We start from the raw sequence: 144,179 nt of genomic DNA, 5'->3' as shown, positions 1-144,179 counted from the left end.
CTCCTTACGGCTCTAATTTCCTGTTAGTTTTTGGAGATTTCTAGAGAAACAGAGTAGGTAGTAGGTATTGCATAAACTCAGTAATTTCTGTTTGAAATAGAATTATTTGGTTTAGATAGCAAGTATTTAATAATAATTCAAGCTTTAAGTTGTTTCAATTCTTAATTTATCTCATTTGTAATTCCTATATTGAGACAGCTTCCCTCCATAACTATGAGTTTATTTCCTTGCTTTTTAGAACACCTGAAGCATCTGTTATATTTAATTAAAATAAAAAGAATATGTTAACAACTCCTGTGTGTAACATACTTCTCTAACATCCAGCTTTAAAACTGAAGAGTAATGGCACATACTAAATAAAAGACCTTTTATTACTTAGTTTTGCATTGTAAATTCTCTAAAACATTTTTAAATTAAAGTAGGAGAAAGTGAAATCTCCAGGATGTTAAAGGTTTCAGGTTTTCTAGAAAACAAGTTATTTCCTGAAACTGCAGGCTTAAAAAAAAGGCCCTTTTGACCAAAAAATGTGGATGTCAGTACAGCCAACCCTGCATCTCATTTCCCGTACTGCAGAGGTTATGATACAGCAGCTAGAATCAACATAGAGTCAAACTGCAAATTAGATTACAGAGCTGAAAATAATTAAGCAATAACGATAGAGGAATAGGGTATTTCCTGGGGCTTAATGACCTGTTGGGAGGAGTTGAGGTCTTTAATGTTACTTTCAGCTAAACATCAGGAAGAAAAGTGCTGCAGTATATTTTTTCCTGGCCTTTGCATGCACAAAGGGCAATGCCACTCTGTTGCTACTCCCAGAGAATTAATGTGCACAGTGCTAGTCAATCAGATTTATTTATTTGCCACCAGACATAGTCTGGGGCACTGCAGGTCCCTGTCTATGGCAAAGTAATTGGAGACGAGACAACAGAAAGACGACTGTCTTGGCCAGTTTCTCTTGTACGGGGGCAGAGGGATTAAATCAGTTGTCCACTGAAAGCTTTCCTGCTACATGGCATGGGTGACTCCAGTCATCTCATCTGCTCTCTGTACCAAAAATGTCCCACTGTCTCTTCTCCAGGCACATTGTCTGACCTTTCTCTCAACCCATACTCTCCAGCAAGCTTCTAGTTTCTCATATTTATCTTCCCAGCTAACTCTATTCCTCTCCCCTGTGACTTTCTCATAGCCTTCCACAATCAAGGTGGGCAGTTCCCGCCTCAGTGTCCCACTTGTGCAAGGCAGATAGAGCTGTCCAATCCCCTTTGGCTCTTCCCATCTGTCCCAGCAGGCTCCCAGTGCTAGTACCCACACTTGGCTCTCTAATCCACATCCAATGCTCCCAGCTCACAGAGGAAGCAGTAAGCCAAATAAACGCTTTTCTTTCCCCCTGTATTTGAAGCAGAACTGTGTCAGTATTTGCACTAGAGAATGCTATTACAGAAGAATCATAGAATCTTAAGAAGATATAACTAAGATAGGATATTTATTTTGTCTTATGAATTTGCTGTCATTTACAGTCTTATCACAGAATCACAGATTTGTAGAGGTTGGAAGAGACCACCCAGTTCACTTTTCCTGTTAAACTCTAGATGTAGATCAGGTCACACAGAAACATGTCCAAGTGCATTTTGGAATCCTCCAGAGAAAGAGACTCCACACCCTCTCTGGGCAACCTGTTCCAGGGCTCCCTCACCTTCACCCTCATGAAGTTTCCCCTCATGTTCAAGAGGGACTTTCTGTGTTCCAGCCTGTGCCCATTACCCCTTGTGCTGTCACTGGGCACTACAGAGAAACAGACTCATCCCATCCTCTCAACACCTGACCTTTAATGGTTATTTCTGTACAATGGATAGAAAGGAGATAAAAGGCACACTTTGTCTTTTTTTTAAGCAAATAATGTCTGTTCCAGCTCCAGTTAATATCAATTAAAAAAACCCATCTAGCATGCCAGCAAGAATAAACTCCACCCAAATACTAAACTTTTTTTATCCCTAATCAAACGGTTATTCTGCAGACTTAATGAGGTACAGTCATCTCTTGTGCAACCATGCTGGAGCCAAAGGTGTCACACTGAGAATGGATTTGGCCCATTCTGTGGAAACAGAACTCAAAGGGCAGGGTAACCTGATTTGCAGAAAAAATGTAAATACAAGTGATGGAGTTTTGTTTTGTTTTTTTTTTAATTTTAATCGCTGAGCTGAAGTATAGTAATCTAATTTCCAGACCTGGGGTTTTGCTCAGTGAGGCTCAGTATCACAAGCCCAAGATTTTCTGCATAATGTATAACAAATCAGTGGTAAATTGCAAACCAAAACATGGATCATAATCTCTTTTGACATTATTATTATTGTTGTTGTAAAATCAATATTATTAAGTACTTTTTACACACCTGGATCTACAAAGTGCTTCACAAACTAGTTGAACAAAGTGTACAGCAGAAATCTCATTACCTATTCCTAAAATGCATCTACTTCTATAACAAAAACCAGCATCTGTTAACACTACACAGCTGTATCAGACAAAAGCTTGAGGCATAAAATGAAAATGATGACTCTACTTATCCAAAATTGCAAGTGAAGTGTAAGTAGGTAGAAAGCATGGTAATAATCCAAATACAGAGAGTAACATACTGCTGCTCTCTTGCCAGTAGCAGGAGATTGTACTTACAAGGACATCAGTCTTTTCCAAAACCTCTGCAGATCTTCATCCACTAATGTCAAAGGCAGCCTGCAGCTTTGTGCTGCTGTTAAGAGAAGGTCACAGTATCTAACCTGCCAACCGCATCTTCTTTTTAGACCACCTCAAACTTTTCCCAAGAGGATCTCCTAAAACTAGTCCACTTAATCCGTGAGTTCTCAGAATTCAGTGCTGCAGAAGATCACAAAAAATTCAGCTTCTCATGAAAAAAAAAATGTTTCCCATCTCCCTCTTAAAACCAGCCTCTTCCCTTGGTGGTTAATTTGTGTGTTTAATAGAGATGGGGCTGGTGGAGACTCCTTTTCATGTTTCCCAAGCCCTCTTCCTCCAAGAGAAAACGAATTGCTCAGCAACAGTGATGGCATAAGGACCAAATCTGCCATGTTTCTTCCTTGTGAGCTTAGTTATTGAAAAGTAATGTAGCTAGAGACTGCATTAAATATCGGCATGCATATTAGCATGTATTGATTCTAAATGCCCAATAAATACACAGTGCTTCCAGCCAGGACTGCAGGCCCTACTTCTGACATTGGTAGCATTACATCAGAGGAGAATTCTCCAGTAATTTCAACATTTTTTTTTATTGGAAAAGTATTTTTCAGCCTCAGTTGTAATAGCAGCCTGCTCTGTGATTGACTAAAGTTTGCATTAGCATATATCATCTCCAGATGCAAATTACATAACACAGTATTTTTCCTGTCTGTTTTCAGATCACGGTTGTCATTAAAAACTTTCAATAGGCTCACAAGAGGAGAAAATACAAAAGCCCAGTAATGTTTTCATCATCAGAGGCATAAGTTCCTTAGATATTCCTGCAACATACAATATTCTTTTAAGTTCCCTCTTCTCCCCTCCCCAGCATCCCCAAAGCCCCCAGAGAGACCCCATCTTCTCTCCATCTCACTAACTGACATCCACTCGGTGGATGGCACCTAGCGATTAAGCAGCCTGTTAAAAAAATCTGCCTGCCACAATAACAAGAAGAAAGGTAAAATTTGCCTAAGATCCACACAATGGATTAAAATGTCCTTGGGTCTGTCAGGTTGCAGTGAAGAAAATACCTTACAGCCAAAAAGAGAAAAGGGAAAAGCAAGGATGCCACACCAGCAGGAGTAAAGGCTTTTTACTTCATGCCTCCCAGAGACAGGATAAAAAGATATATGTTTCTCTACATGTTTTGATCCCCCCTTCCTTGTTGATGCACCTCCAGCTGACCTGATTATGTCAATGCCTCCTGAAACTTGTTATAACAACTTCTCCCCATCGCAGTGACACTTCTGATGAAAGCAACATTGAGCTGACCTGGGGAGTGGTGGCAGATTCCTGGAACTGGCTGCAGCTTCCGTGCCATCATGAACTTTTCGGATTGGGAATTGCTACCCTAAAAGGCGAAAGTGGCCATACGCTTGAGGAGAGCACTGTGCTGTGCACGTTGCCACTCGGGAGAAATCGCAGTCTCGTCTTAGTCCTAACAAAGTTTTCATACAGTACTTTCTGCATTCTTACTTTTCCCTTTCTTTCCTTGGAGAAGGTTGTTTACATTAGGTATGTCAGTGGTTAGAAACAAAATGTGAAGTTTCTTATGACATTGAAATTACTCTTCTCCAGATAACAGGGTACTTGTAGACAAGAACATCTTATGGCACAACACAAATAAATACATTTTGTTAAATGTAGTGTGTATCAGCTAATGAAGCAAACGTCAAATTTACATCTGTGACTAGCAAAGACAAGGAGATCTTTTGCTTAGGTGGTAATGTGTTTTAAAAGGACAATATATCTGTATTTCTTGGGAAGAAAGCCTGGGTAGAGTCCAAAATCTAAATAATGATAAAATAACATGTAAGGCATCACATACATCAGAGAAAAAATACTCTGTCATCTCAGTGGACTGAATGAAATGTGTCAGAGGAAAAGCATTTTATGAGATGAGTTACTCTATGCACTTATGCCTTAAATATCAGATTATTTTCTGATATCAGTAAGACTGTAAAATAAACAAAAATTTTATAAAACCAAAAATCTGATCAGTTGTAATTCATTTTCTATTTAATATGTCTTAATTTGAAGCCAGAACATTTCTTTTGCTATTTGTTTTCCTATTCAATAGCACCTCTGATTTTAACTAGTATGCTCCTCTAAAATAAAGTGATAGGAGTTTTTTGCCTCACAGCTCTTCACCAAGGAACATCAGGAATAATCTATTTTATTATCTGCGTTTGGTTAGGCACACTTTGATCTTTATTCTGTGTAAGTCACACTGCTGAGAGTAAAAATATAAGCAACTAACAAATTTGAATATGGAGAAAGACTAGTAATGTATCCCTCCTTTTGTACACTTCTGTAATTTATCCAATAGAGAGTAATATGGTCTCCCTTCCTGGCAAAATTACCATCCAGGTGTGGAAGATTTCTCTAGCAGTAGCCAGCTTAACCAACAAGGTCTGAAATGTAATTGTCAACCTGATTGCAATGCTCTTCTGTCAAACTTTTAGAGATGCAGCCACGGCAAAAAAGAGGCAAATGAGAGAAATTGTCTACCATGGTGCTGGCTTATGAGAAGTTCAGCTTTATAGGATGATCTTTAATCTTAAACCTAAACTTTCCTTTGATTTATACAGCAGTATCTGCTTGGCCACTTCATGAACTTCAGACATATCATTCTTAAAACCTGTAGCAATGGATCAGCTCTATAAACTTATATTTAAAAAACCCAACAAATTAAACCAAAATCTTTCCCCAAGAAAGAAGGTTTTGATGAGCAAGCAGTATGTTTTGCTAATAAAATTGCTCAGCCAACATTTACTCACCATTTTATCTTACCATCCTTCACTATCAAGTCTCAAATTTTATTGCAAGCGGTTTTCAGAGGAGATGTCTTCTTCATCCCTGTGGACACTCAGACATCTCTACAGAGTTGTAAAGTAATAACAAAAAATACGTACACACATCCATTAGCTAACCTGGCATAAGCAGGAGTCATCACTACAGACAAATCTTTGCATGTGATTTGTCTTATATATAATGTAAGAGAGCAACAGCTGAGGAACAAAAATATGTCCAAGGTGACATTTTTTAAGCTTGCCTTGGAGAAACACAATGAGGGCAATGAAGGCGTATGTTTACGCCTTCAAAGAAACCTGATTTCAGATTGTCAAGGAATCACTTTCTGGATCCCTACTATGGCTCCTTTTTGATGGTAGAGTTTTGTCCTTGTACTTCTCCTTACAACCACTCCTCCTGTCTGCCACTTTAATTTGGGGTCTTCCCAAGGCCATACAGTTTCTTTGGTGTGAGGGGTGAAGCAAGTGAAATGGCATATCAGCAAAAATATGCAGCAGGAGAAAGTTTTAATATGATCTAATTTGATGGACAGACATGGTATTTGACTCTCAACTTGTCAGTCAGAGACTCACAGATATGTTCAGACCATCCAAGGGCAGAGGCAAGCAGGGCAGGACCATTCAGTTAAAGGATGGATGCATTTACCATCAGGTTTTTCCACTGATACTGTTACTCTGACTAACTGCATATGTTTAGAGATAGGTTTGTTGTTTCCATTTAGTTCTAGTAAGCAGAGTGCTATCTCTTCTAAATGCCCAAGCAGGGTTTGTAATTTGGCTATATCTATATTTTATCCATCACTTTGACCAGGATTTAAGCTGTAAGTATCCCTTTGCAAGGTGGTGCAAGTTTTTAATTCCTCTTACTTCCTTCCATACAATACATTTTAGCCTTGATCATTTGGCTTTGAAGGACTCAAGGGCAGAGTGCATGGGATGTGACATTTACCAGTATTCCTCTTGTTTCAATAAGCAGGAACAGGTGAGAATTTTGCTTTTCAATTTTTATTAACTCTGTCCATCACATGCCTATGCAGAAAGCAGGATAAATAAAAGCTATCTACATTCATCATGAGGGAACATGAGGTAACAATATATGGACTGGGTGCAGGTCTAAGACAAGACTTTGACTTTCTAAACTTTACACTGACACGGTTTTATTTAGGTAAACCACTTAAATTGTCCTCTTGTCTCTATACAGATGATAATAACTGTTAGGTCTGTATTTTAGCTGTTTCCATAATACCTGTATGCTCTCTCCAGGAAAAAATACAGTGCAGTTTTGTCCAAACAATATTTTTTTTCCTATATCATATAGTTACTTCCTGAAAAAGCCTACCTGAGTGCTAAGTATTTCTACTGCATGTTTTTTTTCCCGCTTGCATCTTCATCGGCACTTAAAGATGAACATATCCTTCATGCTCAGGAGGCAAGTCTGCAAAAACTGATGAGATATCTCTTTGCTCTAGGGGACAGCAAATGTAGATCAGCAGAGCTGGGGGTCTTGCCACAGAGAACAGCTGGTGCCAGTTCACCAGTGCTGAAATCTAAGGGAAAGCTAAAGTTCAGTGCTTCCACAGACACAGTGGTGCACAAAGACAGATGAATTTTCAAAGCTCTGATAGAGGAAGGCACCCCCAGTGTCTAAGCACATGTCTAATTGCCTTCCTTAATCCCTGCCTAGGGACAGGCTCTGGTACTTACTTTCCCACGAGTAGCTCTGCAATATACAAACTCACACACACATTGACACTTCCCATTCATCTACACACTCACATGCAAACACATTCATGCTGATTTTACATATTCTGTCTCTAGGTATGAACTGTGAGATTGCAGTGAGGCTGGTAGCAAGGTTTCGCCATGCTTGTTATGATGAACACCCTGCTATCAATAGCCTGTAACTTTGCCAGACTTCTCCTGTCTAGTTCCAGCTGAAATTTTCTGTGCCAACATTTATACCACAAGCTGAATGCTTTTTGGAAAACTTCTGCACTAAAACGGTTCAGACAGCTCAGTGATATGGATCAGAGAAAAATGTACTGTTGTTTCTACACTGAAAAAAAAAAGAAAATAAAAGAAAATCTGAATAACCTGGGTAGCCTTTATTCCTAGGGTGCATTTTTGCCCACTTTGGCCTAGTGACCAGGCTTTGAAGTCTCCTACTTTGCAGCTGAAAATCCAGAAAATCTTCAGAGCTAGAAGTTGCAAAGGGAGCAGGGAAAATCATGCCCAGCCTCCAGATTTCTTGATGCTACTGGTGTAGCAGAGCATGAACCAGATCAGTTCAAGCATAAGAGTTTGCCATGACTATTTTTTTGCCAAAATTTTCAAGACTTGCAGGTTTCAGAGTGCTTTTTACCAGGACATAGAGGATAATCACCTAAATAACTCTTTGACTTGTATATTTGTTTTTTAAGTGTTCCGCTGGTTTTAACCAAGAAGTTCAAAAATCTTCCAAATTCTAAACTTTCAAGATACATGCATCCATACTTACCATAACATCTAGCCAGCCTCAAGATTTTTCTGCCAATCTTCTAACAATCCAGCAATTTCATGATTTAGCATATCTGCCTACAAAAGACATTTGGCAGATTTTTCTGATTGTGTTTCTTCATCTAAAGCAAACTGAAATGTATGTTGCAATTTACACTGAACGCTGTTGAAGACAGCATGGAGAAGACACATGACTGTTATGATTAGGAACACTATGATATGCAATAAACATTTAGAGAACCATAAGGCATAAACTCACTTGTGCTCTTCCTTTTCTAACAGTGAAAAAAATTGAGAGGACACGATTTATTGACATTTTGCCCCACAAGCTTACAGCTATTACAAGTAATATTTTCATTCAACATTCTTTGTATTTTTTTTCAGCCAAGTTCTTTTATCTCTGATTACATGAGTTCACGATAATTCTATTTTATGCCCCAATAACACTAATGTTATGAGGCTTAAATGAAAATTTTACTGCTTCCCCACATTGTTCCCCAGACTACTTCATAGTAAATAGTATCCCTGGCAAACAATTGACCACAGATAATGTTCACCTTGCTGAGACAAGAAGCGAAGATTTTTTTCTTTCATTTATGTTTTAGCCATAAGAAAGTACAATTTGCATGATCAAATACAGAATTCACAATGCTACTTTTTTTATTATTTCCTAGTCAACAAATCCATAATTTCCTTGTCTGCTGAGGATCACTGTGTTTAATGTTTTGAGGAAGTAAAGCACAGCTGAAAAAAAGAGATTAAATATCTCTACTCTGTAAGGAAAATTTTGCTAAGGGGCAACACTAAAATATTGGTGTGTCCTAAAGGTAAAAACCAGCATAGTCTGAATTACAAACCCTGCTGCAGTGTCTGATAGACTCATAGCTGCTTCTCCCTTTTTCTTACCTACTGTGCTTGCCACTTCCTGGAAAATAGTTGTCTCTGTCACTTTTTGTATCCAAATAATATCCCTCTTGAGTTTCAACTGCTACACAAATAGAAATATGACATAGCTGGCAAAGTATAATTTTGGCCTGCTGACATTTTTTGCATCCATGGGTTAAAGAAAGTTAATAAGAGAGTTTACTGTGTGTACCATTTGCACACTAAAAACATTCCTCAGAAGGTTAAAAGTTCAAAGTTGAGTCAAAGTCTGCACTGCCTCCACTCTTCCCTTTTAATTATCTGAGGTCAGGAAGTTAATAATACCAGAAATCCCCAGTAGAGACCTCTTGCTCAGTGTATGAACTTTAAACTTGTTCATCTTTTTTCAAAGGGTAAAAAGTTCAGTGAAAACACAGTGGATTTTCCTTCTGGTCTCCACCAATTCAACCTCAAGGGTTAAAAGTTTAACTGTAAAAGAGAAACCTTTGTTCTCTGAGCTACATTTATGGAGTTAACTTATTAAAAGGTAAAGATTTCAAACAGAAGCTAAAGTCTAAAGTGATTCTTTTCCATAATGATGAAAATATCTCAATAAAAGAAAGACCTTTGATCTGTTATCACTTCCCTCAGAAGTGACTGTCAAAACTTATTTTTCTCTTTATTTTGAACTTTGGACAAGTAATGGAGCCACATGGGTCCCTAAGGCCTCATATAACTGTTAAACAGCAACATGCTGCATTTGTGAAATCATCCTCCATTTTTTAACCAGATAATATCTTTTCCCTACTGAAACATTTACAGCAGATGTTTCTGACCCAGGACATTTTGTACAGGTTATTTCACACAAGCTCAGGTTCACCAATTCCGTCAATGCTGGGTGTATCAAGTACAGGTGTTTACATTACCTTCATTCACAAAAGAGTAAGATCCCCATACTGTCCTTTTAGCAACTATACTGCTAGAAAATATACAAAGTGATTAATCTAAAATATAATGGATTTTATATAACACATTTCAGATGTGTGCTATGAGAGTTCCCTGAGGAATACTCAATAGGTGCAAAAAGGCTGACACTCATCAGTGTGGACCAAAAAGTTTCCAAAAAGAGGAAAAGTCAACAAAAACGTCACTTTTGTTTTCAGTATTTGTCCCATGTCTAGTGGCCAGGAGATGCACTTATGAAACTGAAATAGGAAATACCCTTGGCTTGGAAGATTATAGATTGCTACGCATGAATTTGGGATAACTGCAGTCTTGAAAAACAAGAAATTCTAATCTGGGTGTTCCTTTGTCATAATTCAAGTTTTGGATATGAGTGGGGGGTTTTTTTGTTAAATATCAGCTTTATTTATAAAGAAGTTGAAGCTCACCATTTCAGTATCATTGCTGTATCTACAAGCATCTCTCTGTGTATCAGTAAGTGCGGTGACCAACAACTGTGACTCTGTTCTTTGATACAAACCTCAGCAAAATCAATATAAACTCTCGCTTCAGTGTGCTTTAGATCTGACCATCTCACTCTTGGAAAATAAAAGAAGATTTTTTTTCATCAGCATGCTCTACCTGACCCACATTTCACTGGGATGCAACTCACACTTTGCATTGCCAGGCCTTCCTCATAGAAAGATGTTCGCTACTCTGTGTATAAAAGAATATGCACTTGGCGACGGATCTGCAAAACTTCACTCTTGAGAAGTTTGTCCTAAATTACCCTTTTCATTTCTAGTTCTCCTACAGACTTTGCATGATCTGTTATTCCATCTAACTTATCATTCATCTAGCATTTCTACAAGCATCTTTCCTTTATCATTTTGGCCACTTTTCCTTGAATATTCTGGGAAACATTTTCTCTCCCTTTTATGTGATCAGCAATTAACTTCAACACATGAGCTGTTCAAGTTCAGTTCAGTAGGAAAGGTGTGACGGTGACCTTACAAAAGGATCTAGTTGGCACTAGCTACATGACCTTCTCAGGAAACTCTTCAAACTCCAAACTCATAAATTGGCAAAAATTATGTACGTTATGGGCCATCCATTTAGAGGAAAGGATGACTGAATCTGATTTTAAAACTCTGTGAGACTTGCAATAGATAGCATAGCATATTTTTTTCTTGGAAGAGGTCCCTTTTGGACATAATTGTCATTTTACTCAACTAATTATAATTATGCGTAATAACAAAAAAAAAATGCAGACTGCTCAATACAGCTGACACTGACAATATTTGTGCAAAGCATGACTGTTTCACAAATACAATCTGAGTTCAAGAGATTCCAGGACCAAATTGAACACCTGGCAATCGGATCTCCATAAATTATCATTTTAAATGGAGTATAGTTTTGAGTGTCAATGAGACATGAACTATTCTAGTTCACTTTTGCTTCTCTATCAGTCTCCACATATGCCCTTTTGTCTTTAACTATAGCTGTTCCATGTCTCGGCTCTGTCTTTCTACAGGCTAAATCAAATAGGATTTTGCCATGTCTTAACCTTCAGGCGAAAAAATAATGGTTTTCTTTACAGTAAAACAAACTTCATGGGCAAAACTGCTAACACATACTGTACTCTCTTGAAGCTGAGTTGTTGTGGGTTTTTTCATAGTGCGGTTGTACTCACAGAGCTCAAAAACAGTACTTCAAAGTTTCTTTACTCATCTCTGCCATCATCTCACCCCCTTCAAACACACATCTATACAAAGGCACTTCAAAATGCAAAATTCAGGCTCTCACAAATGGGGTAGAAGTGCTTTTTAGAACTAAAGCTCTGACCTATGAGCACCATCAAGTTTTACTGGGAAGAGAAGAGGATTCTGTTTCCCACCTGCCGTCCCGGTTGGTTAAACAGTCAAGTGTTTCTCTTCTGTTGTTGTCTTATTCTACTTCTCTGTATATTAATATATTATGCAGCAGTTTAAATTAAAACAAATCAGCCACAAGCTGTGGTAGCTTGTATGCAATCACACATTCAGATCTGTTGCCTCTGCACCAAGTGCAATGACCTGAGGAGTGGGGCAGGTGATAACCTTTGAAATTTTACCCAAATGAGTCACTGGCACTTGTGAGAAGAGCCCTGAATGACACATCATGCTGGGAAGGGTGTTGAGGGGGGTGTTAGGGGCAGTTATTGGATGTTTTCATCATCTCTGCAGTTTGGAAGGACTCTACCATTTATTTCATTTGCAATTCCTCCTTTTAATTCTTTGTTAATTCATTCTGCACCACTTGTGCCCTTTTACTGTAAACCTAACTGACAAAGCTCTGTCCCTTGCCCTGTGGGAACATACTGTCATGATAGCTACTAGGAAAAATCAAAGAAATGTGAATGTCTTTCCTACAGAAAAAGCTCTTCTGGAGGAGCTGCTCCTCACGACATATGTATGAGAAGGAGAGAACATAGATTCAATCACCATATGCTACAAAAAGCCACCCACAGATAGCACATAATCTGATGCTATAGCCCCTAAGTTTAGACCTAATGGGTCCATTTGAACAAATGGATCTTTCCTCATAATGTTACCCCTGCTCATCTAAAATGGCTGTATGCCAGTTGCCCACAGTATATTTCACATAAAATTTATAAAAAATCCATCACAAGGCAGTGAATAGCTGACTGCTATCTACAGCCAGCTCTAACAAGGACTTTTGGTTCTTAGTATTCTTTTATTGCAGCATTTCCATGGCTATTATTTTACTGGACTGGACTCATTTAATAATAGGATAATGTAACTTGTGAGTAAATGATCAGATTATCTATATGAGAGCTGCAGATAAAGGTGATGGTGAAAAAGGAGAGTCCCCCTCTGGACCCAAATCCTTCTACAGGTGACTCATTTGCAGTCTTTGCAGCCACAAATAACAGGTTTTATGGGAAGAGGAGAATTAATGTCAATTTAATTATTTACTAATTCAGAGGAGAGAAAAATCTCTTCTTCCCTTATGAACATAAACTCTCTTCTGAGCTGAGATTCTGGTGTGCTGACCACCATCAGGCCCACAGTTACACTTGCCAAAATCATGTCCTATGAAACTAAGAGAAACGAAATGTTATAAAATCAGAGTTTTCAAATAATCCCTAAAGACCAAGAGCTCTGAAGTACTGAGCCTTTTGTCCTTTCAAGAACAGCAGTCATTGGAAATTCTTCAGGGTGTGAAAAAAGTCTGAAGAAAGCTTTGCAAATGAAAACACATGGCACGTCCCTTTTCCCACATGCAGGGAGCACACATGTAGCAAACAACTTGGTCCAGTTTGGAACGTACTGGCCGTTGAAACACAGTTTCTTCTGAAGACATAACTGAGTTAAAAGGGTAGACCTCAATTAAAACAGAAAGATGGGCATAGAACAATATTAAAATGACTACATACTCTTGTTAGAACCAGCTGCAAGATGAATAGTCCTAAAACAATGGAGTCTTTCAAAAAAAACCCACATAAATTAATTTAAAGACACAGCTTTTGCAACCAACTTCTGTGTTAGCCTTCTTAGTCCTTTTACAGACAAAGAATATTGAAGGTTGTTACAGCAAAGAGCTCCAGGCAAATATCCCAAAGAAGTTCACAACCCCTCATGAAGACAATTCAATTCCATAAATTATTGGGTGATAACTAGTATAAACACTGAAAAGATTTGGGCAGTCCCTATTGAAGGGAAAAAACCCCAAAACTGCTTTGAACTATCCAAAAATATGAGCAAGCCATATAGAAATAATTAATCACATACAAACCATTACAATTAAAAGTGTATTCTTAAATAGCTTCTCGATTGAGAACAAATGCCTCATTAATCTGGAACATATCGACTCAGGAACACAAGAAATGTCAAGCAGAGAATGATGACCGACATGACATGGGACTCTGCATGCTGCATGTGCTCCTTCTCAAAGGCTCACAGAGAACAGTCAGCACAAAGGTCAGTGAATGTGGTGAGTTGGAAAAAAATCCACTGACATTTTATTTGATTTTTTTAAGTCAAATCATTTCATTGTGGACCACCAAACACTATAGGACTTCTAAAGTGCCCACATTATCATTCCATCTGCTATTGTTTTCAGATATGCCTTCCACCCCAGAGTTTCTCTGAGAACATTTCTACTGATATTAGGGGTTTTTAAAAAAACACATTGTTGCAGCTGCATGTTACTAAATGTTCTCATATCAATCACTGGGCAAATGTGAGTCTGCTCTGTCCATGATACAAGCAAATTAGGAGTGGGGCAACCACATTGTAGCAACCCCAAACCTGAATCAATGCATTCTACCTCTCAGCACAGTTTACTGTCCTGGGCTCAGTACCACGTTTTTCAGATGGCAAGTATATTGATCAACACAAGGCAAGGTCTTGGAAAGCTCTTTTCTGGATTGAAATATACACTTTAGAAAGGCTTCATCATTCAATTTTATATAACTTCATTGCTGATTTTCAAACACCATAATCTAACAGAAAAAAAAAATCTTTTCCTGATTGTAGTTTAGAGAGGAAATTTTGATTTGATTAACATTTCACACTAGAGTCTCTGTTGCAAATAACAGAAGAGTATTTTTTCCTTAAAGATTTTTTTTTTTTGTAGATTTCACCCAGGCAGTCAGAACCAGCTATCATGGCAAAACCAATCTTTTCAAGTCTTAATGACACCACCACCAGCAGGACTTGGTAACACAGCTGCATCAGTAGACCTCTTTCAGCTATCAATTTGGTCTTAGACAATTAGGTCATTTGGTCTCAACACTAGTTTGAAATGAAGAGGGTTTAGGTAGCTGCTATGCAGGTTTGAAAAGTCTGCTAGCACTTCTTCTTTCCTGTAGTCTACATAAGAAAGACCTGAAAGCATCCATTTGTGGCTTGCCCTGCTATCATGAATATCACGTCACTTTGCCTTGGCAAGATGTCACTTTTGAAAAAAAAGTACAGATTTATGTCATGTGACAGGTTTCCCAAAAGAAAGGGAACTTTCTGTAAAAGCCAAAAGCATACATAAGGAAAATTCGGATTTTCCTGAAGAGATGTTTCCCGGCTCAGAAATAACTCCACTGTACCAATGTTGTCCCTCTGGTAGAATTGCAGCAATAGAACACAGGAGTTATCTGGTGAGCTGCTTATGGGTGCTGATTATGATCTGTCTCATGTCTTTCTTGTCCTCTGCATCTCAGATTGTTTTTCCTATTATACAGACTGAAGTTCAGGAGATTTATTGGACAGAGGTTAAACCTGCTATTTCAAAATGGTTTTAAATTTATTCCAATTCCAATTCTGTCATGTAAACTATCCAGATATTATGCAGTAATTTTTAAATTGCCAAATAAAGAGGTTTATGGAATAAAAGAAAAAATTAGAAGCATGGTGAAGTGTCTTGCCTGCACCAGCTGTCCAATCAGAGGATAACTCAATACAGCATTATTTACCTTTCACGTGTAACCAACAGGACTTCAGAAACATGAACTAAAACCAAAATTTCATGGCAAAGCTGATTTAAATGAGAAATATTGAAATATCACTTTGTTAAATTATTCTGAACAACAAATGCATTAAAGGACATCACAGACTTCACAGAATTATTCCATGAACAGAGAACAGTTACATTAATCAAATAAAGCACTAATTGCAAGGAAGTCATTCTAACCTCTCTGGATGTTGCAGCAGGAAGAGCTTTTTTAATACCTTCATTTATCAGTAACATATTTTTAAATGTTTACAAATATATTCTAAAAATAGGACTATAATTGAATCATGCTATTTATTTTACTTTCCCAACTTGTCAGCTCTTTTGGGGGATAGGCTTATCTCCCAGCACTCACTCATCATCATAGAGGTTGCTGTGTTTTCACTAGTCATCAGAGAAATGGGAAAAAAAACCCACCAAAAACACTAAGTATTCTGGGAATGCTGGATGTAGGCAAAAAGATTCTCAGAAAGAGTTGTGCAATTTGATACTGCCTGGTGAAATGTGGGACCACAACAGGCACTAGACAGCTGTTAGTTTATTGATCATATACTTGCACCCCAGTCTGCGTCAGGAGACCCATTAACCATGTAGAGGTTTGCAGAGGAGAAGTGGACTATTACGTCAAGTGCCCAGTCAGAGCTCAACTCAGGGACGTCCTTGTCTCAATGTATATATTTTTTTAATTTTAAAGGCACATTACATATATCATGCTCACATAGTTACACAACAAAAGATACTTCGAATCAATAAATAGAGGCCAGGGTCACAGTGACCTGATGATCAGCTAGCAGTGGCAGGATGTTCACTTCTTGACCTGGGATGAGATAGCACATACTGGGCCATGTCCTTGACTCCTTGCCAACTTTCCAAGCCCTCCTCTTGCACTGGATACCACTGTAGAGGATATCTTTTCAGATGCTGGGTAGGAAAAGTGAGTGAAATTCCATGACCTGTTCTATGTATCTTTGTGACAATCCCTTCAGTGTGTTGGAGCAAACTCTCTTGTACCCCTGCACTTCTTGCAAACAACCTCCAAACATTGTCTTTGCACTTATAGCACTGTATGATGCCCAGTGGACATGTCTGATTTGGCTTCATTGGTTTTATCAGCATGAATAGATCAATTATCCGCTGCATAATTCCACTGAAACCTAGCAACATTTGTCAGTAATTTAAGTACTGAGCATACATTAAAAACATACTTCATTTTCACATGTACAAACTTTACTTGGTTGTAGTAAGTTATATCTTAAAATAAATCTTCAGATAATCTACTACTTCAAGTAAATTTAATTCTTTAAATAAACTGCAGAAAATCAGAGGCAAAGGTGGGAAGGCTACTGAGGTGGAGTAAAGTCTACAGAGAGATGATATGCAAAGAAACTACAAGAAAAACTTTCTCAAGTGCTACCCACATGTGCCATCTGCATAACTGTGGATTTTTTTTCTCTGTTATTTTGGTTTTAAGGAAAGCATATTTGGCAGGCTCTAGAAATACTTTCTCCTCTGTGCACAATGATGCTGCTGGTGGTCCTCAGGTTGAGCCAAATCTGGTTGTGCTGAACGCAGTGCACAGCACACACCTCTGTCAAAACCACACAGAGCACCTCTCAAGCAACAGAAGCATATATGTCTGCCTCATCAGAAAGGATCAGGCTGAAGAGAGGACTGTCTTAAGAGAATAGTCTGGGCTTTTCATTTTTAGTCAGATCCTTATTATTTTGCTAAGGTAAATTTTAAGGGGCGGCAGTGATTTCTTTTTCATATTAAACACCATCTTTTTGCAATGAACTATCTTCTTTTGGTTGACACCATCTAATAATTAGCCTAATATTTCTTCACATCTCTAGTGTTCATCATGGTAACATTAATCATGAAGGTCTCATTTGGTATTAATCTAGATGTCATATACACATTTGTAAGAATTCCATTGTAATCCAGCATTAGTCTACTGACAATTCCTATTGAAAATTTAAGCACTACAGAACAAAAATAATTCTGAGAACTGCTGAAGTCTTTGGTACACTCTACATATTGGTAAGACATTTAATGACTATTGTTATTGCTTATATTAAATTATTTGCTTAAAATATATTTCAGCTGTCTCATAAACAAATATTAAAATGTTTTCCATTACTCGCTTCACAATAATACAAGCACAATAGCTGTCAATTATCTAATGCTTAAACTGCTTTGAACAGCAGTTGAAAGTAATCCAACTAACTTCATACTGATGTAATTTAGGAGAATTCATACCCCTCTTCCAAGGTACTCTCCTGACTCAAGCTGAGGGTGGCTGTGTGGTACCAGTAACATCTTAAGCATGCACAGTTATGTTTGTAGTCATTGACTGACCGTGGCCTTAGGCTCCTACGTGCTCAATAGAATTTTAAAACTTGAGATTTCAAGTAACATTCCAGATGCCTTTTAGTAAATCAAGATCTTCAATATTGCATGGCTAAAAATGGTATTTCAATTTTCTTAACTTTTCTTGAGTTTTCTCATTGCTTGCCCCTCCAAACATTAAACCTTAACCATAATTAAAACTCTGCTTTATCTGTCTTTGATCTATTGTTTGCTGTCAGCTCCTCAATCCTTGCGTTATGCAGTTGCTCATTTGATGCTTCAGATCTACTAATAAAGTTTCTCAATAAATACAGGCAAAAAAAAAACTTAAAAATCAAAACTGGTGTTATGGTGTCTCTCACTACCTTTCATGGGATTCTCTAACGGAGAGGTATTCAATTTTCAAAATAGATTTCTTTCATAACACCATTGTTTCAGTAAAAGATCATTATGACAGCATAACTGTGGAGTAAGGGAAGACATATACATGGAATAGGAGTCAGGAAAAATAGATCTCAGTTACTTACTTCTTGCATGCTATGATTCATTCAACCACACAGCCCTTTCCTTTGTCACAGATTTTGCCATCTAAAATTCAGCACTGCATAGAGACCACAGACCAGCTTCCACCTTATATACCTTTACAGCTTAACTGTGGTGTCCTGAATTGTGCCTTGTTCTAGTCTAGACAGTGACAAAGAACACAGACCTCCCTTTTTGACCTTTTGCTACTTGATGCCCTTACAAATTACACATCTAACCCACTACAGGCTCAAACATCAGAGAAACTCAGGTAAAAGCTTTACTCCTCAGAAAATACATCTAAACTAAGCTGTGACTAGTAATCTCTCCAGTTCTGTGAATAAATGTCCCTGAATTTTCAGTTGTTTATAGCTATGTAATAGAGCAGGAATAATTATCTCTTGGTTAGACCTATTCTTGATAACAACAAACTGAAATTATAAGAAGAATGTTATACTCTTGACTTCCCTTACATTACTACTTGTGATAAATTATTTCTACTACTTCCCAATACACTTACACTTTTTAAGTACAGAAACTCAAACACCCAGGCTAAAAAAAAAAAAAAAAAAAAAAAAAGCACAATTCTGCAATAGAAAGAAAACTCATTTCTTTTCATATGTGAAATTATGCATTACATTGGACCAACAAAATTGTTTCTACAGCAGACTCAAAAAGAATAAACAGACTACAAGTGAGACTGACAGTTGACTTAGGTACTCACTAGAAAATATTTAGCTGCACAATTAACCTCAACTGAATGGCAAACTTTTAGATAGCCAAACAAAAAGAAAATTAATTCCACCCCAAAACTCTTCCATATAATCCCAGATTGTATCCGCTTCATGTGTCTGCCAAGAAAAGCGTGCTGAAGGAGAAACTTCTTTTCTCTCTTTCAGTTCAGCATTGGTTGAAAGTCCCCAGCCAGAAAGACAGTTGCATCAGAAAAATCACAGTCCCAAACAAAAAAAAAAAAAAAAGAAAAAAATTCGTAGTTTAACAGGGAAAAGGCTAATGAATGCTTCAATGGCATATTAATAAGATTTTTAGGAACTATTGCATGAAACTATACATTTAAGAGAAGAGTGTTATCATAATAATAATGTATAATTATCCCTTCACACTTTTGTCAAATAGGCTTACTAAAGAAGGCAAGAACCCATACCCTCATTTTACACTTTGCATACCACACAGCAAAATGCCACTCTCAAAGCTGTGTAGTAGTGCACATAATGAGCTTGGTCATTTTGCACAACTTGGGCTTTATTGCATCGCTCTGTTTCAGTTAAAACAAACAAACAAACAAACAAACAAAACATAGGTGCAGAAGAAAACAATGTTTTATGGGTCACTGGCTGCATGGTGCATCATAGCCTACTATGGATTCTGTAATCTAGTGTACCTGTTTGCCAGTCTAACATTTTATTAACCAGCACCTATATACCCCAGTACTTGCACACGGACATAGACTTGATGCAACAGCTCTTCAGGGACTCCATTCTTAGTGTGTATTAGGACATTCAGATATATCGACCTGCTTGCTCTATTTCCAAAAATGCTAAAAAAGTAAAAAAGTAAAAAAAAAGTAAAAAATGTTTATACTTGTCATATTCATTGAAAATATAGTGAAAATCCCAGCTAGATAAATGCAAACACATAAGTACATACCTACAGCATTACAGAAGCAAACAAGAAGGATCATAATCAGCTACATTCTAAGACAGTAGTATTGCAAAATGCAACCTGATTTATATAGGACTTTGCAATTTTGAGGGTCTAAGTATGGCACCAGGGCATAGCATTATCGTGGCAATGCCTGAGCTGAGGGACAGTGTAAAGTGCCATCCCTGGGAGCTAACGGCACATCAGAAGGTGTGTGCCTCACCAGCAACTGGGAGAGTCATTAGAAGGCCAAATATGAAGTCAGGTCAGACTAGATAATAAACCACAGGACTGTAGGCCTGGGGAAAGATTTGGATGTAATAAACTGCAAGGAGGGGCTTGAACTACAACAAGCAAGAAAACTCTAGGACCAAAATACATTTTAAGCATGTAATCTCCATCATGTGGCATTATTCAGGAAGCTGCCTGAGCTTGGGGGGTGACAGGGCTTATTCTCTTAGTCAGAGCTGGTGCGTTAGCAGGAGATTATTGCTGTGCATGTAACAGAAAAGGAAAAGGATTGCAGTGCTTGTGACGTAGGAGAGAAAGGAGGTTACGCAGCATGAGCCAGAGATGGGAAGAGATCTACAGGCACAATGGAAGGAGCACATGACCATCCTCATGACTAATAATGAAAGAGCTGGCAGCTTCTCTGACAATAAAGATCAGTTATTTAAAGTTGGTATAGCAGTAACTGAATCTTAAAGCAAGTCATTTTGAGATTAAAAAAAAACCCTCTTAATTGTGAAATGTGTATTAGATTGTTGGCTTTGAGATTAAGCTAAGCATTCCCGTACAGTTTGATGTACAGGAATTATTCATTAGGGTATGCAAAAACTGCTATGTTCACTTGATAGATGGCTGAAGTCCTCAAAAGCAGGGTGGATAAGCTGACTCCATTGCTTTCACTAGGGTTGAACCTGTGCCATCATTTTCAGAATCAATACCTATAGATGCTTCCAAGGCATCACAATAGAATTTTGGCATTGTTACAAATGAGAAAGCACTCTCCTTAGATCTGCATGTGTGTTGCCTTTTTGCTAGATTTGAGCTTCTAAATTTTTCATCGCTCTTACAGCAACAAGAAAGAACTACTGTGCACTTAAGGCACAGGGATAGGGAAGATATTTAATAAGGTTCACTGCAGTCTCAACACTCAGTTTATACTTTTCCAAATGAGATAAAAAGTAATAAGGCTGCAAATCCCTCTAGTTAAGACTATCACATCACCGTATGCATATAAAAGTAAGCAGCTGGTAATTCAAGCAACTGATTTACATTTACCAGAGATATGGAAGGCTAGATATTTTCTCTTAAAAAAATCAATATATGAATTAGTAAGGGTCTAAAGTACATAGGCTCTTGTCATTGTCATTCCAAGTGCATTTTTTGTCAACCTTTTTCTTAGCTGGAAATCAACTAAAAATGGTTCTTTTCTATTGGAAAAGGGAGCAACAGCAGCAGCATGCCTCTGTCCTCTCTGGGGACTTTTCCCCATATATTTTCTATCTTTGATTTTCAGTCTTTGGCTTTTGCACCAATCTTTACTTGTAATTCTGCTGTATTCTCTGCTTTATGCTTCTCTGGGCTCAGTAAGTGTTATGACACTCAGCCTATCTTTTTTTAAGGACCTGCAGAGTTTTTAATACTCTAGGTGGGTTCCAAAACTTTATTATTGCCTTTTGTTTGCACTACACTTAAAAACACAGATCATAAGCTAGACATAAACCTGTTACCAAAACCTGTTTGGCCTTTTGCCTTATGTATTTCTATGCTCTGCTGCTTCTCTCTTGTAGAGATGCATTAACCCTACTGTGCTCTGAGATTGCTCTTGGTAGTTTCTCTTTACACTTCAGTGTTTATTGTTTTAGTGTTGAAATATTACCATATCTAAATGATGAGTGTCTGGAGGTTGGGACATCCCTTTTTTCTATTGTAGCTAGCAACAGGACAAGGGGTAATGGGATGAAGCTGGAACACAAAAAGTTCCATTTAAATATAAGAACAAACTGTTTTACTGTGAGGGTGATGGAGCAGTGGGACAGGCTGCCCAGAGGGGTTGTGGAATCTCCTTCCTTGGATGTCTTCAAGACCCACCTGGACATGTTCCTATGTGACCTCATCTAGGTGAACCTGCTTCTGCAGGGGAAGTTGGACTAGGTGATCTCTAAAGGTTGCTTCCAACCCCTACCATTCTATGATAATGCCACTTTAACTGCCTGATTTCTGACCAGTTGTTTTTTCTTGGAGGTCATGTTTAACCAGTAGACCCTGGTATTGTTTTGGAGGCTAGGAAAAAAAAAGGTAGAGGGCTGAGACAACAGGACAACATAAGCATAAGTAGCAGAAAGTATGAAAGAAACTTCAGCTGCTGTAATGACTAGATCCTCAAATAAAATGTGCTACACTGATTTTTGCAAAACGAGCTTCTTATCTATTAAAGATGAAGCTGAGAGCTTCAGTTTATTGGCCTAGTTCCTTGCTAAGGCTATCTCTAGAGATGCAGCCTTCCTGGTGACTTTAACAGCACCATTCCATCAGAGTTTCTTTAAACCTTGGATATTTCACTTCATATTACCTCCATTATCAAGTTGCTTTGTTCAGCAGCTTTGAAATATTATATAACACCAATCTCTCTTGTCCCCTTGAATACAAAATATTATTATTAATCCTTTTTGTAACTGTGAATCTAGGTTATATCATTTCTTCTGGAGACTTTTTCTAAAGTTGATGGAAAATGCAGCAAAAGCCTTTTCCTGATTTAAATTTTAGAACTTGTTCCAAATGTAAAATTACTCTACTGGCCTTTAGGCAGTGTACCAGCTGAGGTAGATATGTTTAAGCAAAATATTGGATGCATTGAAATTGATAAGGTGCTGATACAGTCTTCTACGCATTTTCAGATCTGTAGACTGAAATCACTATAGAATTTAGACATGCATCAAAAACATAAGAGTGAACTTCTTTGTGATGGGAAGCTTGGGGGGGTTTTATGTCATGGTATTTTACAAATTCCAGCTTCACTTTTTTATGTCTTGTCACTAATTACTCAAAAGTTACTTGAGTAGGAAAAATATACATTCAGCCTAGTTGTCTCTAGTACATGAAATACATGCTAAGTTTTTGTGAGAAATTTTGAAACTATACTTTCTCTAATCACATTCAGAATTATCATCATCTAAGCAATTAAATCAGTGATGATAAAATAAATTATACTCTTATTAAGGCTATGCATCTAGGAGCTGCTACATGAAGTGTTTTGACTCAGTAGGCAAACCTGTTAGAGGAATTGCAAGTTCTGAATGAAAAAATAAAAAGAAAAGAAATCTTACCTTTGTCGTTGCATTAATTTTAATTCACATCCCTGTTCAGATGTGAATAAACTCAGTGGGTACTCTCCATTTATTCTCAGTGAGGTACAGATCAAGCCCTGGAATCATGTTACAGCCACAGAAGAGATACTAATGTATTGCCATTGTCTCTGTTGATGTAATAGTGCCACAACTAATAAGCTTCGTTTCTGAAATTTCATAGTCTGAGATCAACAACAAAACTTCTAATTTAATACCTGAGAAAAATTAAAATGAGAAAAGTTCATTCTAGAAACAGAAAACAAAAAGCTACTGCCTTTTTTATTATTATTATCTTAAGGGACCTGTAATGTGAAAACAAACCTAAATTTTGAATGTTTAACAATACAAGCAGACCGTAAAGATCTAGAGCTTACTGCCCAGCATCATGTTCAGAAGACCTTTTAATATCTCCAAGGATAGAGATTCTACAACTTCTAAGGGCAAACTGTGCCACTGCTATGTGGTCACTCTCACAGTAAAAAAGGTTCTCCCGAGTTCCAGGTGGAACCTCCTGTGCTTCAGTTTGTGCCTGTTGTCTTGTGTCCTGCTATTGGTCACGACTGAAAAAGTTCTGCCTCTGTCTTCTTTATACCTCTCTTTGAACATTTAAATAGATTTGTAAAGTTTTGCTGAGCCTTCTCTAAGTTAAACAGTCCCATATCTCTCAGCCTTTCCTCATAGAAGAGATGCTCCAGTCCTTAAACCCTCTTAGTGGTTCTTCACTGGACTCTTCAGTCTATATATATATATCTCTCTTGTCCTGGGGAGCCCAGAACTTTTACCTAGCAAACCCAGATCCTGCGTGGAGGGGGAATATCATCAACCTTGACCTGCTGGCAACACACCTCCTAATGTAGCCTAGGATGCCATTATTCTCATCTCCCATCTCTGAATGCAGTGGGCAGCTGCAGGACTTATTGGCAGTCCCAGAGGTAGCGAGGGGCTGTACTGGGGCCAGAGTCCAGCAGCTACAAATGGAGAAAACTGGGGACAGGATTGTGAAGAAGTACAACTGCTTAGAGGTGGAATGGGGCTCCCAGGCTCACGTGGAAAGGGTCCCATATGTATTCCTAAGGCATCCTGATGCCCCACATGCTTCTTCAAGGAAGGCTGCAATAGTGTGACTACAGCTTTGGATTCCAGTACATATGAGGTACAACATGCAATGTACATTATACATTTTTCTATTCCCCACCATAGATAGCAGTGAGATCCCTCAAAAAGGATGCTCAGCCATGAAGAGGCTGCCAGAATAAGTCCACCTGGTCTACTGGAGGCTAATGCAGTCCATCTGTCAGAGAAGTGGAAGATCATCTTTGGTCATAGACTTGCCAAACTAGTGAAGAAGGCTTTAAATTAAAGGTAATGCTAGAGGAGAGCCTCAATCCATCCTGCTCCTATGAGTTCAATGCCAGTGCCAGTAACAGATGCCCAGAGCCTGGAGAGGGATCACAGGTCAGCAGAAGAATACCCACAGAGCACCACAAAGGATATCCAGCCACTCCAGACAATAATTTGGCTTCACGGAGGGCACAACTTAAATGCCTTCATGCAAACTCAGCTAGTATGGTTAACAAATAACATGAGTTAGAGAAGTGTGCATGCCTGCAGGGCTGTGATTTGACTGGCACCATGGAGACACAGTGGGATGATTCTGTGGCTGGAGTGTTGGAATGGAAAGATACAGACTGCTGAGGAAGAACAGACAAGGCAGATGTGGGTGGTGTGGGGTGCCTTCTATGTCAATGACCAGATGGAGTGCATGGAGTGCTACCTGGTGATGGATGAGGAAAAAACTGAGATCTTGTGGGTCAGGATTTAAGGGACAGCAGGGACAGGTGATATTGCAGTGGGAGTCTGCTACAGCATCCAGTGAGGAAGACCAAATGGTTGAGGCTCTCTGTAGACAGATAGGATTAGCCTCATGTTCATGACACTTGGGCCTTGCAGGAGGCTTCAACCCCCCATTATCTGTTGGAAGGATAACACAGCAGGGCATAAGCATTCCAGCATATTCCTGGAATGTATTGATAACAATTTCCCTCTCCAAGTGACAGAGGAGACAACAAGGAGAGGTGCTATGATGGATCTGGTTCTCACCAAGAAGGAAGGGCTGGTGGGAACAAGAAGCTTGAGGGCAGCCTTAGCTGCAGTGAGCATGAAATGAAGGAATTCAAGATCCTTAGGGCAGCAAGGAGGATACAAAACAAGCACATTACCCTGGACTTGGCCTCATCAGAGATCCTCTTCACATAATCACAGAACCACAAGGGTTGGAAGGGACCTCGAAATATCATCTAGTCCAGTCCTGATGCCAGAGCAGGATCACCTACAGTAAGTCACACAGGAACTCCTCCAGGTGGGTTTTGAATGTCTCCAGAGGAGACTCCACAATCTTTCTGGGCATCCTGTTCCAGTGCTCCATCACCCTCACAGTGAAGTTTTTCCTTATGTTTCTTTGGAATCTCTTATGTTCCAGCTTGTACCTGTTGCCCCTTGTCCTATCATTGGACATCATTGAGAACAGCCTGGCTCCATCCTCCTGGCACGGACTCTTTATGTACTTGTAAATATTAATGAGGTCACCCCTCAGTCTCCTCTTCTCCAAGCTAAAGAGCCCCAGCTCCCTCAGCCCTTCATCATAAGGGAGATGCTCCCCTCCCTTCATCATCTTGGTGGCCCTGCGCTGAACTCTCTCCAGCAGCTCCCTGTCCTTCTTGAACTGAGGGGCCCAGAACTGGACACAATATTCCAGATGTGGTCTCAAGAGGGCAGAGGAGAAGGGGAGGAGAACCTATCTCAATCTACTGTCCACATCCCTTCTAATACAATGCAGTATGCCATTGGCCTTCTTGGCCATGATGGCCTCGCCCTTGTGGAATTTCATTACATTTCTTCCCACCCAACCCTCCAGCCTCTCCAGGTCTTGTTGAATGGCAGCACAGCCTTCTGGCATATCAGCCATGCCCCTCAGTTTATTATCATCAGCAAACTTGCTGACAGTGCCCTCTATTCCCTCATCAAGGTCATTAATGAATATATTGAACAATACTGGTCCCAGCACCAAGCCCCTGAGGGACTCCACTAGATACAGGCCTCCAACTAGACCCTGCCCCATTGATCACCACTCTCTACCTTCTTCCCTTCAACCAGTTAACAATCCACCTCCCTACCTCATCATCCACTCCACACTTTCCCAGTTACTACAAGGATGCTGTGGAAGACAGTGTCAAATGCTTTACTGAAATCCAGATAAACCACATCCACTGCACTACCACCAACTATCCACCTGGTTACATCTTCTTAAAAGGCTATCAGGTTGGTCAAACATGACTTCCCTTTGCTAAAACCTTGTTAACTGCTCCTAATGATGCTCTTGTCCTTTAAATGCCTGGAGACAGCACCCAGGATAACTAATTCCATCCCCTTTCCAGGGATGGAGGTGAGGGTGATCAGTCTGTAGTTACTGGGCTCCTCCTTCTTACCCTTTTTGAAGACTGGTTTGACATTTGCTCTTCTCCAGTCCTCAGGAACCTCTCCTGTTCTCCGTGACTTACTGAAGATGATAGAGTGGCTTAGCAACAACTTCTGTCAGCTCCCTCAGCACCCGCGAGTGCATCCCATCAGGGCTCATGGATTTATGCACATCCAGATTCCTCAACTGATCCTTAACCCAGTCCTCATCAACCAAACAAAACTCCTTTAACCTGACTTCCTCTGGAGTCTAGGTCTCCTGAGGACAGTCTCCAGAAGTATAGACAGAGGCGAAGAAGGCATTCAGTAACTCTGCCTTTTCTGTATCCTCTGTCACCATGGCATCTGCCTCATTCAACAGTGGGCCTACATTGCCTCTAGTTTTATCTGCAATGTATTTGAAGAAGCCCTTCTTGTTGTCCTTGACCTCCCTTGCAAGGCACAACTCCAACGAGGCTTTAGCTTTCCTAGTTGCCTCCCTACATTCTCTGACAACAGTCTTATATTCATCCCAAGTGGCCATCCCTTCCTTCCATGACTCTCTTCTTCCACTTGAGTTTGCCCAACAGTTCCCTGTTTAACCATGCGGGTCTCCTGGCTCCCTTGCTTGATTTCTTACCCCCTGGGATGCTCTGATCTTCAGCATGAAAAAAGTGATCCTTGAATACAGACCAACTATCTTGGACTTCTTTACCTTCTAGTACCCTATACCAGCAAAATGAAAGGATGTCCCCAGCAAAAAGAAAGGGCCAAATTTGGCCCTGCTAAAGTCTAGGGTTGTGATCCTGCTCGGAATTCCGTTCCTACCACACAAGATCCTGAACTACACCATCTCGTGGTCGCTGCAGCCAAGGCTGCCCTCAGCCATCACTGCTTCAACCTACTTGTTTGTGGGTACAAGATCCAGTAGAGCTCCTCTCCTAGTTGGCACATCCACCATTTGCATCAAGAAGCTATCATCAATGCACTGAAGGAACCTCCTGGACTGTAAGTGGCCTCATCAACTTCACCATCCTGATCAGGTGGCCTGTAATAGACACCCACAACAGTGTCACAGATGCTAACCTGCCCCTTAATTCTAACCCACAAACTCTCAACTTGCCCCTCATCCTCACCTGGACAGAATTCAGTACATTCCAGTTGCTCTGTCACATAAAGAGCAACTCCACTACCTCATCTGTTGGCCTGTCTTTCCTAAAAACAATATAGTTATCCATGATCACATTCCAGTCATGGGAGCTGTTCCACCATGTCTCTGCAATAGCCACCAGATCATAATCCCTTGCTCACACAGACTTCCAGCTCCTGTTTATTCCCCATGCTGCATGCATGCGTGTACAGGAATTAGAAGAAGGAAGTCAATCGTTTAGGTTTCACCCCCAGCACTGGCTTGTCACTCTTGGGTTCAACTCTAGTGGATCTGGTTCTATCCCCTTCCACCTTCAAAACTAGTTTAAAGCCCTCTCTATGAGTTCCACTAACTCATTTGCAAGGATTCTGCTCCCCTTTAAGACAGATGAACTCCATCTGTCACCAGATCTGGCATCATGAAAATTTCACCATGACCAAAAATCCCAAAGCTGAGCCACCTGTTAACCTGGTGAGTTTTCCTTATTTGTTCAGTATTCCTCCCTGCCATGAGAGGGATGGAGGAGAACTCTACTTTTTCTCCTGAGCCATGTAGCATTCTTCCCCAGTGCCTTGAAGTCCTTTTTAATAGCTTTCGAACTTCTCTCTGTAACCTCGTTAGTGTCAATCTGCATTACCAACAGCAGGTAGTAGTCAGTTGGCCGCATCAGACCAGGAAGGATCCTGGCAATATCTGTAACCCAGGCCCCAGGGAGGCAGCAGATCTTTCTGTGTGATGGATCTGGTCGATATATGGGGCCTTCAGTTCCCTTCAGAAGGGAATCAACTATTAATATAACCCTTTTTTGTTGTTTTCTTCTAATTCAGGCAGTCCTAAGGCATGACAGTGACTGACTCATCCTGGGTTACTCCATAAGTGGATCTATATCTTCATATTCCATTGCCTGGTCCTCAACTTCCAAAGCCTCATACCTGTTGCGCAATGGCAACTGAGGAGGCATAGGAGGCTAGGAAGGAATTTGCCTGCTTCCCTGAGAAGGGATCTGTATCCATTCTCCTTTACCTCTTAAACTCTTCATAGACTATGGTGGAATAAAGCCCTAGAGGGAAGAAGGACCCAGGAAACCTTGACTAAAAGAAATACTCTTACAGGAAAAGTTTTGGAATTTGCCTTCCCTCTTAGGCTGAGTAGTCTACCATGCATGCAAAAAACACAAGGCAGCATGAGAAAATACTAGTCACAGCTATACTATACACTCTGCTGAACAGGAAACCTCAACCTGTACATTTAGCAGCATGTACTGGTGTGTTTACACTACACAGAAAATGGGAAATAAGAATTTGCCCCTACCACCTATACAGCATGGCTCATCACCCCACTGCCTGGGAATCATAAAGGTATTTCTGGCCTTTTGCTGCTGACCTTATTATAATCCTCCATTTTCTAAGCTTTCACATGTAGTCCTGACAAACGAGATCTCACTGTGTGCCTTCAATGAGTTTAGTAAGATCTATGGTTAATCAGGACAAAAGGAACCTATAAACACCAAAATTCTCTCTTTTTATTTATTTTTTTAATATTGTTTTATTTAAAAGAAAAAAAGATACTTTAGTATACAGGATACTTGCTGATACTGTTTCCATCATGCTCACTTGAGGTATTTTGTTATGACCTTGCTTCTGATCGAATATTTTAAATAGTGGCAAATCCTTATTCTTTTTTTTTTTTCCTAAAGATTGCAATTGCCACATTCATAATGTGAACAAATATCGGGCAGTTAAAAGAACAACAGCAAATGCCAATGCTTGTGGAGATCTAGGCAAAGTTTGTTTGTAATTAAAGTATGAACCAGGACTTTCTATACCGGGAAGGTATGACTGTGAGTGTCTAGATTAAGGTAGATAGTCCTCTCCTGAGATTTCAGTGTGAAATCTATGGAAAGTGATATACCAGTTTGAACTTTTAAATAATTATACTGAAGACATCTACAGAATAATTTGGAAGCCAAATTTATATTTATTTGGGAGCTGCTTTTTCATTTCTATTGTGCGGCAGATAACCAGTAAAACCAGTGAATAAAGCTCACAACAGCCAAGTATTACAAGAAAGAAACTTTTCTACACTCCTCTTTGCTTAACTGGAGATTTCACTACTGGTTATATCAAACATATAGATTTGAACCAGTTCTAGAAATGATGGTCTAACACAATATGAACTGAAATAAACAGCATCCTGGCTCAATAGCAGTTATAGTAACTTGCCTACAATTATAATGGGTTTTGGAAGACCATCTGAATATATAAAAGAAAATTTATAACTTTATAACTTTATCAGTTACGTGAAGATTTAACAATTTTGAGATAAAAGTGTGAACGTAATGTTGGAATTCCTCACTTAGTTGAATCAATGGGCTGCAATTAAAAGCATGGATCTTGGAAAAAAGGTGCAAAACATAGCATGAAATATTTTTTACATCTATTTGTTGAGAAACTAGTGTTTTTAAGAATCCTCATGGAAAATAATTTTCTGGCATCCACCGCCATCAGACATCACATATCTTTGCTTATGAGGCTATTTTCAACCAAGCTTTCACATTTGCTGTGTTTGATTGCATCCAGCAACTCCCATTGACTTCTAAGGGATCTGGAGAAAGCAATCAGTAATCTAATATTTTCTACCTCTTCTGTTTAAGTTTCTTTGAAATCAGAACAAAAGAACACCTTTCTTCTTCACACTGTCACTATATTAAAGCAAATCATCCTTTACATTGAAAAAATATACAGCTGTGATACTTTGAGAAGCTGTGGCATTCTGTTAAGACAAATCTCCAATTTCATTAAAGACCTTTTAAAAACTTACATTGGTTTCTTAATGCTGGATGCTAAGCTATGGTTACAAGGCAGAGTTCTCAGTTTTATTCTGGAAGATGTGCTTCTGTAAATAGAAGATGACTGATTATTTTCAAATTATTCTGAAACTTAAACCAGAGCATTAATAATTTCTGCAGACCTTCAGCAAACTCAACAAAATAGAGTACTTTTTGTTTCTATCACTAAGGAGCCTGTTTTCAACAGCAGGATAACACTACTAAAAAAGGTCCAATGATCTATGTTTTAAGTATCTACTGATGGACAACAAAGATCATGGTTTTACACTTACAAACTACTGACAATCTGAACTAAAGCAGACCAGCATTAGATGGCATTTGACCAGTTAATTCATATGACACATGCCATAATTCTCTCTACATAAACTGAACTGATATGCTCTGAGGATACAATTACACTTATGATCCTAAAATATATAACCTTGGAGAGAGTTCCCATGAAGGAAATAAAGAAAAATTGGTAATCAACAATTCCACTGGGAAAACAAACCTCACTTTAGTTTGCAGTCCCCACCAAATAGTCCCACAACCACCTTTAGCATGCTTTGGAGATTCATATACAAGTCTGAAAAGCATGTTTTTTTCTAAAAACTCCCTTTTTTAAAAACAGATCATGTATATCTATTTCACTAGGTAATTACAAGTACTAGTATTATGTCGCTTTGCAAAAATCAGCATGTATTTACAGAACTGTGAAGCACAAGTCTCTTTCTTTGGTCCCAGGATTTGGAGTTTGTTTTTAACTGTGTATGGCTCAGTCTCAGTTTCATTTCAGACAAGTGAAAATTGAGAACCTTTGGGGTTTTTTGGTCTCTAGTGTGTGAAAGCATGCTTTGAAGCAGCCACAAGAAAAAAAGAACACAGGGTGACTAAAAGAAGAGGTATTGAGTTTGAGAGTTTCTCTCGCTGGAAATAGGGAAGAAGGGATCATGCTGTTATATTCCATTTTTGCAGCAAGTGACAAGCAATTATTTAAAAGAGGTCTGGTAGAAACTCCTATCCTCTGTCGAAAGCACATGAACATTAATTTTGGACGAAAACTGTATCAGGACTAAGTAACAGAGGACTTATCCAGATTCGCAGCCATAACTGAAAAGCCTTATTCAGCGACTCTTTGTCAGCCATAGTTGAAGCCCATGACCTGAAGAGCCCTTTCTCCCCTGCTGCCCACCCCAGCAAGCAGCTGCTTCTAACTGGGTACTGACATGAGATACATGATACAGCTCACACGTATCTCAACAGTGGTAATTCTGGGAAAGAAGTTAGTATCTCCATATCCAATAGAAGCTGCAAATCTGCTGAAGTCAACCCAGGCATGCCTGCCTAATAGCAGCAAGAGCATGTGGCATTTCCGCTGGGAGCTCTCAAATCACTCTATACTCATGAACAAACGCTTCCCCAGTGTACCAGCTATATATATGCTGAGCTCTTAGTATATTATCCAGAATTTACTGATCCACACAGAATTGTGATACAGATTAGAGTTAACAGAAGATACCATTAAAATTCAGTATATGCTAGAGAACATATCAGAGCTTGGAAAGCCTCCATCCCTGTATCCAGCAAATTTGTCTCTTAACATTTGCACAGTAATATTTTTTCTCATCTACGAACTGTCTCTCAGAATTTTTCTGCTTGCTCATTCTTTTCTACTGAAAAGTACATCTAAAATACTTAATTCAGATTTGACCCTTGTCAAACTTAAATCTCAGTTTCCAAACTTTAAAATGCTGATTTTTCTTCCCCTCACATTAAGATGAAATGAATTTTGCTCCTTCAGTATGGCTGTCCAGACCCAAAGTCTTTTTCAAAAACCTGAGGCAGTCTTTAGCAGGATTAAGAAACTATAATAGGATAAGTCCTCAGAAATCAATAAACAAACATCTAATAATGTAATGCACACCACTTAACTTTTCTATATCAGGTGCAACATTTCTCAGTAATTGAATTCACCTCAGATCCTTTAGGAATGTTGATGATCCACACAGCTGCCTAGAATTAAAAATTGGGACATGATTCTAAGTAATTTTATTTAATACACAATAGAAATTTATCATCGAAAGACTTGTGTCAAGGGTTCTTCAGCATCTTATCTAAAAGGATTGTGATGAATTTTCACTTGATTCAGCAGCTGCCTGTGTTTCTCTTACTAAAGCCTCCAAAATATCTGGTGAAAGCATCAATGACATGATGAAGCATCACACAGCAAAAGTGGTGCTGCATACTAAAAGAAATCCAGACTGGGATAAGCCCTCAGCAGAAAAATCTCAGGCCAATTATCTACCAACCTACCACTGCTTTCACTGCACTTTAACATGGGACTGGAAAGGAAAACTTAATGCTCTTTAACTCCTGGTGTAACAGCTGGATTGGAAGTTAAAAGAAAGTAAAATGCTGCATTTTGGAGTTTGATACTTGAAGGAATACTTTTTTTTTTTCCTATGGAGTAACCACTTAGGGATAGGAAGCCAAGGTTTATACAATGAAATGCTATCCGTGTAAATAAATATATGCTTGTTTCACAGAAAATGTAATTTTACAAAAGCTCTTTTCACACAGCATCTGCTTTTGGCTGGCTGCTTTATACAGTACATTTTCTGAAAACTCCATTTTAGCAAAAAGGCATATTATTGTAATTACCCTACTAACTGAAAAGAGAGGCACCAGAGGTATCAACCAGCTATGTAAATCGGCAGAGCTGCACCAAAGGAAAGATGGTGCTGTCAGTCTGCTAGCTAAGACTTTGATCCCAATATGTTTAGTGACTGTGTATACCTTTGGCATACACAGAGCAAGCTCTTTTAAGAGAGCCGTTCTATGAAATTTGAAAGTATTTTTTGCTTGAGGTAGGAGGGATAATAAACAGCCACCCTTTCAGCAGCCAAAAAAGAAAGGGGTGGGCACGGTACAGTTGGGAACACCAGCAAACCTCTGCAGTATTTTCCTACTAGACATATAGTCTCCAATTCAGGTCCTTAGATGGGATACATGTGACCATTGTATTTGTTCAACATGAGAGTTGAACAAAAGCAACAAGGAACAAAAATGAATCTGATGTTTTTAGAAATGAAGTCATGGCCTACTTTTACTTCCTGACCCCAGGCAAATGATTGACATTAGAGCAGACTGTGACCTGTTTAGACTGGTTTAGTGTGTCAACTGCCACCTGGTTTTATGTCACTGAACATGTAACGAGGTTCACTAAATAAGGCAGACCTAACCTAGAAAATTGCATCAGTCTTCACTTATATTTTTAGGTTGGTTTCTTCTCAAATAAATTTAAATTCCAACCTGAGTCATTCACTGTGAAAATCTGTAGGAGCTTTCCTGTGCTATCAAGAGAGATTAAGGATTCTAGCCAGCTACATGGTGTCATTTCATTCTGGGTTGGGTTGGGTTTTTTTTCTTTTTTTAAAATTTTTTTTAAACCAACTCTTGTTTTGGACTGCAAATCTGCAAAGAAATAGTGTGCCAGAACCAGAAGTTTCTGTTTTCAACAGAGAAGAAATCCCAACAAAAAAACCAGAGTAGTCACCTGCCAGCCCCAGTAGCTGGACAGCACTGCTGCTCTTCCCCAGTAACAAGTTAACATTATTATGAGTATTGGACCTACAGGAGAAAACAGTGATCCTGCTGCATGCTTTCCTAATGATGACCTGTCAGTTGTTTCTCACAGGACTGCCCCAGACTGTTGCATCACTGGGTGCCCTGCTGGGATCTCAGGGACGCATTACCCCCATAGTACTAACCTGCATTGCCCAGGGGAAGCTAAATACTTGCTATCTTTTCTTCTCCACACTCTAACACTGCAACAACCTTATCATGAGCAGGGAAGTTGTTGGTAGCCCTGGCTGTAGGTAAGCTTTGGCCTTGAAAGAAGCAGCCGCTGGTAGGCAGGACCGAGCCAGAGGGAAGTATTGTGGCACCATAACCACGCCAAGGTGCGGTACAATCGTATAACTCAGAGGCCAAAAGCAAACTTCATGCTTGGCTTGCTCTTACAGAGCTATATTCCTACTGCTGCTCCTAATAAGCTCCTATGAGAAGTAGGGCGCGTGTCAGTTGAAGCTTAACCCTTTAAAATTTTTTCCCTGACTGAACACTTCTTTAAAAAGGATGATGATTTAGTCTCATTTTCTACATTACTGCAGAATTGGAAGGTCTTGGATCAGACTTTTGGATGTTCAGTCGACTTCAGGATTTGCTGCAAAGCAATGGCTTTAGGCAGTGCCTATGTTTTGAAAAATATGCAGATACTTTCTGTGAGTTGTTCAAACTGCAGTGCTGGGTCTAAACTCACTGACCTACTTTAACTTGCTTTTTGAGTGGCTGAGTTTCAGACTTACCGTCATTTTATCTCAATGCTCAGTATTGCTTGGTTTTCAGAATTACTGTGCATGGCTCCGTCTGCAGTCAGTATTTTCTCTGAACAGGTGGTTTCCTGTCCTAAATTTCCATTACTAATTGTAGACACTCCTAATGAACAGAAAAAGCATTGTCACAGGCTACAATATCACCAATGCACGCTCTCATTCCTGAGATGTCTTCAGACTTCTGAGGCATGATGCAGTTAAGTAGTTCCACATCCAAACATATTAAAACAAGTACAGGCAAAAATGAGTAACTGTGAAATGCTTGCCCGTTGCCTTAAAAGGCCAACAGTGGGAAGGCTATCGATAGAGCACCCAGTCAGTTTGCAGCAGTGGACATCAGGTGTATGGCAAAAGCCAACAAGAGTATTACACATGGTGGGGCTGTGAAATTGCAGAATAGAGATGCAAATTTTTGAACACTCAGAATACAAAGGTAGCTGCCCAAACTCCATCAGTTTGTTTAAATTGTTGGAAAATGTGGCCCCAAAGCTTCGTTTCTGAGGGGGCAGATGTTAATAGTCTTGTGCAGTGCTCCCATTCACTTCCTGAGAGTCATCTATCAGTGTCTCTGGTCTGCAAAGCACTCCAACTGTTATCAAAAGCTTTTCTTGTGAGGAATTTTCATGCTTCTCTGCAGATGTAGTTGTGCAGACTTGACCAACGTGAAAAAAGAATAACAGTTTCAGATACAGAAACTTCCTCTTCCTTTGTTGGGTGCACCTCAATGTCTCTCATTCTCTTGGTTTGTGGAGTAGCTGAGATTTCCCCCTAGCTGGTGATACCAATAATGGTCTATGGCCATTTCTCTCCACCCAAGAAATCTCACTCTCGGAGAAAAAAGGACTGTGAAACTCTTGGTCAGGAATCTAGTATCAGCTTGTCTAATGCCTCCTGTATTTCACTGGTGTCTTACTCCAAATTCCTCTGTGAAATTTCTAGTAGTCATCACATTTCCTTAGACTACCCTGACTCTGCTAAGTAGCTCATAGAGCTGGGCATGGTAGCTGCAATATTCAACTTTGTCCTAGCAAGACTTAAAAGATGCAGTGTCAATGGTGATTCATCTGGCTCTGAGATTTTATTGAGTCATTGGTGGAGGAAAGTTGCCATCAGCAGAGGCATTCTCCTCAAGCCCCATCTCTTCCCTTCTGAGCAATTCCCAAGTGCCCTAGTGAGCTCTGATTCCCAGAAGCTCTCTCTGTGAGGTAGCACAGTGAGCCTTTGCCTTGCTCCCAGGACAGTAGGACTTGGGAGGAAACAGCTGCATTATGTTCCCATACCAGGAACCGGTTTGTTTTTTTATATCTGCATCCTACCTGACCTGGTCAGAGCAGCATGACCTGGTCTGAGCAGTACATCGGTACATTTGGTGCCAGGATAAGAGGGTGTGAATGGGTTTGACATGATCCAGCCAAGCCCAAAATAATCTCAGCTCTTGGCAGAATTAACAGAATTTATATCAGGAGACTTCAGGCTGGTCAGTACTCATGAGAAATAATAGACCTGCATTATTTCTCAAAAAATGCATTTGAAAGAAAGGTTTGAGAAGTTCCTCTTCTTCATTTTGGGGTTGGTAGTTTTTGTGGAGTGCACTCTCCTTCCCCTTTTGGGATTTACAAAAATACATCAGTGGATGGTGCACATCTTGCAAACAAAGTCCACATATCTTCCAGCACTCTCAGATACCACTACCAAATACACTGCCTGGGCATTTGCCCTCTGGCCCTCCTGAATAAAGAAAAGGCCTTAACCGAGAGCTCAGCAGATGTTAGTTTTCCCCATTGCAGCCATGACACTGGGGATCCTGGAGACGTGTCCTGTGCCACCCAGTCTGGTGGAGCACAACAGGATCTCAGTATCCAGGCCTCATCCAGGGCTGATAGGGCCCTGCCATGAGGGAGGCAGTGATGGGTACAGGCCCACCATGATGCCAGCACCTGCCACCCAACCCAGCGGGCACTGTGCAGTGGGTTCATCAGGGCCCTGCCCTCACGGGTGCCGCACCTGCCTCCTGGGAAATGGTCATCTACACCGACAGCCTCAATCGTATGGGTTTAAACAACTTCGCAGAAGTAAACGCTGGAAATTTAGGATCAGCAAAGACTCATACAGGTGCATAACCTGACAGTAGAGACAAACACAGCACAGCGAGAGACAGCTCCTGTGCTTCATGATACACCCAAATGCTTGCAGAAGTAGGAGTTAATAAGTTTTCTTTACTTAAAATCTTCCTCCTGGTACAACCCTTGGCATCTCCAGCATGTCAGCCCCTAAAAGCTCCTTATAGAGCAGCTGTTGCATCACACCAGATGCAAACCCTTCCTCCACAGCAGCCCTTATTTTTATTTTTAATAGGAGGATAAACAGAAGCTGCTTCAGCAAACCGCAAAGTTTTAAAAATGTGCATGTTATGAACGCTTGCCCAGCACTCCCTCAGACACCTGGTTTCCCAATAGGGCTGCATGGTACAGGGGCTGGATGGCTGCAGGCTCTCTCCCACAAAGAGACAGATCTTGGTGCTATGCCTTCCTTCTGCCCTTTGCCTTCTGCAGTGTAACCAGTTGCAAAAACAAGTGATGGTTTGATTAAAACACAGGTGGTGTTCAAATCTGAGGGAGAAACTATTGTATGTCCAGCACAAGTACCCCTAAAGTGTTTCTCTCCTGTAGCAGATACCCAAAGGACAGGATAAGAATATTTGTACCGATATTAATGTATGTCACTAGGTGAAAAAAGACAACTCTTTAAAACCTGTGGTAGAATCTCTAAATCACAGTGACAAGGAACATAAAAATATAAAATTAAATATTACTCCTACTTCGTACTGCTTGCACACTCTCTACCTTCCCCAGTGCCGACACTCTAAATATTGCTTTAAAAGAATCTTCTCCCAAATGGTACTTGCTGCAGATCCATTGGAAACATACTGAATTTAGATATGCAGATTCAAAAGCTCACAGTTTCCTTTTCAAGAGACCTCTGTGTCTCCCTGGAATGGATATGTGGGCTCAAGCAGCTGCCCAGACAAAGCCAAACACAATTATCAAGAGTTACTCAGAAGCATGCCTGAGATCTAAATTTCATAGACGTCATACTGGCATCATGGCTGAACACCTGGCCTCTTTTAAGTCAATAAGAATCAATCACAATAGAGTTTTTAAAATTATTTATTGTTTACAGAAACAAAATAATGTAAATGTATAATGTATAAAAATGTAAAACCCAGGAGTGTTTGCAAATTTAATGTTAAGCATGCTTTCTTCTGTTTAAGATGGGGCAGTAACAACTTGCATTAAAATCTTAGCAGTAATTCAGAGTGACTCTGTATGTTTAACAAACCCCAACAAAACAAAACATGGGAATTACAAAAGATGGAGTTGGCACTGGGAGCTGAGATAGAAATTCACAAGCACAGTTGGGTTTGGAGTTGTCATGGTACCAGTGCTACTATGTGTGAATCACAGTACCATCAGATCACGCTCTGAGAAACAGCAGCTTTGCCTGCATACAAAGCGAGCAAAACCTTGGAACAAACTGTTCTGTACCTTCAAGGAACTCAGTGCTCTCTCTGATCTAGTCTGGATCTCAAGTTTTAAAAGCAGTGTGATTTCAGAAAAATTGGTAATTTTCTGTAAGTGATGTCTAACTGCACACTGTGGTGATATTACAAAGTTGCAGCTCTGCAACCTGTGGATTAAGTCAGAAGCACTATGAGTGTCCCGGCTCTTCTCACAGTGTTGGTCCTCATGCAATGGTTGAGGAACATGTGGCTTACTTAGGCAGCTGCAGCTTATCTACAGAAATAATAAAAACCAGCAGACTCCCTATCTGTAATCAGTGCTTTCATTACTATTAGCCCTGTTGTGCTCTGCAGAGAACCGTGCACACTGCAGCCCTATCCATCACTATCTTGTTAAACCTATTTTGCAAAATTTTACTTGAATATGTAGGCTAAGGTTTGCTTCCTTTATTGCTATGCTCCTAATAATAGTGTGCAGCCAAGTGTAAAAGATCTTCTGTCTTCTCAATTAACAGACTATTAAGCTTTCCCCTAAGAGTAATAAACTCCTGTAATCTGGCAGGGGCAGCAGTCCACAGATGCTCTTTTTCCCCCCACCCCTAAAGTGCAAGTCTCTGTTTCCAGATCTATGTAGGCTGTTCTAAATAGATGTTGCTGAGGAGAGACACAGAAGATGTATTCACATCAACTAACCTGCTAAATACATGAAATACCACCTGGTATACATTTAAATCTAAAATTGTTTCAAAATACTTCTTTCATTTCATCAGGTATTCCTGCATCTTTTACTCATGCTACATAAATAATCTTTAGAGACTATCTCTCAATAGCAGACATTTTTATACTAGGGCCACAGGGACTCTAGGCATCCTTGAAAAGACATCTGGAAAAAGCAATTTTTTAATTATTTTTTTTTCAGTCAGGGTGATTTAATTCACTGATTTAAGAGGGCCTGCATTATTATGAAATAAATATGGGAGACCATAAAGTCCAGAATCCCTGCTCCAAATCAAGGAGTGGAGGAATGCAGGAACTGAAGATAATGGCAAATGCTGCCAAAAGCATAGTCAAGATACCTGGGGAACAGCATGCAGTTTGCTTAAATGTAGATCTAAATGCATTATTGTTTAGACTAAGTCTCAATATTCTCCATAAAAAGGTAAGGAAGGCCAGTCTGCTAAGGCGAGGTGTTACATCAAAGGAGAGCCAAAGCTCACACCTAAAAGCAGCAAGCCTGCTTTGTATTCACAGTGGAAAAGTAAAGGTTAGGCATTCGTAGCTTAACAGATCCAAAGACAGAAGATGTTCTTGGGTCACTTTGAAAAAGGACAAAGAATTCCTTCCTGAAATCTATGATCCAAAGTCTTGCAAGAACAACCACCCACCTCTTCTCACCACAGTTTGCTGTAGAGAACCAGGATCATCTACTACCTGTGGCTGGAGCAGCCACAGCGAACACACAGTAAAATTGTGGAACAAGAGTAGGTGTGGGGAGGTTCTTTTACAACCTATAGCGCAGGTCAGGTCATGAAGCTCTCTATAAAACATGGCTGGTTTGAAACTATAGCTATGCTACACCAGATGTAATTCAATATTTTCTTGTCCCTTGCAAGCAGAAAGCGGAAAAATTCCCCAAAATTCACTACTAGGAAGTCCTATTATACTTTTTTCAGCTTGCAGTGATAAGATGGTATTGTCAGCACTAACCTTTAACTAAGCAAAGACTAGCCTTGGGTTTCAGCGCAGAGACCACCCACACACCAGACTATACTTCTGTGCTAGTTAAAAGCAGCTAAGTATAAACAAAGGGAGCACCCAAGGACTTGGAGTCAGCTCTCTACACATTGCCTTTCCAGTTTTTACTTCACTACTGCTCATTTTTCAGATCCAGATGACACTTCACTTCTTTGCTAAAATCTCCAGGCCAGTCTCATGCAAAGCCCTGAGAGCATGTCTGTGTAGGCCAGCACTGCTCTGCCACTGAGGCTGTCCAGACATACCCGTGCTAGCTGTAAATGTGTTGGCGTGGGCACCAGCAGCATTTCCAGGAACATCAGAGCAGATTTTAGATTTCTTAATATATTAAACAAGTTGTTTTCTTTTGTTTTGTTTTTTCTCACTGGATGATTTAACAAGGAAATTTCTCAACCCAATTTTGATCTTTTAAAATTTTTTTATCATACTTCCTCCTGAGTTCAGGGAAGAAAGGATGAGCAGGGAACCCTACAGGTACAGGCTGCTTTTCTGGTCATCTCCATGACACACACCACAGATAATCATTCTTATTTCAGGTTAAGAAACAATACCCTCTCTTCCAAAATAAGGATTACCAAGGCCTAGATAGTGAATTTATCGGTTACATAAACCTTTCTCCTCCTCTACTCATGTCTTATTTACCATTTTCTCACATTTCATAAGATATTGAATGCTCTGGCTCGACTCAACTCCTGAAGATCAGCTCAGCACCACCTGTAAACAGTGTTCCCTGACTAGCTCCGAATCAAACTCAGTTATTACTTTGTAGTTCCCCACATCAAATTTTTCCCTCTTCCTTTTCCTGCTCTCATTCCCCTCATTGCCTTCAAAAGTTGCCATCAAGTCTCACTGCAAAACCTTTCCCACCAGTTCAACCTGCTTTTGTTTTCTCCTCCTCTCCTCGTCATCTTTTCCTAGTGTCAAGGATAAAATCCACCCCACACAGAGATCCAGTGCCAGGTCCACTTAAGTTTTCCAAAGAATTTCACCTCAGATGACTTTCCTCTCTCCTCCTCCAGACTTTTTCCTTTCACAATACTTTTCAACAATGACCTCAGCCAGATTCCTTCACTACTGCTAACTTGTACCAGCACTTAATGTACTTTGTGTGCCTGTAGTGTTTTTCCTGAGTTTGTAATAGGCTGCAAATTCCTTGAAGCATGTCTCATATTTTTTGTATAGCTCCACTCACTCTGTCTCTACTTAATAAATAAAGGCTACTCTACAAGAATGCTCACTATATGCCCCTACTGTTTTAAATAGCAGCCATTGCATTGTCAGCTTTCTTAATTTTTCTTTTGTCTGCATGAGTCATTGTACCCATCTTCTGCATATGTTTCTCTATGCATGCTCACTCATATTTCTCTCCATAGAAAGAAATGCTAAAATAATCCCCTGCACCAAAATTCCTTATTTTGTACACAAACCTGAAGATTTGGATTAGCCGGAGGAACAGCTTTAAGGATTTTCTACTACTTTACTCTTCGTAGGACAGTTCCCCTTCCCTCGGAAAGATGTAATAAGAGAATATAAAAGCACTGTTTATGTTCCTCAAGCAAAGCTATTTTAGATGTGTGACCCCATGTTTAACTTGTTGCACTGTTAATATAAGAAATATATGGCAGATGATAAACTAACACCATACTAAAAATACACTGAAATCTTGAACACTGGAACTAAGTCTAAGTAAAATAGCTTTATGTTGAGGAAAACACATTGAGGTGTAGCTTGGCTGAGAAAAACACTGTCATCAGGCTCCCACAAGCACAGATGCAGTGAGGCACTTTCACTGCTGCAAGGTCTTATTTACTTGTCCAAGTCTATTCAGGCTTAGACCTGCTATACAATTGCAAGCCTGGGGTCAGCTTTCAGAGATTTCAAGTACAAATCATAGGCAGTGTCGTGCTTCAGTTATTCCCTGGCTTCAGAAACCTTTCTTTCATTTTCTTCATCCTCAAATTTGCTCATTCAATGCATTACAAGTGATTTTTTTTTTTCCAAAATATTTCTCTTTCATTTTAACCTACTTTGACTCAAAGGTTCCAGTGAGATGACCAAAGAAGGGCAAGATTACAGAGTGTGATTCAAACACAGTCAGGAAGCAAAGAGAGGGCAGTTGTGGAGTTTACCTTTTACTTTGTGATACAACTCTTGCAGATATTTCTAGCAGACAGGTTACCCAATCAAAGCAGTACCATCACCTTCAGGGATCTTCCCATGTGTTGGGAATCTTCACACTTAGGTGTTTATCTATCTCCATTATATGAGCAGTTGACATTCTAGCAACACTGAAGTCTACCTAAAACAAGAAGTCATTTTTGTCTAATTTGACATGGAAATCAGTATGGCAATATGCCCCACCTGAAATCTCATGAATCCCCACTGTCAATCACAATGCAAACATGAGGTTCCTCAATAGTAATTGGGCGACCATCTGTCTTCTCTTGGTGAGGATGGTAGTAGGAAATAAAACCAGTCATGACAGGCTGCAGGAGCCACTTGGTAGTAACACAGGTCTTATCTACACTGTATGATTCCAAATACTGAGGCAAGAGTAACCCTTGCTCATGGCAAGAAGACTGCATTGATGGCTGCTGAACTAAAGTAAACAGTGCTGATATAGTGGCTGTAATTTTTGCTACGGAAAACATAGCAAATGACGACTAATGCTTTTATAGAACCTTGACTTTGTAACCTGACCTTGTTTGCTCAGATGCTAAAGTGAGGCATTCTGGTACCACAATACTCTCTTGAGGCCGTTTTCTGCATCTCCTGCTTATAATGGACTTTTCCCAGCCATCATTCCCTCCAAGATCATGATCCTACCACCCCCGCAGTTGGCCATGGTGTATTTTCAACCCCACTAAGCAGCAGTAGCAGCTGCAATAAGCAGGCCTCCAATTCAGTGCCCCTTTTTGGTACCTCTTTTAATCCCTGCCAGGTCATAGGGAACACCAGGAATTTCCATACTAGACAGAAAAGACATAGAGCACCTTTCCAAGCACTCCTTCATTGACCACAGTCAGAGGTCTCTGTGCTGATCTGGTTCTTTACTCCAAGAACTGGATTTAGCCCTGGCATAGGTGTTCTCATTTACTTGATCCATCTCTTCCTGGTTTCCAGTTCAGAAAAACACATGCAAAACAGTTCATCAAGCAGAGGAGAACAAACTCTGAGCATTCAGCATATCTCCTTAAAAAACAAGTACTTCTCTGCCCTGCTCACGTTCCACGTCAAAACACACAGCACCATCTCAGCTTCAGTATAATCACGTTTGCTTTGGGCCAGCTGGGCACACTCTCACAGGCTGACACTGGCACAGCTGCATCTTGATACAGGGTAACACAAATATAGTACAGGTCTGGAAACTGGCTGCTACTTCTGCAGCTCATGCGCTACCCACTGCCAAAAAAAAAAAAAAATCTGCATCCCTTTGATCCAAACTGGGAGACACAAAAGCTGAACTAGGCAGAAATTTATATGGGCCTCAGTATCTCATATCATTTATGTTATCACTTACTGCTCCAGGCATCCTAGTTAGGAGTGAGGAACAACAGTTAGCCTGGGTCAGAGGAGACTTCTGTTCTACGCAGGAGGTTCCTGGTACTGTCTGGAAATGTTTTGCAGGCAGAATTGTACTGTATTACAGACATATATTGTTTTAGTGTAAGCATAACATAAATATTTACATAAAAAGAGAGACCAAGATACTAGGAAAAAAAGGAATAACACCTTTCCCGCTAAAGTGAACCACATTTTCGAGTGCTAAGCAGAAGTGGGAAAGAGAATGAAAAAAAATCAGTTGAAGCCACCGGAAGTAATTTGTTTAGCTTTATCCTTAGGCCTTCTATGAAAGTTTTAAAGAGTGGAATGTATTCAATGCAATAACTGCTATTTGTTTCTAGACAACATTCCTTCTGTTTCTAAATTACTAACTGCAAATCTATACCACGCAAAAATACACGATGATTCTTTGGGCTGTTAACATTTTCCAGCGGGGGATTCCAGCGCCTTCTCTTTCTCTATTCAGCAGCTGCCACTGTTTTGTTAGTGGTGGGCAGCTGCCACCAGCTCTCACCAGCTCTCTGCGTCACATCTCATGTAAATGGCAGCATTTCACCCCCCTGGGAAGCAACCACTGCCCACGCCACCATGATGCCTTCCCTCTGGGAAACAGGTGGTGGAACAGAATGGGAGTAAGTGACAGGCTGCCAGCTGGACTACAATGCTTTAAAAACCCCAAAACAATAAAAAACCTCCTCTCCTTTTCCTTCTCTCACTCTATGTCACTTTTAAAAGATCTTAAATCGAATTTTTTGGGGGGAGTGAAAGTCTTTGCAATGTACACTTTGCTTTTTTTCTACCATAGTAAGCAGCATTCTTGAAATAAAAAGCTAGTGGGGGTAGAGGTCATCACCTCTCTTTTCAGTACGCAGGCCCTAGGCAGTACCTTGGCTGGATACTTTCTGGAGAAGAGACTGAGATACAGCATCCAATACAGTCAATACATAACACAGTACCTTAGAAAAATGTCTCTTTCAAAGCAGGTTGTCTAAAAGTATACACATTTTTTCACCTCTTCTGCTGCCTTTCATGGGTTATGGCTGGGCTCCCATATAATTTAAAAACGAGATGAAAGGAAATAAGGAAGTGGAAAAGTGGCAGGAGAGTTAACAGTTGCACACAGAAGAGACAGACACATCGCTTCACGCAATAATTTATTAAACTAATATCTTTCAGGTTTTCAAGCATACTTAGAGAAACCAACCAACAAGCTTCCCTAGTGTAACCCTAAAACAAGTCTTGCATTTCATTAAGCAGAAGTACCAATAGCTAGTTGGTTCGTTGGTTGGGTCTATTGGTACTTCTACGTAACAAAATGTATGGCTTACTTTTAGACTAGGAAGTAAGAAAATTTGCATTAGTAATGCTCTGAGACTTAAGCAGTGATACTGAACTATAGAGCATATTATCTGTGACATGAAGAGATGCATGAGGTTTTTGTTTCCTGAATGTATCTAATTCTTGCTGCAGATGTTAATGGAGAGTTCCTCCCCGTGACCATGTTTATTGAATAGAGGAAAATGGGGTGGGATTAGTAATAAAAGGTACCTAATAGCTTTGTAGCTTGCTGACCCAAGATTCTCCTTCCCTCTCTTTTTTCCCCCCTTCTCCCCTCAAAGTAATCATAGCCTGGGAGGTAACACTCCCAAGTTGCTGATTCACTAGAGCAAACACCAAGGCCAGTCACACAGACATGTACATACAAGTCTGGGGGTAGTGTGTAGCGACTGAAGGGACACAGGCTTCCTGCATGACCAAAGGCGAATCATGTGTTGAGCCTTTTGCAAGGCATGTGAGAGTCACTTAGGTTTCTTTGAGAAAAACAAGGGTTTCTTTCAGAGCCAAATACAAATAACACATTTGGGAAAGAATTGCACAACCCTACCAGCTAACAGAGGCATTAGGGGAACTTCCTTCCATCTTCCACAGAACCCCTAGTAAAGCTTTTCGCAAGTCATGGCACACAAGGGATTGAAGTGTCAGCGCATTCAATTCCAAAACATGCGCAAATTTCATCTCTTTCTCTCTTCGTACCAGTGATGAAATTTGGGCATGGGTTCTAGTCAGGCTGAACTTGGAAAAGTGTGATATTTTGTTGGACTCACAAAGGTGCAGACAGGCAAACGTTAATAGATAAAAGCAACAGATTTGACATGCATCTATTTCCCAGTGGCTACCCACAACTTATTTGCAGAAGTTACCTTTGAGGTCTGTGCTGCAAGAGGATGTGACTCCAAAAATTGACAGTGGCTTCAGTAAAGAGACACCCTCCCATCTCTCCAACTTAGAGAATCATCCAGTTGGCTGCTCACTCAGGGAAAAAGTATTTCCCCCTCACCAGTCTGGGCAAACGGAATCAAGATCATCTAATACCGTGAAAGGGCACAGAGTTATTTCTTCATCTCTCACCAGCACACCAAGCTGTGCTGAAGGCACACGCTGAGTTTAACTGCAGATAGGCCTCTCGCTTACCTAACTGGCACAGTCACAAGTCAATGATGTTTTTGTTTTGCATTCAGTTAAATTCTGAGTAGTCTAATCAGAAAAGTATTCTGGAAATAGAGACAAATTTCTTTATTCATAAAGAGTGAGAAGTCCTTAAAAAGCCAAATCAAAGAAATCAAAGTAGGCTGCTGCGAGCTCGTATCAGCATTCACTCTTTCATTAGCAGTATTGCTATTTAACAGCAGAGAGGATTTTCATGCCCTGAATTTGTGCCACACTCCCTTTCAGTCATTGACAATCAAAAGGAAATAAAAATATTATCAACAATTAGTACCTGTGTGTCATGGCCATTGTTTGAGGCTCGTATCATGTCCCTACAGACATTCCCATGGGTGCATTATGCATTTCTAATGTGTCAAGCTGTCATACAGAAAAAACATTGTCACTGGATTCTTCAGTTTCAAAATAACATTTTTCTTGACAATGTTTACAACCAATAAAGAATAATTTGCTTTACTTTTCTGATGTGTTGACATGTATTACTGCAACAAGTTTTTCCATCCTGATAAAGCCTTCTGCAAAGCACAGGCCAGCAAATGATTTATCCAAGTCCACATCTGTCCTTGATGCCCACAATGACTAATTTCAATCGAGGACCGCAAGATCGGGACGACAAGTGCCATGAACACAGCTGCTATTTTTCCCCCCCCATTTTGAAATCTTTGAGGCACAAACTTTCTTTATCCAGCAGCTGTTTTGTGAAAAATCATCATCACATGCATCTTTCATCTCATGAGGAAGACACTGAAGATCAAGAAGATTCTGCATGACCATAAGTCCGTCTGTAAAGAGTTCACTGGAGGTTTGAGGTAGTTTTTGAGCAATTTTATTAGAAATCACTACTCAAATGCTGTTAATGCTCATGGAGTAAAATGTTTCTCAGAATATTTACATCTGTTAAACATTCTCGTCACTCAGGAATTATTTCCAGGCTGCACTGCCATTAGAAGACTAAATTGGGTCCTTAGTTATATTGCTTTTTCAGATAGCTGTATTTTGGCTTAGCTCTACATTCCTCTAATCAGGGGCAAGCTTACTTAGAGATGAGTCTACGCTGAAGCTGGGTCAAAGGTCTTTTCCCTCTGATGCACAGTCAAGTATCACTGGTGGCATTATATATGTACTTTAAGATGACGTAGCCAAAGACAGACACGTATCCCAATCAAAATAGTTAAGCTATGTACCTCACGAAGCCTTAGTTGAGATCTATGGTGTTGGGAGTTACTGTTTTTAAATTAACTTTATGGATTATAATTTATGCTTCCAAAAAAGAAAGCTTCCAAAGAACCTCATGCATGCATACTTAATGCTAAGAGATCAGAAGACACAGGATGATTCATGAAAATAGCTGTTACTCTTACCCAAGACAGGCCTGACCCAAGTGCTTGCCTGTAACTGTATACCTCCAGACATGGTGTGTCTATACATCTTAGAAAAAAAAAATCCTTTGAAGAAACAGTACTTGCACTAATGTTGCAATCCATCATTTGCACTAATGTCATAAGCTAATTAAAAAGCTGCAAAACATGGTGCAAGTACACTGTTAAATGTCTCTATACTTTTCAAGAGCATATTGTGTTCACTTTCGTACGTTTGCTTAAAAACTTGAATACAACTAAAAAGTCTTCTTAGTGACTTAGACTGAAGTGGGAGAACACTTTTCCCTGCACATGGGACCTGAAGAATATTTCAGCATTTGCTTCAATTGATTTTCACAGGAAAAAAAAAATCACATTTAGAGGATTCCAGTTTATGGTCACTGATTTCAAGCTAATAACCAGAGGGGTATTTGAATAAAACATAATACAGTGCTTTGTAAAATAAAGCTGCTAAACTGATTTAGACTGTTTCATTTCCAGCTCCATGACTGTGTTTCCAGTCACTAGCCTTGTTGAAGGCTGCCATGTCCTTCAGGTATTTTTGTTGTCAGAAATCTATATTAATAGCACTGATGCGAAGAGTCCATTCACACTCCAATAACGGAAAATACACACATGAAATAAAGCAGATTTAAAGCCCATCAAGACAATGCATTTTTCTCATTTATTCAAATCTTCTGCAGGAAGTAAACACTGAAAGATTTAAAAAAACTTCACACTGCAGTATGTACAGTTTTGTGACATCACATGAGGAAATGAATTTCTAATTAAAAAATGAGACCAGTTAGATAAATTACTGAAGACACATCACAAAAAATTGGTTGTGGCAAAATCCAGAATTCTTAAGTATGGCAATGAAAATCCATTTTCCTTTGTTTCACAGAGATGGAATAGTCCTGGTACAATATTTCAATTATGCAAAATGGAGTCCTGAATTTACATGACTGATTATAGTTGTATGAGTATTTCACATTTTAAAAGTAGTTTTGCTTTTTTTTTTTCCCCCAGACCCTTTTAATTTGAAGCACATTCTTTCACAAAGCTAAAATACCACAGCAGAAGTCATGTCCAGAAGTGGAATACTGTCATGTTTTGAACTGACCTGACTTAAGACATTTTTAATTTAATTTTTTTTGCCAACGCACAGATGCACAGGGTCCCCCATGCACTTTTCATGCAGCAGGTAATCACAACTTTAAATAAAAGGTTTTTTCTATACATTCTTCCAGACTTGCAACTGTATACATACATGCAAAAGTTTTTAAACCTATGTGATCATATTTACACTTATACATGGAATATACATAACAAAAAAAGATTAAAAGGGGTTTTTTTCCTTTTCATTAGAACAATACAAAATATGTATTTTTCATTAAGGAAACCACTATTTACATCACCTTTTAAAAACCAATTTCAACATATTATAGGTGTAACAAGTCAATATATTTACATTATATATAAATATATATAATATATACTTACCAGTTTACTCCTCTGTAAGACGTGACAGAGAACAAACTGGTAATATCATGTCACTGACGTCAATGAGAGCTGTAATACTTTCACCAACATTTAACAGGGAAAATTTAAACCATTCATTCCTTTCTTTTAAAAACATTTGCAAATCAAAAATTTTAAAACATTACTAAGAGCAAATGGCTAAGAAAAGTGAAACTTATGGCTGAATTCCCTTTTGATCTCATATTGTTTATCAACTTCTTAAACTGAGTTGCCCAGTTATGTGGTATCAGCAGACAAGCCCTCCAGCAAAACACCTTTGAATCTGTCATCACACGTTAACCACACCCCCCTTCCCGCCAATAATTTCCTCAAACTTAGCCAGAGTAGAGACTAGAAATATGGTTATCTTAGTCCAGTACACTCTTCCCTGGAAAGAAAAGGCATATCTGTGTGGCCATTGCAAGTCAATCCCCCAATCTAGCTAGTTTGAGCACTACACCACCACAGCAGGTGAAGTGGCACAAGCCTGTAGATGCCCCCTCAAGTAAAGCATCTGGCACTTAGTAACCCAATTGCTGCTACTGCAACTGCTCCCAGTTAAGTGAGGTTGAAGTTAATTCAGGTCTAAGTTGCAAAGGGTTGCAATTACAACTTGAAGTGGGTGGTATAGACACATTCCCAACTCCCTTCTTCACTGCTCCATGAGGTGGAGGCAGCTTTCCCCCAGTAGTCTCACCTAGCTACAAGTAGGATGTATTCTCCCCTCTCTCCCCTCCACCCTTCTTTGATGAAGAGACCAAACAGCATCCATCAGTCCTGCACCTCTTTGCCTATGCTGCTACTGCTGCTGCCAATATCTGACAAGTCCCCGTTTCTCCTTTGGGTCTGTCTATAGTTTAAAGGCCCAGCTGAAACTTCAGCCTCCTGAGTCTGCAGAGCTATCTTTGAAGCTTCCACTCCAACAGACTGAGGAACCACCCTGGGGACTGCTGAAATGCATATCCTAATAGTAAACATCTACTGAACCAAGAAGACAGGAGTTGCTGAGAATACCAAGTGTTACTCCACAGAGGACCTTAGTTTGTCATTCATCTACAGGGACTGGTGGAAATCAAGGTTCTTCTAATTGCCTGGGAAAACACAGCCAGGCCTACTGACCTTTCTGCTGCTGCAAACTCGGCTTCTGCCAATCCCCCTTTTCTGATGGAAAAGTCCTCAAGACAAATGATGGTGACTCTTTTTACTCACTCATGCTGTAAGATAAAGATTATTAAAGAGCTTTTGGTCCTCAGGTTTAAAGGCTATAAACGTGGATGGGGTAAAGAAGACCTCTCTTTGCCAGGGAGGGGGTAACATTAGTGATACTGGAGAATTTCAACTAGGAGACTGATACACTCTTAATAGCATTCAGTTAACATTCCCTGCCCTCTTTTTAAGGGCCTCATTGTTATGTTAGATGCTGCTTGAGATTGCAATGTCTACAAGAGGCGAGATTCTTCCATGAACAGCATGTCCTAAACTTAAATTCTCATGTATTATAGTTTACTGACGTCTGTGAAAATGGTAATATCCTTTCATTAACATCATCTAAAAAGAAAGCTAAATCATTAACTGGTCAAACTGTTAACATTTCAACTTAATTGTTTTACAAAACTTTAAAAACTAAACATTCAAAAGCATATATTATAACAATAGACTACCATAGAATAAATACATAGGTAAGCACACTCCTAGACTCCAATATGACTCTTTGTTAGGGTTAGATTCTCCTCCCTGCTTCTCATCTCAACTTTGTTTTGATGCAGTTCTTCCAACCAGATTATTTCATATCCATTCAAGCTGCACTTTTCTGTGGAAACCTTCAAGTAAATTATAGCCCTGTATTTACTCCAAGGACCATCTATTATTCTATGTTGTACATATTTCCTAGCTATATACATGTTGTTTCAAGAAAAATAATCAATTAAGACTTTAAGAGATTTAATGGATGGAACAAATACCATCTTTTTAATATTTCTGCTGGGTTGACTCATATAAAAAGAATTCAGTTCCACTGTCAATCCAAAATATATTTTATCTCATTAATGATTATTCTATGAGACATTCTATGAGTCATTGGGCCACTTATAAATGCAATATTAAAGACAAACAATTTTTATTTTTATATTATACTTCAGACAATTACATTTAAAATGATATTAGACTTGTGTGAAGGTTTTAAAATATAAATCTTCTTTGTACAGCCCATTAATATATTACGCTTCACCTAAATAACATAAAAATATATCTTTAAATCACTCTGTTATTTCTCATATAAAGCAGGGGGAATGTTTTATACCGGATACTGCCAAATATTTGTGTTCCCTAAAAAAAGGTCTCCCCCAGAGGGGCAAAAGAGAATAGTGGTGCATTTTCCAGCTGGCAGACAGGAGAAGTCCCTTTCTGCACCGGAAAGGGGGAAACTTTTCCTGGGCAGGGGCAGAGGACAGAAGAAGGGACAACAGCTTGCTCTATCTTGGCAAGCCAGCAATCTGAGAAATAGATCTCAGAAACCAAATCAGAAAGGAAAAGAGCAAAACATTCCATCACTCATCTCTCCTATGCGAGATGGACAGAAACAGCAGCTTTGTCACGTCGTCATCTCTCAATGGTGAAAACAGTCAAAATTAAAGAGTGTAGCTTTTATTACCTGTGTGAGTCAACTACTTAGCTGTCTGCTGACAGCACAGGGGATTACCAGTGAAATTGGATGGTACAGAGAACATTTTTTTCAGGGGAGTAAAAAGTTCAGCAAAACTTATGGTTGCCAATAATGCACATAATTTAGAGCAACTGGATTTTGTCCTCTTCCTCCTCCCACCATGAGAAATAAGGGCTGCAAGCAAAGGGAGTTAACACTGACAGCGTTAACAGGAAAGCAGAGCCGCATGGCTCTTCCCCCGCCAGTAATTCTTTTAAGGTGTCTCAGCTTTGACTGCAATTTTCAGTTGCTCCCATCTCAGGCTGATATTGCCAGATGTTACAAATCACAGCACAGGTGGGTATTGAGGAAAAGGGCAAAGGAGGATTTCTCAGACATGTCCCACTATCTATTACAGAATATGACGAAACCACAATTTTATCCTCACTGCAACCTGAAAAATTATTCTAAACTCAGATTTTCTGCAGTGGAAGGGTAGTGCATTAAACCACACATCAGCTGTTCAGAGAGTAATAAATATTGGCAGAATATGGATTCTTTTCCCTGGTTGTAGGAAGAGGCCAACACATTTTTCATTAAAATCCTATTTCATCTTTGAGGGGAAGTCTGATGTGCTGCTTTAGCACAGTTGGTATTCTTATCCAGGGGAAGCTGGATGGTGCTAAATAGCCAACTTTCCTTATCCACTTCACTTTTTCCCCACCGTTTTGTACCAAATACAAGTACTAAACCTTCTTAAAGACACTACTCCAAAAGGTATTTGGCTTTCACTTTCTAACCAGGGAAGTCACGGGAATGCATTGACAAAAGGACTCATGTAGTAGTTACATAGCCTATGAAAATCCACCTTTTTTTATAAAAACCTAGAAAAAAACCCCCAATTTGTCCTAACTAGTAACTCATAACTACGGCTAAGGATTGTGAGGAAGGCATTTGTCAAGAGTAGGGCAAGGAAGAAAAATAGATTTTACACCACTATTCTGGCAGGACCACAAACAAGTTTTAAAAATAACAATAAAAATTTTGGAAGCACTAAAAAATACATTTCAGTGCACTTCAATTATTAACACTGACACAGGTTTTCCAACATGATGAGCTCATACCTTGGACAGACTGCTCCATTTCTTAAAAATTAATCTTAAAGTTTCACAAAACATATTAAAACATTAAAAAAAAGGTACGCTGTGTCTATGCTCAGGTTTCAAAAAAAAGAAAAAAAAAGGATTATTTTACAGGGAGGGAGGAAACTGCAGCATTACCACCACCTAGGCTGTACGCTTACATTTTATGTTGTACTAAAAACTTGCAGATCCAAATCAGACTCTAATCAAAGAGTACTCATAACTTAATCTGATACATACAGAAATGTCTTGTACAAATTACAACCTTTCTAGTTTCCTTGTGACAATCTGTTGTAAAGCAAATTTTATCTACATGTATTTTAAATAACATCACCAGAAAAATAAAAAGTTATCAAATGAAAACATTTCAATTAAGACCATGCTTTTCTAAAATCATGCTCAATTTATACAGTAGTCAAGTTCTTACTCATTTTTATTTTTTCTTTTCTTTTTTTTTTTTTTTTTAAACAAAGATTCAAACCCGCTGATTGTAAACTCATTGAGGAGGCTGTAGTTTATTCTGGCTCTTTTTTGATTGTTAGCACTTTTTCTAGAAGTCCATGCACTTCTCCATTCACACCATGTTGATGAGAGGTCTTACTCCCCATATGGCTGTTGTAAGGGCTTAAGTTACTAAAAGGAGCTTTAATCTCTGCATCGGATGTCAACTCCTCTTTGATTGTAACATGAGCTGAACTATCAGTAAATGAAGGTTCATTCCAAATTTCTTTGTCATGTGCTTCTTGGCTACTAAGAGAGTTGCCACCCTTCTGTAACATGTAGTACAATATGGGATTGGTTTTGGTCAGTCTTGGAGAGTCCTTTTCATAGTCGTTCTTGTCAATACCTGTGATCACCCATCTGATGGGCCCCTTTTCACTAGGCATGGGACACATGTTAAACTGGTCAGACTCGAGCCTAGACACTGCACTCCCCAAGTGTTCAGGGAAGGGGGAACCAGCAGGACTTTTTACTGCTACAGGATACTGAAATGTTCTATGATCTACACAATTGTTCTGTTGCACAGGGCTTCCCATCAATGCATTTACTGAAGGAACGCCGAATTCGGGTTTATTAATTGTCGCACTGGTTTTGTTGCCTTTTTTCTTGCCCTCTGTCAGTATGTTGTTCCTATGCTGTGACAGATCTCTCTCGCAGTTTTCTGAGAGAAGCAGCTGTTTCAAAACATTAAAGCCTTTACTATCTCTAGACCAACTCCTATTTTCACTCTCATTATTTGAACCATGACTTACAGCATATTTAAATTCAGCATCGCTTCTGCTGAATTTCAGTTCTTGCTGGCTAAGCAAAGGCCCGTACAGTGCCTCAGTGGGAGAAGCATGATTGTTTGCAGCATCAGACGCATTACTTTTCATCTTTTTTAATGGGCTTTCCAATGGCTCAGTGTGAAGCTTTCTCTTCTTCGGTACTGTGCAAAGACTTTTTGATTCAAGGTGTGTCAGCTCATTGTTGCGGTGACTTCTGTCCAGCTCATCTGCAGGGTAACTATCTTGATTCTGTCTCAGCAACCTACTTAGCAGGCCATTTCTGGAAAAAGAGAAATCTTGAGGTGAAAGAGGCTCAGATTTCAGCTCTGTGGATGCTGGAGAAGTAGCTGCATTTCTCTGCAGTGAATGAACAAATCCTTGAAATTTGTTACCCTTGCACTCTCTTACCTGTGCATTTGAATTGTAAGTAATATTTGATTCTTCAGGTGGTTCGGTTTTTATTTTCACCGTCAATATTTGTTCATTCAAAGCCTTTTCTGTCTGTTCCTGAGAACTTTCATCTCTTAGAAACATCCTCTCTTTCTTTTCACTTCTACCTTTATTGGGAGTTCCCAGAAGTAGCTGAAGGACGGTGCGTCTTTCAAGGAGATTTTCTATTTCAGAACCTGGAAGCCCTTGTTCTGCAGGTGCAGGCTGACAATTGAATATTTTGTTATTTTCTTCATGCATACTCAATTTACTTGTAAGCAAAGGGCTGTTCAATCTATCAATCAAGCCAATAGGTTTATCTGTGTTCCCTGCTAGCAGCTGTTTGCTAGCTCTTTGTTCTTCACTTGACATGGAAGTCTGCATGCCACACTGAGCGAGGTTCTGCAGCAGCTTGCTGGCACTGAATGTCGAGGAGTTTTGGGGACTCTCATTCCTGCTCAGCTTGGCTCCTTGAATCTCTTTGCTTTTAGAAAGGTCTATCAAATGTTTAGATGCGGGATTCAGTGGGACCAGTCTGTCTGGCTGGATGCTGCAGGCATACGGTGGAGAGCTCCGCTTGATGGCTAATGACTGGTGCGAGAGATTTATAGGAGAGTCTGCTTTTGTAGAAGCCAGCAAAGGTGGAGTGCTTAACGGAGTCATTCGATTTGCACTGGGACTGTCAGTAACAGGAGTCTTTTTACCAGTCTGTACAGTGAATTTTGCCACATCAGCTGTACTGTGTGGTCCCTGAGGGTCATTGCATTTGTCTACCTTTTCTTCACTCTTATGCCCAAGTAACAGCTGAAGTAGAGTTACTTTCTGATGGGGATTCAGCTTAGAAGCTTTTGGAGTGTCTTTATCTTCCTTATTCTCTGGACAAGAAACTTTTGGATCCCAGTTATGAAGCAGTGACTGGGTCAGGTTATCCAGTGATGCAGGTGGACCTGCATCTGGTTTATCTGTCCTCTGTTTAAAGGAGAGGTCTATAGGAAGACAGTTAGAATGGGAGCTTTCATCATCACTGCTGTCATCTTCTGTAAAACTAGGATTGTTGTCTGAATACTCATCAATAGTTGTTGGTGTGCTGCTGTCTTCAAAAATGCTGGCTTTGTCACTCTGTTCATGCCCTTTTAGATGTTTGGTGGTATTTTGGCTTTTCAGTAGATGCAAGAGCAAGCTGTTGCTGGGAGAGGTTTTCAAGTTACTCCTTTCCAAAGTGCTTTTGTACCCTACAGTTTTGGGAGACGAACGCACGATTCCCGCTGAACTCTGAAATGGTGCCATATTGCTTTTGCTGGATCCTGTTTTGGTTGATGATCCTGTTTGACCATTGAGATGGCTTGTCATTCCTTTTGCTAAACCAAACTGGCCAATATCTTTCTGAGTGCTCTCTTGTAATCTGGCCATGGCTGCAAGTCTCTCGCTTGCTATTTGATTTGCATTTTGTGCTTTTAAAGCGTGTTCCCTGGAGTACTGCTGCAAGTGAGCTTCACTTGATAGAAGTAAAGCTAGCTGGCTGCATGCTACGCTGGGCTTCGGTGAAGTGGCAGGACTAGATCGCTTCTCTACCATGCTTGCAACAGCTTGCAACCTTGCAGCACATGACAGTGGCTCGTTCATCACTTTAGGTCCACTCTGCATCGTGTGAGGAGATTCTAGAAACCTCTCTTTGGGCAGGTTCTTTGTTATATCAGGCAGGCTGTTGTCCAGCTTCTGATCTTTCGCTTTGCTCTTCTTCAGAAGAGTCTTCAGGTGACTGGATGCAACACCATAGCACCTTAAATCTTTCTCCACTTGTAAAGAATCGTGGCTAAGGGAATAGCCTTGCTCCTTAAGGCTCTGCCTAATCTGCTGTGACAGAGCAACACTCTGCAGCCTAGAGCTGAATGACTGAAGCAAAGAGGCAAGTAACGTGCTATCCTGTTTGCCTTTAGGCACATTTTCAACCATGCCAGCTAACAAAGCTTCCTTTTTTCCATCTAAATCCACAATGGAATCAGATAATCGCCTTCTCTTTGCTGCATTCCAGTCTTCGGAAGACTGCAACAGTCTTGCTTTTTTGAGGTGTAGCATGCCAGATCCCCGATATGTATTTGTGTTAAGAACTGGACCATTACTTTGACAACTGGGAAATATATTTCCAGAAATCTTGAAGTTTTGATCCTCTCCACTATGCCCAGTAGACTTTTTGTCAACCGTAGTACCTGAGCCTCCTGCTGCTTGATGCATTAGTAATCCCTCTAGGTAAGTTAGAACAACAGAATCCTGGTGCATCTCAGAGCCAAGCTCTTCTCCATGAGTCATGTTCAATAAGAGTTTCCAAAAGGGCTCTGGTTCTATTCACTTCAAAGACTAGTTTTGCGTAGCTGAGTCTAGATGCAAAGTTAAGAAATAATAGGTAGATGTCTAGTGTTTTCTCAAGCTTTCAGAGCGATACAAAATGTCATACTCTAAGCAGGTTTCTTCCAGTGTATACTGCTGGATGAGCCAGGTTTCCAATCACATCAATCTGCTGATAGATTTATGAAAGATATCTAGGAGGAGCACTCAAAATATGGTTCCACTGTAACAAGGTTCCATTGCTGCTTTCTTTCTCCAGGAAGCCTACGGGGTTTTCATCTTTTTCCATCTCCACCAAGAACATAAAATTCCTAAGTGAAAAAAAAAAAGAAAAAAAAAGAAAAAAAGAAAGAAAAGTTTTAGGATAAGATCTAATTGCATAACACTTTGTTTCTCCCCCCCCCAACACATTTTTAGACAGTGATTTAGGATTTATAAGCAATAACCATATTCCGGAAGAAATTTTTAAAAAATAATAATTAAAAAAAAAAAATCAAGCAATGGACAAAGTACAGTTACTAATTTAAAGAACTTTATTAAAACAATTCTGTCATGAAGTTTCATGTAAAAATCTTAGCTATCATAAGCATAGATACCACAAGTACTCAAAGTTCTCTATCCTACAGGTCAAAATAAGAAATAGCAAACATGAAAGGAAAATCTTAAATCCCTCTACATACAGTTTAAAATAATCACACTTTTCAGTTGCACCAACCTTTCTTCTTATTACATAAAATCACAGGATATGAATGAGAAAAGGCATGCTCAAAGTCAACGTTTAGGTTCACGTTGAATCTCTTTTCAAATAACAAAATAGGCAGCATCTTATGTATGAGTACATTTTTGTTCAGCAGGTAGATGATGATATTGCTGAAAGTAGAAGCCAAGTTGTCAAGGCTGTCCAGGACTCTCTAGTAATACAAAACCAAGTAAGATAGCAGAACAAGGAGGAAATGTGTTGTTCTCACAACTCCCAACTACCATAAGTCATTAGAAGAATCATGTGATGTATGTGATAAAAAGGGTGCTTATATTCCTGATATAACACAAATCCTGATACCAAAATCTTCCCACTGCTGAAGGATTTTTACCTTTATAGTCTTCCATGTATGAAGTGTATAATGGTAAAAAACAGTCCCAACAGTTCTTTCTTGAAATCCCATTTTTTAAATACTTTCTTGGATGAGACAGCACGCTATAAAGAGCTGTTTTTTAAAAAAACCCAACAGTAGTGCTTATGCTAGATTCATCTCTTCAGTTTTAGTTATATAACTGGTCAATGACAGCATGAACACTTCAGAGTCACCTACAGTTCAATATTGAGATCATTATATCACACATGCCTACTCCTTCACTCATTCAGTTCTAAACTGGCATAAATATTCAATAGGAACACAGCTAAGTGTCTTCCTGCATGTCTAACTCTGCAATTCACTTTCAGAGACTAAAAGTCCATGGAAAACTTGTATTTACAAGTTTAAAAAAGATGTGCACAGAAGAAATTCTTGCCTCCTTCAAATGAATTAATATTTTATGATTGATTTTCCAGAGGCTATTTTTAAATTACAAAGCCACAGGCCAGAAGTAGTCAGAAAAATATCAGATCTAAAAAAGTAAAGAATAAGTAAACAGCCATAATGTTAGAAGCCCATTTATCCCCCTGTGCAAGTAACTCCCTTACTAGATTTTTAAGTAATTTAGAGAATCTCTACAACCTGAGTTACCAAAAAGAAGGGATTTAAAAAAAGAAAAAGAAAAAAAAGGAAGCGAAGGAATTAAAATACCAGCAATAAGTTGCAGTGTAATGTGTTTACCCATGTATCTAAAACAGCAAATGCAAAGTTAGTAGCTGCAGTGAGAATCTCATTATTTCTCTCAGAAATACATCTCTACATTAACCAGCATCTACGTAACTACCTGTAGAAGCATTTGTTCAAATGTTTCTTTAATGTGGATTCAACTAACTACTGATCATCTTGCTGTTTCTTAAAAAACTTGTGCACTTCTGGGTGGGCTTTTGCAGAGTTCTGACACAAAATAGACTGAAAAAAAATATAATGAATCCTTAAAAAAAAAAAATTACGGTATCCAGTGAACACATCAAGTACGCCGTAACTGCAACATCAATACACAGCTAGACTTACTTCCACAAATATTTGGGAATGCACTTTATCTGGGAAAGAGTTTTCCAACTTCCAAAAATAAACTATCTGCAGCCACATTTCCACATCCCAAAAGGGAATTAAGCTGACAGTATGCTGTTCTTAAAAATGAGTGTGTAGCACTTGATAACCTGTGCTTTAAGAGAAGAAAACTGAAATTTTTTCAAGATTTCTTATTATCTGATGAAAGCAAACCTTGCAGCTCACCTTTAAGAAAAGTCTAAAACAAACGTACCATTAAGCCAATATTCAGTAAAACTTTACTCGTTACAGCTCTGGGCCACTATGAAGAAAAAAACCCGCAATACATTGATGCAAATCCCTTGGGTACTCAAAAAGCCTGTTGCAGATGAGAACATACAATAACTAAGAAATATTTTGCCACTTTTTTTTTTCTTCAATTACTCAGTGCTAAGGGAATAGTGCTAATTTTACAGAAATCAGTTTGATGAAAAGGAGCCCTCATTAAAGAGAATGACATCTGAAAAGCCCTTAACACATAAGGAATGGGACATCTGTAATCCTTCTAAAGAGCCTGTCTTGATCTAGTGCTGCAACAGATATTACAGCATTATAAAATCTTACACTACCTGATGTACAATACACAAATGTGATGAAGTCACCTATCAGGAACTGAAATTATAGAATGGTAGGGTTGGAAGGGACCTTTAGAGATCATCTAGTCAAAAACCCCTGCACTTGGAACACATCCAGGCGGGTCTTGAAGACCTCCAAGGAAAGAGATTCCACAACCTACCTGGGCAGCCTGCATCAGGGCTCCCTCACTCTCACAGTAAAACAGTTTTTTCTTATGTTTACATAACAGTTTAAAAAAAAATAAAAATAAAAAAAAAATCGCTACATCTATACCTTACTTTGATGGAAAATCAGGTAAGAAATTTCAGAGTTTGAAGGCAATCTCGTAACTAAGCCCTTCCAGCAAGGTTTTAAACCAAGTACACTTCTCTTCCACTATCTGTTGTGGTCTTGTGGAAACCAAACTAGCTTTGGAAATTCAACAATCTTTTAAAAACATATAGACTGTACTAACGAATTTCCCCAGACCTACTGAAATGTTAATAATTTTTCTTACTATTAGAGATTATTGCAGAAATTACCAGAACTGAAGACAGAAAAAAGGAAGGGAAAAGAAAAAAAGGAAGGGAAAAGAAAAAAAGGAAGGGAAAAGAAAAAAAGGAAGGGAAAAGAAAAAAAGGAAGGGAAAAGAAAAAAAGGAAGGGAAAAGAAAAAAAGGAAGGGAAAAGAAAAAAAGGAAGGGAAAAGAAAAAAAGGAAGGGAAAAGAAAAAAAGGAAGGGAAAAGAAAAAAAGGAAGGGAAAAGAAAAAAAGGAAGGGAAAAGAAAAAAAGGAAGGGAAAAGAAAAAAAGGAAGGGAAAAGAAAAAAAGGAAGGGAAAAGAAAAAAAGGAAGGGAAAAGAAAAAAAGGAAAAGAGGAAAAAAGAGTAAAGAAATACATCAGAAGGAAGAGAAAAAGAGAAGCCACACAGCAATAGATCTCATATTTCCCAGTAAGGGCTGAATTAGCCCTTAACATCAACCTGTAATACCTATAGATGTGTAGACCTAAAAATTATACTTCTCTCCTGTGACCAAATGAATTTACAAATTTGAGGTGCTTTCTGGACCACATAACTACTGCACATGCACTCTTTTTTGTTGCTTCAACTATGTAACTATGTCCTTCCAGACTTCTGTATCTATCAAATAAACAAACCACTTGTTTTGCAGAGACTATTTTCAGAGCCTCCCAAAGCACGTACCTATCACAACTCATTAAGCCATGTTTACCTAGACAGAACTACAGCAGCAGCAGCAGCGTTCCCAGCACAAAAGCTGTAACCTGGGGAGACACTCCCCAGTGGAGCACACTATAGGAAAGCAGTCCTACAGCCTTTTAATACATAGCTAGGGAGAAACTGCAGGCAGAATAGAGAAGACAAGAGAATACTAACATGGACACTGAACTACGTCCAGAAAATGAATTCTACTTTTCCAGTTGTTGGGGAGCTTTTCATTGTTTGCAAACTACGGATAATCTCGGCTGTCACAAAGACTTTAAAATAATGATAAAATTAAACTTTTAAGATCCTTTGCTTACCAGAAAGTATTAATGCTGCATTTGCCATTTTCAAAAGCATCTTTTAACAAGTTAAACCACAGCAACATCTGAGTCAACGGCTCTTGAATATTTTTTTTAGTATTTTTTTTAAATTAATGAACACCTCAAGTGTAAAACTTACTTGCAGACTCCAGCAGTAGACTCCTGGTTAACCCAACAGAAATTCAGCTGCTACCATTTAAGAGATTAAGAACCGCTCACAATTTGAATTAGTAAAATTATATCCATAAGATATTTTTCCAATATCCCAGACTAGTATTCTAGTGAAATCCCTTTGCTAAATGGAACAGAGTGCCCCAGTAAAATAACAACACCAGCCTAGTATTATTTGAGTAAGAGTGCTACAAAATCTAACAAGTGTAACTCATGAAACTTGATATTATCAAAGTGGTCATCTTCTGCAGCATTAATTCCAAACCTTATGAAAAAAATCTTATAGAAACTATTAAGGTATTCATGTAGGAAATCAGCAATGACTAGCAGATAGCCCACATGAACGCTTAAGTGAGGGATTATCCAAACTCATGCACATTGTTAGAATGATTAACAGAAGCTGAGACATGTATATAGATCTATATACATACACAGGTAAAACATTTTTATTAACTCTATTTCAGAGCTCTTTATTGGCTATTAAAATCCTATAGTAATTTTATGGTCCATTTTTAAGTTGAGATGAATCAAAATATGAATTTGTATCGTGGAAATCAAACTGGTCTGTGAAATGAAACTCTTTAGTTATTTAATAAATTCAGTGTTCTAGTGGTTAGAAAGTGCCCAGAAAAAGTCTCTCACTGCCCCACTGACATCCCATTCTCATATTCCCAAACACAGCTCACCACACCAACTAGTGCCTCAGATAGTCATTTTAATTATTACAGATTTGAGGAATGCAGTACAGTAATTACAGTGGCATTCTGGGATCCAGGGGTCCAATTACTCGCTGTGCTGCAGACAGGCTGTCTGACTTGTGGTTTTACTTTTCTCTATCCTGCTTTCCCAGATGGAGTAATAATAGATACAAACTTCAGAAATATAATTGAGGATAAATATATTACAGAATCATAAAATCATAACTGTATGTTACTTAACAGCTCCTCAAACAGTACTATGTAAATGCTTAAAATGTAGGATTTTAAGTGATTCTCCATCCTTATAGTTGCCTGCAGAGCACAATGAAATTAAGGTCTCCAGAAAAGTTCCTAGTTGTACTGGAAATCACAGCAGGATTCTTGCACTGAACTAAATGTGAGTGGGGAAAATGAGACTAGCTGCTCCAGAATTATTTTATTAAGCTCAGTTTGTACTTGGATTTTATCAGGCAGTAAGGATGTATTCAGAACGGTGGTATAAACACCTCAGCTGATACTTTCTGCTAAGGCTATAAGCAGTGAAACAGGCTGGGGTACCAAATCCACAGAGCTGCACAAACATGCAGGTACTTAAAGGACATGCTTAAGTGCCATTGAAGAGAAATACGTAAGTGCTTTGATAAATCCCTGCTTCATGACAGAAATCTACTGAGATGAATGGAGCAGCTGAGACCTCGTCACAGTTTTGATTCAGGCTGTCAAGACATTTTAAAGGTTCCCTTTGCAAATGTAATTCTATGATTCTAAGAGACCAAAAAAAAGCCAAAGTGATCAGATGGCGGAGTAAAATTCAGCAATAAATGGGTGAATTCTTCCATGGTTACACTCAGAAAGAATTTGGGAATCAACATTCCTCTCCTACAATCATAGGATATCCCTTTGAGAAAGCAAAAATAGGCCTGGCATGTTATTCACTCCTTCGTTAGGCCTACTGACTCCTAAAGACATTGTAAACATGGAGAGGCTCTAGCCTATCACTTTTAAACAGCTCAGTCAGGAGAGGGCACATGAGGAATCATGTTGCAGCAGCAGCCCCCACTGCTGCCAGGAATTCTGGAGGGGCTTCCAGGGCCCTGACCCTGTCACAGAGATGGCGTCCCCCAAGCTAGGCAAGGGTGTTCCCTCCAGGCTTGCGCGGCCCTGCCACCTGCCCCACACCGCAGCCTTGATTGCTGTACGAAATACCCTCTTTGGATAGTGGAAGGGGGAGCAACAGCCACAGCTAAATTGTCTACAAGTATACAACGTGGAAACGCCTTTTCCCTAGGGTACTGTCAAACATGGGTCTTGCCTTACTTTCAAGAGAAATTCTAGAAAACAGAAAGGGACGTTGTTTTTTTTCAGTATTGGGTGAGCGGGAAGGGAGTGAGTGGAAGGGAACAGACAGAAACCAGCCCAATCAAAAGCTCCCAATGATTTTAGCAGCTTAAATGGCAGGATTTTGAAAAATACTGCAGAAAACCAATTCTGTAACAGCTGATGCAATATATTTGAGAGATGCAAAATCTACCATTTTATGACACTGAATAACTGAGAAATTTTAAGTCACAAACTTGTCAGGAACACAGAACCAACATCACAGCAGAAACAAAAAGCAGTTTTTTTCCTGCGAGAATATAGTTTGACAGACCACTGGACTGAAATGTTAAGTGAATCGACAACTGAGCAGGGAAAAAAACCACAAACTATCCTGGCAGTAAGCAGTATTTACATCTACTTTGTCTTTTAAGAGACTGATAAAGTGTAAATGCTAATTACTGTCGCTGTTAATTGTGGCCTCAGAGGCACATAAGAAGGAGACTCAGTTCCTACATATTCCCTCTGGAGTGTGGAAAGCAGGATTCATACACTTCATATCTCAGTGTCCCTCTGCTCCTCAGATTTCACATGGGATTCTCTAGAGTCCGGGAATCTGTGACTCACTCAGACCATGCAGTACCACCTCACAGCAACAAGGATCTTTGGGATGATACGTAATGTACATCAAGAGGGAATATAACATTTCCACTGTCTGCTTAAATGAGGTGTGGAAATGTCAGAGAGATTTTCATATATATGCAGAGAGCCTTTCAGGGAGGTGACAAGGCAGGCTGTGCACGTCTGTGCCCAAGCAAGGAGACACACAGCAGTCAGAATGCCTCAAACTCGTCAGCAAAGCATTTTCATGTGAAAGATCAAAAGTCTGAACAGTGCTGGCTAGACCCCAGCTTTTTGCCAAGTCTGGAGAAGCACGTTTGCAAAGAAACACCCACCTAGCTCTGACACACAGCTGTCCTCCAAGAGGAATAGTACAAGCACAAACGGCAGCAATCTGAGTGTGGCAGTGCTCAGAGAAATAAGTATGTCTGGACTGCAGACTGATGGGTACAGGAGAAAGCCAAGACAGCTCAGGTGCCAGAGACATAGCACTGGTCTCATCACATGCTGGCACTCAACACATCTCTGCTACCTATTTCAGAAAGCAGTGCACAACTTACACAAGGCTGCAGGCAGACATTTCTGCTTAACTTACACATGGCTTATGTTTTTGAAGCTTACTTCATAAATTTACCAGTAAGGAGGGGAAAAATATAACTTAAAAAAAACCCCAAACCCTCACTCAAGCAACAAAAATCTCCCTCGCCCATCAACAACCAAAAAACTCAACAAACTCCCAAAGGAGCTGTAAACAGTATGGGGATGGGAATGGGGGACACAAATACCACAAATGTTGAGTTTGTGAAAGCCTTTGTAGCAGCTCTGGAGGTTTACAAGTGCACTCAAGCACTGTACACAGCTTAATCCAAATCTTGCCTGCAAGTCAAAACCTCCTGCTAAGAAGATCTACTAAGTTCAGAGATAAATCACAAGTGTGACCATTTTTCATACTTTTAGCACTTTTTAAACAGTAGATAATGTTAGTCTACCTTCAATGAGTATTTCTTGGCCTAAGAGTCAAGCATCACAAAAAATAACAACTTTTACATGTGAAAAACTCCATCCTGTTAATATAACTTATGATTTACACATGTAACGAGAGTGGTTCGCAGAAATTTCAGTCAAATCCTTAGCACAAACTCACACACAAATATTTGTATTTACTACTGGAGGAATATTTCTATTTTTTTCTATAACATTTACTGTGAAGGGCATCTTTCAGTAAATTTTTTTTACCAGAATCTGCTAATACTCGGACATGGACTTCAAATCCTTGCTAGTTGAAGTATAAGGAGGAAAAGATATTCAACCTATGAACGCCACCTGTGAAGGAATCAAGTATTTTAACATTTAAAACTGCCCCACGAGTCAGAAAGATCAGAAGATCAGAAGATCAGAAATACAGTGAACAGAAAGATTTTTGGTTAATAGTCTTCTTATTCAAGAGACCAAGAGCAAAAAGGCACAAAATATATAAAAAGATCTCTTTTCAGGAGAGGTGGATAATGTATTGGTAGGTACAATAGAATGGTCAGAGGATGCATCTTCCCAATCTTTCTAAACCACTTGTCGATAAATAAGCAATTAAGACGAAGCTAACAACCAGATTCCCATTCCCTCCAACATCTACAAAAACAAATCACTGATTATACATTTAACTCTATGTCAGCTCCCCAAGAATGACACTTGATTAATACACAGTGAAGAAATCAATGTCCTCTTCTGGACAATCATGTTTTTGAGTTACGATCAATGCATGCTGATAATGCATTTCCACACAACTCTGACCTTCTGCTTGTTGGAGGGATCTAAAGATACAGGCATTTATCGACAGCACTACAATAAAATTGTGTGTGTGTTAAATTTGCTCAAGTAACTGTATGTGTTAGGTGATTTGTCATATGATCAGTCACTTTACATTATTTAAGAATTTGTTTCACAGAGGCCAAACTGTACCAAAGCACTACAAAGTAATGCATAGCATTTATTGACAGCAGTTTGTTCCATCTCATGGTTAGCTATGAATGAGAGTCACTTTGTAGATTTCTCAACAGAACAGGTTTCAGCTAACTGAAAACAAATACACAGTAATTCCACAGCAAGATGAAACATAGGATCACAGTTGCATTATATTCAATCATACGTAAAATGTCATGAATTCACATTAAATATGTGGATACATGATCTGTTTGTGGGTTCTTTTTGGGTGACTTTAGCTTACTGTAGATAATGTTTCTAAAGGCTACAGACACAAAAAGGCCCACACAACACCTATTACATGGGAAATAAAAATATACACTATCAAGAAGGTCTCTACAATTTCAGAGACAATAAAAAATTGATTATTTTTTCCTTTTCCCCTCCAAAGCAGCAACTGAAACAATGGGAATTAAAGACATAACGTAAGAAAATTAACTTAAGCAAAACCTGGAGAGAAGAGGCTAACACCACCCTGAAAAGAATGACACAGAAATGTCCCTATACCAGTTAATCTGAAAACATTCAGAACAAATACCTAATACTACAAGCCTTTTAAGTCATATAGGTATATAACAGAGATAATTACTCTCAAGCATTAGGAATTGGGACTGCAACTCGTGGATAGGGTTGAGTCAAATAAGAATAATTAAAATATTAACTTAGCTCAAAACTGATGAAAAAAAAGCCACAGTGGAGACAGCAAATGGTTGACTAGGAAGTGTTTAACTACCCCTCAATATAAGGGTATACACTTGCAAGTAATTTCTCAAATTATGTTGATATAAATGACAAGCATTTTTAGAATAAAGATATTATGTCATCACAAAGTTGTGGAGAAGAGCTCTTACGTTTGTTTTCACAAGTGCTGAATGAAGGAAATAATTGCAAAATACCAAGAAAAGATAAGAGGAGGCTATAGGGGGGAATCTCATATTTACAAATACCTAAATAGATGTCAGGAGATTAGGGCATCACTTCTTTCTGTTGTATCTAGAGACGGGGTAATGGAAAGAAGCAGGAACACAAAAAGTTCCATTTAAACATAAGGAAAAACTATTTTATGGTGATGGTGATGGAGCCCCATTTTACTGTGATGGTGTGGAGTCTCTCTGGAGGTCTTCAAAACCTGCCTGGATGTATTCCTGTGTTACCTGATCTAGCTGGACCTGCTTTAGCTGAGGGATTGGGCTAGATGATCTCTAAAGGTCCCTTCCAACCCCTACCATTCTGTGATTCTATGATAAGAATATTTATTGTTACTGCTTGTTCCATTAATGTCAGGGAAGTTGAAACAGGTGTTACTCAATACTTGCACGTAAGTATTAGCTAACTTGGGACCAACCTTTCATAGTGTCTGTCAAACCAACAACTTCACTAAGCCTTTATAAAGCCATACGCCTAAAGTGTCAGTTACACTAACCAACTTCTCTGCCATATGTTAGCATATGTCTAAAATTAAGCCTGTGCTCCAGAGGCCTGCTGAACACAGGCAGTACCAGCACATCAGAGCCTAACTGGCTGCTAATGAGCTGCACCTTGATCTTGAGGGAAAAAAAAAGTCATCTCAGTCACCATGAAGAACAATGCTAGTAGCGCATAAAACAAACTAGTTCAAAAGCTACATATTTAAACGTATATAAAGGCATCATTTGCAATAATTTCTTTGCCTGATCTAAGTTGTGAAACTGCTGTCAAAATATGTAGTCTTCTCTTGGTCTATGTAGCTGCAGCTGTTTATGTCTGCTACCTACCCCGCATCAGCACTGGAATTCCTATAGAAAGCCCCTACAAGGCAAGTTGGTCTAAAAGACCTCATCGCTGGTAAAGGAAACCCCAAAGACATAGCCAAGTGGTTGTTTCACAGTCCTCCATAGTGGGAATGCATAACTACAAGAGTTACATGGAGAATGACAAAGAGGAGGGACTACTCCCTTCAGTGCTGAATCACATTTAAACCAAAAGAAAGCATTGCAACCAGTGAGATTCTCCAGGTGGAACATCTGTGCTGAATTTAGAACAGTTCAACAGTAAGATAATGTCTTTAAGAAGCATCTCCTAAATAGAATTTTAAATAATAATAATATATGACATATTTGAGCCCTTTGAAATCTAAAAAGATTACTGGAAATGGAATAATTTATTAAAAATTCTAATTTTTGTATTTTATCAAGGTACCCTGTGAAGTTGGAGTATAAATCCTATTAAATTGAACTTAGTTTGTCCATCCCTAAAATAGATTTGACATACAAACACAAACACAAGGTCAAGGTCACAGATCAGTGAGAAAGATTACAAAGAGAACTGATGTAAGAGCTGGCATTTAATCAAAGCTCCTGGATTATTTTTTTTCAGTACACTTATCAGAAATACCACTACACTACATTTTCTTCACATTGGTACATGTTTTCAGCATGCCCCACATTTAAGAATTGCTGCCCTGTAATTACTCAGTTTGACAAGAGAAGTTAGGGAATGTATCAAGTATACTAAGAAAGAATTCATGTTAAAGGAGAGGAAGATACTTTTTGCCATCTTTTTTATTCTATTCAGTTATGTGCTGATGTATATTAAATCACAAATTCAAAAGGAGAATCCACTCACAAATTTAAAGACATGACAGCCAGACCACTGCTAGAGAATCAGGACCTCAGTTTATCACATCAGGCAGTCCAAGTTACTTATCTTAATATAGCAATTGTATATTTGGATGTGTACTTCCAAGCACAACACTCACTCATCTATCCTAATTATCTGTGTGCACAGCATATATTTCTCAATTAAAAAAAAAAAAAAACCAAAACCCAAAACAACAAACCAAACAACAAACTAACTCTTAACCCAAGGTCTGTACAGAACACAATCAGACTAACCTCTTCAGTAATCAGGACATTTGCCTCCTAGAAAGCTTCTCTAATGCTGAACACTGAGTGAGCGAGCAGATTAAACACAGTGGCAACAGTTGAAAGACTCATTAAAAAACTCAGCTGCTGAAAATCATTAGCAATGAAAATCATTTACTCATCTTCCATCCATCCACCCACCAATACAGTCTCAAAGCTTTAAACACATGTTGAAGGTTATTCGGCTTACAGGTCATGTCCACCAGACATACTTTCTGACACTTAAACAAGAGGAAGAAAAAGTGTCTTGGGCGACACAACGTCATATGACACTCAAAGGTGTACTGCTGCCACAAAGTTCAGATGCTTATTGGAATAAGTAGTAATATAAATAATAGTGTGGCCTGTACTGTTACTTCTGAACCTCCACTTTCAACACCAGCACAGCTCTTATGTTAGTCTAGACATGACTGGGAGCAGTTTATATTTAGACAGAAAGCTATGTCTATAAATAGGACTATTCGTGCTGGTATAAAGCTTTTATTGGAACTCATTTGGGGTGACCTGTGTAACTCACTTATATGTGGGTATCTCAGACATTGCCAGTAAAACCTTCATACCACCACCCATTCTCCTGAATCTTGTTTCTGCTGTGCTTCAACATTCATTTACTGATTTTTGTCCATTTGATTTTTGTGTGGGTATTATATTTGCAGCACTCTACCAATGTGATTGGGTTGGTTTGGCTCCTAATGAAGAGGCCTTACATGAAAAAGACAAAAAAAACACTCCAACCAAACACAGTCCAGTTGTCTTCTTTTTGAAAAAATCCTTCACAAGAATTAGATTGTCAGCCTTTTATGCCATAGTATTGCCTGAGCTACTAGAGATGGATACGAATTGCTCTTGAAGCCTGCGATGCAAGCTTCTCAGCCCACCAGTAGATGTGTTTTTAGGCCTGAGAGTGATTCATCAAATCTTAAAACAGTCATTGATTTAAGATCAAATCAAATTGTAAACCTCAAGGCAATAAAATTCTGGTCTTCTTAGACTCTCCTTTTCTAATTCCTTTCAGCAAAACAGGGAAAAAGGAGAGGTTTGTGTTTGGGGTTTTTTTTCCCTACTTTGTGAAAGGCTGATAGAGCTTCTCACTGCACTGAAGTGTTAGGAAGCAAAAATAAAAGTGAAAAAAAATAATCAGTCCATTATTATGGTTCAAGATTAAAAGAACACAACAGAGGTTTACTCAACATTCACAAACAAATCCTCTGAGAACCAAACATACATGAAAGAAACATAAGGAAAAACTTCACTGTGAGGGTGACAGAGCAATAGAATGGGCAACCCAGGTGGGTTGTGGAGTTTCCTCCAGGGACATTCAAAACCCACCTGGACGAGTTCCTGTGTGACCTACTCTAGGTGGTGCTGCTGTGGCAGGGGGGCTGGACTAGATGATCTTTCAAGCTCCCTTCCAACCCTTAAGATTCTGTGAAAATGTGTACATAAGATAGTTCACAGGCAAACACATTCTAGGATACACATTACCATAATTGCAGTACAGCAACCCAACACTTCAAGCTCTAAAGAAAGTGTATCTGAAGTTGTAACTTACTTAACACATGAAAATTTGAATGTATTAAAAAGTTTTTACTTTGATTTATAGTATAGTAAACAACTGTTCATTCAGTATCACATTAGGCCTTCTCTCATGCTTACACTATAAAAAAACCTTTCTTTAATCATCATAAGCAAACCTTTAATAAAAGAAGTCAACAGCAGCTGGGTTGGTTTGGGTTTTTTTTCCTATTAAATAAAAATTCACACATAACCTGCAGGAGCAAGAGGTTTCTGATAGATCAGAATTTTTAACCAAATCCTCTTCTTTTCAAGCAGTGGAGATGTGGCATGCTGCTATCAGTGCCCAGTGGCAGTTTTGGTCTTTTTCTTACTGTGACACAATGGAGAAACTCTATGGCATGCCTCTTTGGAGAGCTTGAACAGGCAGGGCCAAAACTCTTTGTACAGAAACCCTAACATGAAACACTTCAAATGGAATGAAATGGGACCACTTCAATGGGACGATGACAAACTGCAATAAATGCCTAACCAATATAGCAACACAAATTAATGTAACAGCTAGCACAAAGAGAGTACTTCTAGTCAATTTAGTAGTCAAATAATCCACAACCGTGGATTGTCTTGACCCACTGGATGGTTGCCAATGCCCAGTTCTGTAAAGTAACTATTTCACTCTTTTAAAAAAGGAAAAAAAAAAAAAAAGATATTGTCCATTGTTATAATCACAGGTATGAAACATCAAATAAACATTTTTTAAAAGTTTAAATATCACACTGATGAATAGTTTAATAGGATTTTTTTTTTAGAATCACAGAATGGTAAGGGTTGGAAGGGACCTTTAGAGCTCACCTAGTCCTCTCCCCCTCTTAATATTGTTTTTCTAACTTACCAGTTTTTCCTAATCTAAGTACATCTATGGAATACAGTAAGACAAAAAAAAAGATAAAATTATTCATACATGCAGATTTGTGCATGACAGAGGTATTTAATTGATGCAACACACTGAAGACTTAGGTGCACAATAGATGGACATCTACCATACTGAAAAATAGTAATACATCACTGGTTTAAGTATCATGACTAAGCAAACTGGTTCACCTTCAAAATTTGAATGTTCTTCTATTTTCCAGCACACAGCATAGGATATCCTTTTCCAAACAAGATGTGCAAGACCAGTTACTCCAGCTTTCCCATTCCTAAAGTTCTTCAACATGCACCAACCATAGCAGGTGATCTGTCTCTCTCACATGCTGGAAGTCTGATACTGATCCATCATCTAACAAAATTGGCTGGTGGTAACAATGAAAAGCAGTGATAGGCAGGTGGCCAATTTCCCTCTGCAAATCTTGTCTCAGCTCTGGAGTGGAACCCACAGAAATATCTAAGTTGTAATTATGTTTTTAATCTGTTCACCTAGTGCCTACTGATAAAACATGGAGAGAAGAAGACTCTCATAATGCAAAAGACCTAAAAGTCATGAATCTACCAAACAAATATGTGAAACTAACGTGGCTTGAACTATTCATCATGTAGCATAAAGTCATTACCTGAGAGGTATTATCCATAACCACAACTGTTATCAATCCAGCTGATCAGACTAGGTATTATTTCCATCTTCATCTACCATGAGATCTGAACATGGCTTACATGTCACAACCCACATAGTTTGCTTATATTAAGCCATATTTCTCTTATTTATCTGGAAGAGTAATTTCCCAGCTCAATATACTGTCAATAAGTAACTCCAGTGTTTTCTGAATCAATATATCGTAAGGTATCATCAATGTCCTGAAGTTTCATCGATTGCCTGTATTCTTGCTAAACTACGCTTTTTTTTTTCCCTGTCTTTTTTAGAGTCCTTATAAGGATCCCGTCAAAGCTAAAGAAACAGCTTTTCATTCAACCCCTGTTGCTAAGCTTCACCAGTGAAGAATACCAAAAACACTTCCCTGAAGACCACATTAATGTGATTTTACTCAAAAGCAGTCCAGGCTCATATGTACCTGCAGAACCTTACAGAACCACAAGATGAGTCACAAATACCAAATTAATGGGTAAGTGAATCACACTGGACAAGGAAATACAAGCCAAATAGAGCTTTTAAGAGGGTTAAGGACCAAAGCTAGTGTAAATTAGATGAAGCTACCACTCCATGCCTGGGTTGACAAAACAGGTTAATAGACATCTTTCCAAATTCAGGGGGAGAATCTCATACCTTTCAAATGTCAATGTTGGATCTTTGCAAATCTGCTTATCCCGATTTATTTTTTGGCAGAGTGAAAATCAGGATGCAGAAATGTATGGTGGAAAACAAATTAATTTCTACTATAACAGAAAAATCATTCTGTTATTTCAGTACTAGAGCATGAAAGGGAGTCTGTCCTCCCCTGAAGATGGTTACACTTGTGGTCAGTTTGTGACAGTATCATAATTGACCAGCAAAACTAGTTTGAGTAAGCTGCTAAACATGCCAGGAGGGAGGCAATAGGTCTCCTGATTTTTTTAATTTTTTTTTTTTAATCATGGTCATCAGATGATTATCTTTATTCTGACACTCCCATGATCCATTTAACCATCATAACTTGAACCCCACAAAACTAAAAAACCCGAAACAAACCCCACACCAACTTCAAACATACCCTTGACATTGCATTCTGCTTTTCTAAAACGTCTCCTCCCACTGTTATCCTTCAGTTACTCTCATTTAGTCTTCTCTCAGATCCTTGCTTATGCATTCCACACTTCTGTAACATTACCGACATCCAACAATCCTTCCACACTACACAAGACAGCTGTTATTGAGATCTTTTCCCTCAAGACACTCCAACCATATAATCCTTTAAATTTTCAATTGTTTTTCTCTTGCTCTAGATTAAGTTTAAAGTTTCTCATCTGAGTTCTACAGACGTTAATTACTCTTTCATTTCTACCCACATAGCCTAATCACTTATTGCATCCTTCTTCTTTATCCTTTTGTTTCCACAAACACTTGTTTTTACTGTAATACTCAGGCACCTCTCACATAAGAAATTCCATTACGCTTCTGCACTGCTCACCAGACAAAGCTCATCTACACTCTGGAGGCTATTTCTTCTTCTCCTCCAATAGTAAATCATCACAGTAAAAATTAATCTAAATCCACCAAAGTATCTCCTGCAAAACCACAACCTAAAATACAAATGATGTATCTTACTTCCTTTCCTCACAGATGTACACTGTACTGTTTGTTTCCTTTACCTCATCATAGTCTATACCACTGTAAGTTTAAAATAAATACATCCGCACCTGTGGAATGGTGAGTAATACTGGTGCAGCTCAACAACAATTAAACGAAGCCCTAGAGCAACACTAGCCTCTAGGAAGCTTTCCCTTCCTCTTACAAAAGAAAAAAAAAAAAGCATATATTGGTTTTGCAGCACAACAATACATGTTCCTCTAATAACACAGTTTTTACCCAACACCTTTGTTTTGCAACAGATGATTGGAGGGGAAGGAAAGAGCGATACACACCAAATGACCAAGAGAACATAAATATTACAGATACGAAGAAAAAGGTACAGAAGGACTAAAATTGAATGTAGACGAATTGAAGTATAGTATCAGAGGGCTCTCCTACTCTTGAGCTCTGTTAAAAATCTACTGAAAGCTCTCTCCTTTCCTTGGCTGGTACAATGACAATATCCCCACTCTATCGCAATCTGTTTTCATTTCAGACTGTGCAGGTGGATGAAAGACCAGAAAGACCAAAGCAGGAAAAGGAAACTCCTCGGAAAAACGTTGTTGCTCTGAAACAGTTAGCTTTTTTTTTTTTTTTTTTAATTATGACAGCAAATGGTGACAAAGAGAACACGAACAAGGGACTTGTATCTGTCCCAGGGACTGGTTAAACATAAAGCCAGACCTCTTTCAATGAAATAACAGACACTTTCCCTGTCTTGGCTTCCTTAATGAAATAACCTTCTGAGTCCAAACAGGAGACTTAATTCTGCAAGTTCTCCAGTCTTTTAAACATAATTTCTCCACCTACTTCTCAAGTCAGAGGAATTTGATTTATTGAGCCTACCTTTGATTTCAGTTTTACTGCAAATGAAACTTAACCCTTCTTTCCAAAGTCCCTTTGGTGTCTCTCTACTAAATCACGTAATCCAGAGGGTGCTTGTAGCACTGCTGAAGGTGAACAGTCGCTTACCAAGAATAACCTGCTGGGATACAAATTCCACCTGCCTTCTTTATATGCTGCCAGTTTTATGAGGGCAAGTCTGTCTGCACTTGACATTTGCTGAAAAACACTGCATGGCATCATTACTATTGTAAAACATTTTATACTCCTGTAAATTCAGGTTAAAACCTCGAAGCGCTTACAAACTCAGATAAGATAGAGGGACAACTAAGCAGAGAGAAAGAGTTATAGAGAGAAGCTAGGTTTCAGGGGAAAAAACCGTCAATAGTAGGTGAAGACAGTGAGGCTATTCAAGCCGCCTGGGACAGTCTCACAAGCTTGAAGTCCCAAAGTGTAAGAGAAAAAAAAAAGAGCAGAAACAAGATTATGCTATGCAGGCTGCTGCACACTGTAAAAGGATATAAGAAATCTGCTTCATCAAAATACAAAGCTAGAAGTGAAATTCTAGGTAGTATGGTTCCTAAAAACATAAGCTGTATTTCTTTACTATAGAGGAAGTATTTCCACTGAACCACAATAATTGTCATGTTACAATGCAGATGTGTGAGAAGCTAAAATCTTCAGGGGTTTACATTACTTTTACTGGGATCTTAATCAATGGAACAAGAGGGAAGACTGGAAGACCTAAAACACCTTGTCTCTATAATCTGTTGTAACGAAAGGGCCAGGAGAGAAGCCAGGAGAAAAAGAAAATATCAATGAGTTACTCCTTATCCATCAAGCATTCAGGCCAAAAACTCAACTTACATTGGAGGATGGGAGTTAAAATTCCAAAATGAAAATGAATTGACTAAACTGTTCTTATAATTCACTTTTAAATATGAGAAAAAAGTGTGCATTGAATGTTAATTTTTTTGTCAGCTGCCTGATAAGACATGAATGACCAAAGGCAGTGGTATAACAACAGCCTCCTTTTTGATAATATTTCTAAACATTATAACAGAAAACATCTTCCTTGAGTTTTCCACAAGTTCCTGTAACCTTACTTTAAAGCAAATTGCTCTTCCCCAGTTATCAATCACAAGAAAGGCAAAAGTATGACAGTTTCCCTAAGGCACATCCAGAAAACTCAGACTGTTTCATATGGATAGATATGTAAGCAAAATCTTTGTCAATCTCTAGATACTGCCACTAAAGCCTCTCTTGTTAAACATTTCTCTTTGTTCAATTGGTAAATTTGATTAAGAGTTGAATTTTTGTACAGTAAAGCTCATCCAGTCATTTTTCATTTCAAAATGGTTTGTACTCCATCATAACTAGTCAAATGCTACCACAACCCCTTAACATCACGACCTAAATTGTGGAGAACAGAAGAAAGACTCTTAGTAGCAGGGAACTGTTGGTAAGAAGTGCTTTCCTCAGCTGACTGCACTCCTGTCTGCTGTAACTACATGCAAGAGTCCACACTTGCAAATTACAAAAACCATGCATCTGAACTACCCTTCCATGAAATTATTTTCTTTGTTAAAATGATAGTCACTGGTAGAAAAGCTGAGAAGAAGGTCTCCGAAGTTAACAACCATCCTGTAATTCTTTGATGCAACATGCAACCATAATCATAAGAACTTCATAATTAAAAAAACCTCTCAATATACTCCACCACCGAACTTTAGAGAGCAGGCAACATTCCTAATTACAGAGGGGTTTTCATAAGCTATCCAGCTACTATATGACTCTGAAAAAGAAAATCCCTAAGTATTTTGAACTGAACTACAGAATTCAATTCCATGTTACTTATACATAAAGTGAGGTCATAAAAAAAGCTATCCACAAACAAACTAATGGCAAATAAGAGGCATTTCAGTTACTGAAGATCTATTTCCATCTGACATCTAAATATCTGATGTTAGATGGCTGCTGCTCTTTACAGACTGATCATAGTAATTTCAGTCCTCTGTTGTTTACCAGGACCTTTCATTACATGCACTATATGGGTCTAAATCACATTGGAGGCTACTCAGCACTGTCAAAATTTTAAGAAAAGAAAAGTTATTCCACCTTTGAACAAAACAGAACATTTGACAAACATCAATGAATGTATCACAGCAGTCTTTTGGAGTACTCCCACTTTACACATGAGGAACAGCAAGCACAAGGGAAGTATTAAGCAACTAGTCCAAGTCACATGAATTTCACATCTGTAGCAAAGGTTGAAAGATTTTTCTAAATCTCAGTTTGGCCCTTAAATTATGAGATATTCTGCCTCTCCAGTTTATGGGTGGGGTTTTTGTGGTTTAGTTATTTTTCTTCTGCTACTGGTAAAACAAGACAACCATTGGCTACATTAAACTTTAAAAAAAAAAAAAAAACCAACAAAACAGGGATCACTAAAGGACTTCTACATCACAGTAAATGCCTTTCTCTTTCAGAACAAGAAAAATTACCAGCAGTGCCATCACCCTTATCGGGAGACATGTCAGTCAAGCACAGTCAACACAGGTTTTTTGATATTTTCTACAAGAAAACAACTGTATCAGTAGTGAAATGAAAATATGAACGATGGCATTAGGATTAATAACATAATTCCACTAACTTTTCCTACTACTCAGAGATCTGTCATGCTGAAACAGTCTTAATGAGCTGGGCAAGCATTATTTAGTTGATTGGAGCTGGAGGGACCACTGCACAGCAGTAGCAGATACTAGTTTTGCAACAGTGGCTCTTCTAAGCGGCTGCCTACATTCAGTCTCTTTCCTAATCAAGAGCAATAAAGTCCGTTTTAACTTCAAGTAAGGATCTTTCGTAGTGAAGTATGTATAAACGTGTATACAGATATCTGAGCACTTTCTTCCTAAACAGGTCCATTTTTATTTCCTTGATTTAGAAAGCTGTCAAAACCTGCATTTACTGCTTTAATTCAGCTGCAATACAGTCACAGCTTTGGATTCCTCAGATGGACTAGAAAACAGGGTTTGTATTCATCCATACATACACCAGTATATAAACAAAACTCCACCAGTTCATGCTAGAAGCAGAGATATGGAGGAAAGGTGACTGATGCTTCAGTAGCAAATGAATCGAGATGGATGGCTTTTTTGCATGTGCTGAACTGCTCTGCCATGTCCAGACTCTGGAACTTTGCATTATACCAAGCTTAACTGAGCATCCTCTGCAAGTTCCAACAGTAACTAGAACTAAGCCTACAGAAACCAGCTTGCCTCCCACTTAAACACAGACAAAAAGCATTATCATTATATTCTGTACCAACATTTTTCCTGGTGAATTCTCACAAACTCAAATTCCAGCTTCAGAAACTGGAAGCTTTCAAATTGACCAAATTCACTGAATAATTCAGTTCCTGTACTTGCTCATTCTTAGAATCTGCAGATACCTGCCACATGTACTCTTTGCCAAAGCAAAAGAAAATAGACTCAGTGGCTGCCATTGGCTTTACAAACATGGAAATCTGGGAGGAGAAATATCCCAAATCTTGTAAATGCTAACAGCCAGTGCCACCTATAGTTGATATTGCAGAAGCAAAAATCTAAACAAAGGAAAAAACAGCATTCAGAACTTTCAACAAGCCCCCCAGGTTTTTCAGTTGGCTTCAGGAGAGCAGATTAGACAAAGAAGATTATTAATCTTGTTTAACACTAGATCATTTACCATGATTGCAACGGGCAATCGTGCCAGTACCAAAAATTGGTCCCAAAATTCTCTACAATTTTACAAAAACATCTTAAAAACACATTAAAACTTTTTAAGTGCAGCTTTCCACTTCCTTATCTTCACACATTTTCCTCCTCAAGGAAGACTTAGCATGTTTTTATCAGAAGCTAGATTTCAATCATTCAAATCTGCTGTTGCAGATGCTTTGTCCAGTGATCAGAAAAAGGATGCTAGAGATTATTTCATCAAGACTTATAAAATCTACCCTGTCACCCCAACAGAGTACCAGCAATGCTTTTGTTTTTCAAGGAAAGCTTACCAAGACAATACACAAAATAATTTCCTCCAGAGGTTTTGCAGCAGCCTCAGTTCAGTACAGGAGCCCTGTAATTACACAATTGCCTGGAATGTAGTAGTTACAACACTGGTTAAGTCTGCCTTGAATATCTGCATCAAAAAAAACCCAAAACAACCCACAACCCAAACACCCCACATCACTATTTACTTAGAGAAGTTATGCAACACCTCCGCTTCCTCTTTTCCTCTATGGTAAAGCATGATAACAGAAGGAAAGGGGGTGGAGATGAGGAACAAGCATTTCACAGTCTCAAGCAGGGCACAGTTATCTTTCAAAAATGTACTTAAACTGGAATTCACCTCTAAAATCTGCCTAACAATGATATGCTGGAGTACCAACTCTTACCGAAAACTTGACTAAATATTTACAGAGGAAAGGTGGTGGTATACAGTTCAACAATGCTGGAAGCAACTGCATGCCTCCAATGTCAACTAAGAATGTTGTAAAAATATTAGTAATTTTATTGGGAGTTTTGTTTGCTTGCATTGATCACATTTTTCCAGTCCAGGCTGAGCTGCATTCCAAAATTCCCACCAAGATTTTAGTGTTATCAGGCATTTACATTTTCACTGAATGAAGCTGGCAGTAGAAGTTTTACTTCTGCAAATATCTCTCTACTTTCCATTTGAAAGCAAAATGAAACCACACAAAAATAAAAAGCTCGTATCTTTCACAGCACTAGGAAAACTAAGATATCAAAACCACACACTTACCAGTCCTCTTTTATGATCTAAAGAGTCTACCTCCTACCTCTGTTGATACACTAACAGTTAACCAAAAAAACCCCAAACAAATCACCCCATCTCCCAGAACAGAGTCTACAACAGAGAAATTCCAAAAAATCTCAAAGTAGTCACAGCAATCCTGACTAGTAAAATGTTTTCAAGGACTTGGACTTAATCACATCATTTTCTTTTCCTCTAATCATTTATTTAAAGTCATAGGTTGAATTATTTATGAACAAAACTTAATTGCATTGAAATGCAGTATTGCTCTGTATTTATCTAACATCTTCTTCAGAACTGAACTGCCTGTCCCCAACTAGTTAAAATCTACAGAAAGCCAATATAGAATTTTAAGATAAGACTTAACTATTTCTGCAGTATTATTGAGATTAACTTCCAAAGTCTTGTTAAAAATGGTGAGCTACCTTGCTCTTGCAATCTACTGTGTAAATTGTGCAACTATTTTTACTGACTTCTGTTATCATTACAACATGTGTTTGTATTTCCAAAAAAACCCAATCCAGGGGAAAGAATAACTCACAAAATATTTGCTTTGAATAAATAAGTTTTGACTAATTAGTTATCATGAAAGTCATTTGAGTACAGTCACATCACAGAGCCTTCCTCTCTGGGCTTCTTAAAAATTTTCTTAGCTGTCAAACAACCTCAAAGATCAACAACTTGCATGCATAAAGCTGTATTTTCACTCTTTGCAAGGCGTAAAATGTAAGCTCCAGGGTACACTCATATAAATATATTGCACCTCTATAAAGTGTTAATCTTAAGTCAGCAAGGCCATATAACAGAAGTAACTATTACAGTGCATGACTGATCCTCACCGCATAGCGTTGTCCAAGTTCCTCATTTCCTTAAAGCAACCCATTTACTTGTTCACCTGGCCTGTACAAAGAGTAGAGAGAGGATTTTGCAAATGCCTCTGTGGCTTGTGCATGGTGATAACACACCAGGAAAGATGGATTTTCATTTTCTCATCAAGTTATGAGATTAGCTTTACATGCAGATTTAAATGCCCAGGAGGAGTCTGCCACCTGTCCTAAATGTAATTAGTTGGGAATGTCTGCATGACAAGAGCAGATACTTCAGATGTTTTGGAGTGACCACAAGTAAACATCCAAATAATCACCAACATAACTTCAGTGGTATGAAGAAGGAAGCATAGCTCACTGTGAAACAGCCTGAATTTTATTAATGGAGTGCTTCATACTTCCCATCAAACACACAACTGACATCAGCTAAGCATCTATAAAGCCAGAGAATCAACTGTGCAAAGTCTGTCACTGGGTTAAGGAAACGAAGAGCCCTAGCTTTCTCATTAAAATATGGGTGCATGTTTACACATTACTGGAGAGGGGGGAGGGGAAGGGAGGGAGAGATGAAGGCTCAAATCCTGTATGACTTTCTCAGCTTTGTTCTCATTCTGTTTACCACAGCAGCACATCTAAGATTTCCCTACTTTTATAAATCACTTCACATAACACCCCACCTCCGCCAATACGTAGGATGAGTGCAGCAGATTAAAAACTAGGGAAAACCACCAGATTTTCATTTAAAGAGGCAAACACATCCACATTGAAGTATATTACACATTTGCCATTTTGCTAAAACCTAAACCAAACCCCCTTAAAACATTAATTAGAATTCCTTAGGATCTGTGCAGGTATGTAGCAGCTACTGACACAGATGGGAGTAACTATAACACAGAGAACTCAGTTATCCATCTCCTTACGTCGCTATTGGCACACACAATAAATTTGTCTCATTAGCAGGGGCTACTTAGTTCATTGTAGTAAACAAAGCTGCCGACGCGACAGCCTCACATACTTTTCATTCATCCACGTAATTTTTCTTTAGTTAGACTTCCAGCATGTGCCACAGAAGAGCCGCATGTTAAACATTCCTGGAGTGTCACAATATGTAATACAATAAAACAGATTACAACCATACCTTTCTTTCACAGCAGTGGTGCCAAGTACAGGTACACTGTAGCAATCAATTTGTTCTGCAGACAGTAAGGCTTTCATAGAATACTAATGCAAAATCTCTTTTCTTTCTCCTTCGACTTGACTCCCCAATGCCCAGGTCCCGACCAATACAAGAAGGAGGGCAGAATGTCTTCTGCTGAGATAACCACAACTACTAATCAAGTATACGTGTACAAGGGCACGGGATTAAACCTCCACCAGGCTTGACTCGGGCACTGAGAGCAGCTAAACACATGCACAGCAAGGTCAGAATTAAACACGTACACACGCACGCGCATCTACTTGAGTGAACTAATTTATCACACTTTACCACTGACGGCTTTTTACCTCGGGGGAGTAAAATTACATCCTGGTGAACTGACGAGGTTCAGACACAACAGCTTCCAACAACAAATCAGCCCTCACAGAAACAGGAACCGCGCTTGCTCCTAGGTGAACGCTCCTCTCCTCCCAGCTTCACGGGCTGTTTCAGAAACTCAGTGCATGCCATGCATGTCTGTAGGCGCGTGCACATTTGAGTGTGTGTGCTTGCACACGCATGTGCTACACCATTTAGGCATTGGCTAAATCAGAATGACCGCATTAAAAGTTCAAAACCAGGCAATAACTCCTTTTGAGAGAGTTTTCTTTCTGATTATATTTATCTTTACCTCTCAACATAATCAATCTATCAAGTCTAATTACTCCAGAAGAAAGCGTTTTATTATTGTCTAACATAGCAAATGTCAAACAAGCTGTTCATTTACCTTGAAGTTTATTAGCATAGAAATGCAACATGAAGATGCTCTCAAAATATTGTCACTTGTGTTCACAACGTTTTCGAAAACCCACTTAACAGGTTTTTATTGCATGGCGTAGCTGAATACAGTACTAGTTCTTAAAATAGGAAAGGCATTATCTTAACTGTATCACCCTTGAGCTAATACAAGACTTTTTCTTTAAACATTCAAATTATATTTAACTTTTCTCTTTGGTTCTCTTTATTTAAGCACTTCTCCCACATTCCAGTCAGCCATACATGCATGGATACATCTATTTTCATAGAGATTTGTATATGTGCATTTCTAGGAGGAGTGAAAAGTGAAATACTGAAACTTGAAAGCACCGATTATTTGTTCCCCTTCAAGTTCTGCCCCGTCATGTATCCTTCCTGGCATTTTTCTTCCAGGTCATGCAGATGTACATTTTACTAAAACCATCAAGACTGACACTATAAATTATCATCGGTGGGGTTTTAACAACACTGCTTTTGCATGTGATCGTATTAAGAAAAGAACACTGTACAGATACTCCCTAAAATAACCTCAAAAATAATATTTGGCACTTTACCTAGAATAAATTAGCAAAATATTTTTTAAGTATCAGTGGCTTCACAGAGACACTAGGAAAAAGCAGCATTAATCAATACTGATGAGTTTGTCCTTGACATACTGACCGTGTCACCAGGCTATTGTCATGTGATATCATGTCATTTCCCCACCTGGCTCATGACCTTGTCCTTTAAATGACCCAAAGCCTCCCTCAAGTAGCAGGAGGCCCCTCCCCGCTGTCTCAGCAAGGTCGAACGGGTCAGCGTGTCCTCATCTATAATCCACCACCATTTGTCAGCAGGGAGGCTGGAGGAGGCAGGCTTGCTACAAGGGGAGAATGCCCAATTAGGCAGCTGTCACACAAAGCATAGGCTGCAAAATTATCCCCTGTCAAAAGAAAGAGCAGCTGCGGGTGCCAATTACAGCAACCTTTCAACCCTTTAGGTACTGGAAACTACACAGAAGTAAATGAAGTACAATTAGTGATAACAAATCGATGAATTAGGACAGTAAATTAGAAATTACTAGCAGGTGAGCTTAGGTCTCTCATAATATTAAGGGCACGATACACCCCAGGCAAGGGCAGGGACATACAGATTTCACTAAGCACATCAGTTTCGTCCTATCCATCTTTCTTGTGTGGAGCCTGTCTCCCTCCTTCGTTTTCTTCTCACAAGCCAGACAGAGCAGGGAAGAAAAAGAAAGAAGCAACCCAAAGAAGAAACAAGTTACACTACCTGATCTTCCCTCTTTATCCTGGCAAATGCAGTATTCTCCTTTCTCACAGGAGGTCCTTGGAGTCAACACAAGCTCTCTCTAGTAAGCATACCCAATTTCACCACGACATTTGACATTTGCTGTGCTGCATGCTCCAGCTGAGTGAGATTTACCCCAGGGAAAAAAAAAAAAAAAAAGGAAGAAAATAAAATCGAACTAAACAAGAACGGAAACAAAAAGTTACAAACTCTCAGTAAATTTTTCCACATTTCAGTTTTGATGCATCATGCAGCAGCATTTCTGAGCATACATGTAGCCCTAAGCTTGCCAGCAAAGTTTTGGCCTGTCTTCCCCACCTTTGGTGAACAATTTTTACCTATCTACACACACACCCCCCCTTCTCTATTTTCTTAAGCAGATGACCTGGAAAGTTACTGAGTGCTAGTACCAAAAGGCAGGTCTCAACAGATGCCAGTAAATCCTGCTTCTCCCTGGGTACAGTAGGTGCTGGGGTCAGCCTCCCCAGCCAGAGGAGTAGAGCCACAGGGGTCAGCCCTGCCCCAAGGGCTCTGTGTGCCCAAGGCAACCACAGAAAAGTGGTCATCTTACTAGTCCCCAAGCATTTACAGAATGAGAGGTCTAGAAAACAGAACAAGGAAAAAACCCATAGAAAAACAGGAGGATAAGATTAAAAGGATGGGTAATTACCTCAAACCATGGTTAAGACTGCTGTACTAATGCCTTTATATATAGGTGCTTTGAGTCAAATAAACAAACAAATCTGAGGAATGAAATTCAAATTCTCCTATAGTTAGTCTTTCCAGACAGCTCACAGTCATTTCAAACTAAGCAAAGTTGCCATTTTTCATGTCAATTCTCTCCTTTCATTCCCCATTCCTTGGTCTCCAGCTTCTTTGATATTCTTACGCCTTGAAATCACGTTGAGTACTGAGGACAGTAGTCAAGATTTCTCCCAGCAGCAGTTCTGAAAATACCTGTATAGTTACCCTGTAATTCATACACAAACTCACACACACATATGTATATTTATGCTAATACATTCAGCAAAATATGAAATGTGGTAGAAATTAAGTCACTGATCTCCAAGAAACAATTTCCTATGCCTATCTCCTGATCTATAACCAGTGCAGAATATTTCACTGTTAAACAAAAAATCATCCATTTATAACTCTTATCAGAGAAAGCATAATAAAATCGTAACTAGAAACTGATGTAAAAATGTTCACTTAACAGCAGTTACAGCAATGCTCATCAAGTTTGACATTTTCTTTTGAGTAGCATATGGAAACCATCAAGTACTGAAAGAGTTAATGTGTTTAGAATTCAGTTTCCATCATACTTGGGTGACTATCTCTTTAAATAATTTAAATCCTCTCCATCAACTACAAAGCTGTTTTGAAGCCATTTAGCTTTGTTCTTTACATGTGTTCTAATTAAGAAATGACCTTGTCATCACACACACCAGAAATCCTGGATTATTTCCTGCAGCAAAAATCTACGAAGAAAAAAAAAATAATAAAAAAAGACAACCAAAAAACCAAAATATACACACCCCTTCCTTTAGTGAGGAACTGAGGAAGTTGTTGTTTGGTTGAATGCTGGAGCAGTCTCACCGCATAATTTTGTGTGTGTGTGTGTTGTTGAATGTCACAGGGCGGGTTAGTGTGACCTTGAGCTGCATCAGCAGCACAGCAAGGGTCGAGATGCCTGCAGGCGCCCTTGTACTGGATTTGCAAGACAAAAACCTTCAAACTGGCTGAAGGACATCTTAAATCTCTTCAAAGGTTTTCCGAACTAATCTGGGCTGCTCTTAGCCGGATCTGTGCCAGTGTGAGAGGCAAAATTAAAAACAAGGTCTTTGACAGGATGTTGTCTCCTCTTAACCCTTCTCATGCAGGAGGCAGTGCATCACAGGCGTGCTGGAGGGACACTTTAACAAGCCACAGAGAGGAGCACAGTTCCACCAGCAGCATTCTTTCCTAACGAAATTATGTAAGCAACCACTTACTAGGAACGGTGCTGCTATCCCCATCCCTCTCCTCCCTCCCAAATTCAACTGTCAATTTCCCTTCTGGTGTTACACCTTGTGTCAGAGCACTGCAGTGAGATACCCTGGCTCTCTGCAAGATCACTCCTCAGGATACAGGCAGGAGATAGTGGGCTCAGCGCCTCACGGTCCCGGCCCCTTCATGAATATTATAGGTGAAGATCTTTTTTCAGACTGAAAGCAGCAGCACCTACCACGGTATGTTGTGTGTTTAGGTGAGGTGGAGAGGAGGAGGAGGAGGAGGAGGAGGAGGAGGAGAGGGGTCAGGAAAGTGCAGAGGGTTGCTTTGGCAGGCATCAGATATATTTTATGAGAAATTAGAAAGTGTCCACTCCTCATCTTAACCTGTGATTTGCTTCTCAGTCATCCCAAGCAGAGAAGGAAGCAGAGGAGAGGATGTTAATGCGACAGGCTGACCAAGAGTTTGAGAGCATGACCGTACACCAAAAATAAATAAGTTAGTCGTCCGGCCTGCCTGCTTGTGACTGCTCATCACCTGACAAGTGACACAGAGGCTTTCTAAAAACTTAAGCAAGCAACCACACCGAAGTAACCTCTAGGAAAGGCCCTAGAAACACATGGTCATTCTATAAAACCACAAGTTTACCCAACGGATTTGGCAGCATGAATCAAATGCAACTATCAGCAGATTGAAGGGATGAAGGCTTTCTTTAGAGATATATTTGCACACAAAACCTCCAATAAAAGTTTTCCAACTAGGAGTAGCCTTCCAGATGCTTAGAGAGTAACATGGATTCTCACACCTGAAAGTGGCAGAAACCATCACCACCACCTCCTCATCTGTTTTAGTGGTGGTGTTATTGATCAAATTAAACTGTCAAATTTCTATAGGAAAGAAACCAACCCCATACAAATGAGTTAAAATAACCTCAGGTTAAATGAGAGGAGGCAGCATAGAACTTCAGAACTATCTTTTACTATTTCTAGGATATCTGCCAGGCAAGTCCTAGAAGAGGAGGAAGGAGCCATTTGTACCAGCAGAGGGTGTTGTGATTCTTCACTGAGGGCTCCCTTTAGTCAGGTTTTGTAGTCATTTATCAAGTTCTATTGTCTATTAGACAGGAACAAAACACTTTTAAAAGTTTACTGAAGAAAGATACAGCTTTGGCAGTTACGCCACAACTGCTGTAACATAACCCTTCACCTACCACTAAAATTCCCTCACTCTGAAGAAACATGGCTCTTCTCACAAAATATCCTGCTTGTTAGATGGCATTAACATTTTAAAGTATCAGTTTTCAGTAATACCAATTATGGTCATTTTTGTATCAGCTGATGAGGAACTCCAACAATACGGATGCTTTTCCACAGACCTACCAATGTTTCCACGGTATTTGTTATGCTTGAAGAAAGAGCCACAGAATTCCTGCAATGCCTAGGTGTCAGAACAACCCCTACCATTACTCAGCGCAGCCCAAAGGCTTGGTCTGCCTTACTGATCCAGCCTGCCTCTACTCTACAGCCATAGCAGACAGAGTGGAGGCTAGAGGCAGCACACAGACTTGCATGCCTTCACCACCTCGGGGCCACTGTCAAATGGAGATTGAGCAGATCCACACATGTGGGTTCACTGATCTTTCTGTACAAGTGTGTCCTTTTTGTGGCCTTCAAAGGACAGGGTGCCATACAGTGAGACAACTGTGGTTTAAAAGACAAGAAATTTGGTCATTTAGCCTATTACACAGTTACTGCAGCACTAGGCCCTACACTGTGTTTCCTAGAAAACTTTCCAGTTTACCCCAGAGGTACCAGGAGAAGGGATTAGGAGAGACCAGTTTAAGTCATTTACATGTTAAATGTTAGCCTAGCAGAAAATACTAAGAAGCATTTTAACAGTAGGCACCGCTGACCATGCAACATTTGCTGTTTCTTAAGTTTCTCCAACATGTTACAAGAGGAAAATAAATTACAGGTTTTCCAAACAAAGTGTTGTGAAAAAAAAAACAAAACAAAACCAAAGAACTCATGTTGCAATGTTCTAGCTGAGCAGGGTGATTTAGAGATGCAAGGAAAGCTTTCAAAGTCAGGTAGTGGTTGCTGCCAAGTATGGGACACATTGTGTGGCTCTGCCAAAAGTAGAAGCCAAAACCCAAAAATACAAATTAGCAGCTTTCTTCCAGGGCCACAACAGTCCATCGAAAACTTCCAAGTCAGGCTGTCCTAAGAAGATCAGACAGAAGGAACAAGTGCAGTTACTCAGCATGTAGCCATGCTAATTCTGACTACACAATATTAATGTTCTTTAACCATAAGGCACTTATTTTGTATGTACCTCTGTGCAGCAAAAAAAAAAAAAAAAAAAAAAAACAGATAAAGATGGTGAAATTTATTATGATGTGTTCCTTCCCACCTGGACCTCATTATTAAATAAAATCATATCTGCTAAAGCAAAGATGTTACTGACAAAAAAAACAAAAAACAAACACCAGAACAACACAGGTACTCCCACTGGTACTGGTATTAACCAGGAACAGTTGAAAAATTGTTCCATGACCCCGTCACCCAACATTGCTGACCTAGCAACTTCCCAGTAGCATCCAAAGCAGCCATTGGTCTAGCACCACCACATGAGACTTTTTCTAGAGATAAGAGTTGTAAATTGTAATTCTCATTATATGTTCTGTTACACAGTTTGTGAGCCACCTATAGTGAAAAGCAATAACAGTTATCTTTAAATGCAAATTAGGTAAGGAGGGCATAAATATAAAACTTGCTAAATTGTTCTTTATAGTGCTAATATTTTAATATATTAGTAGTACTAATATAGCACAAATAAGTGTTATTTCATGAAACAGAATCACCAGATGCAAAGTACTGAAATAACAGCTAAAGCATTAGCACAGATAAATCTTTGAACACTTAAAGAAAAAAACTGAAAAATTAAAATTAATACTATTACAAAGTGTTAGTAACATCTACTCAATTGTCTTTATGAATTCTACCCACCTAAAGTCACAGAAATAAGATTAAAAGAAGCAAAGGCAGAGAAAAACTTATCATTAGCATATTAGTTTCAAGTATAATCCATACAGCTAGCATGTAACATAGTACTTATACTAGCATATAAGAACTTATTGCGTAAGAATAACAGCTAAGGGCAAAGTATTGATAACATAAACTGAAAGTCATCAAATACAATGATTCTTTCCACATCCACAGGGTAAAAAAAGAAAAAAAAAGTCTCAGTTTTTATACAGTTACAAGGGAAATAACCTTATTCTACTGAGACGTCAATTAACCCAGGCATCTTCTGCACCTTGCCAGTAAAACCAGACATTTAGTTTAGGTCTCTTGACACCTCTCAAAGACTCAAAGCAACCATTTTTCTGCAAGTGTTTTCCCAAAAGCAGTAACTTCCAAATCTGAGGACACCTGTTCACAGGTGCATCTCAAAAAACCAAAGTTGACTACTTGCACAGATAGCACTACTCATTTTCAGGGGTTCATTTCTTGCATCAGACAGCTCTGATACCCATCTAAGTAAGGACAGTATCAACACTTTATATTGCATACACTCATTTAATATTGTTTATTCCAGTATTTCATTTGTGTCTTGATCAGAAATTACATGAGCATTCACAAAAAAATAAGGACTGTACCATGTTTAAATGTGTTTTGCTGAATCAGGGCCCTGAACCTTAATGCAGGTTTTTCTCATTGCTGTGCCAGTTTATTTTATTCAGTACAAAGCTACCAACAACCTTTGAGTTCTTCTGCTCAAGGTCATTTTTAACATTCACAAGCACAGCTTTTTGGCTGTCTGCAGAGAATTTTTTAAGTGCATTTCAGAGCAATGTTATGTCTGGAAACATCTTTAAATAGTGAAAAACATCCTTTAAAGTTGCCTTAATCAGGTGTCTCTCAGTAATTCTACTTGGCTACCTTTATTACCTTAGGCTCTAATTTAGCCTTCAATCTCTACAGCCACCCATATCTGGAAGGTATAAACATGATGTAAAAATCAGTTTCAAACTCTGCAATCTAGAAGCCTAAGCTACACCTGCACTCTTAGCCTTTGAAGGTATCCAGTAGAGAACCAGGCCTTAAGCTCCTTCCTTCCCCTGCTCTGTCAGACACAACCCTTTCTACATTTGCACTTAGAAGAGGGGAGGGAGCTACCCACATACAACAATAATGTACAATATATTGAAAAAAAATCCACAAGTTTATATTATTTTATAAAGTTAAAGAAGATTCCCTCCCTATTCCCCAATCCTTTCATAACCCCAACCAACCTCCTTAGGCTTCTGTTTCACTACTACTTTTAATTAAGAGTTTGTGACTGAGGGAGGGGAAGTGAGCTCTTGTTTTATACTTCTGATTGTGCTATATTAACTATTATTAATATTTTGGCAACCCCTGATTGTTAAAGAAATAGCACAAGCTTGGCAGCAGGGAGGGGGAGAAACAACACATCATGTTTTGCTGTTCTGTGTTTGTTTGGGTTTTTTTAACGAACACATACATCTCTGTATCATCACTGAAAACTTAAATTACTAATATTCACTTTCAAATACTACTGCTTAAATAGTCTTCTGTATTGGGAAATCTCAGATATCGTTACAAAGCTAGAAGCAGCATATTGATTGCAGAAAATCTAGCTAGTTACAAAAAGTGAAGAACTGGAAATCTCTGGTAGGCAAGCCTCTTCTGTATACATGCACTTATCTCCACATGTGTTCATCTACATTAGACATGCACACTTCATCCTGGTACCCCAGGTCACTTGGAGAAGAGAGTAAGACGCTGACAACCAGATAAGCCAAGCAGAATAATGAATTGTACTTGTACAGTTCCAGCAATGATCACACTGTAATACCATTGCCATGTGTCCAACAAAATAGTCGAAGACAACAGTAGTCAGCAGGGATTCCTGGTTATCAAGTGTATTTGGGTACTTTGTTTCCAAGTACATTTTTTTTCTCTCAAACATGCTTCATTTTATCTTCAGTGATACCAATTCCTAATTCATACAGTGACTCAAACATCTGTTCTCCAGCTATCAAAGGTGTCAGAAACACCATCTACAACACACATTCTCTTACTATTTTGTATTTTTACTTTAGAACATTCTTAATGTAGGATTGCAGGTGCTTTGTCTTGTACTTAAGACAGAGACTCCCAATTGATTGCATTCATCTAGATTCACAACTTACCAAGGTCTCTTTTTTTTTCCCCCCTAACCTTAGAAATTCAAGTGTTTTTGAATCTCATACCTTTGTAAACTTTAGACCTCTTAACTATTTCCTACTGTGTAACTCAGGAGTGGTATTAAAACTCACAGTAAAGTCAACAGAAACTTTAGTAGGAGCAAGTGAGGTTTATCCAGTTCCTAATCAATGTTAGTGCCATAAGCTTAAGTATGGACCAAATTAAGTACCAGCAGTGCTTTTAAACAAAAAAAAAAAAAAGAAAAAAGAAAATTCTCAAGCAATTACACTGAATTATTCTCTTTCCCTGCACCCTCTAGAAACAAAGTATCTCATTTGTCTTGTAGTAAACACAAACCCTCATGACAAACACACTGCCTCTATAAAATGAATGCACAACTGCTCCATACCCATAACTTTTTTTTTTAAACTACAAGCAGATCTTGCCAAACTACTGGTTTAAGAAAATCTGTAGTAGGCTACAATTTTCTCCTTTCTCTGAAGACATATTAAATTTCTATTTAGTGCACACCACCAGATGTAACTCCAGTTTCTCAAAGTGTAAAATAGTCCATCCAAGTTGGGCTGGTAAAAATATTTTGCTGTCTTCACCACCATCACCTCAAGGCTGACTGATTTAAAGAATCAGGAATATGAACCCATCACAAGTTTTTTAAATGCACCCAAAGATTTTACAAAATTCACAAGACCTTTGTCACTTCTCAATCACTTTCATTTGGTGATGACTAAGAGAATGTCTGTGTGCCAAATAGACATACATCACATTCTTCAAGAGGCATGAACCTACATAAATATATAGATTTACTAAAGTAAATACTGTGAACAGTTATTTTCCTCAAAGAAAACAAACAAAAATACAACTTAATTTTTTTTTTTTTTTCAGATTTCCAGGCTTTATCACGAGAATAGTTTGAGCTATTACTATGGAAGTTGTGTACACTTCTAAAGACAACATTAATTCATTATGTCATCCTTCCTGCTGTACAACTGCACTAATATCAGGACAATATGGATTAGCAGAACATGCAATATTAAGAAAAAACAAATTCATTTCTAAAAGATAAAGGAAGTTAAATGTTTTGGTTTCTACTCTAAGCTATAGCCTTTATTAAAAATCTAATGTCAGATGTTATCCTACAAGTTGTTTCAACTTCAGTGGAAAATGAATCAGCTATATTAGGGAGAGAATCAACCCAAAACCTTAAACATTTCCTCCTTGTTGTGTTTTGCTTGTTAATTAACAAGCATCAAATGAAGCATCATCAAATCAACACAGTATTGCTCATTGAAGAAATAAAAAAGACCTCACTTATCTGCTCACGAGAATATTACTATAGTATCCTCCCCAATGCCCAAGACGACCAACAAATTTAACGATACACAGAGTTGTACCTACACAGATGGTTCTACATCATGGATCCCAACATTACACGAAGGATCTCCCATGCTCATTGAAGCAGCCTTCTCTGATCTGTTGCATTCAACATCAGAATATAAAGAACAGACAAGAAAGGGCTGTCTGAAGAGCCTCATGGAAAATTTCCTTCCCTTAATTCTCTTCCTACGTATGAGGTTTTCCACAGCAGGAGCAATTTGGCTCTAGAATATTCATGCTCACTACCACCTGACATCAAGGTTCATTTCTCTGTGAAAGAGTCTCCAAAGGATAATAAAGTAAAAGCCTGAACACTTGCAAGAAGCATGTAATAATGCAGAGAAGCAGTAAAGATTACTCCCATCCTAAGCAAAGGGAATAAATAGATAATAATGGAAAAGAAACTTCTAAAAGCCTTCTACTTAAGAACAGAAGAACCTCGTCTTTAAATATAACAACTATCAACATCTAGTGCATGTGTCTGTCAAGACAAGCTGAGCCAGTTTGCCTGTACAGGGTGTTTTTTTTCCTCTAACCCAAACGAGAATGCCCAAGCTGCAGTTTGCTGACCACATCCAATGCACTGTAACAGTTTATCTGGTCAGCTACCCCCTCCTTGCTCTCCTTGCCCACGGCTTATTAGATATGGGAAGGAAGCAGGCAAGGGTTAGAAGAATCACTCTCGCATCTGATTTCCCACTGCTAAGTTTCATAACAAACTGCAGCTCCCACTTTATCAAAAAGAAATCTGAGCAGAAATTACCATGCAGTACTGATGATGCTAATGTAACTGTCATATGCCTACTAATATATGTGAATTTTGCTCCATGTCTTATAGCATGACCAGTCCTGTCAGCATGACTGTGTATTACACGTTTCAGTTAGAACATGTGTGTATTCTAACACAGTTACCCACAGGGCTCCAGACACTGTCATCCATAACAGAGTACAGGCTTTCCGTAGCAAATGCTACTCCCTGGGGAGGCTTGACATCAGTTCTCCAAATAAACAGCTTTCACATCAGCCCAGGCAACAAATGCCTTAAAATGGAGTGAGTTTCTTCCTTTCAAAACAGAAAGGGTTCACTGAAGCAGGCTCTCCAAGTAATATTTAACTGTAAGTTGAGTGACTGCTAGCTGCCACCACAACTCCATCAGGGAATGCATACTAATGTTCTTGGACTGCTGCCATGTTATCCATATATGTTTTATTATAGCTCATTTCCTTAATGTGCAAGACATTTATCTTTGATTCTTTCAGAATGAGAAAGACAAAAAAACCCTGATACTGTAGAACTGGGTTTAGTACAGTTCAGACTATTTAAACTGGGTCACTGCAAGCTCTTCAGGCAGATGCTTCTGTCATCAGATACAAGTTAACAGCACTGACAGGTTTTTTTGCCTTATTAAAAAAACTCTTCAGAAATGTAAGGGCTAGAATTTCTAACTTACAATTGTACCAACAATCAGGTAAGCTTCTAGTCACAGTTTTTCTGATTATCAGCAGGAAGTTTAAAAATTAACACAGAGAAGGAATTTTGCCAATAGAATCACCCTCTTTATTTTACTGAACTTTACAAACAAGGATGTGGTAAGTGGCAAGTACAAAGACAACAGTGACTGAACCTGAGCAGAAGACTTCTAATCACAAGAATAAAATCACTGGCTTCAACACCAGTTAGTCACAAGGAGTAGGATGACAGACGAATGACAGGAAAAACACAGAACTGAAAAAATGGAGCCCACAAATTCAAGAGCAGATTAACATCCATGATTGGCGAGGCAGGTAAAAAGAAAAAAAAAAACCATCTCTCAGATACCAATCAATCTTCATTGCAAACATGAAGGTCTTCTCTTTGCTTAGATAGACAATGAAATCCAGGAATGCAGATGACAGAAAGCATCATTTTAAGAACAATGAAGACACACAGATATGTGCTTTTGGAACAAAGCTATTGGATTATGTTCTATTCTTCAAAAATATAAGACAACCCCTTTGAGAAGGAACTGTATCAGACGTCCTGCAAGAATATGACTTATTCTAGAAACTTGATTATCAGTGGTGTGAAAAAACAAACCCAACCAAAAGATATACTTAAATTAACTTGACCAATTACCCAGAAAAATGTAACAACCCACATGAAAACAGGATTTACTAGTCTTTCATAATGGTAAAGAATATGTAGAAAACTCTTTAATCCACCCATCAAGAAAACAACTTTCGACCTCTCAGCTGTTTGAAGCAGAAAATAAATCTAATAAAACACTTCCAATGTAAGCAACTTCTAAAGTCATACTTACTTACAACCACTAACATGACATATAAATGTCACACAGTGTCATTCAACAATGCAGAAATACCAGTTACACATTACACACATTATATATGCCACACACATTACCAATGCCGGCAAGAAAAATAGCAGAAGAGGGTCAAACCCTCTGACTAGTTCTCTTCTGTACACACACAGTTGAGGTCCTCCATCACAGTAATCAGGGTTTCTGTTTCTAAGTAGCAGCCTGTACGGGTTCACAAAAAGCACAGTACAAATCTAGGCATAGATATGAATGCCGGGTTTTGGGTCTATTGTTGTATGGTAGAAGTGGGTGAGCTGTACAAGCATTTACACTCTCCTACCTTCTTCTCTGTTCCTGCTCCCCCCCAGTTTGTTGCCAAAAAAGTAGATGGGAAAAAAAAACTCCAACATTCCCACGCTCTTTAAATTAAAAAGTTCCAACAAGTAACGCTGAACCTGACAATGTCTCAGTAAAGACTTTTCCCCTTTAGTCAGATATAATACACCATAACTCTAGTTCTGTGGGTGTAAAAAAACCCCACTGAATAGGCAGTTTCCTACTACATACTCTCAAAATACAACTCCTTTCAGAAAAAGGAGTTATTGGTAGCACATAGCTTAACGTATATATGATGGCTATATATGGAGGAAGATATAGAAGGTTTTTTAGTAATTTCTAACAGGGATGCTCTTTAGCCACAACACTCCTCCTGTACGATGCCTGTGACAGAGACAAGGAATGTAGGTGGCTGAACTCTCTTTACCCTGAATGGGAGAGGAGCTGTTCACTGGACGAAGCTGCATCCCACAGAAGCAGGTGGATAACAGGCAAGACCTGGGGTCTTTTACTCCACCTCTCTAGAGCAGCCACTGGCACAGCTGAGCACTTTGGTTTCTGCTTTTCCTCTTTGACTGTCACAAGATGAGAGAGTAACCCAACTGCAGAGTTACAGCTTGCCACCAAGTTCTGTCTCACATAGTAAAACTTTTTCAATAGACATACATAGTTGCATATCCTCCAAAGAAACTCAGAATTTGTCATGCCAAACTTATCTTTTCATCATCAATTTTTTCCCTTTTTATAAGTTTATGGAAAAACTTACCATGGGAGAAGAGCAGGAGTATATTTTAAATAATTGTCACAAAAAAAAAAAAAAAGAAAAAACCCAAGAAAAATAGTTTGCTCTAATTTTTGACCTAAAGAAGGACACAGATGCCAACACGAAGACAAAAAAAAAGTGACACACAACCTCAGACACTTGTAATGAAGAGATTTGTCATCAGGGAAAGAAGATGTTCTGAGATGACTTAGAGGTTTTCAAAGTTACATAAAGCAACTGATTGAAAATGCAAGTATAGGTCTTGCAAGTATAGATAGGTCTTGCTGGAGTATTTAATGCTAAGGGTAGTGGAATAAACTACTACAGGTGATGATTGAACTCAAAAGTTTAAATGGGTTCAAGAAAGACTAAAATTAGTTTCCAAGTGAATGATGGAACAGGAGCTTCAAAATGAGTTGCTTTGCTTCTAGTTCAAGCAAGGTAAGTCTTAATATTATATGCCATCATTTTAGTGCATCTTTTAGGTTTTTAATATTGTATACCATTTGTCTTTATTTTAAAAAGTAGGTTATACATCCATTTTACTTAAAACACTACAATGATTAATCTCAAAAAGGAAAACTTGACACCAGAATAAGTATGCAGTACTCAAAGATGGATTGGACCAGCCTTCCCCAAAAAACCTCAACCAAACTAAAACACAAGCACAACATTTTATTCAGGCCACCCCAGGGCTCAGATACAAGTGAAAGGCATCCTGAAAAAAGATACTCCCTGGTATTACAGCTGTTCCAACCCGAAATCTGCAAACCCAGAAAAGTCTGACGTCTTTCCCATCTCATTTTCCTTCCCTCAGTTACACAAGGGGAATTATTACGCAGTCCAAGGCTGTGAGACTATTTCAGCTTTAATCTGTGCCTGCAAGATGACCTGAATACAGACCTCCAGGGCTACACTGAGTTTAGGCAAAGATTTGTCCTAAGCTCTCAAAACATTAAATGCTGCTTCTATTATTTTCAAGATCTAGCTCAACAGTAGACGTGTTTGAAGATGCCTTGAAAAAAATGCAGAGGATATATAGGAAACTAAACAGTGCTTAGGGATGCTTTTTGGGCCAAATATAAGTGGAGGATGTTAAAAATTAAAAAGGTAACATTTAAAAGAAAGGCAAGGATACAGAAAAACACCAGACAAAAACCATGAAGCAAGCACATCATCCCCCAAAAACAAAGAAAATAAGCAATAGGAAAATGAAAGGCAGGGAGATTAAGAACTTAAAAAGTAAATCAGATTTAATCCAAATACTTTTAGTCAGACATGATGCAACACAACTATTGCATTACTGCCTACATTTTAATCAGTATGCACTCATCCAAATAGCTCTATCTTAATCCACATCATTTTGGTTTTGCTACTCATCTCTAGATTACATCCTTGTCTGTCCCAAGATGGAGAGAATTTACTAAGGTTTGGTCATATCGTATTGCTTATCACTCTGTGCACTTTTTGGATCAAAAGAGACACTTTCTCTCAGACCTCTCCAACCTCCTCAGCAGCATTAAACACCTCCAAGTCAGTGCCTAGGTCACTCACAGTCCTGGTACAAGAGCAATACCTCAATAGCTAAAGGACAGAATGCACGCACAAGAGAAGACACAGAGGAATGGCAGGAAAGGGGAAAAAAGTTAAGAGAAGAATAAGGATGGGGGTGACATTTGCAAACATCGAATGCCTATTAGAAAACAGAAGCCATGGCTTGAAAATACAAAACTTTAGGCTTTGAAATACATTAGGGGAATAATCAGCCTGACTAGTCAATTAGCTAGTTGAACTGGGTATGAATTCAGCTGCTAGTATTACCTGAGCTTTCTCCACCCCCACCTGCCCCCCAATCCCAGTTGCATTGTGTAAGAATTTAATTATTATTTTCATTACCAGATGCATATATTATAAAATAAGCCTACATAGAGACAATGAGCACTTCAAGAAAATAGGTGTAATAATGAGAACAACCTGTTCACCTTTTTTTGCAATAAAAATGAAGATACTTTACAAAACTACCTTTTAAAACATACTGTCATGACATAATTCACACTAGTCATAAACACTAAACTTTACATCTCTGCTTTTCTTAGAAAAGAATTAGTCCAGTGAATTTTAATTTTCATGCAAGTTACAATTGAAATGAAACAAGGTTTTCAAATTAATACTCCTATAAAAAATTTCCTGAAAATTTTAACTTGGAATACGTTTTGCAATAATGTAAAAAAACCCAAAATAGTTCCAGAGACATCCATTATACTGTGTACCCTGAAAAATAATACTGCAGTCACCATACAAGACGTTGCTATGCCAAATAAATCAATGGGAAAAATTCAGAGGGAAAAAAAACTTAAATGGAGTTTGCAAGTAAAATAAAGACACATGTATTTAGGAGTTCTGTGACATAAACAAAAATCCCAAAGCCCTGAAGTAATAAAAGCAGGTTTGTGTGGATAAAACAGAAACAAGCAAGAGAATGGTAACTTCTACCTAATGATTATAGCCCAAATAAAAGACTAAAATTACTTACCTTTAGTAATAACAAAACACGAGTTGTTGTGGTTGACGTGGCCCTACTTAACAATACAGCACAACTCTCCAATTTCATGCAGGAATCAGCTTCAATAAATCAATTTCATTTTCATGGCCCACCAAATGTGTGCTAGGTGATTTAGAGGTAAGCACCAAGCCTGTCACCAGAACGTATGCTCCGCTCTCCAGTAATAGCATCCCTGTGGAGCTCACTGGCTGATCACTTGTCACATCTACGCATGCTCACCTGTAAATCAGTCACTGCCAGATTGGGGCAATTCAGCAGGCTACCACTTGCAGCTTTTTGAAGGTGCTTCCTGCTCCAGAGCTGCACAAACCATACATGTGCTCTTGACTCTGCAGTGCTGCTGCAGAACACAGCCTCATAGCTCAATCCAATGCAGGTGTCCATAGACACCGACACAAGAGGAAGCAGGAGTCACAACAACTTCACGTCTGCTGCCCTTGATACACTTCCCAGGGTGGGGTGTGAAGACAGGGCACCAGGGTGATGCCCTCACGACTCCACATGAATCCCTAGCCCTACCTGGTAGATCTCTGGAAGCCCTGAGCTGCCAGCTCCCATTTTGAATAAAGATTCACCACCTTTCCAAGTAGGTCGGAAGGCATCTGACATTTAACCACAAGCCATAAAAACGGAACACCCTTGTCTTTCCATTCTTAGATGTGGATGCCAAGCCAGAATTCACTTGACCAAATAAAGATGTTTACAGTGTATGCGTCTGAACAGGTCATGTTAAGTCTCCCTTTACTGCCCATGGGAAGAATAGGCTCTTCTCCTGAACTCGTCCTGGAGCACAAACCTAAGGGAGGTCAAATGAATTACACCGTAAAAGTGCCTATTTCTGTCCCCTGCCTGGTAAGAGCTCTATAGGATTCCCATTTCCCTTTGCTGAATATATAGTCTTCTTCTCCCTTCCACTGAAGGCATAGACAACTATAATACAGGCAAGACAAATCCCATGCTATATCCTAGCATGATCTTATCCCTCTCCATTTAAGAATCAGTAACTAAACAATGATCATACAACTTCTCAGAGTTTCCCACTCAATATAGTGGATGCCTGATAGTGGATAATGCCAGTTCTTCACATAACTGCTTTTAGTGATATAACATCAATTAGCATATTTATTTCAATGTATTTGGCAGCTTGCACTTACTCCTTCAATACTTTTCCTCTCAGATGTCATAAGAATTGCCTCACTCCAGGTAGTAACTCCACTCATTAGCATAGAAACTGCCTCTCTTCATTACTAGTCTTCAAAGAAAGACTCGCCAAAAGATCCTTCCCTTTAGGGGTGACCTATATATATATTCTTCTAGTTTATTTCCTTTAAAGTCTTCCATTTCATAAGATTTTTTTCCTTTCGTTCTACACTTCAAGAAAAAAAAATTATCCAAAATCTGATGAAACCAGTTAATCTTCAGTGGTCATATGATCAGGTTTATCATCTCCTTTGCCTTTTATTTTTACTTACAAAGCCCTCATTTTTATTGGATAGTCAAGAACTAAAATTACAAGTATTCTCAACTTCTCTAATTCTATTTCTGTTTAATTTTCTAACCTTTTCAGAAACAAAAAAAATTTCCCCCTTACTTCTAATCTCTTTCTCTCCTTTCTTCTCCTAAATGGTGTTCCAAAAGCTCTCAAGAAGACAGGATAACTGGAAAAGTGTTAAACTGTGTTCAGGAAAGGGAGAGAGGTAGACTTTTTCTGTAGTGTCCAAAGCAGACATGCAAGCTGAGCTTTCTCAGGCTATAGGACCAAAAAGAGGCACTATGTAGCTATACTGTTAGAAATTGGTTCCAGCTCCCTGAAGTTTAGGGCTTTAGATCAAGTTTATCTCCCCTCTTCCTCCCTCATAGCCTTCCATAACCCGTCATGTTGGTTGGCTGCTGGATGTTAGCCAATAAATGTTCAGCTATCTCACAGTAGCTGTAAAAGAACTGAGTTCTTCCAGGCCAAAGTTATGCTGCATTTATATTCTAACACTTCACTCCAGCTTTCACATGCAGTTGTCATGCAGCACTCCAACCAAAACCCCTCCTTCTCAAAATTACTTTTGCTGCCGAACATTTTTCTCTACTGAACTGACCAATCTCATAAAAAATGGCACAGCTAGGAAGAAAAGCATCAAACATCCTTCTTGTTGGGTAAAGCAAGTCCTATTAAGATCCATTCAGCTATGAGGCTTGGGAAGGGTAGTTTAAGCTTCAAGAACTTGGCAATGGTTTTAATGGTTTGACAAATCTCCTTTCCCAGCAGGAAGGAAGCTTTCTGTGCCTGGCAGTGAACTGTAGAGTCTTCCACAAAGCTGAATGAAAACAGCACTTATCTAAATTTAATTTGCCATACTTTCAAACTGGTCTGTGTGAGAAAACTTCTTTTGCTTTCATTTCATGCAAAACGTTGACTTAAATTCTCTCAGGAAAAAGCCCTTTAATGTATACAGGAACGTATGCTATTCATTCTTGAAAATATATTTCACTTGTCTTCCCACAAGCTGAAATGGAAAATCTTAGTGTAGTGATGATAAACCCACATTAACCTGTCTTCCTGCAACTAAGGAGAACAGGAGAAGCACTGAACAATTCCTCTTCTCCACAGGCAAAGAAATAAGATAAGCCTGGTGCTCAGCTCACTCAGCAATCTGACTCCACCAGGCCAGGTTGGGAGCACATTCCACAGTCACAAGTCCTTCTTGAAGAACTTCCTGTCAATGGCTACTTAACATTAAAAACTAGGATGATCGAGGTCAAGTATCCCAGTTGACATTAACTGCCATGTTGGATCAAAAAAGCAGGCAGCCTCTCAGACAGAGCTCCAGTCCCATTATGCTGAAAAGCAATCAAGGCCAAAACCTTGAAATGCACCTAGAAGTCAACAGGAAGCCAAGGCAGCTGCTGAAGGACTGCCCGTGCATGTTCTCACCACCCATGCCCTCTCTGCAGACAAGCAGCTACCTGCTTCTCAAACTGAAGCTTCGTAGCACTAGTCAAGTGCAGTCCCAGGAACAGGCTAGCCTATAGCCTCATGTCAGGGTTACAATGTCAGAGTTTGCCCCTGTGACATGGAATCTCACCTCAGTAGAATTTTCTGTGTTCTGATACAGCAAACTGGCACACTGCTGGCTGCACATACCTCAGAATATCAGCAAATCACAAAATGCTTACATAAAAGGACAGACTAAACATTCTAGTGCTTTAGCCTCTGCTTGCTACTACTTTTATTTCCACATACTCTGAAGGAAAAGCATGTCCAATTGGAAGAGAAAGATGACCTGGAAAAGCAAATCATCTTTTTATTAACAAGATGCACAAGACTCGATGACTCCCAGTTAACCAGAGAGGTCAACAAGTACTTCAGAATTCCACAAGTGAGAGTGTTGGCTGAAACAGACTAAAAAAACAAAATAAAACCCCAAAAAACCCACAAAAAGCCCCCACACTCACAAAGGATTATTGTTTTTCCCTTCTCTGCTTTGTAAATAGAACACACAAATCGGCTGTACTATTATATGAAATAAAAAAGACTGTAGAGTGATTTTATTTTTTTAAGGCACTGAGGAGGAATCTGGAGAAAGTGGTATAAAGACAGATCAGCACTCCAAGGAGAATCACAAAGAAACTTAGGTGAGTTTTTGGGAGGGATTTTAAGATCAGAACCACTCATCTGATACCAAAGATCTCAAATTATTTTTAAGGGGAGACGATGAATTAGGAACACCTTACTAATACAAACATGAGAGAATTCAAATTCACACCTTCAGTCCAAGAGTTATCACAGTCAGTGCCAAGGAGGTCATATTCTTGAGCCAGAGCTCATGTTGAATATCTCCTCCCACATATTCTCCCAATTATTTCCAAAATATTACTTACAGTAGATGAATAACTTTTCAAGGTAATAAGAAGTTCATGTAAAATAGAGAGGCAACTCTGCAAGATCTTGCCATGAATATCTTTTCCAAAGTTACAGCTAGAACAGAGAACAACAAGGAGCTCATTTCACTGATTTACACAGCTTGAACAACACAATCTTTTAGCCAACGGAGGTAAAAGCAACAGATTAAGTTTTAGAGTAAAAAATATATAGTTGTACTCCGTAACTCATTGCAGGTTTCAAAAAATGTAATCAGTATTTTCCTTTGCAATTTAAGCACAGCTGAATCTTAATGCTTTTTAAATGTCCAGTGCCAGAAAAAATAATTTTATTATAGATAACTGTATTAGAGTCTGACTGCAGGTTTTAAAGTTTCTTGCAAATCCAATATGGGTTAAGTGTCCATTTGTATTGTTGTAAAACTTGTTTACAGTCCTGTAATACAATAGCTCAAGGTACAGACCCTGAGCTAATATTTAGAATACAAGCCGATAGCTACATGTAGATGCAAACACAGCTGGAAAACCAAAAGTCTACAGCAAGTCCAACAATATTTGTGTTATTCAAAAGGTTAAGAATATAGGTGTCAAAACATACTTTTCAAATCAGGTACAACATTTGAAAGAAATAATTTATCACTTAAGATAATTATTTGGCAATTACAGCATGTGCAGTGCTGTGGACCATTGACAGTTCAGTTAGTCCAATAACTACACAAAAAGACTATTTCCCCCTTTCCTCACAAACAAGCTCCTTAGCCAGTAAAAGACACCTAATACACTGTACAAATTTTCTGATTAACTTACCATTTCACATTTGACCAAAAATTGTTTGTGTCATGGATCACTTTAAAGAAAACTGGTGATTTAACAAACCAAACCTCTAAAATGTAATGATTTTTTTTGCCCCTGTTGTGTACAGTCCATGCCATTCTAGACTCAGGTACGGAATAAAATGTTCAAATACAGTAAGTCAAAATTAACCCTCAAAGTACTTGTAAAGTACAAAACATTTTTTAATGTAAGCCAACAGGAATCACCACAGTTTGCCTGCATTACATGGAGAAAGCCTAGTGAATGTCACAGTGATCCTATTTTATGAACTAGAGCAGATCTTTCCCTTACCTATTTGGACATTGGGAAAAGTTTCTTCACTGAGAGGGTGGTTGGTCACTGGAACAGGCTCCCCAGGGAAGTGGTCACAGCACTAAGCCTGTTGGAGTTCAAGGAGCATCTGGACAACCCTTTTAGTCACATGGTTTAGTGTTAGGTAGTCCTATGAGGAGCAGGGAACTGGACTCAATAAGCCTTATGGATCCTTTCCAACTCAACATATTCTATGATTCTATATCTATAGTTGCAGTCAACAAAAAGTTGATAACCTGCTAATACTTTTCAAGGTCTTTTTTCATTTGGAAACATCCAATCATGCCTTTTCTGCTCTTTCATTCATATAAGGACATCAAGACTTTGTGATGGGTCTCTTACATAAGTCATCAAAGCAAAAGGAACACTGCATATTGAACAGGTATTATGTACACAAATTCCCAGTGCAGATGACAGCTGCACAGATTAAAGACTGATATCAAAAACCAAGAGCATAAACCAGCAAGACCAACAAACTGTTGTGTTAAAAGAAAAATACCCCCAGCACTGCAGATCACCATGCCCATTACATATGGCAGTCAGCTACAGCCCAGACAGCGGCATCCCAGCAGCTTATAAGGCACCAGACAAGATTTCACTCTGCTTTTGCACAGCCCAGAGTTGCCTTTTTGCATGAAGTAGAAAACTTAAGGGGCCACAGACAGTCCCTGCATTTAAGATGGCAAGAAAAGGGAGAAAGATGGAAAGGGCTCATTCAAGCCTGGCACAGGCTGCCCAGAGAAATTGTGGAGTCTCCTTCTCTGGAGATTTTCAAAACCCACCTGGACATGTTCCTGTATGACCTGATCTGGGTTAACCTGCTTTAGCAAGGGCTTTGCACGAGATGATCTCTAGAGGTCCCTTCCAAATCCTACTATTATGTGATTCAGTGATTCAGTGCTTTTGCACTGAACATGCAATGCAATGCAGAAACCATAACATACTCAATTGTTCTTTGCGATGCACTTTGGCCAAGAAGGCCAGTGGCATTCTGGAAAGCATCAAGAAGAGTGTAGGTCAAGGGAGGTTCTGCTTCCCCTCTACTCTGCCCTGGTGAGGCCTCATCTGGAGTCCTGTGTCCAGTTCTGGGCTCCTCATCTCAAGAGGGACAGTGGACTTCTGGAGAAAGTCCAGCACAGGGTCACCAAAACGATCAGGGGATTGGAGTATAATGTGATCTGGGGCTCTTCAGCCTGGAGAAGACTAAAGGGGGGGAATCTCATAAACACTTAACACATATGTAAAAGGTAGATGTCAAGAGGATGGGGTGGCACTTTTTTCTGTAGCGTCCAGTGACAGGACTAAAGGTAATGGGTATAAGCTGGAACACAAAAAGTTCCACTTAAGGAAAAACTTTTTTACTGTAAGGGTGAAGGAGCCCTGACACAGGCTGCCCAGGGAAGTTGTGGAGTCTCCTTCTCTGGAGGTTTTCACAACTCACCTGGACAGATTTCTGTGTGACCTGATCTAGGTGGACCTGCTTCAGCAGGGAGGGTTGAACTAGAGGTCCCTTCCAACCCATACCATTTTGTGATTCTTTGGAAGCGCCTACTTCTGCTCATGGCTTTATTAGGTTAGCACAACCTAATTCTAGAACCCCCTAGCCCTCATCTCTCTTCCACTGCCATAAGTAATGTTACTAACAATACATTAAAAAAATTGAAGAGAGCATTTAAGGGAAATTTACATTATTTTCATGCAGGAGAAATGATACAATGAGTTGTGAATAATATATTAAGGATTTAAAAGTAGAATATACATTTTTTTCAGCAGTAGATAAGATACAGACTTTCAAAACACTTTTCTATGAACATGCTATCAGCATTTCCAGACAAATTCAACAAGTAAAGAATTAATTCCTACATGGAAGACTTTATTACTTGAAAAACAGACACTGGTTGCTTTTCCTGGACCTCTCTAAGTCCATTGGTTAAATCAGCATATGTTTTCTAAGGTATTAAATAATCTGATACACTTTGACATTAGGAAAAATATTACTTTTTAAAAAAAATCCATGAAATCTAGAAAGTCCATTTTCTCTACTGTTAATTCAGTTTTGCTATTAGCTGAGAATGCTTTTGTGTTTAAGTCAGAAGTCTCACAAGCCTGAACTTATGAAATTGAGACCTGCTTCTTGTGCTTGATGCCTTCTTATCCGAATCATACTAACACTGTCACGTAAACCTACTATTTCTACCTTTGGTGTCCTTTTGGATGACAGAATGGCTTGTGAGTAGGAATGTTAATTTCCTAAGCTTGTTCCACTTTATTTACAAGTTTTCCTAACAGATAAAAATTTAAGACCCTTCCTCTTCATTTATTATTACAAAGCTTACAGGAAATGAGTGGTCTTCATAATTTTTTTTTATTTGTTTGGTTTTTTTGTGGTTCAGTTTTTGTTTAAGTTAGATTATCCAATGCAGAAGTCATTGTGGCAATATGTGCCTTTTTCATACAATACTAGGCTAGAATAGTCACTTCTTAACAATGGTACAGAGTTGCATTTTACAATGAAAGAATGTGAGTTAAGACTTCTGATTTAGTAAAACTCCCTTTAGCAAAACTACAGTAGAATATCTCATAAGCCTGATTCAAAAACATCATCTACTTATATATGTTTTTTCTTTACTTTGGAGAAATGCTAAGGGTAAATAAAACTGTTAAAGGAGGACAAAGTAAATTGGGGAGGGGGGGAGGGGAGGAAACCAAAAAACAGAAAGCTCCCAGCACTGGTACCTTGGAAGGAACCCTCCTCTTGTTCAGAGAATCAGTTAACATACATAACTCATGTTTTGTACACATTTCTCTTGCTGCTGTCCTTGATCATCTCCCATGGGCTCAGGTGAGCCTACTGGGCAAGGGAGGAGGAAGTGATAGGAGAATATAAAATAAATTTTCAAAATGTATCACTTTTAGTGATATCACTTCCCTTTACTTCCAGCTGTACCCTTGTGCAAACTTTTCCCTAAGTGCACTCCACCACCTCTTGATTCTTATCAGTAACAAAGCTCTTTCCTGATCCTGCAGTAAGCTGTCTCAGGTGATGAAGACAGCACAGTCATTTCTATTTTTAATAGGACAAATAATTGCACCCCTTTAAACTACTCCCAACAGGATAATACCACTGTCTACACCTGTATCGGTAAAGTGTTAGGACTGATGGGCCAGAGATAGGACTTCTCTGCTCAGTGAAACTGAGCTGTAATGTAAGTCTATGCACTTGGTCTTTATAGGTAAGAGAGAATAGCAAGAGTGAATCCTTATTTCCACATCTAATGAAGTGAAAATACCCAAGCTTTTCCTCACATATACAACGTCACTGTTCTGCACAAGCACAATCTCAGATTATTTGACACTGGTTTAAAATGAAAATTGATTAGCAGAGGTGAGACAATCCCCACTGATAACAACATTGAATCCCAACTGCACCAGCTACATACACAGGTAACAGAGCATTTGCCTCTATACTACAAGGTCAAGTAAGAGAATTTAGTTCCTCAGACTAAAGCACAGTTAGGTTCTTGGTGCCTTCTAATCTCTAAGTCCAAATAAAAGTATTTATTCTACTTGTTTCTGAATTAAGACTGTCTGATGATAGTGTTAGCTCTTGTCTTACTGGTCTTAGTTTTTTCCCTGATTGATCCATAGCTAGTCTAATGCAGTGCACTGTTAGGAAGATGTTGTTATTCTTGCTAGTTTTATGCAAACATATTTTCATATGTTCTATTGTTAAATTATACCTCCAGGCTGCTACAGCTTTGTCAGTGCCAGATTGAACACCCATCCAGGAATACCGGCATAAGCCTGCGGAGCTCTGGAATGGGGTATGCTCTTGCCCCAGACCTTCCTTCTGGATACTCAATCCAAATTAAGGTCTCCACGTTTTAGTCTCGCACCTGTTAAAATTTAACAGTTCCATTCTTACTCTGTTTTAGTGTGTGCATGTGGTTTTATGCTCCAAAACACAGTGGAGTGCTATTTCCAGCTACAATTGCTGTTTTTCTGTATTATGAAATAGTCATTAGTATATAAAGCAAAAAACACAGACTTGGGGGAGTGCATCACTTTCCCTGGGATATAATCTACTTCTTCCAGCAAAAGAAACGACAGTAACCAAACCACCAACTCACAGGAGACCCTACAGTTTCACCAATTTTTATACTGAACTTCTACTGGCATCAGTGCATCGTGTGGTTAAGGGACTGTCTTCCTTGGACAAGGCACATAGACAGTAATATAGCTATTAAAAGGAATAACTATAATAAATGTTAAAGTTAGCATGTTAAACACGTTAACTGTTTGGTCACAAACTCAGCCTTTCCCTCGAATAAAGAGTTCACTTCCCGCAGGCACGGTAGGCCTGTTTTCCCTGAATTTGGACATGTTCCACTTCAATCCAATGTTCTCTCACAGTGTTGAAGCTTCTAAGAGTGGGAAGCAGCAAAAGCAAACTGAGTTTCCCTCATAACAGGAAGATTTTTAAACAAATTTGCAAATTTGGCATTTTGAAAGAGACACATGTAGCTATACCTTTAAAAACCCTCTTTTAGAACAAAATCTTCTACAGACTTTCACACAGGTATATGTTCACATACTCTATTCTATTTTTAGAATGTCCTTCTTAGATTAATTTTTAAACTTGAGTCTGGATACTTTTGCCCTCTCTCTGCCCAGATATCCCTGTTGAGTCTGTCTGTTCCACTACTGGAAGCAGCAAGGACATGGAAGTCAGTCTACCACAGGTCTGCATCCCAACCTTTTCCACTAAGAGCAGAAAAACCAAAATAGGGAAAGAGTCACCCTTGTGTAGCACAACACTTACAGGCCAAGACTCACAGCATCCTACAGCAAGCATGATATCATATGTACTTTCTGTCACAGTAGGTAAAATAAGGCCACCTAATTAAACACTGCAAGGCTTAAAAGAAGAACAACAAAAAAAAAAAACCAAATCAAAACACCAAAACAGCACTGTTGCTAAGCTCTTCCAGAAAAGAGTATAACTTAAGCATACCTGCCCTTCATTCATAGGGTAGTCAGCCCAGGCTTAGGCTTGTCAGTATCTTTAATAGAATACGACCACCACAGACTTTATACTATAAACAGATAACAAAATCTTCTGGAAGTTTTCTCTTTAGTAGACAGAATTCAACTTCCATAGCTTTAGCTATGTCTAATAAAGCTCACAAATGTTACACTTTTAAACAAAGTCTGTTTATACAAAAAAACCCACCAACTTCAGACAACCAGTGGTGACAGTGTGAACTATTTTTTTGAGATAAGAAGCCACATCTTCCTACTCCACTTGAAAAAAAGCTGGGGAAAAAAACTGAAACAACTGTAATGGTGATTTAAAGGAGGTGGGAGGAGGAATTTAACCAGGTACATTACCTAACCAATGAGCAATACCTGCAGACCAAACCTCAAGCAGCCACCAATGGATGATAAAGCCTCTCCCCAGAGCTGGGAGATACAACATGGATCCTTTCCTTCATTTTGCTGCCTGGAACTACTAGGTATTTTTCATTACACATCACATTTTGCTGGTTTGCCACTTGTGAGAGAGTTCATGTCCTAGACTGGCTACCAGATTCAGACCAATTCCAGGATACTATATAGTGTAGTTCATAAAAAAAAAAAAAGCTCTAAAGCTATTAATGCAATGATCATACCAACAAAGTATCAAAAAATATGTGTATGTGTGCAGAGCAGACTCTGCAAGTCCTATGCAATGACAGCACATACAAGCTACAACATCCAATTTTTTATCATTTACACTACACCAGAGTTAAATGACTTCCTCACAGTGCTCTTAGATCCACAGAGCAGCATATTTTCCTACTGCTCTTTAGCAGCCTGTAGTCTCAGGAATCAACGCAAACCCATGTTCAGAAAGGCACTGACAGGGTTCACAAGCCACACAGTGCTCCTATCAGCTCTTCTTCCTTGTCAGTCTCTAGGTGCTCCAGAAGCTTTGCATATAGTTCTGTTAACATGTGCTTCAGACAGCACCTTCTCCTCCACATGGTTGCTCTTCCCTAGCCAAAAACAATTATTCACAATTTCCATCATCCACACACTGTTAACAGATTCATTTCATTAATACTTTTCCCTCTCACCCATTGAGATGGAGAATCAAATAGGTCACAAATAAGGTATCAAATTGTGGTGATACTCTTAATTTTCCAACAAGAGCTATTTCTTAAGTAACAAAAGTCCTCCAAGGCCGAGTATTTCAAACTAGTAAGTCTTAACATGTCTATTATATTTCTATATGAGGCTTTCCCAGAAACTAAGGATGCTCCCTTTTTTTATAAAGTCTCTAGATAATGACCACTACTAGACCCAACTCATTTTATACTCTATCTTATTCATACACACTCTCCTTTACATTCAGAAAAAAATACTGAGTTCTGCCCTCAGATTAGGACAGCTCAGGTATGCTCTTCTCTATATACTCTTAAGGCATGCCAAACTTCTCTTCACATCTTCACAGCTTTGCTTCCAATCAGTTTGTTCCACCAGTATGCTCAGACATTGATGGCAAATGATTGCCATGGAATAAATTAAAATATAAATTACCAACTTCATCTCGGGACCAGGGAGTGGGACCATGTGAATTGTCATTTAGGCACAGAAAGACCTTTTTTTTTGGTGTCAATAAAAAATGGTTTCTAGTATATTCAATATTTTTGTCTTAGGAGGTGTAAAAGACATCCAGCTTGAACCAGGGTCCTCAACTCCAAAAACATAGCTGAGATTAGTTCAGACATACAACTTATGTATGTAGTTCCAAGGAGGGACAAACAGCACAAACTGAGAGGAAGCTATGTCTACAGACCAAAGCATCCAAATACTCAGTGCTGGTCAAATCCAACGGGAGACAAGCCTTCCAGCTGTAGCATGGTCACAGAACAATTCAAGCATAAACCACTTACACATTTCCCGAAGAAAATGTTTTATGCACATGTTACATATGAGCAATCTGCAAAGACTAAACAGCATACACAAGGTAACAAAGAGGAAATAAAGTTATACAGAAGAAGATATTATAGGTTTTTCTTCTCCTCTGTGATCTCATTTTAGTTTTCTAAATATCTTAAGTGACTCACTTGTAAACAACAAACACTGGATCACAGTGCTGGAACAATATTAACTTGTATATGGGGAGTCAGAATTCAGAGAAATGAGTTTATGAATAATGTTTATAGTTACTTTTTTAATATAGTCTAGTGATTAAATCAAAAGAGAAAATCATAGGGATGTTTGCCCTTAATTAGTAAGGCTGTTTATGCAAGCGGAAAGGTAAGCTTGTGTTTGTTTCTCTATCTAATTTTTATTTATTAGAGCTGAACAGCACTGTACTATTTGTACTCTTCAAAACATGAAAAGCCTCCAAACATATTTTTTACTGAAATGGTTTTAAAAGTGACACGTTTAGAAATTTCACACTTGATCTGAGTAAGACTTATTTTACTCAGAAACAGTCAGGTGCTTACTCATCAGAAAGATATGAAAGATATTGCCACCTCCCCGACTTCTGTCACTATTTTTTTTGTCCCTAAAATTTCTACAAGTAATTTCCATCACTACAATGTCATAAAGTGTCATCTCTCGTTCTTCTGAACAAGAATGGATGAGGTCACAAATATAGAATCAAAATTAGGATTAAAAAACAGTTGAACATAAAACCATAATCCCAAAACCACCACTCTCACCCTACATGCTTCATCCTCAGGGCTTCCCACCAGGTGTTCAGGAAGTGAAAAACAGACCTCTTCCATTACTTCTCTTCCAGTTCTAAGAGTATTTGAGTAGTATCGTGAGGATGACCTGTTGTCATCCACCCTTCTCAACCTGTTGTCATCCACCCTTCTCAACAGTTTTTTCTCCAGTTTTGATATTGAAGCACAGTAACTGCAATACTCAGGAACATTTCAGTGTTTTATATTACTTTCCTGAATTACTTAAACAACCATTGCTATTTCTACAATCCAGGGCATCTTGTCAAGAGTTCTCTAAACTCTGAAGATCCATCTCCATGAGACATGGTCAAGCTGACCAAAAAAGGTAAGTTTTCCACAGAAACAAGCTGTATGATTCATATGGAACAGCTGCATTTCCAAGTAACTCTCTTTGCTCAGCAGAGAAAGGCAGAAGGTGAGGTGACAACACACCCTGACTTCTGCTGTCTCACTACAGGGAAAGGGACATTCTGCAGAGGAACAGAGTAGGTCGCTAGGGTCAGTAATACTGCAGCGGATAAACCTGACAAAGTCCACCTGCCACAGCACCAAGCAATAAGCTAACAAGAATTAGATCAGATAGCAGATCTCCAAGTGTTTATAGCCCATGACTCAACTCTGTCTTCTGCACAGCGACCTTTAAGGAGGACAGGAAAAGGAGACGAGCATGATTATATGTTAAATTCATACAGTCCATTATCCAAAGAGTAACCGATATCTGAGACTCTAAATTTACTGAAGGAGCAGAACAGCAATGGCCTACAATACCCCCAAAAGGCTGCAACAGTGGAAATGTGATTGTTTCTGTGCTCTTGGTATCCTGTGAAGCATGCAAAATTTTCCTCCAAAAAAGGAAGAGTCATTGCATAGGAGACACAGAAACAGTGTGGTCATCAGCACAAAGTGGATATTTTAAGACCTGCTTAAGTTCAGTTTTGCTAAGACAAAATACAGCTGATATGTGCCTAGACAAGGCTCTGAAGACATATGAGCTAGAGAAATCATACAGCACTGTAACTCAAAATATCTAGGTATACAGCACCCAAAAGGTACTGTATAAATACTGTTCATCTCTTTTACCACACATTAGAATACTTTGAAAAGAAAACCAGAGCAGGGTAATACAAAAGTAAAATTGCATTGAAAGCTTGAAGAGCACATCAAACAGATATTTTTTCATTAAAGGAATTCACATTAGAAAACTACTAATGCTAAAACTTAAGGTGCAGAAGAGAAAGGTTGGCAAATTGGCCCTTCTATCCATTTCAGATCAAAAACCAGTTCAGCCATATGAGTGCTGAGATAGCCTTAAGCACATGTCAAACTAGCCTTAGGAAAACAATACAATTTACAAGCCAGCACTCAAGACGGTGTGTTGAAGAGCTATATGCAAAAGACACTATCAAGCTTTCATGTTTGATATTGCAAATGAAAGACAAACCACAGTTCAGTAAATAGTAAATGTGAATATGCACAATCTTGTTATCTTTTCATCTCAACAGTCAAACCCACATAAGGGAGCACAAATTGGTTACAAACTATCAGTGGTTTATTCAATGTTCCTTTTACATTTATTTTGTAGCAGGATAAAACTTGAGGTAGCAGGGAATTAAACACCAGTAAGTGAGTGGACTGAGACTGATTCTTAAGAAATCATCTTGATCTCCAGTAGCAAGGGTAAATTTTTCTGCAAGAATTTTTTCTCTCTTACATGGCCACTGTTGAGCAGTTCTCAGCAGATCTGCTCTTTGTATTTGGGCTAAGCAGAAGTGAATGGAAAAGGTGCACAGGTTCTTCCCTTGTTTCCCATACATAGGGCTAGAAATGAGAGATATTTTTCAGCTGGTTTGGCCTTTCCATCCTATAATCATACATCTCTTCTACATTATTCATTAATTTCTACGATCTTAAAATACAATCTCAGAAATTAGGTGGCACTTTGGCCTTACTAAAGTCAACAATGCTATTCCTTCAAATTTCAAAGGTGAAAAATTCTACATGTATCTGTGGTATTTGTCCTTCCCACCCCTTTTGGATCATTATATTCAAGTTTTGAACTTCAGCTTGTTATCATCCATCTAACATCTTACCCACAAGAGATCTTCCTTATCTCTCTTCTGAAAGCCCTTTTAGATCATTTCAAGTTATGATTGTTATTACGAATTAAAGAAAAATCAAGTTATTGTTCTAGCTCCTCACATGGGAACCACAAAACAGAACCTGAAAGATGCTCTTGGGTATGACTTACAGGGTATCTCCACAAGCTAGAAGTTGTCAGATAAGAATGCTCAATCAGCTTTTGAAGGATAGCCTCTTGTTGCATACTTAATTTAGCATATAAAATTCTAGTAAGCAAAAGAAAGTTAGCTACCTCAACTACCCTTCTTTTGAGAGAACCAAATGGCAAAACCAAGTACTATGCAAAATAAGGCTAATATAGTCAGTAGCCTTTGTACTTAATAGTTCCCGAAAATGCTGTGCAGAAAGAGTTGTTTCAAGTTTCACATACCTTTGTCCTTCCTCACCAAACTCAGCCCGGTACAAGACTGGCAGAATACGCACTTGCTTGGGCACCACCACACACTAGGGCTGTCTGCTTCTCCAGTGGAGAGTTGCATTTTGATAAAAGATGGCTATGAGCAAGAGATTAAAAAGATGTGGGGAAAAAGGGAGTTTTTAGGTACTCACATACTCAGCTTTTTGGTAACTACAAAAACTCCTAAGTTTAGTGGAGAAAAATCATGATCAGGTAAGTATTATTTCCCCATAAACATAAGGAAAACAACTATATACCAAACAAATTGAAAGCTACAGGAAAATAAAATGGAGGTCTAGGCCCTGTTTTTTCTGCTGCCTGAGATATGGAGGCAGAAACGAAAAGCTTGACGTTCTTCTCTGCTGTTTTACACTGCTTTTTTACCTTATCTTATCAGCCCTGGGAATAAAGACAAAAGTAGCGCCAAAGAACAAAAATCCCATTCTGGCAAAAAAATGTGGATGTACTCCTTACAGCAATTATTATCATATATTTTTGCACTTCCTTCCTTAATGTAGCTCCTTTTCTACACAAAGGCCTACGAATAATTCTAAGAGGTTTCCTTTGTAGAACAAGAAGAAAGGAAAAACTCTAATAAGAACATGCAATGAAGATAAATCTTCCCAATAATGCAAGCTACAGGAAATACATGGAGGTCAACTAAAACTATTATTTGCCTTTTCAAACAGTATTTTCTTCATCTGCTGAATAAAAACATTATGAAGTCATTTTATACAGTAAAATTTAACCTTATATTAACCTTCCATATTAAGTAAACAAACCTTTCTAGCCAATAAGCATCTCTGTGAACTCTCCAAGATGATAAGCAATACCTTAATTACATTCATTTACATGACTTTGAAATTGTTCCAGACCAAAGTCAACAACTACAAGGTCAAAGAGTATGGAAATCTAAAATAAGGGGAAATCCACAGTCGCAAGTTCATAGAAACATGGTGCAGCATCCTTTCTACCCAGCTTGTAAAGGGTCAGGGACACTCACCAAGTGCTTGTCTTTTCTGCAGTTACAGGAGAAAATTCTCTGAAACAACAAAGACTGTGAATGGATCCTTAATTTTTTTAAGACTATTCAAAGTTGAAAACAGTGGATATTTTAGAATCATTTTTAATGCCTAATGGCCAATCAAGTTGTATGAATACCTTATGTAAATATTTTATATACATTGCGACTGAAAGGCATAATATAAAAGACACCTTTTGAAAAAATGCAGTTGATTCACTGAAAATTGTAGAACATTTTGTCTCGTGCTGTTATAGTTATGCTAAACTGAGTAGTTTTGCTGAGATTTATCCCATGATGAAAAAGAGAAGCCACCACATTGAGTCCATATTGTTGTACTTCATGAACTGCGCAGACCCAAAGAGAAGACCAAGTTCAATAAAAACCACTGCCTAGACTTCCACTCTTATCAACGCTAATAGACTACATCCTTAAAATGTAGGGAGAAAATATCCTGTGTTTAGTCCTGAGTACAACCTTTAGCATGCTGCCTAAAAAACTTCATTATTCAATCTGTGCTATGCTTAAGAGCAGGAAATACTAATTACACTCAAGCAGCAATTATAAATATTTCAATGATAACTGTTGCAAGAAACTTGATAAACTGTGTTCTGTTTGAAACAGCAGAAAAGCAGACACAGCATCCATCCCATTCCCAAGATATTAGGTAATGGCTCAGGTATGATCAATAGCAATCAAATTAGCCAAAATAAAGCATACACACGCAGCATGCTAATAGAACATTTCAGAAGTATATTTTGTGCATTATAACTACTAAAAATATTACAAATACGCATATACATAAATATAAAGTACAGATTTGAGTTTAGGAAGTACCACATAAATGCACTGCAGTTGACAATATTTTCTTAGTATTAAATTAGATAAATCTCTCTGCACCCTGACTTTACTAGCCAAGCACTTTTTACACAACTCTCAAGCCAACAACCTTCTGCAACTTAAGTATGATTTAGTGCAAGAGAAGCAATGAGTATTGTAAAATTTATGCTTCTTCACCTTCTCTCCCCACAGAGAAGGGCAAGATGTTTTTACATGTAAATATGTATTAGATCCAAATCATTTAAATAGATATTATTCCACAGAGAACATGATACTGCATATGCCCATTTTGGCTCCATGTTACTAAATAAACTGCAAGATAATGATGTTGCCTTGCTCATCCTAAAGGACACTGAAAATATTTCTAGGCATTTCAAACAGAAGTAAAAAGGAGAGACTTTCACAGAAACCAAAGAAAAACTGCTGTGGCTCTCACAGAGATAGATAAAGGTGAAGACAAGTTACTCAAAGACGACAAATTAGTTAATGTCTTCAGGAACGGACCCCAGCTGTTACAGCAAAAGCACAGCTCAGGTTCCTGTAGCAGACTTTATAGTATTACTGTGAAGTCATTACTATCTCCAATCTGTATTTTCACTTTCTTTTCAAGAGTGCAAGGGAAAGATACTAGTGTTTGCAATGAGGAAAAAAAAATAAACAAGACATTTTAGACAAGTGATTAACTTTAAAAGTTAATGTACGAATGTTAAAAATCAAGCTCCCAAATGTTAATTTCATTAGGTTTTCTTAGATTTTTTTCCTCAGTTTTATTTCTCAGTCTTATTTAGCTACAAGTGTCACTGCTTGAATGAAGGAAAGAAAAAACGGGAAAACGTAAATAATGTCTTTTAAAAAAGACAGTTATAGGCATTACTTTTTTAAATTAAGCACATCTCTCACTGCTTTTTACAAAATGAAAAGGAAGTTAATCACTAACTTACCACAAAATACATTTGTAGCTAAGAATTTAGTTCAAAATCATTTATTTATTTAAAGTGAGAAAGACCATCATTGGTCTTAAAGCTATGAGATAGCATCTGGGCCACAGTCAGTTATCTTACAATACAGTCTGACCTCTACTTGATGTTAAAATAGGATAATCACCTTCAACTATGTATGAACCTTGAACATTATCAAAAACAGCTTTATTGCATCAACGATTTATTAATAGTCTTATATTAATAGTAATGTAACTTTGACTTTACAAAGTCATAAAGATGACGAGAAACACAGTCAAGACTTATTGTGCTACCTATTTTATTTTAAGCTTATAAGGCAACCTCATGATATAATCAGAAGAAAAAAAAACCAAAACAACCTAACCAAAAACTATCCAGAGAGTAACAGCTACAAAGAAAAATAACAACAGAATATGCATGCATCATCCCAGTTCAGCAATGGACAGAGAAGGATAGAGAGAGCATAATAAAATGTTAAGATAAATACTGAAACCTTTTAAGCACTGAAATTCTCCTCCAGCTGATGATGTTCAGAACTGGAAAACTGTCATGCTGAATCAGGTAACTTCTGGACAAGCACTTTAAGAGCAACTCCTTTGAAGAAAGGGTATGAGTCTTACACAAGGGCATTAAGTTAGACTTCCCTTCCAAGCAAAGCACTGCAAGATGACCAAAGTCTATGTCTCACATTCAAAACAAACCTGACAAACGAGGAAATGTTCCTCCCAGACCTTTCTGGTTCAAAACACTTGTTACAGCAGCCCTGCCACGTTCTCCATGTTACACGGTCATTTTTATAGCTGTTAGCCCCATTACACCACAGTTGACAGTTTAAACCAAGAGCAACTAAGAAAGTACAATATTCTATAACTGGCATTTACAGCATCGGCCTTGGACTTCTAATCTTTACCAGATGGGCACACAAATCAATCTATCAGCTCATAAAGGTGTGCTTTTTTAACCTCTAAAACAGATGGGATTGGCCAGAAATGTCTGGCATGTCAAACTGCTAATCACTGATGCCCTCTGCACAAAATAACCCACTTAAGTTGAGGCATGGTTGCACTGTAACAGACATTAGTCTGTGGGAAACCCATTTAACTGTCACATACTCCCTCCACTCCTGCTCTCCCTTAATTAAGCCTAATGCCTTACGCTTTGACCTTTTGTTCTAGCCTATTAACCCTATCTAGTACAAGTTCAAATATGTTAAACTGAAAAGTTTGCTGTAAAATATTAAATGTCAAGCTAGAGAAAGAGCAAGGGATGTTTTTCTACCCTGCAAGCTACCAATTCCTTTACCAAATTTCCTAGGCTGACAAAATGGAAGCACTATGTTAGTCCCCAAAGACAAAATATATCCAAACACTAATCTGTTTCAGAGCAAAAAAGAAAAGTTTCCTCCACTTGCACAGCCTACTTATTCCTCCCTAGAGGAAAAAGAAAAAGGGAGAGGAAACAAATTCTGTTTGCAACTTCCTATCCTCAGGCTTTCGAGTTTTCATCCAACAAGAAAAGCACATACTATATCACCCAAGATCATACTATACTCATTTGTTGTCCTCTGAAACTTATCATTAAAAGTAAAACATATTTGGTTTAAAGCAACCAATTCCTCCTCCACTAAAGGCTGTCTTCGCCAAACTTGCTCACACCAAGTCATCACCTTGTTCTTCTTGATAAGATGGTTACAATTACTATTAGTTTTTAATTCTTATCTATTATCTTCTCAAGAGTTAAATATTTTGTTTTCTCAGATTTCCATAAACAAGGACATAATTTATATGTTTTAGCTTACTGCTGATGTAGCAGTTTACACCTTGATGTAAGTTGCCCTCCAGCATGACTGCCTCTGCCTCTTGTATCTCTTACCTCGTGAAACTTATAAAGCACAAAAAAAGATCAACATCTATGCTTCCAATACAGTAATCTTTTGGAGAAACATCACTATGCTACTCCACAACTCCAATTTAAAACAAGAAATCACATTTCAGTGACAAAACCAAACCTCTGATCAAGACACAACCCTACTGCACTCCACATTACAAGTTACAACTAATAAACAAAACTGCTCTGCACCCCCCACCTAGCACAAATATTTGATAAGATTGGTTACAAATGGAAAGAAAACCAAAACACAAACTGTATCAGGATTACCAGCTGTGCATACACCCTGCCAAACACATTTTCTCAAACCTTTAGCTCAACCACCTTACTGACAAGCTACATACTTGATGCAAGGCCTCTACTTACAGCTTAAACTTCAGCAACTTTGTTTAAAAGCAATTCTGTTTAGTCAGAGGTGACAATCTTGAATCAAAGCTTTGAATTACTTTCTTTTTGAAGATGTAAAAGGTTTCATGAAGCTTGTTGCCACAAAAGCCACTGTCTACTGAGTTTGTTAAAGACTGTGTGAGTGACCCAGATGGAGTCACTGCAGATAACAACAAATGTCAAGTTTTAAATAATTAATTATGTTTTAATTCCAAAGTGCCTATCTTATGGATTACGAGACCAGTAGGTAGCACTTTCTGGTAAATACAACTGCTCAGAAAACTAAGCAGCACTACAGCAACACTACATTTCAATTTAATCTTCAATTTAAAAAGCAAAGGTATTTTCTAATTATTTCACTTAGCTATATTCTGTTGTGTTGCAGATGCCCAAAATGCAGTACACAGACTAATGTTATATTCAAAACAAGTCAAGCAACACATGGATCTACTGAAAAAAAAAACAAAACTGAAAAATATATCCTTGCATCCGCTACCTGTGTCATTACAACAGATATGCAAGAAGTTTTACTGGCTGGGATTTGGTATGACTGTCTCCAGCTTCTAGACCTTCCTTACTAACACACACAAAAGTTGCCACTGGAGGCAATGCAAATGAGTCCTAAGAGAGATCAGAAACAAAACAACAACTGCTTGTCAACCATTATATGCCCAAATTGTATTCTCTATGCTCATCAGCATTCTCAAGTTCTTAGGCATGCATGTAGGCCCACAGAGTACAGTGGGGCTACTCAAGTGAATAAAATTACTCTCAAACCAAAGTGCATATACATAAGCAATCACTGGACAACACTCATGGAATTATTCCCAAGTATCAAAGGCAAATAGGATTTAGGAAGTGGGAACCAAGGGAGCAGATCCAAACAAAATGACAGCAGTGCTAAATGTCTACAATCCACTGTAATGTAATATCTAATAATGATTTTACTGTGACAGTCCCTTGCCACAGAAACTCAATTTAGATCTATTAAAAAAAATAAGAACGATTGTAGCACAGTACGTTTTATTTAATCTTCTCTTTCACTCTGAAATTATGTGTAAATCAAGTTATTCTCCATTTAACAGTCACCTCCCAATCAAGTAGGCTAAACTTTCAGGACTTACCGTTAAGTTCCATAGAAAAAGTTCAACTGTTACTAAAATATTTATTTCTCTTTAATCAGCACACACTGACAAAAAAAAAAGTCATCTGTTAAAGGACAGCGATTAACTTGAAAATGTATCACTTCAAAACATATTCTAATCCTCAAAGACTTATATATGGTAGACAGTTGTCTGGCAAATTTAACAAGATAAAGAAGAAACCCAAAAGCAAAGAGACAAGGTAAATAACACAAACAAACTATTTACCTTGAAAGTGTTCTCATTGGGAAAGCTCTTCCTTCAGGAGTCCAAGGATACATTCATCTTCTTCCTCAATAATTCCACGCTTGATCTGAAAAGAGCAGAAATCATCTATGAAAGCCTGCATACTAATTTTCTGTATCAAATATACCTCTACTTTTATTGTTGGTGTTGATGCTCATTTTTGACTAGTTTATTTTGACTAGTAAGATCTGCAAATAACATTTTCATTTCGCAAGAAAAACATATCTCCAAACTTTAGGAATCAGAATCTTCCAAAAAGAAGAAAAACTAGAAGAAACAACTTGCATTGTCTAGACTTGGTCAACATAAGTGGACAGTATTTCTACAAGAACAAAACCCACTTCTATATTATTCCTAAGTGAACTTTTGGTAAAAGATGCAAACTTATAGCTAGCTCCCATCACTGTTACTTGCACTAGTTCAGCCTTGTTCTTATGCAATGCCTCATTATTAAAGGTTATGTTAAATCTTCTGTAACCAAGTTATCACCCAAACAGCATCCCTATTATGCACAGATAGTCAAATTTAACTACAATAAAACATTAAAAAAAAAAAAACAACTTTATTCTCTGTTTGGATTAATCTTCTCCTCCTCTTGCTTGGAAGCAGAAGCATTCCTCTGCTCTTTGCCTCAACTTTCACTTCCGGTGGCACAAAAATTGCCTTTTAGATGCAGACTTTCTCCATCACAGAGGACCCCACATGTGGCTACAGGCATATAAAGTGAAAAGGGACAGAGTGGGAAGTGGATACATTGGAGGAGCTCATAACATATTCCTCTTCTGCAAAATCACTCGGACTAAAGCCAGTTTAGAGAAAACACCTAACTGACCACTGCAATGTGCTACGAGGGAAACAAAAACAAAAAAAATAAGAAAATACACATATGTATATTTTCTAGACAGGTCATCATCCAAAAGAAGACTTAGTCAAAGCTTTCAGATATAAGAAATATGATGGACTGTTGCCAGCATGAAGACTCAACAAAAGTAACATCCAATTAAGCAGAAAAACAAGTAAATATCTTGAAATACTACATGCAGACACTATTTCAAATTTGTCCCCTATAAACAGCACAAAATTAAAAGCCAATTTGCACCACAGAATTGTAGTCACCTTCAACATTTGGTTTCATTTGGGGGGAAAGGGAACATACATGAACCTACCACTGCAGTCAAAATAAATTGAGAAATGACATGTACAGTGACAAAGGTGGTAATAAACAAAGCCTTCCCAAACCCGTTTCACTAAAAGGAAAATAAGCTGGGCGTGGAATCTTTTTTGACCAAAAAAAAAACCAGGCCAAGAGGTCTCTTAGAGCAGGAGAAGCAGCACTAACAAAACAAACAAACAAAAACAAACACATTGATCTTTTCAAGTCACCTTAATTTCAGTAAAACAGTTAATTCCAATATATCTGTTCTGTACTATAGACATTGTCAACACTTCTTCCACCACTGCCAAGTGGTTTTATTTTAATTCTTGCTGCTTCTAAGAAAAGAGAGATTTATATCTAACAGGTGAAAAAAACCACAAATAAAACAAAACAACAAAATCAACAAACTCCTCACATCTCATTGTCATTAAGGTTCAATGTATCGCCAGGATTTCTTTTCAGTCAACATTAAACAGTATTTTTTTCTGAATTATTGCAAGCAACTATGAAAAGCTTGTAAGAGTTTCGAGAAATGAGAACAAAATAGTTTAATTCCTGGAAAAAAAAAATCTATATCTATTATCTTCAATAATGTTTTTTAAATATAAAAAAAATTAAAAACAAATCAAACCCAAAACACAAACTAAAACACCCTACTGTTCTACAATAAAACTTTACTCCCAAAAACTTCACATCTGCATAACTTGTTTTGTATGCCTTATAGGTGTTTCTTCAAAGTTTCATTTGGTTTCATATTATCAGTTGCTTAAAGTGTGGTAAGTGATTACATCATTCTTGCCCCAAGAGATTATCCTGTTGGTAGCGTTCATTTCTTTCTACCTCTTAACACAGCCTTGTTTTCTACATCACTGACAAAGCCCTTCCAGTTTCCTTTCCCACTCCCTTTACATAATAGGCTGGGGCACAAAGAAGTGAAAATCCTGTAGCCATGATTCTTAAATTTTGGTATGAAAAAAATCAGTATTAGGGCAGCAGTATGTGTCTGGCACCAATGAGAACAAAAATATTACTTTATGAGCAAGACCTACTGCTTAGATATGTCTCAAGACAGAAATACACTAAGCACTTCTGGGGGCAAATTAAATACTCCCTTATCTGTTTTCAAATAACAGTTTCAGTTAAGACTAAAACACATTTTCCACTTAGTGCCTGATGTCTCCTTACAGCTCCTTCACAACTTTCTTGAGGAAGAACAGTCCATCAGAAGCCTTCCCACACTGAGCTTCATTTCTACTCTAAACTCAATCTCTTAGAAACCAAAGACTACCAGAAGGTCTGCAGCTTCTGCTTTTAATCCGATTTTGTAAAAGCAAAATTGGCTTTCCTCTGCTGAAGACAATGGTATTTAGAAGAAAACGGTATGAAAACAGTGTTTTTCTCAAGACAGGCAATTAAACAGGAGCCGTGAGTATGAAAAGACTTATGCCAGGAAGGGTTTGACCCAAACTAAAATGGCTAGCAACTCTTTCTTCACCTTTCCACGTATGAATATTTATTTACATGAGTCTTAGCTCTTATTCTCTTTCTTCAACCATCAAGCCAAGTGACCTGCAACAGACAGCCAAATAAATTACCAAATTAATTATTTCCAGTGCTAAATAGGTTTGTTAACATTTCTAAGTGTTTGAAGTCAACAATCCAGAAACACTCAAGTGTAGCCATTCATCTTTACCAAAAGAATCCCTCTGCCTGCTTTTCCTGAGGCAGATCTGGAGAATGGAAGAAATACTTAATACTTAAAATACTGTCCTCTTAAATTTCTTCATATTTGCCATAGCCAGGCCAGAAGAGTTCAGATAGTTATGCTTCTTATCGTTTTGGCCTGTTGGCAGGAAGAAAGAGCAAACCACAAATGCTGTTACCATTAACCTTTCTGTCTTTAGTTTAAGACTGTTTACACTGATTGTCAAGTTTATGGGGTTTGGGTTTTTTTTTTTTTTGTACATTTGTGCATATTTTTCACCTTTTCCTCCTGTTCAAGCTACATTCCCTACCTAGTATTTCCACTTGACTGTCATTAAACCCCTGCTGATCAGTAATGATTTATACTTGAAAATTCACACTTTTTGTCCCAAAAGGATATTTATCCTTTTTTAATCAATGGGACAGTTATCCTATTTATCCCACACACGGCTTTCCACACAGCCCATCGCTCAATGCAGGTCACCCAGCAGCTAGGAGATGAGCCCAGCCTTCCCTGCCTGCAGGCCCTGCATATGGGAGGTCAGACAGCACAGCATCGCTGGCAAAGGAACCTGTGCCTCATGTCAGATGCCCCACTGAAAACCCCACAATCTCCTCAGCTTCTCTTTTTGACCCCCTCCACTCCCTATATGTTCATATTCAGGGAAAAAAAAACCACAAGGCCATGTAGGTTTTGAGGTTCAGGCAAGCTCTGAAGAGCTATTCTAAAATTAACAAAATATTATGGTCTTCATGTCTCCTCTGACAGCCCAGCAAGGAGGTGTCAAGCATAACCCTTGAGTAAGACAGCTGACTGTGGGAAATGCAACTCCCTGGCTTTGCCTTAGGCAAGTTTACACATGTGCTCAGCACAAGGCAAAACACAGTTTATCTTTCAATATAGTAATGTCCCACACTGTCACTGGTAAAATTAACAGTGGTCTCACTACTAACAATGAAATAGCAAAACCTACCAGCAAATATGATCACCATAAAGTTAATTCATGTTTAAGTTCTATCTACTGAATCACCAAAAAAAAAAAAAAAAAGAAAAACTAAAAAGGACATTTTCCTTTGTGCCTTTTCCAGAACAGATTCACTCTAAATACAGCTATCAAACACTGCAGGTGATACAGTCAGCATTTAAATCACTCATTTAAGTTTACACTATAGAAACATTAGTTCACTTTTATGCCTTCATCAACATAGTTTTTATAACCATAATAAATTTTGAAGGGGTTATTTTCCTTCAATTTTGATTAGTATATCTTTCACTTTAAGAAAATAAACAAGTACAGGGAGGAGAGAGAAAGAGCACCTTTTCATTTGGCAATTTCCTACTCCAAGACTAACATTACAAAAAGAACTTTTAATTCCCCCATTATGGTTTGGCATTTGACAATAGCTTTTATTCTCTGCATGCAGTTTCTACAAAAACCTGAAAACCGCTGACAGCTCTCACTCATTAGGTAACTGAACTGTAGGCCTATCTACCAGCAGGTCAGATTTCATCTCTACCTGAAACACAGAGTCAACTTGTTACCTACTCAAAGACATACACCCCCTACATATGCGTTTCACTTACGACAAACTTTCTACTGTGATTTGGAGCCAACATCAACTCTTGAGATAGAGATCGCTGACAAAGTAACAATTGAGACCATCTCTTGACCACAAGTTTGGGAATTACAGCTGCCCCAGACAGCTAAAGCCCCAAACCTGTCTCAACACCATTCTGGATGAGACCTTTCGCCAACTATTGCTGTCCATAGAGCAAGAACTACTCAGATTTTAACTACAAGAGACCCTCAGCTCAGAAAGCTTTTGTCATACAGCATCTTAATGTGTCACTTTCTAGTGTGTTCAGTCAGCCCCAGAAACAGTAAGCCGCATTTGAATATTAAAGAAAAAGATCTCCTACCACTCACTCAGGGATACATCATTCCATTTCCACAAGTGCCTGCTTCCTCCCCGTGGATCTCGACAGACTGGAGTCGCACTCTTTGTTAAATAAAGCTTTACAGTATCTCTGAACATTTATACTGCCATGACTCAGTTAAATTCTAATCAGCCTGTGAGCTGTCAGAAGCTGCAAGCAGGTTCCCTCAAAATAAAACAACGACTGGTACAGTCTCCAGATTCCAGAGAGATGAGGCAGAAGTGGAGAACTCCCACTTCAGCCTTCCCAATATCAACATATGCTCAAAGCCAGAAATACCACCGTTTTTTCCAACACCTTCAACACATGTCAAGCATTTTAGATAAATTCTTTAAATTAAAAAAAGACATCAGAATCCACAACATATGACAAGAAAAACAGAGGTGCAGCACAGACACGAAACTGTTTGCATGTTATAAACCTGTCCCTTGTTTTGCTCACACTGCATTTCTTCAGGTTTCACTACCTTGTAACTTAATCACCAACTGACACTTAAAAAGAACAGCCTCAAACAACGTGTTCTGCCGTGAGAGAGGTGGGGAGAGAGAATTTAATAACCACCTTTAAAGGGCTTCGGGGACGCAAAACCACGGCTGGAAAAGTAACCTTTAGTCTAGAAGGGAAACAGCGACGTCCCTAAGGAGCCCGAAGGGATGAGAAGGCATCTTTAGGGGAAGCACAGAGCCGAGCGTGTGCCGCCAGCGACAAGCAATGTAAAAGGCACCGAAAGCACAGTGTCCACTCGCAGGTAGAGGCGGAGCGGGCAGAAACAAACGGCTGGGGGTGAGCCGAGCAGAGGCAACGTGGCCTTGCCCGCAGCTGCTGCTGTGGGTGCAGCCGGGCGGCGAGAGGCGAGGCCGCGGCCGGCGGGGCCGGGTCTCCCCGCAACCCGGGGCAGCCGCCGGCGCCTCCCCACCCGCCGCAGCCGCTGCGTACCCAGCCTGCGGCTCTTTAAATAATTCACATGCACACCGGGAGGAGGAGGAGGGTGTCCCTCCGAAACGGGGACGGAACCTTGCAGCCAGCTCAGGAAAACACTCGCGGGTCTCGGGGAAAAAAGACGAACAACTTTTCCATCCCTCCGGCTCCCCCCAAACCCACCCTGGCCAAGAAAACTTTCAGATTGTAGCAAGGATGGGGGGTGCCGGAGAGGCGGCCGCCACCGGAAACGGCCCCCAACGCGGCCGCCCCCGCGCCGGGCTCACCCCGGCATTGTTCCCCGCCCGCCGCCCGGCAGCGCGGCCCCGGCCCGCCCCACTCGGCCATTTCCCCCGCCAGCCAGCACGGCTACAGGCGGAAGAGCGCCGCACTCGCCCCGCAGCGGGCCCACGCACCCCCCCCACCGCGACGGCGGCTCCTACCGGGCCAGCTGCCTACTACCTGCCGGCCTCGCCTCCGGGAAAGGCTCCGGCGACAACCCCCACAGAAGCAGCGGGCGGGCGGACACGCCGCCCTGGCCCAACAGCCAGAGCGGGCGAAGGCTCCGGCTGCCAGTCCCGGTGCAGAGGTCCGGGGAGCGGTGGCGGGTCTCAAACCCGAGGTGTGCGGCTGTTCCCCTGGTTGGAGGGCAGGACGCGCCGCCTCCCCCACCCTCCCCCCGCGTCCTTCCGTCCAGCCCCCCCGCCCGGCCCCGGGCACATACACGGCGAGCTCCGCTCAGCTCCGCACCCCTCCGCGCTCGGGGCTCTGCTGCAATGCCTGTGAGGCTGACTTTCAAAGCCTAACCCGCAGCCGCGATCCTCCCCGCCTTCCACCTCGCCCGCCGCGGCGCAGCCTGGCCCCTCCCCGCGCCGCGCCATTCATCTCTCCAGCCAAGTTTCTTAACCCTTTTCTAACCCCTAGCGAGGGGAGGGGAGCGGGAGGATGGCGGGATGCGCCCGCGCCTCGCTCGGGCAAGCAGGCTGCTGGGCAGGTAGCCGCTAAGCGCGTCGCACGTATGCAAGTCGCGTCGGCTCCTGCCCTCTCTAATTAAATCTAACCGAAGGCGCAGAGCCCCCGGAAAACAAACTTAAGAGCGATTGCACCGGAGGACCCGTATTTAATGAAAACGGCGGTGGGTTAAAAATAGCACTATTTTTTGTTCCCTTCCTTTGGCTCACTTAGAATAAGAGGGGGAGCACTTCCAGGGGTTACTATTTCTTTTCGGTTCAGAGCTTATATTTTCAGTTTTTTTCTCTGAAAAACGCGCTAGAAACTTTTTTTGGTTTTGGTAACCGAAAAGCCGAGAGGCTTCCGCAGGGGGAAGGGCAGCGCCTGCCCCGGCATTTGCGGCTGCTCTAGGGAGCGCCGGGTGGGCCTGGCCTTTACCCTGCCCCTGCTGACCTCCCGGCTCCCGGCACGTCTCGTTATCCCTCCGTCTCTGCCTCCCAGTCAGGCCGGGCGCCGCAGAGATGGCCACTGCGGCCAAGGAGGGGAGCATCTTTCCCAGTGCTGCGAGTGGGTAGAGACTCCCTCATCTCACAAAACTGGCCCCCCTGCGGAAGTACTTCGAGAATCGGGGCGGGAGTGTGGAACAGTTCATCAAAGTCACGGTGCGTGCACACGTGGCAATAAATACAATTTAGGAGAAAAAAAAATAACTTCGGGCAGAGCTACCAAGAATCACTCCTCTATTTTAGTAGGTGTCGTCCCCACAACCTCTGCTATCAGAAGTTACACTGTGCATCAACTTGTTCTTTTCGACTTAGTTCCCATCAAAGAAGAGATACACACTGAACTTGGCTGTATAAGCAAAGCCACAAAGAGCACGTGACCTTCATCACATCTTCTGTGTGCGTCTGTATAACAAATGCACTTTGCAGGGTGTTTGCCAAATGCTTTACAGAGCACTTTATGATACTTCTAGAAGTTAAAGACTGAGAAAAATTAAACATTTGTTTAGAGGTTGATTATAAATTGTATGATAATGCCTGCATTAACATAATGCCAACATTTGGGTTCTAAAACTCACGTAAAATAACTATAAATGACATGCCCAAACATCCTTTTAGTAAAAGACTAATATAGTTCAAAAACATGCGAATTCCTACTTTAAAGAAAGTAAAAGGGAATCTCACATGTGAAAAGCCAGATATTTTAACCTAGAGGTACCATCAATGAAAGTACACGTAGGAATGTTAAGCAAAACCTCTTTCACTTTGGAATGCACGGATTGTGTACAGGCTTACAGCTGAGCTAGTAATGTATTACTTGACCTATTTTTTTAAGCCAATGAAAGATTTAGGTTAACTTCATCATCATGTGTTTTTAACCACTTTCTTCCAGAAACTCAGCAGTGTTTTCTAATGCTTCTGCATGTCACAGTGTCTATCCAACAGTCTATTTGAGATTGTAAACCTCATAATATAGCCTGATCTTACTTCTGTTGAAACAGTAAGTTTTGTTCTTTGTTTCCATAGTAGGCTTGTTAGCAAATTCTGATTGTAAAGAAATCATCTTTTTTTTTATTTCATGAAAAATCTCAATTTTTTTTTCAATGCTAAGCAGCTGAATTCTCTAGAGAAAAGGGAATTTTCTCATTACTGCAGCAATTTAGCTGCTATTTCAATCAAGAGTGTTGGTAGTAGAGACCTCTTTCATTCTTAACCTTAGGGAATGTATTGCGTAGACAAGAGACCTACAAAATGAAGATTCTTGGATAAGCACCAGAAAAAATGTGTAAGTGGAATATTTGTTGAATTGGTTGTTGTTAAGTAACATATAGTTGTCTGAGGACGCAAGTTTCTATATGAGTCGATCAACTGAGACTGCATTAAATAACACAATGTATGGATTCAGCAGGTTGTTTCCAACACTTGATATCTGTATCACTATGAATTGTGCCACATGCTCATATTTAAACTATGAGAATTCAGACAATATATGAAATAAATATTCACTACACGTAAAGGAAAAATTCCGGCACACAGTGAAATCAGTCCCTCAAGAAGTAAGAAACTACTAACGCATATTTGTTGGTTCTTTCTGTGTAAACTTCAACAAAACCTAAAGACACACTCACTCTACAAGCATAAAATGGACATACCCACCTATCTACAATCTCTACCATCTGAGATGAAGAGGATATTTAAATTCTTTTTTTCTTCAAGGGGAATTTGTCACTATAGGATGCTTGTAAATGGAAGGGCAGGTATGACAGGAAACATAAACTATCTTTAGATTGGTCTTGAAAGAGAAAACCACATTTATAGAAGTTGTATTGGAACTCATTCCCAGAATTGCAAGCACTTAATGGAGAGCTGTTGGTACTGCACTTTGGTAATGTCAATGAACCACTTTTTTATATTTACAAAAATATCTAATAATACATAAATACACACACTTTCTTCGCAGTTGCTAACTGGAAATCTCAAGACAGAAGGGTATATTTCGGGTATATTTCGGACCAAGCAGTAATTCTGTCACAATGAAAATATAATTGTGATGCTGATGTTCTTGAAATACAAAATTAATCTGTGTGATTGTTTAAAAAATGATTAAATAAATTATTGACATGCTCCTCACTTTGATAATTTTGATGATTGTAATAATGCATTTAAATACTAAGAACAAAGCTACAGTGATGGTAACAAATTTTGTCTTTATCTTGCTGAAGTCAAACACATAGGTCTGTGCCACGGGACAAGACACATATTATTTTTAAAAAGGAAAATTAGATTGCTTTTATATGATTCCCAAACAATTTTAAGCTAATGAAAGCCTATTTTTAAATCACATAAAGTGGCTTGAAGAGCTTGGTAGAATGACAGTTGCTCTTATTTTGATTTTCCTTTAAGGCTGTCTCAGCCTCTCAAAAACCTAACAGCTCTGAAACTACCTTTTTCAATCAAAATAATTAAGGCCTTGCTTTATGGCATCCCATCATGATATGAAAGGCTTAGGATGTTGTCGAGAAGCTAGCTAGCTTTACAGAAATTCATTTCCAGACTAAATCTTCCTCTAAAATTGTTTTTCAGCCTTACATAGACAAATAATGAAATTCTATCCTTGACTCAGCCTAGTTCAATTCATGTAATATGTCAGATTACCCAGTATTTTGAAGGTGCTTTCACAGAGGATTAAATCACCTAGTATTACACAAGTACACAAAAGAAAGGTTTTTTTTAATTTTTTTTTTCCTAATTCAATAATTAACTTCAAAGGAGGTTCACCTGAATAAATGATAATCATGTAACAGCGTTCATCCACAAATCTAAGTAGCAAGGTGGAAAAGTCTGTTTTTCTTCAGGAGTACTGTCTAGGACTAACTGAAATCAGTGAGAATCCTGCAAGTGTTATAGAGTCAAAACTGGTCCAGGGCTAGAGTTTCTGCAGGGCGTACCATAGTGCATATCCTGTTTTGATCGTGACAGCAGCAAGTCTACAACTGTTAGAGGTGAATTACGCAGTAACATGTAAAGGAATAGTAATATACTCATTAGATAACTGAAAGATATCAAGAGTACGTACCCCTTGTTACTTTATCTACCTTCATTTAAAGTGATAAAGGTATTTGCATGCATATCTAACTCATATCATTCCGTACTGGAGTTATTTTCTGCTGCCTTTTTTTAAAATTATCATTACACAGTTTACTTACATTTTTACAAGTACTTTGAAGCAGGTTATCTGAGAGAAATGCACCCTTAGTGCCTGAAGTTCTCATTTTTCTGCTTTATTTAAAGTAGACTTAGCTCGTTGACTATTTGGTCTAAGAGTAATAAGCAAAGGACCAGATGCTAGAGTCTTTTCAATTACAAAAACATTTAAAGACAGCTGTACCATATAAACTCTCATGGAGGAATCATATGCTTGCAGCATCTGGTGAGTTTTGGCCGTGCCTCTAGCACACTGTATCTGTTCTGAGGCATAAGCTAGGGTGAGGCTTACTTTCCCATGTGCATTTTTTGAATGATTTTTGGTATGCTTTTTTTGCCCTTAGGCAGGAACTAACACTTTGTGTCTTAGATTTGGTGGCAGGAATTAAACACTGCTTTCAGGCCCCATAACACCTTTCATGGAAGAATCAAAGGGGTGTATACTAAGTTGGTATGACTACTTTACATTAATTATTTTACCAGAATAAAATACTGGTGTTTTTAGCCAGAAGAATACATCCTGTACTTGTGAATTTTCTGCAGTTTCATCCCACTCACTTAAACAAACATGCAAAATACACTTGTGAGAACACTGTTCTGGTGAAGGTATGCCCAGAAAATAATCAGCCTGGCATCACTGCTTCCACATTGACAAGAGAGAGTACCAGTAGAGCAGGTAGAACACTACAAAAACACTGTTACTACTTGTGTGTCAATAGCAATGCAAAGATAACATTTGAAAAGGTTACATGAATATATCTGAAACCATTCAGAACGTTCATTTGCCTTTCAGGCTTTATATTTACCTCTTTTCTTTGGCATGTTGGCATGTTCCCCATGTCAGCAATAACACATTGAATGCGGACTGAAAAATCATGCACTTGCTCACACTCTGCATTCAGAAGTTACTCTCAGCAACTATCCTGTTTCACAGCCTCATTTTTCTGTCTGACTATCATGAGATCTGAACAACCCTTTGTCATGGTTCTCATGATGACACAAGCTGTGTTGTTGAAACAATATGTTCTAAAATAAAATGAACAGTACGTACAAATTATACATACAACAATCTGGCAGCTAGTACCACATTGCAAATTAATAAAGTTTTGCAAAGGACCATTAGGAAGAAGCAAAAATATGAAACCAAAGTGCCCTGTGCTTGTTCTTAAAAATAATACAGTTTGCAATTTATGAACACTTTAATTATGTATTAAAATTATAATAATATTCTTTAGTACAAATGATCTTAAGTTCTCTGAGTCAAGTAAATGAAACTGCTATATTAAGCTAAACTGCATACTTCATGTATATTTGTTAAATCTATTTACCTCCCCACATATTAGCTTAAACCAGTAATATAAAATACAAGTTACTTTCATGCACTTAGGCTATGGTTCTACCGATCCACTAACTTGGAACATTTACATTTACACTTACATTATATCAAGGTTTTCATTTCTTAATTCTTTTTCTCATTTCATAAAAAAAAATAATCATAGCTTATTTTATTTAACAACAAATGAAAGGAAAATAAATGAGTCCTGATTTATGTTATCTGACTCCAGTTACATTACAGTGTATCTTACTTTAGCCAGCTTAGTCCTCATATCTCATACCTTAGAAGAATGGATGTTTTATTGATGAAATAATATGATACCAGTGTTTGAAATTCCAAAGTAGTATCCTATCTTTTACATTTGTCTGTAATGTGGGGTTTTTTTCTAAGTTGCTGATTATTTTCTTTCTTTTTTCATTGTAAGAGTTGGAGAGGTGAAGAAAAAAGGTTGGCCTCAGAAGATCACTGGAATGCAAAAGTGCTGAAGATACTTCGATTTTCTAGCTTTATAATAAAAAGAAAAATATTTTATTAAAAACTACACTAACAATATTCACCACTGCACAAAAGCATAATGGAAAGAGAAAGAACATAGAGTACTACTCAGGATCTACTAACATCTCTCATGAAAGCCCTCAGAAAAGTAAGAACTAATAAATTCTGAAAAAAATCTGCCGCCTTTGGCCAGGTGACTAAAACATAACTGTTTAGAAAACATTGTCCCAGTTTTGAGGATCAAATATTCTCAAAAAAAAAGGCACTTACCTACCTAATGTCACAGATTAAGTCCTAAGTGATTACCATTTCTGTTTATCTACAGATGTCTAAATCCATTTAAAATCTACAAAAACCATTTAAATTGTGTATTTAAAAAAATGAAGGAACTCAAATCACTGGACCACATAAGCTTCGACAAATTTTTGCTTGATTTTGCTTGAATCGTATTAACTGTGCTTTTCTAATTGATCCAACTATAAATCTCTTTATATTTTTATTAGCATACAAATATCTAGGTTTTATTAGGAGACATTAGCTTTACTAAATGTTAGATATATAACAAGTGCAGCTTTGATGATCGTACCAGTATTTTACATGTGACATAAAGCTAGCAGAGGCATGAGAGTTATTCAGCTCACCATAAACCAGATAACAAGTTATGTTCACACACACACACACACACACACACACAAAATTCTAATTTTGAAATAATCTAATCTCTCTTTTTTTCTTGCCTTATATTTAATATTTAAAGTATGTGAAAGTATTTTCTTTGGAGAAGAAAATTTATTCTGAATTTTGGTGACAATACAGAGAATCTCTGTGTTGTGTTTTTCAGTTGAACAACATCCATCTTACTGCATTACAGTAGCCAAAAGAACTTTAATAAAAATAATTTAGTGAATAGTTTGAAAGTTTTGTTTCACATTTGTTTGGACTGAGAGCAACATTTAACTCCTCCAATATTACGGTAATTATTGCCCACTCTGCAATTCAAACGGGAAGCCAAGGCCTTAATATTTTTGTCTTGATAAAATGCTCCAAAAAGCTTGAACTTGGAAGCTCCTCTTACACAGAGAGGCAAAGTTTGTACTCCTAGGGATTCCTGTTTCTTGCTTCCTCCCCCTATCTGAGGAGTCAGATGGTCAAGCAGCAGGAAAAAGAAATATTTCAAATGTTTTCATGTTGAATTCTGTCTAACCTGATGCTGTGCCTACTTTTTTGGTTTGCTCTTTTGTTCAAACGGAATACTGTCATCTCCTAAAAATTACAAATGAATCCATGTTTTTCTGACAAACTATTTAAAATTAGTCCATTCTTTATAATTCCTTCTTTAATGTAAATGATATAGACACTCTGATACATCAGTTCTTTGATGCTATTGCTTTCTTAATAGACAGGTAAGGAACAACTCCTTTTACAATTGTTACATTCTATATGCCTAATAACTTTTTAATATTTTACTGTCAGGGAATATTGTCCACCAAGCAGAAGTGTACAAAAAAGTTTACTTGAAAAAATGTATTTGGAAAAAAAAGTGTCTATGTGGTTTATCTAGAGCAAATTGAAACTCTTGAAAATGTGATCACTGTTCACAATTATTTAACAAGTAATTCATAAGCAGTTAAATTTGCCAGGTCAATACAATATAAATTAATTAAATCCATAAATATTTCTTTAAATCTCCCGAGCCAGTTTGTGTACTAGATATTTGTAATTTTCTACTCATTCATGCTATCTGATTGATGTTACTCGTGGATGCTTAGAGAAACCTAATAAATGAAGCAACAATTCAGATGAATTCTTGTCTTTTTGATACAAGCAATTTCTTGTGTTGATGAATTCTTGTTTTTTTTTAACAATTTCATGTGTTTTCCAGAGTTATTCCTTCAACTGTAAACAGATTTTGTTCATTTCATTTCTATAAAAAAAAGGCAGAAACAATTCACTGTTATGACTCCCTACTGAAATTCTCTTTCCCAGTATCAGAGATCTACTGTCATTCTAGTAACAAGCTGTGCTTGGATTTGTGAGTAAAACCATGTAAATTGTGATATGAAGAAATGTAATTCTGTTTTCTGTGACTCATCAGCTTTTTCCCAATTCCCACCTTCACATCCAAAATGAAATTCTGTTTTTTTTTTTTAAAAAAAAAAAGTGGGGTAAATTGCATGGTCTGGATCATGGAAAAGATATCGCACAGCTGTCCTCTTACAAGTTCTTTCACTGAGAGTTGAAGTATCAGTGTATATTTTCATCAGCATTTTCTGATCCTGCTAGAAAGCTTCTGGTAGAAAGAAAACTGGAAGATGAAAAGTAACCTGCTGAACATTTTTTCAAATTCTTGCAAGTTGATAAAAATCAGATTTGCAGAACATTTCACCCAATTATTATGATTACTTGTCTTTTCTTATCTCCTTTGGGTTTAAATGAAAAATAGTAACAGTAAGTGTTATTTAGTTGCTGGAATCCAAAAGAAAGCACAAGGTGCGACAGCATGCATAAATTCTGTTTGTTATATTGAAAAAAGAGCTATGTTGATACACAAGACAAAGCAAGAAATCCCACTGTGAATTACTGTTATTTTGTATCTCCCTAATCCAGCATCACCAAAATACATAAAAGATTTGCCATTGGCTTCTGTGAATACGGAATAAAATTCTGTATTTTAGGTAGATTTTTACTATTTAAAATTTTCAGCAAGACAGTAATGAGATGTAACCTTCTCCTAAAGACAGGTTCTCATTCTCCAGCTGCTCTCATTTTGTTAGATCTTAATGTTCTTCTTGAATGCTTGAGGGACTTTATCTTCCTGTTTGGCACAGTTCTAATTTGGCTTAAATCATATTTATCCACAGTTACCTGCATTATATTTTCAAGGGTAATTTGTGTCCTTCTAGAGCATTTATTTCTCGTGCTCTGTAGGGTTCCATTTTGGCCTCAGCAATCCAAAGCTCCCTGTATTCAGGGCTGATCACTGGCATGATGCTGAGTTTCATCTCTATGCCGATGAGACACAGATCTATTTGTCAACCAAACCAGCAATTTCAAACTATGCTATTACCATATTGACACACTGGTGACTATGAAAGCCTCTATGAGCATCAATTTTCTTCTGTTAAAATCAGACAAAACGGAGCTGTTCATGGCTGGCTCTTGCCATCAACCCAAACCACTTGAACTTCTAACCCATCTTTAAAATTCAACCCAGGTTCATTGGTTAAAAACCTGATATGGTTTTTGATTGCAAGCACTTCTTTCAGTATGGCAGTCAAAAGATTAAAGCTTCCTATTATTAGTTGAAATAGATGTGCTTTGCTTATTGCTCATTCATGCTTTTATGTTCCCTAGACTAGATTATTTTAATGCCCAGTTTGTCAATCCACCAGTGACACTGATTATCAAATTTTATATTATGTTGCAAGTTCTGTTTCCAGGGCAATGTATTGTAGAGGCTCATGCATGTTTCATACCTGCTATTCTCTCATGGTGGCTACTAATGCACCACAAAATCTATTTAAGCTATTACTGCTCTTGCCCTATGAAGTTTCTCATGAACTTTGACTTATTATCAAGAGATATTAATCCAGAGACTGATCCTACCAAGCTAAGTTAATCACTTTTATCACTAACTTCCGAAAAAATGAGCTGTAAACCCATGTAGCCTCTACTTATGGTCTTAAAGCTATTGCAGGGACACTGGGTGATGGCTTTCTGTGCATATCCTATATATATATTTCTGAAAGAATTGGTGTATTCAACTGGCACACTCGGAAGCGCTTTGTCCAGGTGCTTCTGCACCATGTCTATGTCCTGCATATTGAAATGAAACCTAGGTAGATGCACTATTTCTTTGCAAACTCTGATTTTATTCCAATGGAAACCCTCATATGCGATTGCTCTTCAATTGGGTTGATCAGAGGACTAGGGCTGTCAGAGGCAGTCTGGGCTGCTGTGTCTGGTGATCTCCGAGCCTGCCACAAGCTGCACAAGATTTGCACTGCTTTCTGAGGGATTCTGGCTTGTGAAAGTGTTTTGTCTCTCATCTACTGTGGATTAGGGAGCTGTTTAATTTTATTTTGGTCTTTGTAGTAATTTTTAAGAATTTGGACTTTACTATCAGAAGCAGTCGCTTGAACAAGTTGTTAGCCCAGCTTACCGGCACTCCTGATGGCATACATTTCTGCTAGAGAGTTGATTACTGATTCTTGTGTTCACTCAGGTTTGCACATTCAGGTGTGGTTGCATTGGTCTGAGGGATCTAGCTTTAGGACTGTCATGTTTTAGTATTTCTATCCAGTATGCTCATATCAGTTCTGGCATTTAAATGACCTAAAATTAAACGTACCAGAATAATGTTATTAGAATTTTTGCTGAGAACACAAAAATTAGAAGGTGAATAATGGAGAAAGGGAGGAGAAGGGAGGATTTATGACTATCTAGCCACTGACAATGAAGGTAATTTCAGAAGAGAGTGCAACACTTACTTGTTTATATAAAGTCCTTACAAGAGCGAGAATTGCTGCACAAAGGAATGCCACTGTTTGAAAGAAAGACCAGTTGTAGAATCCCTAAAGTTGTAGCTAAGAATATGGTCCTACAGGGATTATCCTGAAGACTAAAATACTTTGGCTGTAGTGACTGCTGTAATGAGAATGCATATAGAGATAAACTGACAGAGCTGGAAAGTATTTAATTTAGATGACAGCCTACAAAAATTAATGTGAAATTGAGAATTGCTTAGAGGTAATAGATTGAAGGTGCAAGATTCATTTTTTTAAATGTTAAACTTTTACATGACAGTGTGATATTGTAATTAAAATGGCAACATTGTTTGGAGAATTTATTTCATGTTTCTAATTGCTTTGTAGTTCCTAGGTTAGATTTTTTCCAAGCAATTTCTGACTGACAGAAGTCAAGAATACAATGTTACAGCGATACAATGGAATAAGTGAGCTTCATTGTATTGAGCAAAAAGATTAAGCAGCAACTTGTTTTAACTGTTGTGATTAAATTAAACTGGCTTTGAATATTAATATTTATTCTGGTTCATGTTGAATAGGAACATGGAAATTCAATGAATTTCTTTCTAGTAACCCAATCCTTAAAAACTTGCCCCAAACTCTGAGCTGCTTTGATGTTCAAAGGCTTCGGCTGAGATCAGAGACGAGTAGAAAAAGAATGGGGACCTCTTCACAATATTTTTACCTTTGAAGTCTCAGGTTAAAAGTACTATTACTGTTTGCTTAAGCAAGCAAGAGAATGAAGGATAAGATCATGAATTATAATAACAGACAAATGACAAATGTTTTGAGTGAAGTACATTTCCTTGTCATGAGAGAGAATATTCTTTTAACAGATTTCCAAAGAGATTGGTAATTTGTAGAGAGTCAGTTACAGGGAAGAAATAGATGTATCATTGCATTTCATTTTTAACTGTTTAGGTGGGAATAAAGAATTCATTTGGAATTTTTTCCTTTTGCTTGCCTGTGCATTTCATACTAGTGGTAGCAAACATGCACATTATTCAACTGTCAACAAATCCCCTAGACTCAAGCATCAAACAGTACATCCCACATCTCCTCCATGAAAGTCTTTTATGAAAGCTCCTCTGTCATTCAAGATCATACTATTCCCTCCTCTATTTATTTCTAAGTGTCACTCAGCTCCATTCCACCAGCTTGGAAAAACGTCAAGAACTTTTATCTTCAGAGTCAGTTGCCAGTTCTGTTTAGTGAACAAGCCAGCAGGGACCTCTGGTGCCATCAATGCAGCTCAGTCAGTGCCCCTCTCTTTAGGGATGGAGTATATCATTATCCCGATGGCTGGACAGAAAAAAAAGATGCATTTTTAGAATAGTTCTCAGGGACCAGTTACTGGAAATCTCCTCCCTTGAGACAGCCTATTGGCAACAAGTTTTGCTGCTGTGACATGAGGTATTGCATCAAGGCCCAAGCCTGTCACTAATAAAGTTAGTGGGAAACGTGCCATTCTTTTCAAGTGAAGTCAACGGGATTAGTGTAGCTAAAAAATATACCTTGCATCTAAAATTGCAAATGGAAAGCCATGTCACAAGTGGGAATGTCATTTAATGTCTGTTTTCAGAATCTGGCTTTGTTTCAAATCAGAATAAGCCCCTTCCCCAAATTTAAAATTGACACTAAAGAAAACAGAAGTTTTATTTTCATATTAAAACATTTCCATTTTTACTTTGGGGGTGTTTATTTAAATTTGTATCTAAAAATAAGTCCAGAACAGAGTGTTTCAGTGTTGGATTTTTTTTCCCCTCTTAAAAAAACTCCACTTTTTTAGTCTCCTCTAAAACAAGGCATAGTCATTGTAGAGATTTTATTTTTTAACACTATTTTTCTGATAGAAGACAATTGAGTTTAGATTTTTCCTTAACCAGCTCTAGCGGGCTCTTTTAATTACTGCCAGACATGTTACACAGCTGTGCTAGAAAACATTACTTAACTTACTCAGCCTGAAGGGAGAATTTCTGTTGACGTTAGATGTCAGACCCATAGGCTCTTGACTGCACTAACAGGTAACAGATATTCCTACTGTCTTGGTAAGTGGACATTTCCTATACACAAAGAACATGATGCTGGGACACTTTTTAATATATATAAGCATTGGTTCATTTTTTTCATGAGATAGTATCATACTTGGCAATACTGGGTTTAATTCCACTTAAAATGACAGAACTGAATTGTCATCATTTTTAATGGGTAAAATCTATGCAGTTCATCAGAAGTGCTGTAAAATCTAATCAGAAATTAGACTGTAAAATTAATAGGTCTATATTCTATATAATACTCTTTTATAAATACAGAATTGTAGAAGATTTGGAGTTTCACATACAGTGAAATTAAGTAGTTGTGGAATCTTCAGTTTAAACAAATAGCCTGTGAAATAACTGGTACACCAAGCTAAACAGTTAGTGGCTGTGTTTTATGTTGAGTAGTAAGGTACTTAATCCACCAATTCCATGCCCAGACTTTCATATTAGTATATTTCTATACTGCAGCTAGAAGTCATGGGAAAACTTCCTCTTGGTTTATTTTTATTCAGCAAAGGTTAACGATGGCCATAAGATGCTGGTTTTGACCACATAAAGTTCCTGTGCAGATAGGCAGGTGACAAGAGGGCAATGCTGACCCATCCCCTTTATTCAGAGGAGAATAACAGCGAAAACTGGGCAGGAGGGGCATGAGGCAAATTAAGGAAGGAGCTAGTGTTCAGCATTTCCTTAGCAGCATCATGGACAAAAAGAGGAGCACAGCCAGCAGCTCCCCTGCACTGCCTGGCTGCAGGAAGGAAGGTGGATGATGGTTGATGGGTGTCAGCATCTCCTTCTTTCCTGGGTTTTGTCTACAAGTGCTTACATACACGCATGGAGGCAAAGTACCTAGGACAAAGTTTCCCATGCCCAGAAAGCAACATAGGAAAATCCCAAGAGAGACTACTCAGGGTTTTCCTCCTCATCACAGTGGAAGTAGGATAAGGGGGCGTGTTTTTTGTGTCTCCCTCACCCCCAGCAGAAGTAGGCAATCTGTCTAAACGTATTTAATGTTACGTAATGCCATAGGAGTGGCTGCTGTTGACGGTGAATGATAGAAAGGTGGCAAGAAGCGGATAGCTAACCTTACTTCCCTGTACTGAAATTATTCACTTCTAATGGTAATTTGCACTATTTTAACTCTCAGTACCTCCCACATAATGATTATACAGTGTTACTATAAAACCTCAGCATTCATCTGCAGAAACATTTCTTATGCTGGAGTTCTCTGTGGAGACACACTTATAAAAATTAGTATGAGGGGAAGATTAAATAGATAAGAGCATAAAAACAGATTATAGAATAAATACAGTCTTGTAGATCTGTTCAACTGGGAGGCAGGAGCTTACACTCCTGATTTTCCTACTGATGCCTATAATATTGGACAAATGGCTTTGTCTCTTTGCACCTTAGTTTCCCAGATTTAAAAGTAGGGTAATGCCTTCTTCAACTCTTTTCTCTGCCTTTCCTAAGCATGCTGTAATACAGCAGGAAAAGAGACACCAGCATTCTGCTAGCCTATAGAATCTCAATCTTTGTTTAGTCTTCCAGCTTTGAAAAAAATCATCAACATATAAACATATTTACTTTTGGTTTTGGTATGTATTCTCTTTTCTTATAGATCCTGCTATTCATTCCATCTCTCTTTCCATCCCAAGAGAAAAAGAACAGTGTTTGCCAAGAGCAAAAGAGAAAAATTAGTAGAAAAGTATTTTTATCTTTTTTTTTAACAACCTGATACAACACAGTGAAAAAGAGATTTTTTTTTTTTTTAAATCTAGTTTTGAAAAAAATCTTTAGTAGTACTTATTTACATTACTAAAGCCATTCAGTGAAGTAATCTTTCCCTACACCATTAGTGCATAGCAATGCAAAGCAAAGTTTAAACCTTTGAAAAAATACTTAAAAGAATAAATCTGTAATGAGAAATAGGGTTTCTCTATACCATAATTGCACATTTAAGAGGCCTTGGCTTTACCAGTGACAATTCAGAGCGATGGTGCTTTGCTTAATGCTGTCGCCTTGTACGTACTAGTATAGAAACTGTAGTTGTACAATTTTCAAAGTAAGTAATTTTATGAAGTTAATTGTGTAACACTCTTTATGAATTTAAACCACCCAACTAGATATTATTCACAGACATATATAATGGAGCCTTTTTAGCGAATGATGGTTTAAGAAAAAAGGTAACTGATTTTAATTGATTTATGAGCTAAAATTAAAAGTGCTAAGTATGTATTACTTGGCTACTGACCAGCTAAGTGGATGGGGGTAGCATGAAAGATACCTGTATATAACTAACTGCAAGCTATGGATATCAAGGAATCTGAGAAATTATTTAAAGCAAAGCAAGAGGATTAATCTAGAAGTAAATGGTAAAGATTTAAGAAAAGCAGTTGTCTATCAAGGGAAACTAGGCACGAATGAGATGTTCTTGCCTATAAAAATCTTCTCTGAGGTAAGGTGATGGAAGCTTTATTCTTTGAAATTTTAAAACAGATGGATCGAACAATATCAAATTAAAAGGCAGCACTCCAGTAACATCCCTCATTAATATCTTACTTTTTAAGTAATGGTGGGACTTTAAATGAGATGCTACCCAATATGAATAATGGAAACTACCTGTCTCTAATGAAGAAAAGACCTCTGTGGTACCAAGGGATCTGACTTCTTCGTACTTACCAAGAAGTACTGGAAGTACTTTCCATTTTTAACTCATTTGAAAAAATAAAACGGATGTCATTACACGTGCTCAATGTCACAGGAGTTCACGGGCAGTTCCTTTAAAGAGCTTTACACCAAGTAAAAATTCTTAGTTTAGATAAAAGCTATGTCCTACTGTTCCACTCTAGCTATATATACACTAGCAAATTTCAGCTGAACAACAAACTGAAAAAATCACTTGTTTCATTTCACCAGATTGCTTTCTCTGAACTGATAATTTAACAAAAGTACGTACAGTCATATTAATATCATGATCGATTTGAAAGAAACACAACGAATAACACATTAAATTTGCTTCTTCCACCATCCTCTTCACTTATACTAAGCAAAGAGAGTTTCAATTCACCGTTATCTGAATTCCACAAACATCCTGCTATTCCTTATTTGAGCTAGCCTGCTTGAGAAAACAAAATGTATTTCCATGAAAAATACTCTAGTAAAGGAGAATTCCTCTTGTCAAAGGGCAGAAGTAGATAGTTTAGCAACCACTGTATAATTTAATTAAAAAGTTAACCTATGAAGTGTCTCCATATTAATAAGGTCCCAATTTAAGCCCTAAAATTAAGGAAGCTTCACATTTCTATGAAGCAACGATGAACAGCAGACTACAATACAATTTACTTTTTGGCTAAAGCAAAATAACAAGTATAATTTTCTTAGACTGACAACTGTCATGTATTTTGACATAGAAGCAGGACATCACTCCACCAAAATATTTCAAAACAAAAACATTGCATCAACATGGAGTTTTTTATCCCTGAATTGCTGATAATCAAAATTAAATAAAATCCACCCAGAATTTAATTTTATTTCTTTATTTAATTGTGATTTTTATTTTCAGTTGAGCATATGTATATAAAAGTCTATCTTACACAGTCTTTGGGTATCAGTGATGGAACCTATACAATATACATATAAGCAGTTTAATTTTCACTCAGATTTCCATTACTGCCTATTCCATCTTACTTGTAGCTGTTTAAGTATTAAGGTTTTTTTACAACTCAGCTTTGTGTTAATTCTCTATTAATTCCCATGCCAAAGCAACCTGACCTTCCTTCCACCTAAACATTAACACATTAAAAGCTTCAGGTCTTCCTCTTTCCTTTGGAAATTTTCCTTCCCAGTTTGGCAACTTTATATCTGATATTTTCATTGAGTTTCAGTCACAAGACTATAACAGGTCTGAGTAACTACATTTGAGTGTATGTTTACACTCATGTCATGTATGATGGGATTACCTTATGAACTCTCAGAAGAAAAAGCAGACCATGTGTACAGTATATCCATAATATTTACAACATTTCATATAAAAATTAAATAGAAGTTCCTCCTAATCTGATAATACCTTTTCTGGTATAATTTATTGGACTTCTAGACACTAAAATTTGTATATAAAATATTATATTAAATATGATATTAAAATTTTTATATATGCTAACAGCTGTGTTCACCCACTCCACTGTCTGAGTTACTGACCTCAAAGAATAGCCATTAAGCACAATATGGTAACTAATGGAAAGGAGAAGTTTGTGTTTAGCAGTCTATCAAAATACTAATAGAAGACTAGGTTACAGATAAATAGATGCAGTTGTCATCAAAAAAAAAAAAAACCCTAGCACAATACTTATCTCCTAGATTTCACTTGTTATTGAATAAATTACAGCATAGACTACTACAGATGACCTGCTGGCCTTCTAGGATTACAGACTAGAGCATGGGCTATTCAGCCCAAAGGTTAGGGCCCATGTCCAGAACTGGGAAAGGAGACAAATGTTCATGGCCAAAGATCAGGAACCAGAAAGTCAAACTAAGGGTCAGCAGCCAGAGATGGGAATAAGCATCTGCCCAGGAACCACAAGGTGAAATCAGAAACCCACAAGAAGAAATGACAATTGCAGGAGACAATGCAGAGGTGGTTCTGAAAATGTACAACACAACATACGAAACGATACACTAGGGTTCTGTCTTGGAGACTTGCTTCTGAGTCAGTGTTTGATACACTCTACCTAACCCCTTAAAACAGGTCCAAACTGTAGAGAACCTACAGAAGAAGGTCTTATCCCAGTTAAGCAATACAGAGGATAATGCAAAGATGAGGCAGTTGGTATAACTGTGTGAATGATACATACAGTATGTATTTGCTTTCATCATACTGCAAATGGGACAACCATCTACCAGCCCAGTGTTGGCAGGCATGGCTACTAGCAGAGAGAAATCCCCCTAGTTTCTCAAAAACTCAAAAGCCAGCCATAGTTGACATACTGTTTCAGAGGGTAAGTGCGTATAAAAATATCCATCGGCATCACAGTTGCAATTCTTCTTACAACAGGATCTGTGTTAAACATGTTCTTCTTTGCTGCTTTTGATTTTGAAAAGAGGTATTGAGGACCTGAAAGTGAGGGGGAAAAGCTTGAAAGCCTCCTGGCATAGGAATGATTGATATTCACATACTTTATGCATATCTACAAGGATATCCAAATGAGTAGCAAAACAAGTGCCAATAGACAACTATCTTGTTGCATCAAGATAACTGCAGCAGCAGATTTTTTTTTCATGAAAAATATGACAAATAAGCCAGCCTTCTACCCTTCAAAACTCTCTGGATATTGAGAGTGATGAAAACTTTTTTCTTTATCCTACCTGTTAAATTAATAGAATGCTACCATTTCCACTGCTGGTGACCCAGTAAGTTCCAGAGGAATTATATTTACATACCACTTTTAAATTGGGTACTAACGTGTGACTTCCAAATCTGTTTAAAAGGAGGAATGAATTAAAACAAACAGATGACAGTTGCACTACAAAAGTAG

General features: G+C 38.6%; 1 protein-coding gene across 7 annotated transcripts; it reads right to left on the bottom strand.

Annotated features, from left to right (window-relative positions):
• Nucleotides 1-48,424: 48,424 nt before the first annotated feature.
• NRIP1 (nuclear receptor interacting protein 1) lies at nucleotides 48,425-126,421 on the bottom strand. Of its 7 annotated transcripts, XM_062002559.1 has the most exons (4): nucleotides 126,316-126,421; nucleotides 119,857-119,941; nucleotides 116,706-116,806; nucleotides 48,425-57,420 (listed from the first exon to the last, which is right to left on the bottom strand). In XM_062002559.1, the coding sequence occupies exon 4, from the start codon at nucleotides 57,071-57,073 to the stop codon at nucleotides 53,585-53,587; it is 3,489 nt and encodes a 1,162-aa protein (XP_061858543.1). In that variant the 5' UTR covers nucleotides 57,074-57,420; nucleotides 116,706-116,806; nucleotides 119,857-119,941; nucleotides 126,316-126,421; the 3' UTR covers nucleotides 48,425-53,584. The 7 variants fall into 7 exon arrangements, with proteins under 7 accessions (XP_061858543.1, XP_061858523.1, XP_061858527.1 ...); XM_062002539.1 differs by lacking the exon at nucleotides 116,706-116,806; XM_062002543.1 differs by lacking the exons at nucleotides 116,706-116,806; nucleotides 126,316-126,421 and adding an exon at nucleotides 126,035-126,192.
• Nucleotides 126,422-144,179: the final 17,758 nt, after the last annotated feature.

The sequence above is a fragment of the Colius striatus genome, chromosome 1 (assembly GCF_028858725.1).
Source record: "Colius striatus isolate bColStr4 chromosome 1, bColStr4.1.hap1, whole genome shotgun sequence".
NCBI classification, from domain to species: domain Eukaryota; kingdom Metazoa; phylum Chordata; class Aves; order Coliiformes; family Coliidae; genus Colius; species Colius striatus.
This window is presented reverse-complemented; position numbering and strand designations above follow the sequence as displayed.

Coding starts and splice junctions, on each gene's coding strand:
- NRIP1 (XM_062002559.1), bottom strand. CDS start 57,073: ATGACTCATGGAGAAGAGCTTGGCTCTGAGATGCACCAGGATTCTGTT.